Source organism: Drosophila mojavensis, unplaced genomic scaffold (assembly GCF_018153725.1).
Source record: "Drosophila mojavensis isolate 15081-1352.22 unplaced genomic scaffold, ASM1815372v1 contig_72, whole genome shotgun sequence".
Lineage (NCBI taxonomy): Eukaryota > Metazoa > Arthropoda > Insecta > Diptera > Drosophilidae > Drosophila > Drosophila mojavensis.
The window spans coordinates 1,049,217-1,187,568 of record NW_025318897.1 but is presented as its reverse complement, the minus strand read 5'-3'; the positions used below and the strand labels follow the sequence as shown (position 1 = coordinate 1,187,568).

The following is a 138,352-nucleotide window of genomic DNA, read 5'->3' as shown; positions in this document are numbered from 1 at the left end:
CAGAAGGAGGCGTGGCAGACCCCACAAAGTATATATATTCTTGATCAGGGCGACGAGCTAAGTCGATTTGGCCCTGTCCGTCTGTCTGTCCGTCCGTCCGTCCGTCCGTCCGTCCGTCCGTCCGTCCGTCCGTCCGTCCGTCCGTCCGTATGTATGAACGCGTCGATTTCAGAAGATATAAGAGCTAGAGACTTGAAATTTTTTTCCTAGGTCCGTGTATATCACGCGCATATCAAGTTTTTCTTTAAATATCGATAACTACTCCCGATATTTTATTATCGATCAAAAACCTTATCGAATGCTAGTTATTTAATTATATCTCCTACACCTTTAGAGCTAGAGCTTCCAAATTTTAAATGTAGACTTATATATATTTTATATAATTTCGATTTTTGTTGTAATTTTCCCCCCCACCCTTATATCTACCCCCTCACCCTCACCTTTGTAAAAGACGTATTTCAAGTACTAGAGACTTGTGCTTTGGAATGTACATACATTTAAACATTATGATTATGTTCTGAAAGTTTCATTAAGATTGTACGTCTAGAAATTAAATTATTCAACAAAGAAATTCTTATAATGTTGCCCACACTACAGCGCAGCCCAAGCGCAGTCGCTGCTTACTGCGCAGTTAGCAGAGCGCGTTCTAATACGTGCGTGTGTATGTATGTGTGCCGAAAAGAAGTGCAGAGTGAATATCAGATTAGAGGGTTTAGGGTATCTCCTAGTCGAGCAGTCTCGACTAGAGTCCTCTTACTTGTTATACCCTGAACCCATTTTCAATGGGAAATCAGGGTATAATGGTTTTGTTGAAATGTATGTAACAGGGAGAAGGAGGCGTGGCAGACCCCACAAAGTATATATATTCTTGATCAGGGTGACGAGCTGAGTTGATTTGGCCCTGTCCGTCTGTCTGTCCGTCTGTCCGTCTGTCCGTCTGTCCGTCTGTCCGTATGTATGAACGCGTCGATTTCAGAAGATATAAGAGCTAGAGACTTCAAATTTTTTTAAAATGTCCGTAATTACAGCGCGCATATCAAGTTTATCATTAAAAATCGATAACTCATCCCGATCTTTTTTTATCGATAAAAAACCTTATCGAAACCCAGTTATAAAATTATATCTTCTACACCTTTATTGCTAGAGTCTCCAAATTTTTAATGTATGCTTATATGCAATTTATACAATTTCGGTTTTTGTTAAAATTTACCCCCCACCTCTAAATTCACCCCCTCACCCTCACTTTTGTAAAAAGCGTATTTCAAATACTAGAGACTTGTGCTTTGGCAAGTACATGCATATTCATGTTATAATCATAATCTAAAAGTTTCATGAAGATCGTACGTCCATAAAAAAAGTTATTAAACAATTAAGTTCTCATAGTAAGCGCACACTGCAGCCCATGCGTGTTTATGCGTGGTTGCTTGTATGTAGTGTGTGTGTGTATGTATGTAGCGTTTGTGTCTGTATGCGTGTGTGTGTGTATGTGTGTCTATATGCGTGTGTGTGTATGTTTACCTGTGTGTGCGTACGTGCGTGTGTGTGTGTGTGTGTGCGTGTTTCTTGTGTAAGCTGAAAGTCGCGAAAAAGTATTGAAATATCTATTGCTCCAAGGGTTCAGGGGATCTCGTAGTCGAGCAGTCTCGACTAGAGCTTTCTTACTTGTTTTTATATTCGTTTATTGACAATCTTAATACTTGTGTGTGTATGTGTGTGTGTATGTGTTTGTGTGTATGTGTGTGTGTATACATATGTGTGCGTGTGTGTGTGTGTGTGTGCGTGTTTCTTGTGTAAGCAGAAAGAAGCGAAAAATTATTGAAATAGCTATTGCCCGAAGGGTTCAGGGGATGTCGTAGTCGAGCACACTTGGTAGAGCTTTCTTACTTGTTATTTGTGGGAAGGGTATGAAAGCGTTGGTGCGCATAATGATAATACAATTACTATGAGCATTTGTACGCCTGTGTGCGAAGCTCTTGCCGCCTGTAGCAATTTTAAATCCCAGCATTTGCATTGAGTCGATCTTGTGAAGTGCTCACATACATACATATGTATGTGTTAGAGCGTTAAATGAAACAACTCCACATTTGCCGAATTCAAGATTGAGACTGAACTGTTTATTGCTTAAAATCCTAGTTCTTATATACCTAACAGAGACTCTTAAAACTACTTCCAGTCACTGGAAGGATGCATTTTTTCATACAAACAAGTGCACAGATGTTTATTCAAGTATCCCTTTTTTAGATCGCTGGCCCAGGCTCACGTTACATTTACATATTGGTCGCTGCATTGGTCGCTGCAATATCGAGTATTGTCTCTATTTTTATTATAATGTATGTTCATGTTTGAACAGTATGTAATTGAATTGAAATGTATTGAAATCTAATATAAGAAATTGAAGGTGTTTTTTTTTATTTTATTTTTTTTTTTTTTATTTGGTTTATTAATTGTAGAATCTGTACAATCAGATATAGTACTTTAACAACACATATATGTATATACATAAAGTTAGAGCCAAACCTCACTCAATTTGTGAGGACTGAGAAAAAAAAAGAAAAATAATAATAATAATATTTATTGTATATCCATTGTTTTGGCAAAGCCCTGCCGTTTAAGTCGTCTTAGGGGTCTGGCAGGTGTCATCGTCTTAGGGGTAGGCTTTGATGTCGTACAAGTCTGTCTGAGTATCTGCTTGTGTGTTTATTTATTTGTTCTTCGACAGTAGACAGCTTCAGGTCTCTATGCAGTGTTGAGCCGCGTATGTACCAAAAACAGTTTGTTATCTGCCGTAACACTCTGTTCTGCAAAACCTGCACTCTTTTATAATTTGATTTTGCTGCGATCCCCCAGATTTGCACTCCATAGAGCCATATTGCTAGGATGCAGTGCACATAGACAGCTCTTTTGCATCTCAGCGGTAAGGTGCTCTTTTTATTGTTGAGCCATCTTAATTATTGCAGTCTGTGACGACATTTTTTCACCGTAGCTTTGAGGTGTGGAACAAAGTTGAGGCGCTTGTCCAGTGTGATGCCAGGATATTTCACCTGAGCAGGTTGCTGTAGGGCTACTCCCGACATCTGGATTGGGGAGGGGGGGGTATGCATTGCCAGCCTTCTAAGAGTGAAGCAAGGGTTCAATGTTTTTAGCGGGTTAACTTTGAGATTCCACCGCTTGCACCAATCAGCGAGAGTATCCAGATATCTCTGTAGTCCTGTACTTGTTTCAACCACGTTTTTATACCCTGAACCCATTTTCAATGGGAAATCAGGGTATAATGGTTTTGTTGAAATGTATGTAACAGGCAGAAGGAGGCGTGGCAGACCCCACAAAGTATATATATTCTTGATCAGGGCGACGAGCTGAGTTGATTTAGCCCTGTCCGTCTGTCTGTCCGTCTGTCCGTATGTATGAACGCGTCGATTTCAGAAGATATAAGAGCTAGAGACTTCAAATTTTTTTTTAAATGTTCGTAACTACAGCGCGCATATCAAGTTTATCATTAAAAATCGATAACTCATCCCGATCTTTTTTTATCGATAAAAACCCTTATCGAAAACCAGTTATAAAATTATATCTTCTACACCTTTATTGCTAGAGTCTCCAAATTTTTAATGTATGCCTATATGCAATTTATACAATTTCGGTTTTTCTTAAAATTTACCCCCCACCCTTAAATTCACCCCCTCACCCTCACTTTTGTAAAAAGCGTATTTCAAATACTAGAGACTTGTGCTTTGGCAATTACATGCATATCCATGTCATAATCATAATCTGAAAGTTTCATGAAGATCGTACGTCCACAAAAAAGTTATTAAGCAATTAAGTTCTCATAGTAAGCGCTCACTGCCGCCCATGCGTGTTTATGCTTGTGTGTGTATATGTATGTAATTGTTTGTGTATGTGTGTGTGTGTGTGTGTATGTGTGTATGTATGTGTGTGTATGTGTATTTTTTTTTTTTTTATATTCATTTATTGACAAAATAAAAATTGCAAGTTGTGTGGTGGCTAGGATAGCGCGCGGTGCTTGCGGGACGGCCGTAAAGCATTGCTTCGCAAGCACTATGCGCTACCTTAGCCTGGGACAGCTCGTCTTCTCAGTCGCTCGACTCTGCGGAGCTCCATCATCACTGTGGCCGCGAAGGTGCTTGTTAGTTCCCAAGCTTCCTCCGATTCCAGCATGGCGTTGACTAAGTTGTCCGCTCTGATGGAGCGGCCCACTGCCTCTTCCAGACGACGCCTCTCCTCCAGGAACCGTCCACATTCGAAAAGAATGTGGTTGGCGTCTTCCACATGCCCTCGCTCGCACCAGGGGCACTCGTCAGATTCCTCGTGGCCAAAGCGCTTCAAATAGCTCCGAAAGCATCCATGACCCGAGAGGATCTGCGTAAGGTAGAAGTTAACCTCGCCATGTTTGCGGTTAACCCATGGTTCAAGCTCCGGGATGAGCTTGTGCGTCCACCGCCCTTTAGCTGAGCTATTCCACCTTCTTTGCCATCGTGCGATGCTGTTCGCCCTGACAGCGTTGAGTCGCGTAGGCCCGTGCGAATTCCGCTCCACGGCTTCGGCGACCAAATACTCCAGTGGCACCATACCGGCTATGACGAGCGCCGCGTCATCGGAGATAGTCCTGAAAGCGCAGCTGACTCTGATTGCGCTCAGCCTGTAGATCGCGCAAATGCCTCGGCTGTAGCTCGGCGTTGCCATCGCTCTTGCCCATATTGGCGCAGCATAGAGGATGACAGACCTAATGACGCTCATTAGGAGGAGACGTCGTTGCTGTTTAGGTCCCCGCGTGTTAAGCATGATTCTCGAGAGAGCTCTACAAGAATCAGCTGCCTTTTTATGCACATATTCTAAGTGCTCGCGGAAAGTTAATCTTGTGTCTATCATGACACCAAGATATCTTATCGCCCTCTTTGACGCAATGGTGACGCTGCCGATCTTTACATTGGCAGTTTCCACTCTTTTGCGACTGCTGACTAGTACCACTTCGGTCTTGTGTGCCGCTAGCTCGAGCCCAGCTCCTGTCAACCAGCTTCGTATGCGATTGATACTTTCGCTGCACATATCCTCTGTATCTTTGAGCTCCTTTCCTATGGCTACGACAGCTACATCATCAGCAAAGCCAATGGTGTGCGCGCCTGCTGGTAGTTCCAAGCGCAGTACGCCGTCGTACATGATGTTCCATAGGAGAGGCCCCAGCACTGAGCCTTGGGGTACTCCAGCTGACACTGTATGAGTTTGGGGACCCTCACTCGTGTTGTATACCAGTGTTCTTCCTCTGAAGTAGCTCTTTATTATCTCTCTTAGATATTTAGGGATATTATATTGTGACAGCGCATTCAGTATCATATCCCAACTAGCTGTGTTGAAGGCATTCCTTACATCCAGGGTCGCGATGATACAGTATTCCTTCGTCCCGTGCCTCCATCTGGTGCCTTGAATAGCGGAAGTGGCCAGACCAACAACTTTGTTAAGCGCGTCCGTTGTTGACCGGGCCTTCCGGAATCCAAATTGGTTTGGTGACAGGCCTCCGGCGCTTGCAATCGCAGTCTCCAGCCTAGAGCAGATCAGTTTCTCAAACACCTTTCCCATGGTGTCTAAGAGACAGATCGGTCTGTACGAAGATGGCTCATCTGGTGGTTTGCCAGCCTTGGGTAGCAATACCAGATTCTGGGCTTTCCATTTTGCCGGGAACGTCTCTTGGATCAGGCATTCGTTAAATAATTCGGCGAACGTACTTGGGTGCAAGGCGAGGGCTAGCTTTAGCGCACGATTTGGGATCCCGTCCGGCCCCGGAGCTGTGTTGGTTCTAAGACCTCGGAGAACTACTGATATTTCTTCCTCTGTAACTAAAACAATTTCAGCAATTTCAGTGCTCGTTGAGCCCTGATCAGCAGACTCGGACTCAGGGGCGTGAATGGAGCTTAAACTTTCTGGAAAGAGTGTTTCCACAATCGATTTAAGCTCCAGACGATCCGTAGGCTGCACCTGTCTACCTGCGTATAGTCTTTTAACTACTATCTTATATGCCCTGCCCCAAGGGTCATATTCGGCTGAGTCGCACAACTGTAAAAAACATTCTCTTTTGCTTGCCCGAATGGCCTTCTTCAGCTGTCTTCTAGCTGCCTGGTAAGCTAACTGTTTCTCAAGAAACGTTGGCCTACCGCGAGCCCGTTGGTAGCTTCTTCTCGCCTGGATGCATTTGCGACGAATGTCACCTATTTGCGTATTCCACCAATACGTAGGCTCATGTTGTCGCGTGAACTGCTTGCGGCGTAACATGCTGCTATTGCAGGCACTCTGTATTTGGGCTACCATTTGGCATGCTCTGGCCTCAGCATTACCAATTGTACCCAGAGACTGAATGGCCTCTGAAAAGACCGCGGGATCAAAAGTATCTAGCCGATACGACTCCCTCCACAATGTTGACGCCCTGGCAGGTGGCTCACCTATTGTGAACAGAAGTGCCGTATGATCGCTGCCTGTATAGCTATCGCAATGTCTCCATGTTGCTCCCCGAAAGAGGGATGAAGTGACAAAAGTAATGTCGATAACAGACCCGTATCCCGCCCGACTGAAGGTGTACTCATGGCCAGTGTTGAGCAGTGCAACATCTAGTGTCGCGAAGATCTCCAGTAGGATACGACCTCTGGCATTTGTTGTTGGGCTACCCCATTCTAGCGCCCAGGAGTTAAAATCTCCAGCTATAATGGCCTTCCGACCCCTAGCATCCTCGGCAAGCTCGTCGAGCACCGTCGTGAATTCACTGAGCTGCATGCTGGGGGCCAGATAGCAACTGTAAAGCCACAAGCTACCATATCGGCCACGTACGAACCCATTGAATGACTTAACATTCGAAAGTACGTTCGTTGAGTTGCCGCATACCCACAACGCAGCTTTGCCATTAACGTCTGTTGACCATGTCCTAGGGCAGCTGGTTCTACAGTGGTGAGGCTCACTGAGAAAAGCTACATCTATACATTTTTCCCTAATGGTCTGCTCTAGAAGATCTTGGGCAGCAACACAATGATTTAAGTTAAGCTGCAAAAACCTTAACATTTCATTTTACGAGCAGCTTCACGGTAAGATGGGCACTTGAAGCTGCCTGCTGAATGGTCCGTCTGCTTTTCACCTTTCCGGATGCAGAGGCTACATTTTGGTGGCTTGGTGCATGCTTTGGCACTGTGACCCATTTCTCCACACCTGAAACAGGCGCCCTTTAAGTCACAGTCACTGCCGCAGTTTGCTGCCATATGACCGTAATCGAGGCACTTGAAACAGCGTTTAGGCTGCTCCACGGCTCGGATACGGCAAACTACCCATCCTATTCTAATTTTGGACAGCTCGAGCAGAGTTTTAGCTTTCCCAATTGGAAGAGCAACCGTAGCTCTTTGCTGTCCACCAAAAGCTGGCCGAAGCGATTTGATAGCCTCAATGGGGAGTGAGCTATCCTTCAACTCCACCCTAATTGCCTCCAAGATCTCCTCTTTGGTCGCTAACTCATCTAAATCGCGAATCTCAACTTGCGCCGATTCGGTAAGTGTTTTAACTACCGCTCGGTCTCCCAAGGCCTTGCCTACAGCTTCGTGCAGAGCCTCAGCGCTATGCTCCGGCTTCCTACTCAGTTGCAGTAAAAGGTCCCCCTTAGCTGTCTTCCTAATGCCTTGAACGTCGCTGCTCAGATGCTTCAAATTTGGGTCGTTTTTAACTACACGAAGCATGTCCGCGTAGCTGCAACCCCCTACGCCTGAAATCGCAATCGCGTCAGTCCTGGGACGTTTTTGCATAGGCTTTCGCCCTTTGACGACTGTCCAGCTGCTCTGGTTTGTCTGTCGGGCGGCCTGGTATGTGTATGTATGCCTGTGTGTGCGTGCGTGCGTGTGTGTGTGTGTGTGCGTGTTTCTTGTGTAAGCTGAAAGACGCGAAAAATTATTGAAATAGCTATTACTCCAAGGGTTCAGGGGATCTCGTAGTCGAGTAGTCTCAACTAGAGCTTTCTTACTTGTTTGAGTTATAGATGATGACAATATTATCAGCATATGTGACAATGACAGCTTTCGAGGGAGCATCCATATGTTGAGAGGACGGGCTAGGTATATCAGAGGTGTACAAGGAGAACAGCAGCGGACCAAGAACACTGCCCTGCGGCACTCCTGGGTATGTGGACGAGAGTGTATCTTTTACCTTGACTTGACACACGATCTTCTAGATAAGATCTTAAGAGGCCATAGTACGGAGCAGGTAGAAGGATTTATATTTTGTACAGTAATCCATCGTGCCACACCTTATCAAACGCTTGCTGCATGTCTATAAAGACAGCGTTGGAGTATTCAGAGTCATCAAAAGCCTGCGAGATGTGTTTCACCAGTCTGTGGACTTGTTCCACAGTGCTGTGTCCCTCCCGGAATCCAAATTGGTGATCCGGTAGGATATTGGATTGTATAAATATTGCGTTAATACGGCTGGCAATGGTCCTCTCCCATAGTTTAGACAGGGAGGGCAGTAGACTTATAGGCCGGTATGACTCTGGATCCTCTTCCGGCTTGCCAGGCTTGTGGATAATCAAGATAGCAGCTAATTTCCATTGCCTTGGGAACACTTGGAGCCTGATGATGGCATTGAAGATTAGTGCAATGTAAAGTAGCGCTCTTGTAGGTAAGGCCTTCAGCGTTGCGTTGCAAATCTTGTCTATTCCGGGAGCTTTATTTTTCGGCAATATTTGGATCGCTTCGGTTATTTCTTCGATTCTTATAGGCTCAATAGGCAGAGACATCTGCAATGGGATCTGCAAATTTAGCTGTATCTCCATGGTCTGCTCCGTCGTAGCATAACTAAATGGAGTAAAACGTTCTTCTAGATGGCATCCGAATGCGTTAGCCTGTTCCAACTCGCATTTAGCAACTTCGCCGCTAGGGCATCGGACAGGTACTTGTCTAAAAGGTTGTCGTTTAAGTGATTTTGTGCATTTCCATAACGAATAGTTTGCATCAATAGTGTAGTCCATGGAAGCCAGTTTTTGCTCGAAGAAATCGCTTCTGAGTTCCCTTAAAAGGTTACGTAGCTGTCTTGCTACCCGGTTCCAGAAAAGTCGGTCCCAAGGATTTTGGGATCGAATTGCTTTTCTACGATGGCGCCTTTTTGTTCTGATGAGTTCTTTGGCTTCTCTCGTTAGAACAATGCCATAATTATTGGGACGAAACGCAGGATTAAGCGGCGCTGTAGCAGCAGCAGCTCTATATATGCGCTCCGAGAGAGTATCAACCGCATTCTCGATGTCTTACCGGAGTTCAGACACAAATTCAATTGAATGGAGTCATCTAGCTGTTGTCTGAAAGCCTCGATGTCAGTATGGCTGGTTATTAGCCTTGGGCTTGGCCTGATATGATGACCATCGATGTGCAACTCGGCAATAAGGGCTAAATGGTCAGAGTCTAAGTCCCAGCTTTGGTAAATATTTGCTTGATCAATTCAAGAGGGAGTATGACTGGATATATATGGGTACCTAGTAGGAGATCCTGTTGCAAGAATATTAGCTCCTCTGGCTGTGATGGCTTCTGCTAGTTCTTTTCCCCTGGGTGAATTGTATGAATCTCCCCACAGCCAGTGTCGTGCATTCCAGTCACCACTAATAAGATACCTTTGGCCGCAAGAAGCGAGTATGTCGCTGAATTGTCTTTCTTCTATTCTGTTCCTGTGGGCAGTATATGGCGCAAAATTCGATGTCTCCCAATCCAGTGGCAACTTTGATTGCAGACATTTGTATATTTTGAGTTTCAATAACCCTTTGTGGGAAGTGGCGCAGTGAACTTCTAACGAATATAGCCGCTCCTCCCATATCATGGTTGTGACTTGATGGCTTGTAAGCTGGATAGAAGGTATAGCCATATATTTTGACTGTATCTCCTCGATTCAGTCTGATTTCATTTAATAGTAGAATGTCGACGTTGTTGTTGTGCGCGAATAGCTCCACATCTCTGGCTTTACCTGCAATGCCATTGACATTCCAGATGAGAATCTTGAGTGGATTCATTGTGAGGCTGAGGCGTTGTTAAGAAGCTGGTGAGTCGATGAATCCCCAGTCCATTGCTTGAGCATGCTGGCCATTTCGTGGACCATTTTTTCTAGACGTTCTAGTCGTTCAATGTTTCTCTTGGTTTGTTGTTGCTGTTCGCGTCGTTGCGCTTGAAGCCATGAAAGAAATTGCTGCTGTTGCTGCACTTGCAGCTCTTTTTACCATTTCAAAAATTGTTGTTGTTGTTGTTCCAATAAAGATTGGACGTCAACTTGATGCTGCTGCTGTGAGATATATCCTATAGGCTTAGCTAACTGGGCTTGCGCTTGAATATTATGTATGCGACTTTGAGCAGATGCGTTTCCATTTCTTGCTATCGCGGCATAGGATATTCCACCTGTTCTAACTCCAGAAGTATTTGAAAGCTGCTGTGGTTTTGGTTGTGGACGCATTGGTTGATGCTGGTGTTTACGTTGTGGCTGTTGCGGTCTTGCTTGATTCTTCTTGATCGTAGAGGAGCCCCTTGAACGTCGATAGAGCTCCTAGTACCACGGGCAACCTTTGTAGCTTGCCATGTGGCGGTGCATCTTGTGAACGTGCGTAAAGATTGGTGGGATGGTCCTCGCCACAGCGTGCACAGTATTTGGCTGTATGGCCATATTCTTGGCATCGGGTACATATGACAATTTCAGAAGTTTTACGCATCCTTTCAACTCTCACCATTTGGCGGAAAAGTGTTTTTATATTGTAAACTTCGTTAATGTTTTTACTAGGTTTTATATTTACAAAAAATATATTTAATTTTGCATCCCTGTTTGACCGTGACCTTGGGTTGTGAATTTGCAGACCATCAAAGCCATATTTTTTAAAATTGGCAAATATTTCATTGTTCAAAGTACTATGGTGTAGCCCTCTTACTACAATTCTGTAAGGTTTTTCTTCCTTCATCTGATATGTATGAAACTCAATACCTATTGCATCAAAATGGCTGACGATAGCTCTGTAAGTGTCGCTATCTTTAGGAAATATTCTAGCCGTCACTCCTTGGTTGATCTTGACTGATACGTTATCAATACTGATGACTTCACTAATGATTTCAAATAGATCATTAAGATCAGTGATACTCACAACGATTTGCGGTGGCTTAGATGACCCGAGAGTCTGTTGGTTGTTGCTGGGTTCTTTATTCTGATGGCTGTTGCTGTTACTGGATTTTGTCATATTAGTTGAAGCGTGTAAGGTTACGTTATTTTCCAGCCGGGGTCAGAGTCTCAGTCTGCCCAGGGCCATAACTCACAAGAAATTTGTAAGTTGATACGGGCCGTGTTGAGTTAGGGAAATGGGAGAGGGGGGGAAGTTGTACAGGTTAGGCGACCACGTGGCCTGAGCTAGCCGACCACGCCCACGCCCACGCGTTTGCACGCGGGAGGGCGGCCGCAATCTAGTGGCGCGGGCAAGCGCACTCCACATTGCGGGGGTCGGGGCTGCGAAGGCGTGTTGTGGAATGTTAGTGGGGTTACTACGATTGGTAGACCGCGGATCGAGGAACGGCCAGCGTTGCCGCCGGCGTTCGCTCAAGACCACGCGGTTTTACTGCCAGAGTTTTAACCTTCTGGCAAACGGGTCGTGACCTCGTTCAAACTACCAGTTAGTAGTGTTACGGTGGTTATGATTAGTAAACTGGGGAATTAGTTGACAAACCGGATCTGAATAAAACACGCAAATTCCTCCAATTATACATATTCTTACTTTATTTACGCCTTACGTCCTCTATATTCGCTAAATAGTCTCGCTGCTTTTGTTCTCGCTGTCGCGTCCGCTCGCTTCGGGAGCTCGAAATTAACTCAAAACTGATGCTTTCTTTATTCGCCTTAACCTATTTCTTTCTCTTTTGTTTTATTCTTTATTTTTCTTAATCTATTTTGTTTTATTTTGTTTTCTTTATTTTTTCTTAATCTATTTTGTTTTATTTCTTTTCATTATTTTTCTTGATCTATTTTGTTTTACTTCTTTTCATTATTTTTCTTAATCTATTTTGTTTTATTTCTTTCCTTCGTTCTTTCTTAATCTATTTTGTTTCATTTCATTTCTTTGTTCTTTCTTAACCTAGTTTAGATTATTTTGTTTCATTTCTTTTTTTTTTCTCTTTCAATTTTACTTCTTAATTGATCTTATTCCCCTTCCCTTTTTTTTCACTTTCCGTTCGCTCATCCGACTCAACTTTATCCCTTTATTCTAGGTTGTTCGCTTCAACTCGCTTTGCTTTCACTACCGTTTTACTTGACTTACTCCTCTTCTCTTTACTCTGGTTACTTTACTTGACTTTCCTGTCTCTACTTATCCCGCCTTATTTTATTTCCCTTTACTCTTATCTTTATTACTCCGCTTTTATTCTGCTTCACTCCGCTTCAGTTCTCCTTGCAGCATTTTCTCTTCACTTTGTCTCATATCGCCTCACTTCATCTTCACTTGACTTCGCTTTATCTTCTTTGCTATTACTTCGCTTTGCTTTATCCTACTTAACCTTGCTATGTTCCGCTTCGCTCCGCTCCAGTGCGTTTTTATTTATTTTATTTTATTTTATTTTATTTTATTTTATTTTATTTTATTTTATTTTATTTTATTATTTTATTTTATTTTATTTTATTTTATTTTATTTTCACTGGTCTCGGTCCACTGTCCACTCCCACGATCAAAATCGCCTCGTGTCATATGCGCATCAGAAAAATCGCCTAGTGTCACATGCGCATAATTACACACATACACGCACCCGCATGCGCAAGCATACAAAAAAAAATCGCCCAGTGTCATATGCGCATAATCACACACATACGCTTGACCGATCGCTCTCTCTCTCTCTCAATTTGTTTTCTCACATACATATACACATACATATGTACCCTTGCCTATGCGCGCATAGTACCCTTCACTGTTCACTCTCTCTTAACTGAGCGCTGCGCATGTATATATATATGTACGCACGCATGCACCCACGCACATACATATATACACTCCGCCGCTCACCCCCTCTTAACTAATTGTCTCACATGCACATATATATATATACATATGCGCACTCGTCTATGCGCACATACATATATACACTTCACTTACATTCACTCACGTATATATATGCACATATGCACAATTGACTATGCGCGTTTTCTTGCCTGTTTTTTTTTTCCCACAACTACACTTTCTTATGGCGGGTATATTCGCTTGCCGTCGGCACTAAATGCTTTCACTTCTCCTCTTACTTCATTTGTAACCACTTTTATACTCAACTATTAGCTCCTTGGTGCAATTGCAGCGGCATCAATAATCTTGTTGACATTTAATTTCATTCACTATGACCACCTTTTTTTTCCTCTGTTACTTACTTTTGGTGTGTGCATACATATATACACGCTCTGCGACGTTCGCTACGCTGCCCCCGCGCGTGCACATGCTTATGCACATGCGTTTTCGGTTTTAGGATTCTGCGTAATATTTTCGCACGCACTGTACTTTTCGGCGCCGCAACGGTTTTCTAGTCCCGTTTTTCGCTCGACGCTTCCCGAAATTTCTGACCCCCTGACCCCGCGGCCGTCGTAGGGTGTCTTCACTTTTTAATTTTTGCACTTTACCATGAATGTTCTTGCCTTTTGCTGCTTTTTTACGCACAGTGCCTATATTCAAATTAACCACCAAATAACTACACAATCGCCTCTATTGCCCGTCACCTCTGTTTGGGTATGCCGGCGGGTTTTTACGCCGCCCGTATACCACACTCTCTCTAGCCCCGCGTCCCTGCTCGGGCGCCACTTGTAAGGTTACGTTATTTTCCAGCCGGGGTCAGAGTCTCAGTCTGCCCAGGGCCATAACTCACAAGAAATTTGTAAGTTGATACGGGCCGTGTTGAGTTAGGGAAATGGGAGAGGGGGGGAAGTTGTATAGGTTAGGCGACCACGTGGCCTGAGCTAGCCGACCACGCCCACGTCCACGCGTTTGCACGCGGGAGGGCGGCCGCAATCGAGTGGCGTGGTCAAGCGCACTCCAGATTGCGGGGGTCGGGGCTGCGAAGGCGTGTTGTGGAATGTTAGTGGGGTTACTACGATTGGTAGACCGCGGATCGAGGAACGGCCAGCGTTGCCACCGGCGTTCGCTCAAGACCACGCGGTTTTACTGCCAGAGTTTTAACCTTCTGGCGAACGGGTCGTGACCTCGTTCAAACTACCAGTTAGTAGTGTTACGGTGGTTATGATTAGTAAACTGGGGAATTAGTTGACAAACCGGATCTGAATAAAACACGCAAATTCCTCCAATTATACATATTCTTACTTTATTTACGCCTTACGTCCTCTATATTCGCTAAATAGTCTCGCTGCTTTTGTTCTCGCTGTCGCGTCCGCTCGCTTCGGGAGCTCGAAATTAACTCAAAACTGATGCGCAGCTTTCGATCTTTTCTCTCGCCTCTGCAGCTTTCACCACGCGACCAGCAATGCAGCTCACCACGACGAGCTTTCGAGCCGCCGGGTTGCACTGCTGATCGCGCGCGCGCGCTCAACTATTTGAATTTTGCTTACTTTTAAGGCTAATCGCTACGGCACTTACATCTAATTATCGACTACCTAGTGCCACCTTACGAACTAACGCTTATTCTAATAATAACTAGCTACTATCAACTTATAAATGACTTCAAAAATGTAACCTTACTAACTACAAAACCAAAATCTATATCGAAATCCATCCTTACAAACTAACGCTTATTCTAATAATACACTTCAAAATATAACCTTACTAGCTGCAAAATCAAAATCTACAACAAAAATCCATTTCATTTCAACGTCTACTTATTGGCTATAAACATGTAAGGTGGGCAAGAAAATGCCACCTTACAAGCGGAGTGTGAGACCTCAACTCTGCTTGCTCTTTTATTATTGTTATAGGGAGATAGATAGCATTTTTTTGGCTGCTGCCAGTTTTGTAGCAGCTCCAGTGAGTTTTACATAGTCAGGTGGGAAGCCGGCTGCCTGACTATCCATGCTTCCGCTAGGGATCGCACTGTTGATTGCAGCAGTTGCGGTGGTATATACTGTGCTACAAGTAGCACTAGTAAATGTGATTGTTGTTGTCATGGTGCTGAGATTCTTAGAATCAGTGCATGATAGGCGTTGGCTATTGAATTCAGCCCTCAGCTCAAAAGGTGTTTTCCCAGCTATTTGGCACATTCTTGCATAATCAATCGGCTTATTTCTAAGCTGAGAGTTAGCGGAAAGGTTTTTATCCATTTTAATTTGTATTTGTTAACTTTTGTTATATTTTCGAAGCAGAATATCAGCTGAGCACGGCGTTTATTTCCCCTCTTGTGCAGTGGCGCACACGTAGAGGGGTAATAAGTTTGGCCCTGGTGAGCAACGAGTATATGTAGTTTGTCGCAGACCGCTTGTTCGTTGTTTCGGGCAGCCGACACTGTACGGGACAGCGTCCGATGTTTACCGTTAGGTCTTTTACAGTTAGGGCTATTTTTAGCTTAGGTAGAAAATTCGCGTATTTTGCGTATGCGTTACACAACCGACCGCGACGATAGCAGATTAGCGACTCATTGAAGTAGTGAATTATTAATTATGAGCCACTGTTAAATATTTGTTGTTGTGAGCGCGAGCACGGGAGTGCGCTCTAATGGTGTCGCTCTCTGTTTGCGCATAGATGCACTCTCACTGTGCAAGCTGCGCTTGCGTTATTTGAACTAATATACAGTACAAATTGAAACACTGGTGCCAGCACTTCGCTCGTGTTAATTTCAAAGAGACCGCAAGTTGCAGTCTACATATTTGATTATATATTATACACTGGCCCATTTGGGAGGACAGACGTAAAGCCGATTTTAGTAGAAGTTAAGCGGATATTTCACTATTTTAAAAGCAGCGCCATGGCTTATGCAAAATTTAGAGAATGTCAAAATGCTAGCAGGCAAGCTAGCACTGTGAGCTCGTCACTTATTATTCCGACCATATGTGGAATCTTAAGTTCTTTAGAAGAAATTAAAAATTCTTTAAAAACTTCAGTCGGAAATAAAATTTACCACTTCCTGCTCTTAAAGGCGCAAACCCGACTTTTGCCTTTGAGTAAAGTACCATGCCAAGGCTGGCTTGACCCAAGATTCAAACAAGTAAGAACGTTGCAGTCAGGCGTTACCGACTGCGGAATACTCATTCACATACCACTGTAGAAAATGCATGTTTTTCCCGATTTGCCACGCCCCTGTTGGACGTAGACACCTCATTTTTGGTCAGTTCTTAGAGCGAGATAATGCAAAGTTTGAATGCTTACCCTCAAAAAATGTGAAAATTACAGGGTATTTTTCGATATGCCATCCCGACACGCGTGTTTCATTTCCACTTGAAGTTTTTATAGTCCACTAGCCAATATATTGTAAAGCATTTAATAAACATATTAGTGTACCCCGATAAAATTTATTCGGTTGAAATTTGAATAAAATATTTAATTATAATTATATATATATATATATATATATTAGATAAATTAGTATATAAATGTGCGTAAATATGTACATATACATCTGCGTGAAGTGGATATCCGTAACACCAACCAACCAGTGGCACAATGATCTTTACTGCCAAAATTACTGATTAAGTCATAAAGGCTCATTTGACAGTCACTCTACAATTCACACCATACAGAATTGACAAGCTACTGAATCGCCAGACAATTATCATCCCATCTCATACATACATACACATATGTATGCAAATGTATGTGCTTACTCAAAGGACAATCAACGGTAAATTTTGGGCATTACAATTTGCTCAGGCAGCAAGAGGAACGCACACAGGCCACAAATGCTCACACATGTTTCCAGAGACTGCAAGTGTGTGTGTGCTTGCCCGTCGCGAAATCATATTCTTTATGCGTATCAACGCTTTCATACCCTTCCCACGAATATCCATCGAAACCCTTACATGTTGTTTGCATGAGCGTGACAAACGCTTTTATGATTTTGGTATACCCTTCACTCAAAAGGAAAGAGCTGGGATCGTTGCGAGCAATTTTCAATTTCTGTGCGCTGCTGCTATTTGAGAGACCATAGAGAGAGATAGAGTGAGAGAGTGAGAGAGAGAGTAGGACAAATAGCGCATAGCCGTGCTTCATATAAGAATGGCACCATTTCGTTTGAGCGCTTGCAGCACACTGATTTTGTCGTGCAATATTTTCACTGCTTGAGCCTCAAGAGACTGAGCCGAGCAAATACGAAGTTGTGTAGTCTCGTCAGCGCATTTTTTCGTCGGTGAAAAAATTTGTTCTAGATGTCTAGTCTATGTGTTCTCTGGTTAGTGGTAGTATCTAGTCGAGCACTCTCGACTAGAGTTTTCTTACTTGTTTTTTTTTATCTCATTAAGGAGATTCCAATAGACGTCAAAACATACAGTGTGCCACTAAAGTCACCGTACTCTTGTTATATTTGCGCGAATCACTCTGAAACTTGGCCAAATTTTTGTCCAATTAAATAAATTTTAATGCAGTATTGTAAGCTAATATATTTTCTTCTAAATTATAAAAGAAAAACATTTACTTTTAATTTTAGTTCCATAATATTACAGCAAATGTAAACATACCCAAATATTTGCGTCAACAAAAGTCTACGTACTCTTAATTTCTTGCACTGTCTGGCGTCAGCGTTCTTCTTAGAAATAACGGGGGCTTTCGAAAAATGTATTCAATAATGAGTAAATTCATAATAGTTGGCGTGTTTGGCTTGAGCTGGACAAAATATTTGAGTTTTGCAGTAAGAATGCCACGAAAAGACTTATCGCTTGAAGATCGTGGATAGATTTTGCATCTCCACACAAAGGAGCAAAAGTCGTATGCAGAGATAGCAGAAATCATGTCCAGATGCAAGCTTACTATACAGACTGTCATTGGTAGATTCAAATATGAAGGACGCATCAAAAACAACAAGAGATCTGGTCGGCCACCTGTACTATCCGATCGTGACAAGCGCAAAATAAAGCATCTGGTGGACAAGGATCCTTTTTGTAGCGCAGTGCAGATTGCGTCAGAGCTGGGTCGAAGAATTGACAAATTGCAAATTTAACAAACATGAGAAAGCGCTTAGAGTTTGCCAAAGCCTACGGGACAAGCCAATGGACTTCTGGCGGAAGGTCATCTTCTCAGACGAGTCTAAATATAACATTTTTGGCTCAGATGGGCGTCTCCGCGTCTGGAGGAGACCAGGATAAGCATTGAACCCCAAAAATACAATAAAAACCGTAAAACACTGCGGCGGAGGTATTATGAATTGGGGTTGCATAGCTGCAGCAGGAGTCGGAAATTTGGAATTCATCGACGGAGTGATGGACCAACATGTGTACATTGATATTTAAAAAAAAAAAATTTTAAGAGCAGCGCCGAGAAACTTGGAATTGGGTCTGATTTCTGGTTTCAACAGGACTATGACCCAAAACATAAAGCAAAGAATACTAGGTTGTATCTCGCGTACAACACTCCACACCTTTTAGAGACGCCGCTACAGAGCCCGGATATCAATCCAATCGAGCATGTTTGGAATATGCTCGAAAAAAAAATATGGAAGCACCAAATCAGCAATCCTGCGAGAGGCATTACACCAGGAGTGGTGCGCGTTAGATCCCAAATAAATCGAAAAATTTGGGCTTTCAATGCCAAATCGCCTCAGAAAGGTGGTTAAGATGAAGGGTTATCCCACAAGATATTAAATTTGAAGTTTAATTAAAAAGATGGTTCCTTATAGTTAGTAAGTTTATATTAGTTTGTAAGAGTACGTAGACTTTTGTTGACGCAGACATTGGAGTTCCTTGTGTTTTTAAATAATATTATTATGTTATGTTTATAATTTAACTGTTTTTCTTTTTTAGTTTAGAAGAAAATATATTAGTTTATAATCCTGCACTCAAATTTTTTAATTTAACAAAAATTTGGCCAAGTTTCAAGGTGATTCGCGCAAGTACAACAAGAGTACTTTAGTGGCACACTGTAAATCTACATTAAAGCTTCAGCTGTAGCTTTAAAGATGTAGGAGATATAAACATATTTATATTTAACAAAACCATTATACCCTGATTTCCCATTTTCAATGGGTTCAGGATATTAAAACAGTAAGAAAATAACAAAAACTAAAAACAAGTAGGAAAGCTCTAGTCGAGACTGCTCGACTACGAGATCCCCTGAACCCTTGAGCATTAGCTATTTCAATATTTGTGCGCGTCTTTCAGCTTACATACACATACACACACACGTACACAAACACATACACACACACGTACACAAACACATACACACACAAGCACCCACGCCTAAACGCGCATGGGCTGCAGTGTGCGCCTACTATGAGAATTTAATTTTAACTTTTGTGGACATACGATCTTCATGAAACTTTCAGATTATGATTATAACATGAATATGCATGTATTTGCTAAAGCACAAGTCTATAGTCAATCGTACCGATATTCATCGGTCAATAAATCACATGTATGGGATCAAGGGTGAGGGCGTGGCCCGAAATTTTGTATTAATATTCTAGCGTGTGCGCAAAATTTCAAGGCTCTATCTTTAAATTTACAGTTAATGCCGCACTATTGGTATTTTTGCCCATAGTGCACTGGTGCAGACATTTCTGTGATACCTACCTTAACAACAAGGCGACGCTTAAATATCTGCAAAGGCAATCCGCTTTTTGCGGCCGACGGATCTACAATCAATACGTACGGCAAGACTCGCCTTACACTCGACCATTTATTCCTCAACTATTTAGAACTACTATGGAGACGAAATGCTCATGGAGACGTTCGATAGACTCTTCACATTATTAAGCAACGTTTTGTTTGGCCCTCCAAATTCGTTAAATATTGTATACCATGCCAAAGATAACACGTCATGCTCACTCACCACTTCAACAATACACACTCATATCTCAACGATTCGAGCACATTAACTTGGATCTGATTGGACCTCTACACCAATCAGGACAATACAGATACTGCCTCACAATCATCGATCGCTACACCAAGTGGCCAGAAGCTGTGCCTATCGAAGATATACAAGCAGAAACAGTTGCAGCAGCACTAATTAACACGTGGATCTCCCGTTTTGGAATTCCAGCTCGCATAACTACAGATCAGGAAAGACAGTACGAATCTAGATTTTTCAACGGATTATCGCGACTCCAACAAGTTTCCAATCATATTGTTAGGACTACGACCATACACGCCCGATATTCAAACCACAGCCTCACAACTTCTCTATGGCACAACGCTACGCCTGCATTCTTCTGAATGTATCCACATAAATAGACATTTTCAACCACAAACAGAGTCCGCACAAGAGCTAACAAGGATTATGACAGATCTGCGACCATTTCCAGCAACCAACCATGATACTTCTAAGCCATTCGTTTTCAAGGATTTAGCACAATCGACACTCTTTTTTCTACGTAACGACACGGTACGCGAGTCATTGCAACCACCATAGGATGGCCCTTTTGAAGTAAAAAGCAAACAGCCGAAGTTCTTCAACATTATCATCAAGGGACGGGACACTAAGGTTTCCATTGACCGCCTCAAGCCTGCCTACATCGAATCTGAAGGACAATTCACACCTACCACCGCAGTTACGCCAGCATTATCACCTTCACGACAGCCAGTTCCCCGACAGATAACAAATCAACCAACTGGAAGATCTCGCCGCGAAATTAGACTTACCGTTCGCCTAACAACTTGAAGTCTAGGGAGGAGTACTGTGGCGATCTGGCACCACGTTTATTCTTAATCGATTTATTTGTCGAGGCCCCTGCGATATTGATTACTCACTTGTGAATTTAGGTTTTATAGCGTAAATGTATATCTCTTAATAAGTTTGAAATGTACACGACACTTAAATTTATGCTGGTTCGCTGGTTGGCTTTAGCGAAGCACACCTACTGAGCGCTGGTTCAACGCACTCCGGCTGGGAGAGTGTTGTGCTAAAACACGCTAGTTCACCGGGACGATTCGGGAAACGCCAGGATTTCGATCTGTAAACTCTGGCGGTTCGCTCAGATATATACAGGCCTCTCCTACTATCCCACTCGTTCACAGCACAATACTAGCTACGTTTCACTCTCAAACACTTCTCTTGCGCACGGCTACGTGAACTTACTCAGATGTGCAGGCATCGCTAAGGCCGCTGATATGCACCGATGTCCTGATCGGTGCCGATCCTTGCTGTTCCCACGATGTCTTTGCTGTTCCCACGATGTCCTGGGAGTCCTGATTTACCACTCGCGTTGATTTTCACTTGTCTTTGTCACTTTCTTCACGCACTTCGACTTTCACTTTATATCTTCTCTTCACTATAGTTTCGACAGCCTCATATGGAGCTGCTGGTGGTCTTTTATACCCCAGCTACAGGCCCTGCTTCGTGTGGTAACGGGGTCTGTTCGGCTCTGGAGCGGGGCCTTTCTGTTGCTCGTGCCCATAAAAATGGTAAAGTGGCGTGATCTGGGTGACGCCACTTTCCCGCCAAATTGCGTGGCAGCCTCCCATTGGCCGAAGTACAGTTGTTGCCATGCGAGTGAAAATGTCCACTGCTATCACCCGGCCCGAACGGCACCTCGGCTAACGGTCACCGATGAACGGTCAACGCGAACCCATTGCTGAATCTGTAGGAGCGAAAGAGACCGCCTCTAGTCTCTAGTACTTGAAATACGCCTTTTACAAAGGTGAGGGTGAGGGGGTGGACATAAGGGTGGGGGGTAAATTACAACAAAAATCTAAATCATATAAAATACATATAAGTCTACATATAAAATTTGGAAGTTCTACCTCTAAAGAAGTAGGAGATATCATTAAACAACTAGCTTTCGATATAGTTTTTGATCGATAATATAATATCGGGAGTAGTTATCGATATATAGAGAAAAACTTGATATACCCGTGATATACACGGACCTAAGAAAAAAAATTTTCAAGTCTATAGCTCTTATATCTTCTGAGATCGACGCGTTCATACATACGGACGGACGGACAGGGCGAAATCGACTCAGCTCGTCGCCCTGATCAAGAATATATATACTTTGTGGGGTCTGCCACGCCTCCTTCTTCCTGTTACATACTTTTAACAAAACCATTATACCCTGATTTCCCATTTTCAATGGGTTCAGGGTATAACAAGTAAGAAAGCTCTAGTCGAGACTGCTCGACTACGAGATCCCCTGAACCCTTGGAGCAATATCTATTTCAATCATTTTTCGCGTCTTTCAGCTTTCACAAGAAACACGCACACGCACACGGACACACACACAGGCATACACACACACATCATATACACATACACACGCACACACACAGAGATACGCACGCACGCATAAGCACGCATTGGCTGCAGCGAGCGCTTGTTATGATAACTTAATTGTTTAATAATTTTTCTTATGGATGGACTTCATGAAACTTACAGATTATGAATAAACATATGTATTTGTAGATATGCATGTATTTGCCAAAGCACAAGTATCTAGTATTTGAAATACGCCTTTTACAAATGTTAATGCCAGATCCCATTAACAAGAATTGCTCCTCCCGCACCTTACCATGTTATGCTATTAACAGCATTCTGTTAACTTAACTTAACCCCGACACCAGTTCTCCTAATGGTTCGTGGTACCCCTAACCAGAGAACACATAGACTAGACATGTAGGGATTGCAGCAGTGAAAATAAGGCACGACAAAATCAGTGCGCTACGACTGCTGCCACGATATGCACACTGTATTAACCCGTGTTTGCCCGGGTTTAAGTAAACACAGTTATCGGTTAGTTAATTTGCAAAGTAATATTTATTTATTCACGCGTCGTTTACAATGATCAGCCACGCTCGCTGGCAAGAAGAATAGAAGTAGCGAAAGGAACAAAAGTAACAACAATAATAAAGCTCACATACGAAAGCTCATTCCGTGGCTTGTGCCGCGGAGCTTTCTGTGTGTGGATCGTCTTCCACAGAAAGCTCTCTTGCTACGGGTCTCCACATCCCTCCAATATTTTTCAGCTTCATCTTCAACCCATTGTCCTGCGCGCCGGCTCCAGTTTCCGGTACTTGAGGCGTTTGCCTATGTGTGACTGTGTTCTGGACACTATTGGTTGTCGCTGCAGCTCCATGAGTACCTGTAACTGTAATTTTTTTTAAATGACTCACATCCCTTGTTAGTGTTTTTCCTCCTCCTTGCACTTGAACTATATTCCCCTTTCTGCTGATCACCACGTACTCGGCTGTATCGAACGTGGGTGTCACTTTATGTGGGCACAGGACATTCTTCAGCACGATTTTGTCGCCGGGCTGGATATCCGATGTTTTGGCGCCTCTTCCCTTGTCTGCTCTCTCTTTTCCCTTTTGTTTGTTTAAGCAATCTAAGTCTCTTTCCGAGGATTCACCAACATCACCTACCAAGTCCTGAATGTCTGGTATCTTGTCTCTAATGATTCTGTTAAACATCAATTCCGACGGGGCTGCTCCTGTGGTCCCATGCGGTGTTACGTTGTACATCATGACGAAGTTTTGAATCTCTTGTTTATAGTCTTTCCCTTTCGACCACGCGATTTTTAAGCGTTTTACTAAAGACCTGTTCATATTTTCTACTTCGCCATTCGCCTGTGGCCAATATGGTCGAGTCGTTATTTGGGTAATACCGTTGTTCCGGCAAAAATCTTGAAATTCGAGACTTACGAATTGCCGACCGTTGTCGGTTCTCAGCGTTCGTGGTATTCCCAAACGAGAAAATATCTCCTGCATTTGTTCGATTAATACTTTCGAAGAGGTAGTTTTAATAAATTTAAATTCCATGTATCTGGAAAAGTAGTCGGTTAACACCAGTACATGGTCGTTGCTTGGCAAAGGGCCCAGTAGGTCGGATGCGACACATTGCCAAGGGCCAGCTGGGAACGCATGTCGATCCATTGGTGCTGGTTTATTCGCCAACGATACGGAGATGCAATCTCTATAGGCTTTGACAAAACTTTCTGCTTCTCGGTCGATCCTTGGCCACCACACCTTTGATGGTAGTCTCCGCTTCATAGCAGATTCGCCCGGATGACCCTCGTGGGCTAGCTCGAGCATTTGAGATTGTAGCATTGTTAGTATGACTATTTTGGTTCCGCGTAAAAGTACATTGCCAACTGCCGATAGCTCCCATCGGAATGGATAATATGGACTGGATGCGTTTGCCTCCCATGAGTTGGTGCTAAGGCAGGCCATTGTATCAATTATTTCCTCGTCCTGCATACTTTTGTCCATGATTTCCGATATGGTTAGTGACTTTGGTACCCCTTTTTCTACAATTTGAAAGATATTCTGCTCATCTTGCCAATCAAAAGCTTCCGCTTTAGTTATTTGGCAAAGACGCGACACGGAATCTGCGATATTTTCTTTTCCAGCTTTATAAATGACCCGAAACCAAATTCCAGTCCCGCTAAGTAGTAGTAGAATTTCTCCACTGCCCACACTAGTGTCAAACTTTCTTTCTCCGTTTGTGAATATCTTTACTCCACGTCAGTTAGGCTTTTACTGGCGAACGATACGATATGATACACGTTGCTGTCATCAATCTGCACTAGAACAGCTCCCAATGCCACCGGGCTTGCATCGGCTATGAGACACGTACGAAAATGTTTATTAAAATATGACAGATTTGTTACCTCGACGACTTGCTTCTTCAAGATATCGAAAGCTCGTTGTTCCTTGTCGCTCCATTCGAATGTGGTGTTTGCCTTTATTAATCTTCACAATGGCTCAGTCGTGTTGGCTAGATCTGGTATAAATTTCCCAACGTATGTTACGAGGCCTAGAAAACTTCTTGTCTCCTCCTTAGTTTTCGGGGCCCGGAAGCCTGCGATCACCTTGACCTTCTCTGGATCCGCTTTGAGTTTATTAGTTTTATACACACATTTCTGCTCATTCAGCACCACGTTGTGGGCATCAAAGATTTTCAGAACTGCTTTTAGTGCCTTGTCGCGCTCCTCTTCGTTTTTGCCAAAAACGATGACATCGTCAATATAGTTAAGAGCATTTGAACAGCCTGCTAGCAATTCTTCCAGCCGCCTCTGGAATATTTCTGGGGCCGAGTTAACCCCAAAGAATAGTCTTTTGTAACGAAATAGTCCCCTGTGTGTAATAAATGTAGTGATCTGCCGACTCGATTCGTCGAGCTCCAATTGGTGGTAGGCACTTCTCAGATCCAGCCTAGAAAAGTATTTTGCCTCTCGAAGCTTGGTCATAAACATGTCGAATGTTGGCAGTGGGTGATTCTCTCTTGAGATGGCTAGATTCGCTCTTCGCATATCCAGACATAGCCTTATTTCTCCGTTCCCTTTAAATGCAACTACCACTGGCGAAATCCATGGGCTCGATCCACGAACTGGTTCTATGATATCTTGCTGCACAGCCTGGTTTATCCTTTCTGCGATTTGGTCCTCTAACGCAGTCGGGAATCTGCGCATTGGCTGCTGCACTGGTCTCACATTGTGGTCAATGGCCAGTCTCACAGGTGATGCTTTCCATTTGGGAAAACGTGTGTGAGCTTCCACTCTATATACGTTTAAGCCAAGTTTTAGGACGTTGAGTTGCACGGCTGTGTCTCGACCCAGTAACGATTGTCTCCCACTTTCGATTACATAACATGTAGCAATCATCTCTGGTCTTTCTTGAAGTCTAATTGGGGCTTCAAAGACGTTAACCACTCTCATCGTCTCGTCCGACGCATAAGCTTTGAACTGGGTAGCCGAAGTGGTGCTAATATTAAACACCGTCGCATGTTTACAATTCAATCGCAGCCAATCGCCGTGGCTTATCAGGTTGTACCGCGATCCTGAGTCAATGATCATCTGCAGCTGGGATCCCCCAACTAGGCATGGCACGGTTTCTTCCCCTCCTGGTTCGCTAATCACTTTAAAACAGTTTGACCAACCCTGGCCGCTCTGACTTATAGTCTCTTCCTCATCGATGGCGTGCACGTGGGACTGCGAGGTTCGCGGTCGCTTGCATTGATACTCATATAGTGTGCTACGCTGCCTCTTTAATGTGGTTTTGCACATACGAGCATAATGTCAGAACTGGGAACACTTATTACATTTCGATTTCCTTGCCGGGCATGCCATATTCCGTTCATCATGGTCTTCTGCTCCACACCGGCCACACACGACACCTCCTTTGTCTTGTCTCCTTGACTGAACCGCGATTTTCTTTACAATCTCGGTATCCGGCGGGATCAGCATTGCCTCTGACTCCTGGTTCACTTGTTCTTCAATGGCTTCAGCTCCGATTCCAGTAGCTTCTTTTTAAACGTGGCCTTAGCCCAGGCATCAATTATTTTATCAGCAATGCAGATCTCCTGGATTTCAATCTTGGTTGTTCCGAACGAGCACTTGCTGGCTTGTTGTCTTAGACGCAACAAGGACTCGGCAAACCACTCACCTTGACGAGGCGTCATGCTGCGAAACATGTGTCTCTCGAAAACTGCGTTACGTTGCGGTGAAAAGTATTCATTCAGTTTATCCACCAGTGGAGTAAATACGTCATTTTCGATGTTCGCATCGTATGGCACCAACGCGCCTGGAAGACTGTACACTACCTCTTGTAGCTGTGGTCCCCCTAGATGGAGTAATTTGTTTCGCTTTTTGACTACTGACGAAATTTCTTCTGTGTCTACGTAGATATGAAATGACCGTAGCCACTTCTCCCACTCATTGCGCCACAACGATTTTTCTATGCTCGCGCACAGAAATGTTTTAATTTCCGTCATTCTACCGATCTGTTTTAGCTTGCACTTTTCTTTTTATTTTATATATATATGTATAGATATAAATGTTATTTTTCTTTTTTCGTGTCCAGCCTCTGACTTTCCAGATTATTTATTTGGCTTGCACTTTTTGTGCCCAGCCTCTGATTTGGTTTGCAAATATTTTTGCGTTCTTTCTTTAATCAGCTTGCACGGCTGTTTGTTTTGCCTTGCTCAGCTGTTTTTTCTCTTTTTGGCTTGTCTTAGAGTCGCCTTTGCACTCTCTCAACTCAGCTTACGTATGCACGTATTATTATTACAATGCTTTTTTTTTTTTTTTATCTTTTTTTTTTTTTGTTTATGGTGGTGCTCTGTGGAGTGCTGGATGGGTAAATTCGTATTTAGCCTCACTTTTTTTCCAATTGGTAGGCCGCGTTTTCTTTATGGTCTCTTCTTTTTTTCTTGCGTTTTCACCTCGTCGCCAATGTATTAACCCGTGTTTGCCCGGGTTTAAGTAAACACAGTTATCGGTTAGTTAATTTGCAAAGTAATATTTATTTATTCACGCGTCGTTTACAATGATCAGCCACGCTCGCTGGCAAGAAGAATAGAAGTAGCAAAAGGAACAAAAGTAACAACAATAATAAAGCTCACATACGAAAGCTCATTCCGTGGCTTGTGCCGCGGATCTTTCTGTGTGTGGATCGTCTTCCACAGAAAGCTCTCTTGGTACGCGTCTCCACACACACATTAGCACGGTTATGCGCTCAAATTCCCTTCCTCACTCTCTCACTCTCTTTATACTCTCTCTCTCTCTCTCTCTCTCTCTCTATGGTCTCTCAAATAGCAGCAGCGCACAGAAATTGAAAATTGTTCGCGACGATCCCAGCTCTTTCCTTTTGAGTGAAGGGGAAATCATAAAAGCGTTTGTCACGCTCATGCAAAAAAATGTAAGCGTTTCGATGGTTATTCGTGGGAAGGGTATGAAAGCGTTGATACGCATAAAGAATATGATTTCACGACGGGCAAGCACACACACACTTGCAGTCTCTGGAAACATGTGTGAGCATTTGTGGCTTGTGTGCGTAACATTTGCTGCCTAAGCAAATTGTAATGTCCAAAATTTACCGTTGATCGACCTTTGAGGGAGCACATACATTTGGATACATATGTGTATGTATGTATGAGATGGAATGATAATTGTCTCGCAATTTACTAGTTTGTCAATTTTGTATGCTTTGAATTGTAGAGTGACTGTCAAATGAGCCTTTATGACTTTATCAGTAATTTTGTCAATAATTAATATAATATAATATAATAATTAATAATTTAATTTGGAAAAAAATCTCCACACTTTACTAATTGTTGGTGCCATAATTACGCTTCGCTTTCCAACTTTTACGCGCCAATGTTGCTTATAGCGATGCGATTTTTTGAGCAAATCATCGACTGTCTCGATATTCAAAACCCATTTTGCGATACAATTAAATCGTGAATTGAAAGAAAATAATCGATTATTGTGTATCAAATGATTAATCTTTCCATCACTAATCGCAGAACAATTATAAGAATTGTTTTTCTGCATAAATTGATTATCGGTAATATTAATTCGTCCTTTTTGTTTATGCGACTTAATTTTTCTGATCCGTCGCGAGTAACTAGACACTATCGTTCGCTTCATTTACCTGTGTACTATAGGGATTATTCTTTGCACAGTGCGTTTCATGTCCTATATGTTAATTATAATAAATATTGTCACGTATGTTTAGTGGTTAATGCATTCTCTCAGATATGATTCATTACTCTTCATTAAAAATCAACGCTATCTATACGAAGCAGCATTGAAATATACACTTATGCTGACTATGTATAATCGTGACAGTAGATAGGTCGGGTACGCAGTTTTACGATGATTGAGTATTTTATTTCTTTCCCATGTACTAAAAAATTTTTTTAATCCATTTACCAAATGAGTAAAATAAGGCTGTAAGCTTAACGTGAAGAAATACTAAGTTCATTCATTGAGTTCTGTGAATATTTAATTAAATCTAAATATGTATGTGAAGTATGCGTTGTGCTGCAACAGTGTAGCTATGAAACACAGTTGCTCAAAGCCTTTTTGATTCAGCACCATAAAAATTTAAGTGCAAGATGATAGTCCAATGTTTTAAGTTAAGTTTTTGTTCTTCACTAGTTTCATCCCCTATCGCGGTATTAAAACTTAATTGTAATAAACTTATCAATAATTAGTATTTGGTTGTGGGTTCAACGAAAAATCGGACAAGACTTATTTAGTTAAGTGTGTTAAGTGTGTTAAGTTTTCATATTTTTACTCATTCACGAAAGTGAAATGAACATTGGTTTCTTGCATGTCCGTTTTTCTGCCCGTCCGTCTGTCCGTATGAACGAATTATTTTTCGGCGCTATTGAAGCTAGAGACTTGAAATTTAGAACACACTCGTCAATTTATTAAGTGTTAAGATTTTTCCGATCCGACCACTAGGGCGTGGCAAATAGTATAATGCATATTAGTTGAAATATTAAACAAGTAAGAAAGCTCTTGTAGAGACTGCTCGACCACGAGATCCCCTGAACTAGAGGTGGGCACGGGCCGCCCACAGTCAAAACTTCAAAATTTTATCCGTACCCGAAAGCAAAAAAATTTTTCATAACCGCAAGAAACACTTACAAAAAATGTAACTCTCAAAAATTACAACAATCAAAAATAACAACAATTTAACTCTTAAAAATTACAATATAATTTGCAGAAATATTACATGTTTTTATATAAAACAAGTAAGAAATTTTAACAAAAACCGAAATTGTATAAATTGCATATAAGCATACATTAAGACTCTAACAATAAAAGTGTAGAAGATATAATTTTATAATTTTTTTTCCTAGGTCCGTGTATATCACGCGCATATCAAGTTTTTCTTTATATATCGATAACTACTCCCTATATTTTATTATCGATCTAAAACCGTATCGAAAGCTAGTTATTTAATTATATCTCCTACACCTTTCGAGCTATAGCTTGCAAATTTTAAATGTAGACTTATATGTATTTTATATAATTTCGATTTTTGTTGTAATTTACCCCCCACCTCTATATCCACCCACACCTTTGTAAAAGGCGTATTTCAAGTACTAGAGACTTGTGCTTTGGAATGTACATACATTTTCACCATATAATTACGCCCTGAAACTTTCATTAAGATTGTACGTATAGAAATTAAATTATTCAACAAATAAATTCTTATAATGTTACTACACTACAGCGCAGCCCAAGCGCAGTCTTTGTTTACTGCGCAGTTAGCAGAGCGCGTTCTAATACGTACATGTGTATGTATATGTGTCGAAAAGAAGTGCAGAGTGATGAGAATATCAGATTAAAGGGTTCAGGGTATCTCCTAGCGAGCAGTCTCGACTAGAGTCTTCTTACTTGTTTTTTTTTGTTGATTTTTATCCAAAAGGTCTTGAAATTCATGATTCAAATTTGTCGGAGAGTTTTCAAGTCTCGCGTCCTCAATTGAATGATTTTGCATATCATAAATTTTAACCATCATGCTTTTGACGGTCTCCAAAATATGATTTTTCGGGTAAAACGGGTTGAGCGGCGTAACCCGCACCCGCACCCAACCCGAAACTCGATTTTTCAGCCCATACCCACGGGTAACCGCGGGTGCCCACGGGTACCCGATAAAAACCCGGCCCGTACCCACCTCTACCCTGAACCCTTCGACCAATAGCTATTTCAATCATTTTTCACGTCTTTCTGCTTACACAAGACACACACACACGCATAAACACACACACAGACAAACACATACACCCACACATACCCAAACACATATGTACGTGCACTTGCCAAATATGTTGATGAGGGGGTGTATATATGGGTGGGGGGTACATTTTAACGAAACCCGAAATTGTATAAAATGCATATAAATATACATACTGTAGCTCCAAGGATGTAGGAGATATAATTTTATAACTGATTTTCGATAAGGTTTTTCATTGATAAAAAAAAAAGAACGGGATGTGTTATCGATTTTTAGTGATAAACTCGATATCCGCGCTGTAAATACGGACATTTAAAAAAAATTGAAGTCTCTAACTCTTATATCTTCTGAAAACGATGCGTTCATACATACGGACAGACGGACGACTCAACTCGTCGCCCTGATCAAGAATATATATACTTTGTGGGGTCTGCCACGCCTCCTTCTGCCATACATTTCATACATACATTTCAACAAAACCATTGTACCCTGATTTCCCATTTTCAATGGGTTAAGGGTATAAAAACATAAAAAATAGAAAAATATAGAAAAAATGGGTAAAACCTATATTTAATATTTGGTATCTAACGCTTTAGTTTTAATAACGGCTGATAAGAGGTTTGGCATCGAAAAAAAAATGTTTTTGAGTAATGTCTTTCCTAATTTTCTGCCATTCTTCAAGAAGAGTTTTTTTTCGGTCGGTTTTGTTCTGGGTTTGCCCGTTTTGAGATACTCCTATCCATCATTCCCACAAGTGTTCAATTTGGAGATTGTTGTGGGTACAGTAGCACATGGACTGAGTTATATGCTTCCCACATTTTGACGATATGCACAGAATGCTTAGAGTCGTCATGTTGAAATGCGAACGAGCTTGGTAGTTGTAGCTTTTCGGCATTTTTTTAAGGTAAGTCTTTCGAAATATTTAGATACAAATGTCAATTATACAGTCTACAAATACCAACTCGCCCACGCTTGATGCAGACATGCAACCCCAGACCATCACCCCACAACCACCATGCTTAACTCTTGGCGTAATATTGTTTTTGTCAAATTCAGTATTCTGCTTTCTCCAAAAAGTTTGGCGCTCATCCGATCAAAATATATTGAATTTGATCAGATGACTTGCTAACATATTTCTCAGCGTAATCCAAATGTGACTTTTTATAACCATCTATGATGCACGGTTTTCGTCTACCAGCAAGCGCTTTGTCTTTGGCCTCGTGCAGTACTCTTGTGTATCGTAATCGGGTGCACATCATTCCCTATATAATTTTTAACCCTAGCGGCAATCTGTGTTTATGATGTTTTGGGATTTGTGTATTTCTAACGATTCTCATGCAAACTCTTTACTTTTTAGGGCTCTGCTGACACTTTCGCGAGATATGACTATACGACATTATTGCTGCACCTCCCTAGCAAGCGTTCTGGTCGAAATTGTTGTGTTCCCATTAACTTTCCTGGCCAGAATAATCTCTGACCTATCTATTAACGCCTAAAGTCGTCCAGTTGAACGCTTTGGCTCCAGTGTTTCATTGTTCTCTGCGCGGTTTGAAATATTCTAAACATTTCTGCAATCTCCGAGACCGATTTTCCTATGGAGTGGTTTTAATAAACCAATTGAATCATGTCAAATGACAATAGATTTACTGGCATTTTAAAAGTATCCAGAGTTTGTAGAGATTTAATCGATTCTTACAAAATATGACGAAATTCTTCAGAGTATAGCATAAGCCACAGCTGTGCACATTGAAAACGCTAAAAACAACGGTAAAGTGAATTTAGTAATAATAAGATATAAAGAATAACATGTGTGCAAACACTTTCGTGTCACTTGAATTTGAATATGTTATTAGTGTCATTATTTTGTTGTATACCCTGAACCCATTGAAAATGGGAAATCAAGGTATAATAATGGTTTTGTTGAAATTATGTAACAGGCAGAAAGGAGGCGTGGCAGACCCCACAAAGGAAATACACTGCGCATCATCAGGTTAGCGCCCCCCTTTACATTCAACCTCAAAGCTAAATAAAAGCTAAACCATCTTCATCTTACATTTTTTATACTCATTCACGAAAGTGAATCAGTATATTGGTTTTGTGCAATGTCCGTCTTGCTGTCCGTCCGTCCGTCTGTCTGTCTGTCCGTATGAACGCAATCTATTTCGGCGCTATTGCAGCTAGAGACTTGAAATTTGGAACACATACTCGTGTATATCTCCGATTTATAAAGATCCGCCCGCTAGGGGCGTGGCAAATCGGAAAATGCGTTTTCCGATATACCAGAAATCATGTTAGTTAAAGAGCTAGAGAGCTGAAATTTGGTATGTGGGTCCGCGTCGACCACCCAAGATCACGAGCTATGGCGGACATATCTCCGCTCATTAGGGGCGTGGCAAATCGGACCTGAAGATATAGTGATTTTTTAAATTCTGCTATATTTTGAACACTGTTGATGCTAGAGACCTCAAATTTTGTATATATACTCGGCCTGATCACTCAAGACCAAAAAGTTTTGTCGGATATATGTCCGCCCACAGGGGGCGTGGCAAACCGCAAAAGTTTATATCTCCTAAAGTATAATAGCTAGAAGCTTCAAATTTAGATAGTTAAGTTACCAGTAACCTCCTCTATCGATGACCCAAAAATAATGTTTACGCCTCTTGAGGGGCGTGGCATATCGAAAAATACCCTGTAATTTTCACATTTTTTTAAGTAAGCATTCAAACTTCAGTCAGGGTACCATTATCACGTTCTAAGAACTGACCAAAAATGAGGTGTCTACGCCCAGTAGGGGCGTGGCGAATCGGAAAAACCTGTATATTCTACAGTATTAGAGCGAAACTTAACTGCTAAACTGTTGATGGGATGTGAATGAGTATTCCGCAGTCGGTAACGCCCGACTGCAACGTTCTTGTTTAATATTGTACTACATCTATTTCTTTTTAAAATAAAAAACAATGGCTACTGTAACAATAGGGAATATTTTTTAATATATATATATATTTTTTTTGTAAAATGTACAAAAAAAATGTAACAAAAATTTGGTCATCCAATTAGCGCCCTCTGCGATAAATTCAATTTATTTAAGTTAATGACCAAAAATAACACCTTTATATTAAGCTATTATTATTATACTCATTCACGAAAGTGAAATGAGTATATTGGTTTTGTGCAAAGTCCGTCTTGCTGTCCGTCCGTTTGTCCGTATGAATGCAATCTATTTCGGCGCTATTGAAGCTAGAGATATTGCTACCTATACCAATGCCACACCACCCGCCCGCCGCCACGGCTTGGCAACCGCTCCAAATAATGTTCTTCCATGAGTAGGTCATGAAAATATTAATTATATGTATCAGTTCCTTCCAAATTAAATTTTTCTCATCAGAAAAGACAACATGCTGCCATTGGGTAGATCACGCCATTTTCGCCCGGGCAAAATTTTTAATGGGAAATCAGGGTATGTTTTGATGAAATGTATATAACAGGCAGAAGGAGGCGTGGCAGACCCCACAAAGTACATATATATATTCTTGATCAGGGCGAGTTGAGTTGAGCTGTCCGTCTGTCTGTCTGTCCATCTGTCAGTATGTTTGAACGCGTCGATTTCAGAAGATATAAGAGCTAGAAACTTCAAATTTTTTTTAAAATGTCCGTAATTACAGCGCGCATATCAAGTTTATCATTAAAAATCGATAACTCATCCCGATATTTTTTTATCGATAAAAAACCTTATCGAAAACCAGCTATAAAATTATATCTCCTATACCTTTATTGCTAGAGTCTCCAAATTTTTTATGTATGCATATATGCAATTTATGCAATTTCGGTTTTTGTTAAAATTTACTTTTTTAAAAAGCGTATTTCAAATACTAGAGATTTGTGCTTTGGCAAATACATGCATATCCATGTTATAATCATCGTACATCCACAAAAAAAGTTATTAAACAATTAAGTTCTTGTGCTTTAGCAAATCGTATGTCCACAAAAAAAGTTATTAAACAATTAAGTTCTTATAGTAAGCGCACACTGCAGCCCGTCCATATGTATGAACGCGTCGATCTCAGAAGATATGAGAGCTAGAGACTTGACCACCCCAATATCCAGCCCCACACCCTTACCTTTGTAAAAGGCGTATTTCGAATACTAGCAACTTGTGCTTTGGAATGTACATACATTTGAATATTATGCTTATGTTCTGAAAGTTTCATTACGATTGTACGTCTAGAAATTAAATTATTCAACAAATAAATTTTTATAACGCTGCCCACACTGCAGCTCAGCCCAAGCGCAGTAGCTGCTTACTGCGCAGTTAGCAGAGCGCGTTCTAATATGTTCGTGTGTGTGTGTATGTGTGCCGAAAAGAAGTGCAGAGTGATTAGAATATCAGATTAGAGAGTTCAGGGTATCTCCTAGTCGAGCAGTCTCGACTAGAGTCTTACTTGTTTTATTTCTGTCTCTTTAAGTAATTAACTTTCTTAATTACTCTTTGGACCGTTGATAAGCTCGTCTTAACACCGGTTTTATCCCTAATCTTGGTAGTCGATTCACAGGAACTCGAAACTTCCTTAGCTAATGCTCTTCTATCTGCTTCTGAAATCACTTGATTATTGCAGCTTATATACTTGTTTCCATAGTTTTTCTTATTTTTAAGAAAATTGCCAATTGGTTTTCTGTTTTTTCCTGTCTTTGCAATTTTATGGTAGTATAGTCCAGATTCAAAGTATGCCTAAATATTTCATTTTTTTAATCAAAGATAAAACTGTTTCTTTACCTATACTATAAATATATTGAGTACTTTTACCTTCACAAGAAATTTGGTAAGTGTAATTGCCAAAATAAGCAAGATAACTGCATTTTCATTTGAGGCGCTAATCTGATGACGCAAAAAAGTGCACGCATTCTTTGTGAAAATAAGGAATAGAAAATAAAACATAAGACAAGATATGAGAGACGTCTTATATGATGATAATAAAATCAAAACAAAAACTAAGAAGTTGCGTGCAATAGGTAAAGAAAAAAAAGTAAAACAATATGAGTGTAAGGAGGGCGCTAGCCTGATGACGCGCAGTACATATTCTTGATCAGTGCGACGAGCTGAGTCGCAAATGCATGTATATCCATATTATAATCATAATCTAAGTTTCATGAAGATAGCCCACCCACAAGAAAAGTTATTACACAATTGATTTCCCAAAGTAAGCTACCACTGCAGCCAATGCGTGTTTATGCGTCGTATGTCTGTGTGTGTCTGCACGTGCGAATAATTATTGAAATCGCAGTTACTCGTAGGGCTTAGGGGATCTCGTAGTCGGGCAGTCTCGACTAGAGCTTTCTTTTTTTTTCCCCCATGAAAAAACATTTTTGTGTCAAACTGTGTGTATCCACTTTTGCTCGTTTTAATCTTTTTTTTTTTTAACTATTTACGATATTTAATATTTTGTTCAAGGACCTTTAGTTTTAATCACACTAGCAATGCGCTTAGGCATACTTTCCAATTTTTCAATAGGGCATGTAGAATTTCGTTCCACGCTACCTAGATCCTACAGCAAATCTCCTCAATCCAATTTGGTGGTATATCCAAATTTAAGAGCCCTTTTTTAACCAAAGTCTATAAATTGTTAATGCGGTTGATGTCTGGACTTTGTTTAGGATGCTCCATTATCAAAAATTTTGGAATGTCCAGCCAATTCTAGACGATTTTCGCTTTGTGCTTGGGGTTATTGTCCTTCTGAAACACGATTTCTTCCTCGGGAGACGCACTATTATCCACAAAATTGTGTAGGTGCGTCTTCAAAATATACAGATAGTCGTCCTTCTTCATAAGTTCATCGATCTTAACCAGCCCATGGTCCACCATGTGAAGCAGCCCCATACCATCAGGCACCCTCCACTATGCTTTATGGTCATCTTAACCTTTGACTATTCAAAGAGTTTCGTATCTTCTTCACTCAGAAGGGAAGAATAACGATCGTCGTGAACGCACATAGAGGGAGAGAGCATGGGATGATAGAAAGAGTAAATGAAAGAAAGAAAGAGAGCAAAAATAGTGATTGACATATAAAAAATATGGTCATGTATTTTTGAGCGCACGCAGCGCACTGAATTTAGTGTGCCTTATTTTTCACTGCTCGGGTCACAAGTGACCGAGCCGAGCAATAATGGAGAAGAAAATAAATGCAAAAACTCGAGTAACTCGATGCCTTACGCTTTGGCATCTTTTTCATACCAGTTTCAGGCTTCATTTATTCTCGCTCAATTTACTTAAGGTCGTATGCTATGACGACTAAAGCGAACTTCAACTCAAACTCACTCGAAATATTTTTTTTGCCTATAACTCACTCATTAACTAATACGAGCTCTCCCATTTCGATAATTATAGTTTTTTTACTTTTGTAAACCAAATAATAATTAAACGGTAATTGTGCTAATTAACTCTGCTGATTAGTTCAAAGTGACATGGGTTAGTAAGCTCACACATGCGTGTTTATGTGTACATGCCAATGTGTGTTGTGTAAGCAGAAGGACGTGAAGAATTATTTAAATATCAAATCTTCCAAGGGCTCAGGGAATTTTGAAGGGTTAAGGGTTAAATAGGAAACTAGGAATTCGAAAAAATCGTTCACACAATACTAAGTTGAAGTAGGTACACACAAGTGTTGTCAATTTTTGTTGAGCAAAAAAAGTTTTTTTGGTGGGAAGATACTTTAAAAAAAGCCGAAATTTTGTGAAAAAAATCGGGAAAAAGCTGATGTTTTTTGCTTTGATTTGATTGATATTTAAATATATTTTTAACAACTTATAATCATGGCATAATTTCTTCAACCACCGCAAGCCGTATCTGTGAAGTTGTTTGATGTATATTTTTTATCTGATCTTGATCTGACGAAAAATTTTACCCACTTGCGCAAAGAAAGCAATGCAAAATGGGCCAAGTTCCTAAATTTCTTATTTCCTATCGAATCCTTAAAAAAAAACACGTGTCTCAACCCAAAACTTTGTAGCGTCTTGAGTAGTTTCCTACTGAATTGGGTGAATGTTTTTATATTGGTGTTCAATACTTTGAATGTTCTCCAAAAATATATATGAATGAAAATGAACATTTTTCACTATTTACAAATTTGTCCTTTAACACATAAATTCTTGTGCTACACGCTATCAAAAGAGTTGCATACATTTTTTAATTGCTTTATAAGCTCTGTTAAAAAATCTTTTCATTTCATTTACATAGAATAAAAAGTTCGATATTGTTGTTCACAATAAGTTATTCTGAAATATATATAAATCATATTCTAGTTTAGTTAGTTCCATATTATTACCGCTTGGTTCGTTCATTGAAAATTGAATTACTGAACTATTTCGTTTTAATTCAACTACAATGAAGAAAACTTCATTCTTCATTGGAATTATCCCTACAAAATACGAAAATATACGCTTAATAAATAAAAAGCGGAAAGCAAATTATTCATTAAACAAGTAAGTAGGCTCCAGTCGAGACTGCTCGACTAGGAGATACCCTGAACCCTCCAAGCTGATATTCTACGCATATACCCATCCACACGCACGTATATTACGCGCTCTGCTGACTGCGCTGCGTAGTCAGAAATACGTTTTTTACACAATGGTGGCGAAGGGAACGTTCTATCCAAAATCTATAAATTACAAAATAGCTATTAACTATGTATACAACGCAATTGAAGTCTCCAGGTCTAAAAGTGTTCAAATTAGGCTGAAAAACCAAAGTCGATTTTTTGATTATTCTCGATAAAAAAGTTATCGAATGAGTTATCAAAAAATAAGATAAACTTGTACTGCCTATGGTATACACAAATGATATCCCATAAGTGTGAGCAGCTCACAAGATCTACCAAATGCAAATGCTGGGCTTTAAAATTCTACACGCAGCAAGAGCTTCGCACACAGGCGTACAAATGCTCATAGTAATTGTAGCAAGGGATAGTGGGTGTGAATGCTCGTCGCGAAAACATTTTCTTTATGCGCAGCAACGCTTTCATAACCTTGCCAAAAATAATGATAAAAACACATTTTTGCACGAGCATGGCAAACGGTTTGAAGCGCTCGGAATACTCTTCACTGAGAAGGGAAGACATGGGTTCTTGCTGTGAAGAAATTTCAATTTTTGTGATCTGCTGCTTGTGCTCACATGCATACATACATGTAAATATTTGATAGAGCAGAGAGCGTCGAGAGAGAGAGAGAGCAAGGGAAACATTGAGCCTAGCGGTGAATTTTGTTTAACAGTCGACCATCTCGGTCGAGCGCGTGAAGTGAAGTGAACCTAAAAGCGAGCAGCCGAGCAAATTCGAAGTTGTGTGCGACGCAACGCTCAAAAAAAAGTGTGCAAAACGCTTTACACTACGTGTCCGGTCTATGTGTTCTATGGTTAGTGGTACAGATTAAGTAATTATGTCAGTCACATATCGAGTTTGTTTCAAATAATCGGTAGCTATTTTCGTTTTAGTGTTATCGATTGAAACATCGAAATCCACCTTAATAAATTGTATCTCGCGCTGCGTAGAATTATTGGAATATCAATTCTGTTAAGGGGCTTAGAGAAACCTGTAGTCGAGCAGTCCCCACTTGTTATACCCTGAACCCACTGAAAATGGGAAATCAGGGTATAATGGTTTTGTTGAAATTTACGTAGAAGGAGGCGTGGCAGACCCCACAAAGTATATATATTCTTGATCAGGGCGACGAGCTGAGTTGATTTAGCCCTGTCCGTTTGTCCGTATGTTTGAACGCGTCGATTTCAGAAGATTTAAGAGCTAGAGACTTTTAATTTTTGTTAAATGATAAATATATGATAAATAAATGATAAATATATACAGCGCGGATGTCGAGTTTGCTTTTAAAATTCGAATTAGAAACATTCAAGTTCAAGTCAGATGCCACTATAGGTAATTCTGAATGATTTTTCATTTTGACACCCTGAACCCATTGAAAATGAGTTTTGTTAAAAGTATGTAACAGGCAGAAGGAGTCGTGACAGACCGTATGTCTGTCCGTCCGTCCGTCCGTCCCTCCGTATGTATGAACGCGTCGATCTCAGAAGATATAAGAGCTAGAGACTTGAAATTTTTTTTTTTCAAACTTCTTCTAGAACATTCTTAGAATCACATCAGCTGTTAGTTTGGTTTTGTTTTGCTAGATGACGCTGCAGCATTGAATCTTTTTCAGTTTTGCCAGCGCAGCTTCCAAAAGTGAGGTGGTGTAGTGAGTAGGTGCGTGACGCTCGAACGAGAGGTCTCGAGTTCGAATCCGAGCGCGCAACTGACGGTAATTTTTTTAATTGTTTCAAAATATTTTTATATTTTATTAAATGAGTTTTGTATTTCATTTATATTTTTAAATACATCGAAATTGAAATTTTAGCCATACTAAATGGGCATTTTTATTAGTTTGGTTCAGGGAGTATCTAGTCGAGCATTCTCGACTAGAGTTTTCTTACTTGTTTTATATATATAATATGTTTATTGACACTTGCAGTAACTTTATGCATATTTTTAACGAAATATTTAATGCTCAAATTATTGTATATATGTACTGTCGACTCTCGTTAATCTTCGAATTATCAAGGTTTTTTATTTAAGTGCTTATATTTTATATATTCGTAATGTACTTATGTTCAAATAAATTAATCTTTGAAAAGAACTCATTTCTACGGGTTTGCTTCGAAACATATTGCAGCTGCTCAGACTTTTCAATAATTTTTTTATGGAGAATAAGTAACTGGTATACTGTTTCATCAGTTTCGTTTTGTAGATAATAGTTTTGTAAGTTATGCGTTACACGCAACCACACACAACAGAGAAAAGTAGCTTCAGGGGAGTCCAAAATTAAAATTTAAAGATCTTACTAACACGTCAAGAACCTTCGAAAATTTAAATTGGCGAGTATTTGACGTCGTCTTAGCAATGATTTTCTAGTTCGAATTACCGAGTGCATAAAATGTAAGGGAATAATTCGAAATATAAAGAGATTTTGTAGAAGACTCGTGATTACTTTTAATTAATGAGAGGTTCGAAATATCGCAGTGTAGAAATAACGAGAGTCCACTGTATATCCTAATACTAGGAAGCAACTCCGTCATTAATACTCGGTCTACAAAACGATTTTACAATAAAGTTTAACTCTGCGTGAACCAGGAAACAAATTAAGTTGTTTCCAGCGTTTGCTACAGGGCACTCATAACAATGAAACTTATTTTAAAACAAGAAAGAAGGCTCTAGTCGAGACTGCCCGACTACGAGATCCCCTGAACCACTCGAGCAACTGATATTACAATAATTATTCGCGCATGCACACACACATGCACATACACAGACATACACAGACATACGCACGCACGCATAAACACGCATTGGCTGCAGTGATGGCTTACTATGGGAACTTAATTGCTTAATAGCTTTTGTAGTAGATGAACTCTCTTCATTAAATGAATATAATATAGATATGCATGTATTTGCCAAAGCACAAGTCTCTAGTACTTGAAATACGCCTTTTACAAATGTTAGAGTCAGGGGGGAATATAGGGGTGGGGGTAAATTTTGACAAAAATGGAAATTCTATAATGTATATGTATATGAATCTATATTTAAATATAGCTTTAAAGATGTAGTAGATAATAATATATTACTGCTTTTTCGTTAATGCTTTTCATCGATAACAAAATAATGGGGTACGTTATCGATTTTTAGAGCAAAATGATATGCGCGTGGTACACATGGACCTAGGAAAAAAATTTCAAGTCTCTAGCTCTTATATCTTCTGAGATCCACGAGCTCAAACATACGGACAGACGGACCGACGACAGAGCTAAATCGACTCAGCTCGTCGCCCTGGTCAAGAATATATATACTTTGTGGGGTCTGCCACGCCTCCTTCTCCCTGTTACATACATTTCAAGAAAACCATTATACCTTGATTTCCCATATTCCATGGGTTCAGGGTATAAATATAGTTAATTAAATTATGTATCTATTTACAAATGACGTTTAGCTTCATTTAACTCACGAAAGCGTTCAGGGCAAAGCTGAAATTCTGTACCTGATGTTACAATTATATGATGATCGATAAAAAATTATATGTCCAACTCTACTAGAAAAATTTTGGTATATTTTGAGCTCTATCACTGACCAGAGAACACATAGACTAGACATGTAGAACAAACTTTTTCAACACCGAAAAAATGCGCTGAGCAGACCGGACAACTTCGTATTTGGTCGGCTCGGTCTTCTGAGGCTCAAGCAGTGAAAATAAGGCAAGACAAAATCAGTGTGCTGCGACTGCTGCCACGAAATGCACGCATTACTAAATGAAGCACGGCTATGCGCTCTTTTTCCCTTACACACTCTCTCCCTCTCTTTATGCTCTCTCTCTCTCTCTATATGGGCTCTCAAATAGCAGCAGCGCACAGAAATTGAATATTGTTCGCGACGATCCCAGCTCTTTCCTCTTGAGTGAAGGGTATACCGAAATCATAAAAGCATTTGTCACGCTCATGCAAACAAAATGTAAGCGTTTCGATGGTTATTCGTGGGAAGGGTATGAAAGCGTTGATACGCATAAACAATATTATTTCGCGACGGGCAAGTACACACACACTTGTAGTCCCTTGCTACATGTATGAGCATTTGTGACCTGCGTGCGTTACTCTAGCTGCTTGTAGCAATTTTAAAGCCCAGCATTTGCATTTGGTCGGTCTTACGGACTGTCATAACCACTTTAAACAGATGTACTATGTATGAACATACATACATATGTACATAAGTACATTTATATATTATTATTGCTAATCATGTTTATAAATGTGTTTATATCCGTAAAATTATTTTATACACATTTTTAACCGAAAAAATTATCGTAAAACACTACTAACTTTATTAAATGCTTTGCAATATATGAAATACACATTTCATATTATACTCAAGCTTTACTCATTATTGTCAAAAATTTCTAATTAAGTCATAATGGCCCATTTGATAGTCACCCTACGATTCAAATCATACAAAATTTACAAACTACTAAATCCGGAGACAATTAGCTTGCCATCCCATACAAGCATACACATACACAAATGTATGTATGCATGTGCTCACTTCACAAGGCAGACCAACGGTAAATTTTGGGCTTTACAATTTGCACAGCCTGTTCTCCACAGAAAGAATACATTTTCGCGACGAGCATGCACACACACATTTACATCCTTGCTACGTGTATGTGCTTTTGTGTGCGTGCGTCGCGAAACTCAATTCTTTCTCAGTATTTTCGTCTATTATCAGCCGTTGGTCTGCCTTGTGAAGTGAGCACATGCATACATACATTTGTGTATGTGTATGCTTGTATGGGATGGCAAGCTAATTGTCTCCGGATTTAGTAGTTTGTAAATTTTGTATGATTTGAATCGTAGGGTGACTATCAAATGGGCCATTATGACTTAATTAGAAATTTTTGACAATAATGAGTAAAGCTTGAGTATAATATGAAATGTGTATTTCATATATTGCAAAGCATTTAATAAAGTTAGTAGTGTTTTACGATAATTTTTTCGGTTAAAAATGTGTATAAAATAATTTTACGGATATAAACACATTTATAAACATGATTAGCAATAATAATATATAAATGTACTTATGTACATATGTATGTATGTTCATACATAGTACATCTGTGTAAAGTGGTTATGACAGTCCGTAAGACCGGCCAAATGCAAATGCTGGGCTTTAAAATTGCTACAAGCAGCAAGAGTAACGCACGCAGGTCACAAATGCTCATACATGTAGCAAGGGACTACAAGTGTGTGTGTACTTGCCCGTCGCGAAATAATATTGTTTATGCGTATCAACGCTTTCATACCCTTCCCACGAATAACCATCGAAACGCTTACATTTTGTTTGCATGAGCGTGACAAATGCTTTTATGATTTCGGTATACCCTTCACTCAAGAGGAAAGAGCTGGGATCGTCGCGAACAATATTCAATTTCTGTGCGCTGCTGCTATTTGAGAGACCATATAGAGAGAGAGAGAGAGCATAAAGAGAGGGAGAGAGTGAGTAAGGGAAAAAGAGGGCTATGCGCTTCATTTAGTAATGCGTGCATTTCGTGGCAGCAGTCGCAGCACACTGATTTTGTTGTGCCTTATTTTCACTGCTTGAGCCTCAGAAGACCGAGCCGACCAAATACGAAGTTGTCCGGTCCGCTCAGCGCATTTTTTCGGTGTTGAAAAAGTTTGTTCTACATGTCTAGTCTATGTGTTCTCTGGTCAGTGGCTCTATTGATGCTAGAGACATTCAATTTTAAATATATATTCAGGTTGACAGTTTAAACCACTAACCAGACAGCATATAGACTAGATATGTAGAATACATTTTTGCAACACCAAAAAATCTGTCTAGTAGGTACCAATCAACTTCGTATTCGCTCGGCTCGGTATTTGCTGGCTCGGGTAGTGAAAGATAGCACGACGAAATCAGTGCGCTACAAGCACGCAAACAAAATGGTCCCGCTGTAAGCGCTCTGCGTGTTTTGTCCTACTCTCTTTCACACTCTATTTCTCTCTTCTCTCTCTCTCTCTCTTTCATTACCCATCGTGCTATCTTTCATTACCCATATTCCATATTCATTCACATATTCCATATTATTCATATTAGAGCTAGAAATTCAAAATTTAACGACTGAATTGATGGTAGCGTCCTCTATCGACCTGCTCAAGAATGTATATGTATATATACCGATTGTAAGTGTAGCAAATCGGAAAATAGCCGTGAATGAGCATCCTTTCCTACTTAACTTCTTACAATATATATACATATATAATATCTTTTGTTTTTTTTTTTTTTTTTTTAATAGGCGAATATATTTCTGGATTTGGCTTATCAATACTTAAATTCCATTTACATAGTTAAGCTTGGTTTTGTGGTTAATGTGAGCTAAACTGGATAATCATTTGTAAATAATTTTATATGCGATGGACAGTACTAATGCAACCGGACGGCGGCGAAACAATATATGCGTTAATGTCGAGGATAACGCGCTGGATCAGATAACAAAAGAGGTATGTAATGTAAAATGTAATTAAGTTTGTGAGCACTTCACAAGGCCGACCAACTGCAAATGTTGGGATTTACAAGGAAGGCACTGTGAGTGTCGTGAAATATGTACATACATGCAGTGTTGCCAGATTAGCTATTTAATAGCATTGCTATTAGCTATAAATATAGCTATTTTACAAACGAATATTTTGAATTGGATTTTAGTATTTAAAGCAAAAAAAAAAAAAAAAACATTTTTCGATTAAGTCCCAAATTGTACGTAATGATCTGAGCGATACTACCACCACGATTATTATACCATCACTAGTTGTGAATTTACACCATCGCTAATTCTTCTTGGCACGCTTCTTGGCATTAATTGTATGTGATGGATAAAAAATATAAGCAGAAATTTCGTGATTCCTGGAAAACAATCACTGAATTTAAGGATTGGATTAAGGAGGATGAGTCGGACAACACGCCGGCGTATTGTATATACTGCAAATGCAGTGTTTTTGCCAAATTTCACGACAAAAACCAAAACTGCGGTTGGCGCCTTTGGGCAAAAAAACAAAATTGTTTTCGAGCCATTGGCAACTACTAAAAGTGCGAAGGAGGAGGCGGCATTATGTTTGTACGTTGCAGAGCACACTGCAATTTCCTCGATTGACCACCTAACGCGAGTATTTAACAGTAGCAACGCTGCTCTGCAAATCAAGCTGGCCCGAACTAAATGCACCAGCATTTTAACAAACGTATATAATACATATATAAAATATAATTCTGATGATGATTTGGATGTGGACCAAATTGTATCATTATTAAATAACATTTAAAAATAAAATTTTAAGTAAATGCATAATGCATAAATGTTTCTGCTATTTTGTAAGCTATTTTAAAATTTGTTTAGCTATTTTCAGCTATTTTTTAGAGACGATTTTGCTATTTTTATGTCTCAAAACCTGGGAACACTGCATACATGTATGTACATCACATACATTTTAACAAATATCGACATTTTTAAAAACATGTATCTACATATATCACTAACCAAACAACACATAGACTAGACATGTGGAACAAACTTTTTCAACACCGAAAAATCTGTCTAGTAGCTACCAACAACTTCGTATTCGCTCGGCTCTTCACTTTTAGGTTCAGGCTACTAAACTATACGAAAGCACAAGCTTCATGCGCTCGACCGAGATGGTCAAATGTTGAATAAAAGATGCCTTTATGCCCATTTTTGTTCTTGCTCTCTCGCTCTCTCTTTGCTCTCTCAAATATGTATATGTATGTATGCATGTGAGCACCAGCAGCAGCTCACGAAAATTGAAAATTCTTCCCGTTAGACTGCCGTGTCTTCCCTTCTGTGTGAAGAGTATTCCGAACTCTTCAAACCGTTTACCAAGCTCGTACAAAATGTTTGAGTTTTCGTTATTAGGGAAGGGTATGAAAGCGTTGGTGCGCATAAAGAAAATGTTTTCGCGATGAGCAAGCACACACACACTCTCGCTTGCTACATGTACTATGAGCATTTGTATGCCTCTGTGCGAAGCTCTTGCCGCCTGTAGCAACTTTTTAAGTCCAGCATTTGCATTTGGTCGATCTTGTGAAGTGCTCACATATGTACATATGTATGTATGTATATACATTTGATTGTGTGTACGCATGGGATGTGCTGCTCACAATTATGGGATATCACTTGTAGAAGCATTTATAGCCTGTGTGCCTTTACATGTGCGTGTGTGTATATTTTTGTTTTCTATGCATGGGAGATGAACATTGGCGTGTGACTACTTAAACTTTTAATGGTGTGAACGATTTTGTGTTTTAATTGAAGAGGCGCGCTTATATTTAAATAGCTGATTAATTAAGTTTTTTTTACTTGCATGCACCTGCATATGTATGTACATATATGAACGGGTGCTAGGGATCGAAAATCGCATCCCATTTTGCCCACTGAGCTTAATCAGGTACTATATTTCAGAGCTTGCAAATGAGAGTTGAGCGTTTTTTCGTTTATTCTCTTTCTCGCATCATACCCAAAAAAAAATTGTGTAGACACGTCTCTCTCTGAGCGTCACTCTCTTTTTTCTTTAGCATCTGTTTCGCTCAGACGCAATGCGATCACTCATTCGTGTGACGCTCTCACATGAGTGTCGCGTAAAACTAACACGATTTTCCCTCACACAAAGCTTCTCAGCAAAAAACACTTTGACTAACAAACTCAGCAGAAAATGTTTTTGCCTTCGTGTGCATGTAAATACACGCATACATACATACAAAAAGAACGCAGCAATCGCGCGTGATTACCCATACAAACGCAACTTACCGTTACTTCTTTAACTCAAGCAAACGATCAGTGTTTGACTTGAGGAAACGAAAACAGAAACAACTATCTCCCTCAGAGCGCGAGAGAGCTAAGCCAGACGCGACAAAAACACTTTCTGTCTGAGTTTTTTTGACTGTGTCACTGAAAGACACTTTTTTGCAGACAACGAAAAAGTGTTAACAGTTTTTTGCAAGCTATGCTATATTTCTTTAAAAATGCATTCTGACAGGCAAACCCACAATCATTGAAATAAAATCAGGTGCTTAAAGATAAGCGCAACTTACCCGCCAGTCACTATACCACACACATATGTTTATGTGTATGAGTTACTCGCCGGCCACAGTGCCACAGAGTATTGGGAGGAGCACTTGTTACTTTAGTTAGTCAGCTATTTATATATAAGCGCGCCTCTTCAATTAAACCCAAAAATCGTTCACACCATTCTAAGTTGAGGGAGGCACACGCCAATGTTCATCTCCCATGCATACAAACAAACACATACACACACGCACATGTAAAGGCACACAGGCATACAAATGCTTCTACAAGTTATATCCCATAATTGTAAGCATCGTATCCCATACATACACACAATCAAATGTCTATACATACATACATATGTACATATGTATGTGAGCACTTCATAAGGTCGATCGACTGGCAATTTTGGGCTTTACAAGAAGGAGGCGTGGCAGACCCAACAAAGTATATATATTCTTGATCAGGGTGAGGAGCTGAGTCGATTTTGCCCTGTCCGTCCGTCTGTCCGTCCGTCCGCTTGTTCGTATGTATGAACGCGTCGATTTCAGAAGATATAAGAGCTAGAGACCTCATTTTTTTTCAGTGCGGATATCGAGTTTATCACAAAAAATCGATAATTCATCCCGTTATTTTTTATCGATTAAAAACCGTATCGAAAATTAGTTTTAAAATTATATCACCTACATCTTTGGAGCTACCGTTTGAATGTATATTTATATGCATTTTATACAATTTCGATTTTTGTTAAAATGTACCTCTATATCCACACCCTCATCCACATATTTGTAAAAGACGTATTTCAAAGTCTAGAGACTTTTGCTTTGGAAAATGCATGCATATTCATGTTATAATCATAATCTGAATGTTTCATGAAAAAAGTACATCCACAAGAAAAGTTATTAAACAATTAAGCTCCCATAGTAAGCCACCACTGCAGCTAATGCGTGTTTATGCGTGCGTGCGTATGGCTGTGTATGCATGTGCGAATAATTATTGAAATATCAGTTGCTCGAGTGGTTCAGGGGATCTCGTAGTCAGGCAGTCTCGACTAGAGCTTTCTTACTTGTTATATTTATTTAATTTATGAAATAATATTAAACAGATGCCTTTTTAAAACAATTGTTTTTATAAATTGATGACTTCGATAGGCAAGCACACGATTATTATGGCAAAATAAATTACTTAAATATAAACGCGATTCTGCAATTTGAGCCCAAAATCGTTCACAACATTCTAAGTTGAGGTAAACCCACGCTCTTGTCCCATGCATACACACATGCACACAGGCATACAAATGCGCATAGTACAGTGTGTGTGTCCATGCTCGACACGAAAACAATTTCATTACGCGCACCACGCTATCATACCCATTTTGTACGAACTTGGCAAACGGTTTGAAGAGTTCAGTATACTCTTCGTTCCGAAGGGAAGAAACGGCAGTCTAACGCGAAAAAATTTCAATTTTTGTGAGCTGCTGCTTGTGCTCACATGCATACATACATATACATATTTGAGAGAGTAGAGAGCATCGAGAGTGAGAGAGAGCAAGACAAAAATTGAGCATAGAGCCATCTTATGTTCAACATCTGCCCATCTCGGTCGAGCGCATGAATCTAAATGATTGTGCTTTCGTATATTTTCGTAGCCCGAACCCTTGAAAAAGTTTATTCTACATGTCTAGTCTATGTGTTGTCTGGTTAGTGATAAAAGCCAGAGACTTTAATTTTTTGTTTTTAAATGATCGTATATGTAGCGCGGATATCGAGTTTATTTTCAGACTTCGAGAAATCATCCCGTAATGTTTATATCGATTAAAAACATCAAAAATCAAGTCAGATACCAGTATAACTAATTGTGAATGATCTGGCTTTTATACCCTGAACCCATTGAAAATGGGTATAATGGTTTTGTTAAAAGTATATAACAGGCAGAAGGAGGCGTGACAGGCCACACAAAGTATATATATTCTTGATCAGGGCTACGAGCTGAGTCGATTTGGCCCTGTCCATCTGTCTGTCCGTCCATTGGTTCTGTTCTGTTCTGTTTGATACTAATTCCAATTGATTCGAACCTATTGTTGATTTTTAAGAAAATGGTGTCAAGTCTGCCTTTGTTGTGGTGTTGTAGGTCTTGATCTTATTTTTGTTTCAGTCGAGATATGTTTTCTAGTCTCGTTGTTACGTATTGTTCTGGGGTCGTAGTCACAGTTCTACCAAAAAATACTTCTAAAGGTCGTCTATTCGTAACAAAGTGGAAAGTAAAGCTATACTCGTACACGGTTTTGTCTAGGAGGTTTTCGAAGTTTCTATGAACATTAGATCTCTTTAGAAGTATTATTTCTGATAAAGTAAAGTAAAATCTTTCTATTCGGCCGTTTACTGTGCTTTTGTATGGAGGGGTTTTATAAATTTCGATGACAAGCTTATCTTTGAGTATAAAAGTGATAGATGCGGAAACAGTGATTTTGCGTTATCAATTACTATAAACTTTGGTACGCCAAAATAAAATATTATGTTTTTTAAAGGTCTTCTATTGATTTTGATTTTATGTTTATAGCTTGTGCCAATTTGGAAAACTTGTCTATTGCTGTGAATACTAACATTCCTTCTGTTGAGTAGATGTCAACGTGAATATTGTGCCAGGGTATTCTGGAATTGGGGTTGCTTTAATTTGGGAATCGATTGGATGCCTATCTCTGTGCAGATTTCACATTGTTTTAAAATGGTGGCTATTTTACTTTTCATTTTTGGGAAATAGAATTTAGAAGATATCTGAATTTTGTTTTCGCCTGCATTACGGTTGGTTCTATTATGAATTTTTAGGATGTCTTCATCCTGATCTGATTCCCTGATAAAATCGGTAACTCTAATTCGGGTAAATCTTTTTTTGTAGTTCTTAAAATGTTTTGGATTATTGATATAGATGACTTTTAGGAATATTTTTTAATGTAAAATACTTATAGTCATTTTGAATGCATTATTATTATTATTTTTTTTTTTTTTGTAAAGTAAGTATAAATAAGAGAAAACCAATATCATAAGGGCGGCTAGGGAAGGCGTAGTCAGATTGGTCTGAAACTTAGATATATTTTCAATAATCTAGCTTTAAAGCTTTAATTTTCGTCAAAAAATCGGCTCGCTGGCCCAATGTGCATTGGTTGGGTTGCTTTCTATTCCCTTATATGATGCTACGAACATTAAGAATTCTACTTTAGTTTTAAAAAATTCGCATTTGTCTAATTGGCATTTAATATTGGCATCGTATAGAGTTTTGAAAATGGAGTTGAGATAGATAAATCATCATCATCGATGTAAATGTAAAAAATTTTACCAATGTGTTGCCTAAATATGTCATCTAGAGTACGCTGGAAGATAGATGGCTCGATTTTAAGATCAACAGGGAGTCGTGTAAACTCATATTTTCCATTGTTTATGGAGAAGGCAGTTTTTTCAATGTCTGATTCTTATAAAAGGATTTGGTGAATCCACATTTCAGATCTAGTACTGAGAAAAATTAGTTTTTACCCAATTTGGAAAGTACATCATTGATTTCCGGTATGGGATATTTATCAGCTATTGTGACTGAACCTGTGGTCTATGACTACTTGGTATTTCTTTTTTCCAGAACCGTCTAGCTTCTTTGAAACAACCCAAGCGAGTTATTTATAAAGGGATCTGGATGATCTGATAATACCATCTTATAGCATTTTTTGAATTTGTGTGTCTACTTGCTATTTCAAAGACATTGCTTCAGATTCCGGCTCTAATATTTGTGACGTATGTAAGTTCTTCATTAGGGCCGGAAAATAGTCTAGAATAGAGATTTATCAGCTTATCAAGCTCTTTTATGTGTCAATCTGTCATGTGGCTTGCTCGAATATTAAGGTTATTGAAAGAGTGAAGCAGTTTTTCTTAAATTGAATTCTTATGGAGTTTCTAATAAGTATTAAATTTGTATTGGTATGAATGAGTTGTTTTAACGTGTCATTACCTAGGACTCCATCGAACGACTTTAAGTTTGGTAAAAGCAAGAATTTTATGTAAACGTCTGTTATCCCAAACAAATTGTTCATTTTATGATGAGTTACTGAATTTAATGGGTTTTCGTTCTGAATTGGGTTGGATACTAAGGATGATTGGATGTAATTATTGTTGGATACTGTATCTATTAGAATATATAAAATTTTGTCATTGTTAACTCGGTTTCCAAATAGGAAAGTGCATAATTTCTTATTTAAACAAGTAAGAAAGCTCTAGTCGAGACTGCTCGACTACGAGATCCCCTGAACCCTTGGAGCAATAGATATTTCAATAATTTTTCGCGTCTTTCAGCTTACACAAGAAACACGCACACACACACACACACACGCACGTACGCACACACAGGCATACATACACACACACGCATACAGACACAAACGCATCACACACTCACATACACACACACATACACAAACACATACATACACATACACACACATACACAAACACATACACACACAAGCACCCACGCATAAACACGCATGGGCTGCAGTGTGCGCTTACTATGAGAACTTAATTGTTTAATAACTTTTTTTATGGACGTACGATCTTCATGAAACTTTTAGATTATGATTATAACATGAATATGAATATGTAATTGCCAAAGCACAAGTATCTAGTATTTGAAATACGCTTTTTACAAAAGTGAGGGTGAGGGGGTGAATTTAGAGGTGGGGGTACATTTTAACAAAAACCGAAATTGTATAAATTGTATATAAGCATACATTAAAAATTTGGAGACTCTAGCAATAAAGGTGTAGAAGATATAATTTCATAACTGGTTTTCGATAAGGTTTTTTATCGATAAAAAAAAGATCGGGATGAGTTATCGATTTTTAATGATAAACTTTATATGCGCGCTGTAATTACGGAGATTCGTGAGTCGTTTGATTTTTCCGATTGAATATTGTAATTTTTCTGTCTTTTATTTGTTTGGTTAGGCTGCGACCGAATTGTGTAATTGACCTGCCGAGTTTGTACGGTTGAGTCAATTTCCATTGGTACTGGATTTTGAAGGTGTTTTGGACCAGTAGGTGGCCGAATTGACATACAGGTCTGAAGAGACATAGGCATGGTTTGGTACTGCTGTCGGTTCATCTGTTGGTTTTCCTGAGGTCTAAAGTAGGTTGTCTGATTGGGTCTTTGGTGGACATTGGATATGAAGTGTGGTTGACACATGGTAGGGCGCGACTGTTGTTGGGCATTACCGTATTGGTAGTGTTGCTGTGCGTAATTGTATTGGTTCTGAGTCGGTCTCTGTGGGGGTCTTTCTGGCATGCGGCTATGCCGGCAATTTTGTTATAGTCATTCACGAAAGTGAAATGAGTATATTTGTTTTGTATAATGTCCGTATGAACGCAGTTTATTTCGGCGCAGCTAGAGACTTGAAAACACATATTCGTGTATATCTCCGATTTATGGTGTTAGAATTCTCCCGATCCGCCCACTATGGGCGTGGCAAATCGGAAAATGCATTTTCCTGCTGATGGGACGTGAATGAGTATTCTGCAGTAACGCCCAGCTTCAACGTTCTTACATTTTTAATTGTATATATTTAGGTGAGACTATCAGAATAAGAGGATATACAACGGTCTACACTCTTTCCAAGAACTAAATTCTGCCTGGTTTCCCGAAAATTCTTTTAGTCCTTTCACTACATCAGGTACTTTATCTATGTAGTCAATTCAGTGTATTTGGTCCGGATTGATGGTAACGTCAGTGTAGTTGAATGGATTACTGATGGATTGGGTCGTGATATTATTTACGTTCTCGACTCCAATGTTATTTAAAATTTCTTTTAATTGTTCGATTGTTATATTGGGAGCGCTAGCAGCTGCTGGGGGATTGCCTAGGACCACTGACCAGAGAACACATAGACTAGACATGTAGAACAAACTTTTCTACAGCAGGAAATGTTAAGTTGGTCGACCACTATACTTCGTATTTGCTCGGCTCGGTCGCTGGAGGCTCGAGCAGTGAAAATATTGCACCACAAAGTCAGTGCACTGCTCAAAGGATATGGTCCCATTATGAAGCACAGCTATGCCATGTTTGTTCTACTCTCTCTCTCTCTCTCTCTCTCTCTCTATCTATCTCTCTCTATGGTCTCTCAAATCACCTAACTCAGCAGCGCACAAAAATTGAAATTTTTTCGCGACGATCCCATTTCTTTCCTTTTGAGTGAGGGGTATATCTAAATCATCAAAGCGTTTGTCAGGCTCATGCAAACAAAATGTAGCGTTTCGATGGATATTCGGGGGAAGGGTATGAAAGCGTCGATGCGTATAAACAATATAATTTCGCGGCGGGCAAGCACACACACACTCTTTGGAAACATACACGCAAGATTTCCAGCGAGATTTATACGTGCTCTCATGTGTGTGTGTGTGTGTGTCCGTCCAACCGGTTATGTCAACGAAAATTCGATGTCTCGGTTGGTCCCCATACAAACTTATATGAAAGAGCCTCCGCTTTTAATGAGAATCCGATATTGCCGATGATTTTTTTTTTCATATTTTTGAGTTAATCACCGGTTATTACGACGTGATAAAAAAAAATCGCGAAATAATGACAATAAATTTCAGCATATAACAGAGTCTCTGTTAGAAATGTATATATTGATCAGTGATCAGTACCCTTGCTTGTGTGCGTAGCAACGCCACAAATGCTGCTAAGACAGAGAGAGGGAGAGAGACAAAGTACAATGCCGACGTTACAAAAATGTTTCTAAACCATGTTATTGAAAGAAGTTTATAAAAAATGGTTGCTTTGATTAAAAATTTAAATTGCTTTATAGTAAAAGCTATTACGAATATGGCAGCCGTAAATAAAAATGGAAAAATATATATATTACTCTTTCTGGTTAAAGCGTCCTCCGGGTATAGCGACGTAAATTCGACGGTCCCTTGAGTGTCGCTATAACCGAATTCTACTGTATATATTTATTTTCTTTATTAATTTGCATTTCCGATATTTCGTTATTCAATTGATTCTTGTACTATCACTGATCTACATAAATTGATGTTTTACCGTTATGGGGTTCTATCCCTTTCCCAACAGATCTCTCTGTTCTGCGTAGTCTCGGCCTGACAATTCAACAGAGTGAGATAACTATAACATATAGTAAAACGTATTAGTATTGAGCATGGTATGTATCCACTTGAGTATAGTAAAAGAAGAAGATGGACGCGAATTAATGTTGAAAACTCGAAGTAGGAAGGTAGCATTATGTCAGAGCCGAGGAAACGCAAGGCAGTGCTGTGGGCTGAAGCGCCGGCGATCTTTTTTTTTTTTTTTTTTTTTTTTTTTTTTGTAGGTTGAGGTAGGAAAAAATGCTTTATGCACCGTCAGTCAGGTCGTTACTCTGACCGGTGTGTCGGACTGCATGACTGCTTACCGACTAAAAAATCCTCCTCTTCTGGGGCTCGAAACCACCTTGGAACCAGGAGTTTTCCCGCATTAACCTTCAAGGTGGAGCCCCATATTGTGCTCTAACTGAGCGTTGCCCTCTGTGTGCCTGCGTCCAGGTCCTACTTCTTCCGCATAGACTTTTTTCCAAGCGTCTATGCTACTGCACATTTGCTGTACTAATGTCTCTACTTTGACTTCACCGACTGTTTCTGCCAGGTCGATTCTTTCTTCCGACCACCTGTTGCAGTTGAAGCAAGTGTGTTCTGCATCGTCCATCGCATTTTCGCAGTAAATACAGCTGGCTACTTTCGAAAGTATCCATGTTCGGAGAGTAGTTGTGTCAAATAGAACGCCGTTTCACCGTGTTTTCTATTTATCCACTTCTCTAGATCGGGGATTATTTCAGCGGTCCATCTTCCATACCTTTCGCATGACCATCTCGCCTTCCACGAGACTATGGTTTGCTGTCGTATACTCTTTGCCGCCTGTTCTCAGAATTCTCCTCTTTGCCGAAGATTCCATATTTTTTTGCGCTCTTGGGCAAGCAAGTCAACCGGTATGACTGCTGCTATCACAGTCACGGCAGCCCCGGAGACTGTGCGGTACGCCGATGTTATCCTTAAGGCTGCTCTTCGTTGCACTGATAACATCGGTTTTCGCCTTACATTCGCCTTTAAGGTGTCCGCCCATACTTCACTTCCATATAGCAATATTGCATTTGTCGCTTCCATGAGAAGTCTTTGTTTTCCTGCCGTCGGGCCGTCAATGTTTGCCATCGATTTGCTCAAAGACCCCGTTGCTGCCAGAAGGTAAGTTTACTGTCTAGTCTAACGCCTAGATAATTCACTGTCCTCTGAGTCCGTATAAGGTTTCCGCTTACTCGCATCTCTATTTCGGTTGGGATCTGCTTCCCCGTGAACAGAAGTAACTCTGTTTTATGGGTGGCAAGTTCCAATCCTCGAGAGCTGAGCCATGTCTGCGTGCGGATCATGACTTGGGTAAGTCTCTTTTGGGACTCTACGGTGTTTCTGGCAGTAATAACGGCTGTGATATCATCGGCATAACCAATTAGGAAAGCGTCTTCAGGCATTCCCAGTCTTAGGATATCGTCGTAGCTGATATTCCACAGGTCTGGTCCCAGGATTGACCCCTGTGCAGCTCCTCCAGTCACTCTATATCGTTTCGTACCAGTCTGTGTGGAGTACAGGAGTATTCGATCCTGCAAATAGCTCCTGATCATATTCATCAGGTACTCCGGTATATGGAAACGATGCTCCAAGGAAGTAAGCATACCAGTCCACCTTACACTATTAAAGGCGTTTTTAACGTCCAGCGTTGCTAGCAGGACCACTGGGCGCGAGTATGCATTTCCTCTTTGCGTAGCTCTGGCTGCCTGAACCACTTCATCGATAGCTCCCATTGTGGATTTTCCAGCTCTGAACCCGTGTTGCCTGGGGCTAAGTCCTCCAGCGGCCTCTACTGCGGCGAGTAGTCTGGGTCTTATGAGCTTTTCTAACAGCTTCGCCGCTGTGTTTAGCATACACAATGGGCGATAAGCCGAAGGTGAGTTGGGATCGCCTTTGCCTTTGCTAATGAGCACCAGTCTCTGTTCTTTCCACGCTTCTGGGAATATTCTTTCTTTTAGACATGCGTTATACATCCTAAGGAGGTTACGTCCGGTATTGTGCCTTCACATCCCGGCCTATGAAAGGTAGCTCTGCTTCTGCGGTTTGCTACCACTAACCCGGACCTAGCGGCCATATATATAATTTTCCGTCCTCTAGAGTTAGTAGAGGACATTCCCCAGTCTACTGATCGTTCATTCAGATCGCCTGCCACAATGATGGGCTGCCGTCGATCCACGAGCAGATCCTCGACTGCATCCAGTTTATTCTGGAAGCTGTTTATGTCATCGCTAGGAGTTAGGCGATCTTTATTTTAGTCATTTTGACATGAACATGCTATTCGGCTTGGTTGCGAGTTCAAATCCCGCGGATAACAGTTTCTTGTAAATTGTAAATTTTTGTTATTTTCACTTCTTTTATATTTTTTAAATTTCATAATGTTTCTTTCCGTTATATGAATGTCTATTAGGCTTATTTATATGTACAAATACATAAATAGTTGGCTGACGCATAAAAATGCCACGATTCGGGCAATAAAAATGCCGATTGCCACGCCCCTAGTGGCCGTAGACTCCCCATTTTTGGTCAGATCTTAGAACGAGCAAGCGGTAACCTAAATGCAAATTTGAGTTCTAACGCTCAAAAAATGTGAAAATTATATGCCACGCCCCTAAAGAGGCTTTAAAATTATTTTTGGGTCATCGATAGAGGAGACTACCAGTAACTCAACTAATTAAATTTGAAGCTTCTAGTGCTTAAAGTGTAAGAGATATAAACTTTGCCACGATTTGCCATGCCCCTATGGGCGAACATATATCCACCATAGCTCGTTGGACTTGGGTGGTCAACCCGCGAATATATACAAAATTTCAAGTCTCTAGCATCAATAGTGCCTAAAATACAGCAAAATTTGAAAAATCACTATATCTTCAGGTCCGATTTGTCACACCCCTAGTAAGAGAAGATATAAAGTTGTGTCACCCACCTTTATTGAATCGAAACATCAGCTCACGTGCAAAATTTCAGCATTCTAGACTTATTACTTTAGGAGATACGGTTTTATCCAATTTGCTACGCCCCCATGGGCGGAGATACATCCGCCATAGCTTGTGATCTTAGGTGGTCAACGCGGGCCTACATACCAAATTTCAGCTTTCTAGCTCTTCAACAAACATGATTTCTGGTATATCGGAAAATGCATTTTCCGATTCTCCACTCCCCTAGTGGGCGGGTCGAGAAAATTTGAACACTTTATAAATCGGAGATATACACGAATATGTGTTCTAAATTTCAAGTCTCTAGCTTCAATAGCGCCGAAATAGACTGCGTTCATACGGACAGACGGACGGACAGCAAGACGGACATTGCACAAAACCTCATTTTACTCATTTTACTTTCGTGAGAGAGAATGTACCCATACATATTCTAACCATATGATCTCGCTCTGAAAGTTTCATAAAGATTGTCTGTCTACAAAAGAAATTATTCAACAGAAAAAAACTCTCATAATCATAGCTCGCAAATGAGTGTACACAATTTTCGTTGTCAGCAAATAAGTGTCTTACACACACACAAGAAAAAAGACTCAGGCAGAAACTGTTATTGTTGCGTCTGACCACTAACCAGAGAACACATAGACTAGACATGTAGAACAAACTTTTTCAACACCGAAAAAATGCGCTGAAGCGACCGGACAACTTCGTATTTGGTCAGCTCGGTCGTTTGAGGCTCAAGCAGTGAAAATAAGGCACGACAAAATCAGTGCGCTGCGACTGCTGCCATGAAATAACATTACCAAATAAGCGCGCCTCTTCAATTATATCCAAAATCATTCACACAATTCTAACTTGTCGTAGGCACACGTAAATGCTCATGTCGCATGCATACACACATAAACATACACACACGCACATACATATAAAGGCACTCAAATGCTTCTACAATGATTACCCCATCATTTGTGAGCATCGCGGCCCTTCGTACACACAATCAAACATATGTATGTAAGTGTTCACAGTTCACAAGATCAACCAAATTCAAATGCTGGGCTTTAAAATTGCTACAGGCAGCAGGAGCCTCGCACACAGGCATACAAATACTCATAGTACATGTAGCAAGGGAGAGTGTGTGTGTGCATGCCCGTCGCGAAATCATATTTTTATGAGCACCAACGATTTCATACCCTTCTTAGAAATAATCATGAAAACGCCAACATTTTGTATGAACGTGGCGAACGCTTTAAAAATTTCGGTATACCCTTCACTCAAAAGGAACGAGCTGAGATCGTCGCGAACAATTTTCACTTTTTGTGCGCTGCTGCTATTCGAGAGACCATAGAGAGAGAGAGAGCATAAAGAGAGGTAGAGAGTGAGTAAGGGAAAAAGAGCGCATAGTCGTGCTTCATTTGGTAATGCGTGCATTTCGTGGCAGCAGTCGCAGCGTACTGATTTTGTCGTGCCTTATTTTCACTGCTTGAGCCTCAAACGACCGAGCCGACCAAATACGAAGTTGTCCGGTCGCTTCAGCGCATTTTTTCGGTGTTGAAAAAGTTTGTTCTACATGTCTAGTCTATGTGTTCTCTGGTTAGTGGTCTGGCTGAGCTCGCTCGCGTTCTGAGCGAGACAGTTATTTCTGTTTTCGTTTCGCTCAAGTCAAACACTGATCGTTTGCTTGAGTTAAATAAAGCAAATTGTCTTTTGCGTACTTATGGGTAATGTATGGGTATGTATGTAAAGTGGCTTGAGAAGCATGGTCGAACGGTGTAGCAACAGGGTGCCAATTTCGTTTTAAAGGTAAAGGCAGTTATTGACAAGGCGTTGATGGAAAAAGACGTTTAGTGACAAGTTAGAGACAGTGAGAGAAGAAAGACGTACACGCTGGTGATTGGAAGTCAGGGTTCTAAAGTTGTTTAAGCTCTAAATACTCTGTTAATTTCAATTACAAATACTCAATCTAATTAATAAATGCATATATACAACATAATTGTTACATGTATGCATGTATATATTTACATGCACACGAAGGCAAAGATAATTTCTGTTGAGTTTTTTAGTCAAACTGTCTTTGTTCAAAACAAAAGAAAACAAATGGAGCCGCTCAGACCGAGATCGTGTCTGCATAATCTTTTCGGATATTTTACGAAGCAGAGCATATAAGAAAAAACGATCAACACTCATTTGCGAGCTATGCTCATAATATTGCCCACACTGTAGCGCAGCCCAAGCGCAGTCGCTGCTAACTGCACAGTCAGCAGAGCTCGTGATTAAACGTGCGTGTGGATGCAAGTGTATTTATGTGTACATAAAAGAAGTGCAGAATTATTAGAATATCAGCTTGAAGGGTTCAGGTATCTCCTAGTGAGCAGTCATGATTGGAGCCTTCTTACTTGTTTATTTCTGTCTCTTTAAGTAATTAGCTTTCTTAACGTTTTTTCCCTAATCATGGTGGTCGATTGGTGGGAATTTGAAATTACTTAATAATGACCGCTTTATAGTTTTTTCCGTAGAATTTATTATTTTTAAGAAAATTGGCAATTGGTTTCCTTGTGTCTTTCTGATTTTTATAACCCATTGAAAATGGGAAATCAGGGTATAATGGTTTTGTTAAATGTATGTAACAGGCAGAAGGAGGCGTGGCAAATCCCATAAAGTATATATATTCTTGATCATCAGGGCGACGAGCTGAGTTGATTTAGCCCTGTCCGTCTGTCCGCGTCGATCTCAGAAGATATAAGAGCTGGATCCTTGAAATTTATTTTATGTATGTCACGCGCATATCGAGCTTTCCTCCAAATAGTTCAATTTAACCCCCACCCCTATATCCACCCTCTCACCAACATATTTGTAAAAGGCGTATTTCTAATACTAGAGACTTGTGCTTTGGCAAATGCAATGTTATGGTCACGATATACAAGTTTCATGGAGACAGTCCATCGGCAAGAAAAATTATTAAACAATCAAATTCCCATAGTACGCCCACACTGCAGTCTATGCGTGTGTGTCTCTGTGTTTGTTTTTTATGTGAGCAGAATGACGCGAATAATTATTGAAATATCAATTCTTAAAAGGGTTCAGGGGATTTTGTAGTCGACCATTCTCGGCTAGAGCTTTCTTACTTGTTTATTATTTCCTACGCATTCTCGACTAGAGCTTTCTTACTTGTTTATTATTTCCAACGGTAATATTAATTTTTATCTTACTTCGAGTCACATACTTAACTTATTATGCACTGAAACTTTATTTGGATTATTTTTGTAAGCATAAATGGCCAATATGGGTTCTTTTAAAATTGTTTAAGCCTCGCGAATAAAATTCAAAATTGTTTATAATGTTTTTAAATTAGTTTTGAAACTTTTCTTTTTTTAAAAGAAATTAGAAAATATATTTAATTACAGCTTAGCGCTACCTAATTGGTAACCTAATCTAAACAGATATTTACAAAAATTTATTTACTTAAAAGCTATATTAATATTATATGCATATATTCTTGTCAAATCTAAAGGTGTGAAACTTTTCGAAATAAGTAAAAACAAGTAAGAAAGCTATAGTCATTTTGATAACTTAAACTGATGGATACTGACAGAATAAATATACAGAGGTGGTCAAAAGTATTTACACAACGAACATTTTTCTACATGCTCTGCTTAAAGAGCTTTTTTTGTTGTTGTTGTAAACCGTTTTTGAAAAAAAGCTTTTGTGACATAAAGCTCATTCTATGTAGAAGCGATCGGCTGAAGAAATTGCTAAAATAACGGTACATGCTAATAAATAGAGCGAAAAAAACAATTACTTAGAGGTTGTCAAAAGTATTTACACACATTTTTTTTGCGTCTTTAGTATTTACACAAAATAGTCTGTTCCCTATGTAAAATCATGGTGATTTAATATTGGCAGATATCCTGATTGATTTAGAGTGCCTTCTATTGTCACCAAAGTAAAGCGTTTTGCTAGAGTACTGTAAGGTAGTAAATTTAAGCCGGGGACAGACTCAGTCTGCCCAGGGTGTACTCACAAGAAATTTATTTGATTCGTGAGACACCAGGGGGAGGGGTGTTAGTGATATGACCGGGAATAGGGAAAGAGGGGGGGAAACTAGCTATGAAAACCGTCACTCACGTGCACCGCTCGCTTCGTAATCGCCTCGCCGCCGTCTGATCCTCTGCTTACCCGCCGCCGCCTCTCTTAATGGAAACTCTGTGATCCTCTGCTTAACCGCCGCCGCCTCTCTTAATGGAAACTCTTCTTCGTTTTATCTCTTTTCACTGAGCCGCTTTATTTTCACTCTTTACTTAGTTTAACCGCACTTAAAAATAACTTTCACAATTTAGTCTTGACCTTTTCAACCGACCGGCGGCTTCCGCTGCTCGATCCCGACTCCTGTCATCCGACGACCTTTGCCGCTTAACCCTGACTAACTAACTCTTTTCTTCTCTCGTTCGCCCAAAGCCCTCGGCGTCGGCGACGCAACTCTCCGCTCAAAACTCTCCGCGCAAGGTTGCGCCGCCGATCGCCGATAAATCATCAGCGCTTTGGGCGGTCTTTTCAAATGCAGATTTAAATGCAATAATACTACTAATACTACTATCAATACTAATACTAATACTAATACTACTTAATTCACTAGCTTAATCTCTAATTACTACGTAAGCAACTTATTCCATAACCAAAATTCCAATTTAATATTTCATTGTGAGGCGGTGATCGGCGAGCCGCCTCACAGTACATTGAAAAGCCTTTAGATCTTTTGCACAACGTTTTGAGGACAGATGGGGCTGAATTTCAGTTTCACGGCTCATTTGGAAACATCTTCCTGCATTAGTGCCAAAAAAAAAAAGAAAAATGCAGTGAAGCCTCTTATCTGATTTGGAGGTGGAAAGTAATGTCTTGCCATACAATGGTGTTGGAGATTTGGTGCCAATAGAAGGCACTCTAAATCAATCAGGATATCTGCCAATATTAAATCACCATGATTTTACATAGGGAACAGACTATTTCTAGTTATTGACTGGCTACTGCAGCAAAATAATGCTCCTTGCCATAAAGGATCAATACCCACAAAGCTTTTGAGAGACTTAAGCTAAGCCATTCTGCCCTGGTTTTCGCAAAGTCCGGGCCTTATCAAATGAAAATGTTTGGGTAATGATGAAATCTAACAGATTATTCAACAAGGACCGAAACTGGACGATATCATCAAGGAAATTACCGAAATTCGGTCGAAATTAACAATTGACTTTGCACGATCCTTGGTGGCATCAATTCCAGCAAGGCATCGGGCTGTAATTGAAGTAAAAGCAGGAATAACTAAACACAAACTTAGATAAATAAGCCCTTAGTTATATAAAACAAAAATCCAAAAGAAATAACATTAAACAATAGCAATAAACATTGTTTAAGTTTTGTGTAAATACTAAAGACGCAAAAAAAATGTGTGTAAATACTTTTGACAAACTCTAAGTAATTGTTCTTTTCGCTCTATTTATTAGCATGTACCGTTATTTTAGCAATTTCTTCAGCCGATCGCTTCTACATAGAATGAGCTTTATGTCACAAAAGCTTTTTTCAAAAACGGTGTACAACAACAACAACAAAAAGCTCTTTAAGCAGAGCATGTAGAAAAATGTTCGTTGTGTAAATACTTTTGACCACCTCTGTATAAGTCAATCGATTGATAAGCCATTGGTTTTTGTTTATAAATACCAAAGTGTTGACTATAGCTGACTTTAAACTAGACCTTCGGTCCGAAGCAATCGATCCTGTTTTTCCAAATGTTCTTTCCGATTCGGCAGAACTTGCTGGTATACATAAATATTATTTTAACATTCATAAGGGCTTACAATTATATCCCTGTAAAATACTTACGCGAATACTGCAAGAACTTTTTCATTGATATTGTGTATTATGTACCTAACTCACAACAACTTCGATAGATCGAAATCGAAAAATTTCCATCGATCTATCGCATTTCACGAGTCCCATCGATAATATCGATGGAGCCCTCGATTTCCCAGCTCTATCGCAGACCCCATAAATTATATATATTCTTGATCAGCACGACGAGCTGTCCGTCTGTCCTTCCGTCCGTCCGTATGAGCAAAAGGATCTCAGAAGATTTAAGAGCTAAAGAGCTGAAATTTGGCATGCATACTCGTGTATACCATAGGCAGTACAAGTTTATATTATTCTTTCGATAACTCATGTGATAACTTTTTTATCGAGAATAATTGATAAGTCGGCTGAAAAACAAATCAGCCAAATTTGAACACTTTTAGACCTGAAGACTTTAAATTTGCGTTGTATATAAAGTTAATGGATACCAAGATTTTGTAATATACTGATTTTTGATACCATGCCCCTTCACCTACAATTTGTAAAAGTACAATTTCAAGTACTAGAGACTTGATGTTAAGATTTCGGTATACCCTTCGCTCAAAAGGAAAGAAGTGGGATCGTCGCAAACAATTTTCCATTTTTGTGCGCTGTTGCTATTTGAGAGACGATAGAGAGAGAGCATAAAGAGAGGGAGACAGTGAGTGAGGGAAAAAGAGCGCATAACTGCACTTCATTTAGAAAAGTGTGCATTTCGTGGCAACGGTCGCAACGCACTGATTTTGTCGTGCCTTAATTTCACTGCATGAGCCTTAAAAGACCGAGCCGAGCAAATACGAAGTTTTCTGGTCTCTTCAGCGCATTTTTTCGGTGTTGAAAAAGTTTGTTCTAGATGTCTAGTCCATGTGTTCTCTGGTTAGTGCCGTAACTTAACTATCCAAATTTGAAGCTTTTAGCTCTTAAACTGTAGAAGATATAAACCTTTGCGGTTTGCGCCCCCTATGGGCGGACATATATCTATCATAGCTCGTTGGACTTGGGCGGTCAACCCGCGTATATATACGAAATTTCAGGTTCATAGCGTTAAAAGTGCCTAAACTATATCGCAGAGTTCGAAAAATCACTATATCTTCAAGTCCGATTTGCCACGTCCCTAATAGGCGTATATAGACATTTTTCCAGCCATCTTTATAGAATCGAAACATCAGCTCACGGTTTCAGCATTCTAGATTTACAACTCCTACAGTTTTATTCGATTTGCCACACCCCCAATGGGCGGAGATATATTCTATATTCATAGCTCATGATCTTGGGTGGTCGACGCGGACCTACATACCATCATACATCAACTAATGAGAAAATGCATGTTCCGATTTGCCACGCCACTAGTGGACGGATCGGGAAAATTTTAACACTTCATAAATCGGAGATATACACGAGTATGTGCTCCAAATTTTAAGTCTCTACTTTCAATAGCGCCGAAATAGACTGCGTTCATACGGAGAGACGGACGGATAGCAAGACGGACATTGCAAAAAAACAATATTCTCATTTCACTTTCGTGAATGAGCATACAACGCCTAAAAGAAAAGAAGCACAGAAAAGAACTAGATTCATTTAGGTATTGCGAGCTATTTTTTGGTTCGGGCTGGTCTCCAAGGCTGGTGAAATCACAATGAATCACTAGAGTCAAAAATTATGGTTTACAGGATTATGACCACATCTGGAGCTGGTACCCTGAACTTTATAGATAGCAAGTTGGAAAAGCATCACTATCTATCTTATGTTGCCACAATCTGCAGATCTCAATCCAATTAACCAGATTTGATTAGCCCTTTTGGCAGATGTATGTTCCAAGTGGGTCAAAATCGCTGAGACTTAAACCAATCCATTGGTACTTCGCCGACTGATTGTAGTAATTGCTTCAAAAGTTGGTCCTACTAAATTTGAGTTCATAATTATAGTTAATTTTCATTAGTGAACTAAACTTTTGTCATGCTTTTCTTGTTTTTTTTTTTTTCTTTACATGCATTTTAGCCTACTCACTTGATTTTTATGGAAAACAATTATGAATGATTTTTATGTTGCTAAATATCCAATAAAACTAAACTTTTTATACCCTGAACCCATTTCCAGACCCCATAAAGTATATATATTCTTGATCATGGCGACGAGCTGAGAAGATTCAGACCTATTTGTCTGACCGTGTATTTGAACGCATCGGTCTCAGAAGATATAAGAGCTAGAAACTTGAATTTTTTCCTAGGTCCGTGTATATCACGAGCATATAGGTTTTCTCAAAAAATCGATAACCTGTACCATTATTTTATTATCAATTAAAAACCTTATCAAAAACAAGTAAGAAAGCTCTAGTCGAGACTGCCCGACTACGAGACCCCCTTAACCCTTCGAGCAATAGTTATTTCAATTATTTTCCGCGTCTTTCCGCACACACGCACACACACGCACGCATACACATTCACACACACATACACACTCACACACACATACACACACACTCACAGGCACGGATAGCCTGCAGTGTGCGCTTACTATGAGAACTTAATTGCTTAATAACTTTTTTGTGGACATACGATCTTGATGCAATTTTCAGACTTTCAGACATAACTATAACAATAATATGCGTGCACTTGCCTAAGCACAAGTCTCTAGTATTTGAAATACTCGATGGTGAGCGGGTGGATATAGGGGTGGGGGGTAAATTTTAACAAAAACCGAAATTGTATAAAATACATTTAAGTCCCCAATTGAAATTTGGAAACTCTATCTACAAAGGTGTAGGAGATATAATTAAATAACTGGCTTTCGATAAGGTTTTTAATCGATAATAAAATATCTTTCGATAAGGGTTTTAATCGATAATAAAATATCTTTCGATAAGGTTTTTAATCGATAATAAAATATCTGGGGTAGGTTTCGATATTTAGAGAAAAGCTCGACATGCGCGTGATATACACGGCCCTAGGAAAAAAAATTTCAAGTCTAGGTCTTATATCTTCTGAAATCGACGCGTTCAAACATACGGACAGACGGATTTCCCATTTTCAATGGGTTCAGGGTATAATTAGGTTTCTCCTATACCTTTATAGTTAGAGTCGCCAAATGTTAAATTAAGATTCATATGTATTTTACAGAATTTTGATTAATGTTCTAACGCACCCACACCTCTATATCCACTCCCTCGCCCCTTAATTTGTAAAATGCATATTTTAATTACTAGAGACTTGTGTTATGGCAACTGCACTCATTTCAATGTTATAAGCACGATCTGAGTTTCATGATAATAGTCCACTTACAATCAAAGTTATTAAACAAGTAGTACACTACAGTCAGTGCGTGTTTGTGTCTGCATGCGAATGCCTGTATGTGTGCATGTGCGAACAATTATTGAAATATCAGTTGCTCGGAGAGTTCAGGGAATCTCGTAGTCGAGCAGTCTCGACTTCAGCTTTCTTACTTGCTTTCAGGATGTAAAAAAAATGCAGCACCCATTAAAATTTATTCGAAGCTCACAAGGTAAATTTTTAATTATATCTTCTTTACCGCAGGCTGAAGCTCGACTAGCAGCTCGACGTCTGGCTCGCGCTGAAGCTCGGGATATACGTATGCGTGAATTAGAGCGGCAACAAAAAGAGTTAGAGCAAAATGCTGATCGTGCATTTGATATGCAATGTACGAGTGGGAACGTCATTACGGACCCACTCTCAGCACATTCTGTACGCCACGCATATAGCGGTTTTATTAACTTAGCGCGTGCAACTACGTCACGACGTAGTAGTGAAGATTCATTAGAGGATGAGAGTCGCAGCTTGCGTGATATTAAACACGAACTTAAAGTAAGTATATTCATATCATATCATCATACAATTACCTGATAATCGTAAAGCGAATTCGCCAATGAAAAGGTCATTATTGTCAATCCTCTGACAGATTACTTGATCTAGATTATTGTGTGGTATTCGCACCTACATTTGACTGGCAGCTTGTTGCTGTTTAGCGACATCGTCTAAGGCTTCTGTTCAACTGTAACGAAATTGGATACGGCTGCATTTATGACTTTTTGTTATACCCTGAACCCATTGAAAAGAGGATAATGGTTTTGTTAAATGTATGTAATAGGCAGAAGGAGGGTCTGCCACGCCTCCTTAAAATATATACAGTTTGGCATGAAAATGTTTACACACAGGGAAAAAATTTTAATTTTTTATTTTGAAGCGAAATAAAAGCAGTAAGAATATGCATATTCAATTTTTATACGCTGAACCCATTGAAAATGGGAAATCAGGGTATAATGGTTTTGTTAAAAGTATGTAACAGGCAGAATGAGGGGTGGCAGACCCCACAAAGTATATATATTCTTGATCAGGGCGACAAGCGGAGTCGATTTGGCCCTGTCCGTCTGTCTGTCCGTCCGTCCGTCCGTATGTATGAACGCGTCGATCTCAGAAGATATAAAAGCTAGAGACTTGAAAATTTTTTCCTAGGTCCGTGTATATCACGCGCATATCAAGTTTTTCTTTATATATCGATAACTACTCCCGATATTTTATTATCGATTAAAAACCATATCGAAAGCTAGTTATTTAATTATATCTCCTACACCTTTAGACCTAAAACTTCCAAATTTTAAATGTAGACTTATATGTATTTTATATAATTTCGATTTTTATCAAAATTTACCTTCCACCCCTATATCCACCCCCTCACCCTCACCTTTGTAAAAGGCGTATTTCAAGTACTAGAGACGTGTGCTTTGGAATGTACATACATTCTCATCATATGATTACGCTCTTAAAGTTTCATTAAGATTGTATGTCTAGAAATTAAATTATTCAACAAATAAATTCTTATACTGTTACCCACACTACAGCGCAGCCAAAGCGCAGTTAGCAGAGCGCGTTCTAATACGTGCGTGTGTATGTATGTGTGTCGAAAAGAAGTGCAGACTGATTAGAATACCAGATTAGAGGGTTCAGGGTATCTCCTAGTCGAGCAGTCTCGACTAGAGTCTTCTTACTTGTTTTTTTATACTCATTCACAAAAGTGAATCAGTATATTGGTTTTGTGCAATGTCCGTCTTGCTGTCCGTTCGTCTGTCCGTCTGTCCGTCCGTCCGTCTGTCCGTCTGTCCGTATGAACGCAATCTATTTCGGCGCTATTGAAGCTAGAGACTTGAAATTTGGAACACATACTCGTGTATATCTCCGATTTATAAAGTGTTAAAATTTTCCCGATCCGCCCACTAGGGGCGTGGCAAATCGGAAAATGCATTTTCCGATATACCAGAAATCATGTTAGTTAAAGAGCTAGAAAGCTGAAATTTGGTATGTAGGTACGCGTTGACCACCGAAGATCACGAGCTATGGCGGATATATCTACGCCCATTGGGGGCGTGGCAAATCGGATAAAACTGTATCTCCTAAAGTTGTAAACCTAGAATGCTGAAATTTTGCACGTCATATAATGGTATAATTCTATAAAGTCTGAATATAAATTATAAGTCTACGCCCATTGGGTTTTAGTTATAGTTTTAGGCGTCCTAAGGAGGCGTAAAAACTATTTTGGGGCATATCGAAAAATACGCTGTAATTTTCACATTTTTAAGGGTAAGCATTCAAACTTTGCAGTTAGGGTACCGTTATCTCTTTCTAAAAACTGACCTAAAATGAGGTGTCTACGCCCAGTTGGGGCGTGGCAACTCGGAAAACCCTGTATATTCTACAGTATTAGAGCGAAACTTAACTACTAAATTGTTGATGGGATGTGAATGAGTATTCCGCAGTCGGTAACGCCCGACTGCAACGTTCTTACTTGTTTTAAATTATTTATTACCTTTTTGTGTTTTTTTTTTCTCCAGGAAGTCGAGGAACGTTTTCGAAAAGCTATGATAACGAATGCCCAACTTGACAACGATCGTTCATCGCAGACTTATGAGGTTAAACTACTTAAAGATAAAATTGAAGCATTGCAAGAATCTCTTGCTCAATTGCAACGTGAATTTAAAAACAAACTTCGCGATTGCAGTGCCCTTAAGCGCAGCTTAGATCGCACAACCCTAGAATTAAACCTGGTCCAAGGTCAGCTAAGTGAGCGTGATACACTAATAGAAGAACACGGTCTTGTTATTGTTGCTATTGAAAATAGTGATGGCAGCGATGCGAAGCGTGCTCTAGTCACCGTTGAAAACGCCAATGTATTGGCATCTGTGCAAGGCTCTCTTGGTAAGTATAGCTGATTAAAAGTTACAATATACGACAAAATATATATTTTCAGACGTTCGAATTAAAAAGTTTACTGATGAAAAGCTGCGACTTATTAACGAAATGCAAAAGCTCCGTGAACAGCTGGACGCCCTTAAAAGTGAAGGAAGACCAGTTCGAGGCAGTCTAATAAGTGACTCTTTAGGGTTAGATGATGACTATGATGCTCAGAGTAAGTTGAGAAAAAGAAAAAAAGAAAAAATTATAAAGACTTTTTTCATACAGGAGAATCAAATAAAATCATATCCGACTATAAATATAAGCTACAGAAAGCTGAACAGGAAATTGCCAGTCTGCAGGCAAACCTAGCGCGCTCAGAGACTCAAGTTATACGTTACAAAAGTACGGCTGAAGCTGCCGAAAAATCTGAGGCTGAACTTAAAATAGAAAGACGTAAACTGCAACGTGAGGTACGAAAAAATACGTTAACTATCAAGTATTACAGAGAAAAGCGTACAATTAAGTATCGTTGGTCTAAGTTTTTATACTTCTAATCCATCCTAATCCATATATACATATATATAAATATGGTGGGGTCCCTTGGAGCAACAACAAAATTTGATTCGTCTAAAATAAGTTTTTTTATTACAATAAAAAGATAATTACACATAGTTACTAACCTAAAATAAGAGAATCAACAATTAAATGTTCATGCTCCCATTCTTCATTCTTAATCGAATTAACAATGCTCATATTGAGATGTGTGGCACCGAGACCAAAATTAAATTGTATGAATTTGTGAGTGCGATCGTATATGACTTAGACGCACAATATTGTATTGAGCGATAAAGAATACATAAGTCTTGAGCCCGAGTGCTTCGATGAGTATATGATTTGCGTCGCAGTTTGCAGAGAAAACAAGTAAGAAGACTCTAGTCGAGACTGCTCGACTAGGAGATACCCTGAACCCTCTAATTTGATATACTAATCACTCTGCACTTCTTTTCGGCATACATACATACACACGCACGTATTAGAACGCGCTCTGCAAACTCCGCAGTAAGCAGCGACTGCGCTTGGGCTGCGCTGCAGTGTGGGGAGCATTATAAGAATTTATTTGTTGAATAATTTAATTTCTAGATGTACAATCTTAACGAAACTTTCAGAGCGTAATCATATGGTGAAAATGTATGTACATTTCAAAGCACACGTCTCTAGTACTTGAAATACGCCTTGTACAAAGGTGAGGGTGAGGGGGTTGATATAGTGGTGGGGGGTAAATTACAACAAAAATCGAAATTATATAAAATATATATAAGTCTACATTTGAAATTTGCAAGCTCTAGCTCTAAAAGTGTAGGAGATATAATTAAATAACTTGCTTTCGATAAGGTTTTTAATCGATAATAAATTATCGGGAGTAGTTATCGATATAAAAAGAAAAACTTGATATGCGCGTGATACACACGGACCTAGGAAAAAAATTTCAAGTCTCTAACTCTTATATCTTCTGAGATCGACGCGTTCATACATACGGACGGACGGACGGACGGACGGACGGACGGACGGACAGACAGACGGACAGGGCCAAATCGACTCAGCTCGTCGCCCTGATCAAGAATATATATACTTTGTGGGGTCTGCCACGCCTCCTTCTGCCTGTTACATACTTTTAACAAAACCATTATACCCTGATTTCCCATTTTCAATGGGTTCAGGGTATAAAAAAAAAAAAGAAGAAAAACACGAAGGGCAATGAAATTGTGTGTGTGCAGACCAGATAGCCGACCGACCGCAAATTTACCGTTACAATTTGGTAGCAAAAAAAATATTCTTTATGCGTAGCAACGTTTTCATACCCTCCCCACAAATAACGAGCAAACGAAAGGCAATGTAATTTTTTTTATACAATATATGTATATTTAGAATCATTATATTATTTAAGATGTCAGGATTAGTAGATGCAGAATGTCATGAAAACGCTAACATTTTACATGAGCACGGCAAACCCCTTTCAAGAACTTCATATACTCTCTAAATGAAAAGGGTATAGAGACAGAGTAAGAAAAAAAAAGAAAAGCGCACGATCAGGCTTCATATTAAAATGCGTGCTTTACGCTTAAACGCTCGCAGCGCACTAATCTAGGCGTGAGATTTTTTCACTGCTCGAGCCTCAAGCGACGGAGCCGAGCAAATACGAAGTTTTGACACGAAGTTATATGCATGGAAAAACTCGAGTGCCTTAACCCCGAAATGCTTTGGTTAACTGTTGTATTGCTCTATGCGTCTTATTTATTCCCATTCTTTTTACTAAAGGAAGGAAGTATTGCGATATTGAGTGCATGTGATCTCCCACTCTATCAACACATTGTATGCCTATCACTCACTTACTCAGTCTCAATTCGAGTGCACTCTATTTTGCTAGGTTATGAGTGCGGCCATGCAGCTCTCTAGTACACACATAAACATACACACACGCACATACATATAAAGGCACTCAAAAGCTTCTACAATGATTACCCCATCATTTGTGAGCATCGCGGCCCCTGCGTACACACAATCAAACATATGTATGTAAGTGTTCACAGTTCACAAGATCAACCAAATGCAAATACTAGGTTTTAAAATTACTGCAGCCAGCAAGAGCCTCGCACACAGGCATACAAATGCTCATAGTACATTTTCATTATGTGCACCAACGTAAATATTTTGTAGGAGCTTGGTAAACGGTTTGAAAAGTACGGAATACTCTTCACTCAGAAGGGAAGGCATGGGCTCTTGCTGCGCATGAAGCGAAATGATTCTGCGTTCGTATATTTTCGTAGCTCGAACCTAAAAGTAAAGGAGCCGAGCGAATCCAAAGCTGTCTGGGGTGCTAAAGCCTCAGAAAAAGCGTGCAAAAAGCTTTCCACTAGTTGTCTAGTCTATGTGTTCTCTGGTTAGCGATAATATTGATTTAATTTCTTATTGAACTTCACTTTGTTAACTCTCTTTTGTTTTGTTTCGACAGCTGATCTTATTCGAATGGTTATTTGCATTAATCGATATTTGGCTCAAATATGTATGTATGTAAAGCTCACAAACATATGGTCAGTGAAATAAATGCACACAAAGCTTTCATGGCCAGAATTGGTTTCAATCACAAGTATTGCTTTACTTTATCAAAGGCTATTTCACAATCAGTTGACCAAACAAACCTTATATCTTTTCTGAGCAAGTAGTGTAGAGGATCGAGCAAAATTGAGACGTTAGGAATATATTTCCCATAAAAATGCACTTTACCTAAGAACTGTCTTATGTTTGTCTTATTTTGTGGTAAAGGAAGTCTATTATAGATTTTTAATTTGCTTTTAGAGGAGTTACTAAATTCTCTGAGATAAAATGACCCAAATATATGATTGAATTTGCCGCAAAATTGCATTTTGTTAACTTTAACCGGAATCCTTCCTTTACTATAGCATCCTTCCTTTACTATAGCATCAATTGAATTAAATGTTCATCGAAAGTCTTTAAGAATATCATAACATCATCTAAGTAGTTTACAACAAAATTTTATAAGTAGTACTTTCTAATTATATTCACCAATATTCTTTGAAATGTTGCAGGAGATTTTTTTAATCCATAAGGGAAACATGTCCATTGATAATGACCTTCTGGTGTTAAAGATCCAGTCTTTTGCCTATCTTGAATTCTCAACGGCGTTGTGAAAAATTTACAATCAACTGTCTTAACCATTAAATCTTCAATTAAAGGGAATGGTTGTGATTGAGGTACTATTAGTTTATTTAAATCTCTAAAATCAATACATAGTCTGCTCTTCTTCCCTTCATTTCTTTTATAGGCCAATCTGACTGGTGCTGCAAATGAACTATAGGATTCCTCAATTAGGTTGTTTCAATAACTGCCACCTCCTTTTCAATTTTAACTTTGTCTTCACAGGAACATCTATAAGGTCTTTCGTAACAGTATTTTTATATGGGTTCACCATTGAAAATGGCAAATCAGGGTATAATGTTTTGTTGAAATGTATGTAACAGGCAGGAGGGGGCGTGTCAGACCCCATAAGGTATATATATTCTTGATCAGGGCGACAAGCTGAGTCGATTTGGTCCTGTCCGTCTGTCCGTATGTATGAACGCGTCGATTTCAAAAGATATAAGAGCTAGAGACTCAAAAATTTTTTTAAATGTCCGTATTTACAGGGTGGATATTGAGTTTATCACTAAAAATCGATAACTTATCCCGTTCTTTTTTATCCCGTTTATTTTATATCTCCTACATCTTTGGAGCTACAGTCTCCAAGTCTTGAATGTATATTTATATGCATTTAATTCAATTTCGGTTTTTGTTAAAATTTACCCCCCACCCCTAATTCACTCCCTCACCCACAAATTTGTAAAATTTTAAATTTTGTTAAAATGCTAGAGACTTGTGCTTTGGCAAATACATGCATATCTATGTTGTATTTATAATCTGTAAGTTTCATTAAGTCCACCCATAAGAAAAATTATTAAGCAATTAAGTTCTCATAGTAAGCCACCGCTGCAGCCAATGTATGTTTATGCGTGCGCGTGTGTGTGCATGTGCGAATAATTATTGAAATATCAGTTGCTCTCGACTAGAGCTTTCTTACTTGTTCTACTTGTAAATCTATAAACGCTTCGTAGTTCTTTACTTTGCCAACATCATGCCTATCATTAGCAAAAATATGTTTATAATTATTTAACAAGGAACTTATTTTATTTCTTTGATCACTATTTAAATGATTAATATTAATGTTGAAGTCATTTACATCAATGCCGTCATTGAAATTTACTTGAAGTTTGACAAAAGCATTCTTAATTTTAATTTCTTTATATACTCATTCACGAAAGTGATTTAGTATATTGGTTTTGTGCAATGTCCGTCTTGCTGTCCGTCCGTCTGTCCGTATGAACGCAGTCTATTTCGGCGCTATTGAAGCTAGAGACTTGAAATTTGGAACACATACTCGTGTATATCTCTGATTCATAAAGTGTTCAAATTCCCGATCCGCCCACTAGGGGCGTGGCAAATCGGAAACTGCATTTTCCGATATACCAGTAATCATATTAGTTGAAGAGCTAGAAAATTTTGAATGTAGATCCGTGTCGACCACCCAAGATCATGAGCTATTGCGAATATATATACGCCCATTGGGAGCGTGGCAAATCGGATAAAACGGTATCTCAAAAAGTTTTACAGCTAGAACGCTGAAATTTTGAACGTTTTTCTATTGCTCTGATTATATAGTCTCGTGAAATTATATGAAAATTGTATGTCTAAGCCAATTATGGGCGTGGCCAATTGGACCTGAAGATATAGTAATTTTTAAATTTGCTCCTCTATCGATGACCCAAAAATCATTTTTACGTCTCTTTAGAGGCGTGGCATATCGAAAAATACCCTGGAATTTTCACATGTTTGAGCGTAAGCATTAAAATTTTGTAGTTATGGTGCCGTTAGCTCGTTCTAAGGACTGACTAAAAATAAGGTATCTACGCCCAGTAGGGGCTTGTCAAATCGGGAAAAACTGAATTCTCTACAAGATTAAAGCTAAACTTAGGTAATAAATTGCTGATGGGCTATGAATGAGTATTCCGCAGTCGGTAACGCCCGACTGCAACGTTCTTACTTGTTTATTTTGACTCTTGTTATTATTATTATTAATAATTTTGGTGTCTTTCAACTTATTTTCATTATCCAAATTAGATTTTAGTTCTTTTTGTAAAAGGATGTTTAAATTTGAGTCATGGGTCAATCCAAATCTTTTTATTGTATTTAATCCGAGGATCATGTCATACTTGAAATCATTATTGCTGTATACAAACGCATTGATACTATATTCCATACCAAGTATTCTTGCATTCAATGCTATCAAACCATCAGTCTAACCACTGCCACTAATCACTTTTCCCATTTAGTACTACTTTAAATTCAAGAAGAGAAGAGAGAGAATATTTAGTTTTATGGAACTTCAGTAGTGTCAATGTTTTATACCCTGAACCCATTGAAAATGGGAAATCAGGGTATAATGGTTTTGTAAATATATGTAACAGGCAGAAGGAGGCGTGGCAGACCCCATAAGGTATATATATTCTTGATCAGGACGACGAACTGAGTCGATTTAGCCCAGTCCGTCTGTCCGTCCGTCTGTCTGTCCGTATGTTTGAGCGCGTCGATCTTAGAAGATATAAGAGCTAGAGACTTTAAATTGTTTTCCTAGGTCCGTGTATAGCACGCGCATATCGAGTTTGCTTTAAATATCGATAACTTGCCCCGTATTTTGTTATCGATTAAAAACATTGGGTGCAATTTTTTTTTTTAGTTAATTTTTAAACATTTTTTTTTTTTATTTTCCAATAGTAAACATCTTAACTAAAGTAGAAAGTATTTTAAAATTTTTTTATGAATTTTCCCTTCTATATATCGTAGGGTCGCAAGTCGCCTGACCCAGAGTTGCTCTGTAAGCAAAAAAACGCGGAAAAAATTGTGCAACTTTCAAGTTTAATGCTGCGGTAAATAAAAAGAAAACTTTATATTTTAAAACTGGAAAAGAGCTTAAACAAAAATTTTTATCGTTGAGAAAATGAATAACAATATGAACGAAAGTGTGGAAAACATTATTTCTGCTCAAGCTGATTTTATTAAAAATATTTGCCTAAAACTAGCCGGAATCTATAAAAATTCAAAATAGGTCATTCATGGGCAGAATATTCAGAAACTTAAACGAGCCGAGGACCTCGCGAAATAAAATTGTCCATAAGGAAGCTAATTATGGAGAAGCTGGCACTCAGGTGAAAATAAAATTTGCTTCTGATCTTGCAAGCCAAGAGGAACACAATATTTGCTATCTTTTCTGAGCCTTATATAAATAGTGAAAAATTTAGAGCGTTCTGCGCTCAAATATTGAAATAAACATGAATAACTATGCTTCGTATCCCAACTGTGAATATAGTTTTGATCCATGGATACCAGTTAATGGATAGCTTTTAGTATTCTTGAAGAAAACGCATCAGAAGCTCGGGACAAAACTTATACAAATTTGAAAATTTGCTCTGATTGAGCGTCCGTCAATCGCGTCTCAGTAAAGATAGGACGATATAAGCGAAACCGGAAATTCAAAAAGAAAACGAAGATAAACATGATTTAGACAATTTGAATATCGAATTAGGTGAAAAATATTAATATTATTGATGTTCATTTTCTAAATACAGTAGAATCCGGTTATAACGACTCCGTTTAAAGCGTCCAACCGGTTATGTCGACGAAAATTCGATGTCTTGGTTGGTCCCGATACAAACTTATATGAAAGAGCCTCCGCTTAGTACGTCTCCGCTTTTAACGACAATCCGCTTATGCCGACGACTTTTTCATAGTTTTGAGTCAATCACCGGTTATTACGATGTGATAAAAAAAAATCGCGAAATAATGACAACAAATTTCAGCATAAAAACACTGTTAGAAATGTATATATTGATCAGTGATCAGTACCCTTGCTTATGTGCGTAGCAACGCCACAAATGCTGCTAAGACAGAGAGAGGGAGAGAGACAAAGTACAATGCCGACGTCACAAAAATGTTTCTAAACCATGTTATTGAAAGAAGTTTATAAAAAATGGTTGTTTTGATTAAAAATTTAAATTGTTTTATAGTAAAAGTTATTACGAACATGGCAATCGTAAAAAAAATGAAAAAAAAATATTTTTTACTCTTTCTGGTTAAAGCGTCCTCCGGGTATAGCGACGTAAAATCGACGGTCCCTTGAGTGTCGCTGTAACCGGATTCTACTGTATATTATAAGCGAAAAAGAAAAAATTTTTTTTTTTTAAATATACACTTTTACATTTTTGTATTATATTATGACTTATTCTAATAATTTTGTAATTGAATATTATGTTGAATATTGAATATTAGATGCATGTAAAATTTCAACCTCCTAGCTCCTAGCTCCTAGAATTTATGCCAAAATTTCGGGCTTTTTTCCTATAGTGCACTGCAGCCAATGCGTGTTTATGCGTACGTGTATGTCTGTGTGTGCACGTGTGTGTGCGAATAATTATTGAAATATTAGTTGCTCGAAGGGTTCAGGGGATCTCGTAGTCGGGCAGTCTCGACTAGAGCAATTAAAATTAAATGGTTTTTGTTAAAATTTACCCCCCCACCCCTATATTCATCCCCTAACCATCACCTTTGTAAAAGGCGTATTTCAAATACTAGAGAGTTATGTTCTGACAAATGCATGCATATCCATGTTATATTCATAATTTAAAAGTTTCATGAAGATAGTCCATCCACATAAAAAGTTATTAAACAATTAAGTTCCCATAGTAAGCCCACACTGCAGCCAATGCGTGTTTATGCGTGCGTGTGTATGGCAGTGTTAATGATGTGTGCGAATAAATATTGAAATATCAGCTCGAAGGGTTCAGGGGATCTCGTAGTCGAGCAGTCTCGACTACAGCTTTCTTATTTGTTTTTGTTTTGCTTTATTATTTTATTTCTATAATATATTTAAAATATATATTATATCCATAAACGTAATAGTTGTTGATTTATAATATGGTGGTGCTCCTTTGGAGCTATAACAAAATTTGATTCGTCTAAAATAAGAGTTTTTAGACCCTGGACCCACTGAAAATGGGAAATCAAGGTATAACGGTTTTGTTAAATGTATGTAACAAGCAGAAGGAGGTGTGGCAGACCCCATAAAGTAAATATATTCTTGATCAGGGCGGAGAGCTGAGTCAATTTACCTCTGTCCTTCTGTCCGTCCGTCTGTCTGTCCGTATGTTTGAACCCGTCGGTCTGAGAAGATATAAGAGCTAGAGACTTTAAATTGTTTTCCTAGGTCCGTGTATACCACCCGCATATCGAGTTTTGCGTTAAATATCGATAACTTGTCCCGTTATTTTGATTAAAAACATTATCGAAAACCAGTAATAAATTTATATCTCCTACATCTTTAAACCTAGAGTCACCATATTTTTAATGTATATTTATATGTACTTTATGGAATTTCGACTTTTCTCAAAATGTACCCACCCTTAACTCACCCCCTCACCCACAAATTTGTAAAAGACGTATTTCAAATATTAGAGACTTGTGCTTTGACAAATGCATGTATAACTGTGTTGTATTCATAATCTGAAAGTTTCATGAAAAAAGTGCAACCTCAAAAAAAGTTATTGAAAAATTAATTGGAGTCAATGCATGTTTTTGCGTGCGTGCGTATGCCTGTGTGAGTGCGAATAATTATTGAAATATCAGTTGCTCGAAGGGTTCAGAGGATCTCGTAGTCGACTCGACTAGAGCGTTCTTACTTGTTATATTCTGAACCCACAATGCTAATTATAATTTGAGGTTAACCAAGTCAACCATTGTTTAATTGCGTTACTTGTGAAAGCTGACTCCCTGTCTGCCTTGAGTGTTATCGGCTTGCCCATTTGGGTAAACACTTTTAAAAGTGCACGTTTGTCTTCGAGCCAGTCAAGGCCTTTTACTTGTACTAACATCACAAATTTTGAATATATGTCAATCAATGCATGTTAGGTAAGTTTTATTCTCTGAAGTAGAGAAGTCGACCATAAATAATTCGCGGGGGTTGGATATTTCTGGTTTTAATTCAAATGGGGCGTTAGTATTTCTATATTCTGTTTTCGACAATTGGCAAACATCGCATTGATTAATAATGATTTGTATTAATTTACCAGAGTGTTTCTTTGGAGTCTTAAAAATTTTTCTGTGTCAGGGTGTATAAGCTTAATATGTTGACTTAATATTAATTCTTTAAATTAATCGTAACTCTCTATATCTTTTAAATATAATAATGCTCTTACAATGGAATCGTTTGGTCAGAGACTATCTCCATGTAAGCTTTTTGAATGATGAGAAAGTCCGGATCACTTTCAATATAGAGTGCACTGTATTTTGCAAAAAAGTGGTCCATTAATAACTGCTTTGCAGATTCGAAAGTTCCCTTTTTATAAATTATTATAATTTTTTGTTTTTTGAAATAATTTTCTACTTTAACTGAAATATTGTCCATTCTGACCATGATTACTTGTCGATAGTAGTGATTTAGATGTTTTAGGGATTAAAAATGAACTATCCTCTTCCGCACTATGTACAGTTGCACAAGTACTTCCTAACATTACATCTTCTTTTTATACCCTGAACCCATTTTCAATGGGAAATCAGGGTATAATGGTTTTGTTGAAATGTATGTAACAGGGAGAAGGAGGCGTGGCAGACCCCACAAAGTATATATATTCTTGATCAGGGTGACGAGCTGAGTTGATTTGGCCCTGTCCGTCTGTCTGTCCGTCTGTCCGTCTGTCCGTATGTATGAACGCGTCGATTTCAGAAGATATAAGAGCTAGAAACTTCAAATTTTTTTTAAAATGTCCGTAATTACAGCGCGCATATCAAGTTTATCATTAAAAATCGATAACTCATCTCGATCTTTTTTTATCGATAAAAAACCTTATCGAAACCCAGTTATAAAATTATATCTTCTACACCTTTATTGCTAGAGTCTCCAAATTTTTAATGTATGCTTATATGCAATTTATATAATTTCGGTTTTTGTTAAAATTTACCCCCCACCTCTAAATTCACCCCCTCACCCTCACTTTTGTAAAAAGCGTATTTCAAATACTAGAGACTTGTGCTTTGGCAATTACATGCATATTCATGTTATAATCATAATCTAAAAGTTTCATGAAGATCGTACGTCCATAAAAAAAGTTATTAAACAATTAAGTTTTCATAGTAAGCGCACACTGCAGCCCATGCGTGTTTATGCGTGGTTGCTTGTGTGTGTATGTGTTTGTGTATGTGTGTATGTATGCGTGTGTGTGTGTAGTGTGTCTGTATGCGTGTGTGTGTATGTATGCCTGTGTGTGCGTACGTGCGTGTGTGTGTGCGTGTTTCTTGTGTAAGCTGAAAGTCGCGAAAAAGTATTGAAATATCTATTGCTCCAAGGGTTCAGGGGATCTCGTAGTCGAGCAGTCTCGACTAGAGCTTTCTTACTTGTTGTGATTGAATGCGTGAAATTGAATCGGCTACATAATTAGTTTTTCCTTGAATGTATTTTACTGTGAAATCGAATTCTGACAGGCGAATTTGCCACCTTTCCAAAGCTTTGGAGTTTCAGTTGCGACTTGAAACAATTTTTTGGATTCAGGACAAACAAGTATTGGGTCGCTTGAAATTAGAATTTTTAATTTTTCAAAGGCCTGGATAAAAGCTTCGTTTCTTAAATGAATGTTTTTTTATACCCTGAACCCATTTTCAATGGGAAATCAGGGTATAATGGTTTTGTTGAAATGTATGTAACAGGCAGAAGGAGGCGTGGCAGACCCCACAAAGTATATATATTCTTGATCAGGGCGACGAGCTGAGTTGATTTGGCCCTGTCCGTCTGTCTGTCCGTCTGTCCGTCCGTCCGTCTGTCCGTATGTATGAACGCGTCGATTTCAGAAGATATAAAAGCTAGAGACTTCAAATTTTTTTTAAAATGTCCGTAATTACAGCGCGCATATCAAGTTTATCATTAAAAATCGATAACTCATCCCGATCTTTTTTATCGATAAAAAACCTTATCGAAAACCAGTTATAAAATTATATCTTCTACACCTTTATTGCTAGAGTCTCCAAATTTTTAATGTATGCTTATATGCAATTTATACAATTTCGGTTTTTGTTAAAATGTACCCCCACCTCTAAATTCACCCCCTCACCCTCACTTTTGTAAAAAGCGTATTTCAAATACTAGAGACTTGTGCTTTGGCAATTAGATGCATATTCATGTTATAATCATAATCTTAAAGTTTCATGAAGATCGTACGTCCATAAAAAAAGTTATTAAACAATTAAGTTCTCATAGTAAGCGCACACTGCAGCCCATGCGTGTGTATGTGTGTGTATGTGTTTGTGTATGTGAGTGTGTGTATGCGTTTGTGTCTGTATGCGTGTGTGTGTATGTATGCCTGTGTGTGCGTACGTGCGTGTGTGTGTGTGTGCGTGTTTCTTGTGTAAGCTGAAAGACGCGAAAAATTATTGAAATATCTATTGCTCCAAGGGTTCAGGGGATCTCGTAGTCGAGCAGTCTCGACTAGAGCTTTCTTACTTGTTTTTTAAGACAATTGGTAATAGGTTTGGCAATTTTTTCGAAATTTGGGATAAATTTCTCATAGTAGCCACATAACTCAATTTTATTTGAACTCTTGGGGAGAGGAAAATATCTAATTGATTTTATTTTATCTTCATTGGGCTTGATGCCATATGGGCTTATAATATGACCTAAAAATGTTGTTTCCCCTTTTAAGAAATTCGCACTTATCAAGCTGCAACTTTAAGTTGGCTTCTTTTAATTTACTAAACACCTTTCTCAACGATTCCAAGTGTTCAATAAATGATGTCGGGAATACAATTACATCATCGAGATATGCTAAACAACATTTAATTTTTAACTCTTTTAAAATATTATTCATGCAACGCTGAAAAGTTGCTGGTGCGTTTTTTAACCCAAATGGCATTCGTGTGTATTCATATATTCATTTGTTGAAAATGCAGTTTTTGTGATGGAATCTGGATCCATTTCTATTTGGTGGAAACCTTTTGCAAGATCGATAAAATACTGACACCTGCCTAACTTACAAAGAATTTCGTCAATATTTGGGACGGGCAATTTATTGTTTATAGTTATTTCGTTTAATCCGCGATGATCAAAGACAACACGATATTTTTGATTTCCTGAAGTATCTAGTTTTTTGTACCCCATAAGGGGCTGCAATATGACGAATTACTTTCCCTGATAATACCTTGCTCAAAATTTTCCTCAACTTGAGTGTCTATTTCTTGGTCAGACGCGAACGGATAACTTTGGAGTTTTCTTGTAAACGGGATTATTGTGAATGACTTCAATTCGATGCTTGGTTTGATTATTAAACCTTAATATTTGGCCTTCGCGATACTGAATGTCAATAAACTGTTTTAAAAGCTTACGAAGATTTAGCTGTTCTTCTTTATTGAGGTGGCCGAGTCGGTATCTGCTGCCTATTGGATTTTCAACTGCGTACGTAAGCTCTAGAGTAACTGAAGTTTTTATTATTGTCAGGAAAATCAAGTTGGTGAGAAAATTTTTTTTGTTTATTATAATTTGATCTTTGGAATAATCGATAATTTAATTAGTTGCCTTTAGAAAATTGCGTCCTAATATATGTCATAATAGTGCGAAGATGGAAATATGTAAAAACGTTGCTCTACTGGGAAAAGCTCATTAGGTTAAACAGTAGTTATTTCATTCAGATTCACTAATCCATGCAATGCACGAGCTGCTGTAGATGTTAATGTTATGGGTAGCTATTATTCTTGAATTTTAAGGCAATATATTGATTCTGTTGGTGGGTTTCGGAATAGAACTCGTCACTATTATTTTGGTATTCGTAACTTTGATTATAGTATTGATCAATCGGCATTTCTATATGATGGTAATCATTAATTTCCATCTTTAAATAATTGTGGATTTGGTGGTGGGATTTGTGGTGGTAAAGAAGGTCGTCCCTGATTAAATGTGGTCTGTGGACATGGTGTGGTATAAGATATTGATTGATGGCTTTATTTGAAGTTCTTCTACAAATTTATGTAAGCTACCCTGGAAATTAGTGTTATAGAGACGGCGAAGCAGTTCCTCATAAGATATGTGCTCGTTGATTAAAGTTGCTCTTTGGGAATTCCAGTTGCTGACACCTTGAAGTCTTACTGCTTACTACTGCAACACTTCCGTCGCTTCAAAGATTATGCTTTGCTGCCTGAGATCATGTGTTGGATAGAGAGCAAGCAGATAGTCCAGTCGATGAATAAATGGCCCCAGAGTATCTTCATGACCCTCGAATTTTGGAATTTGTTTTAATTGCATAGCTGTTCTACTTCCACTTGGATGTAGTTGGTTATGGCTTTCAGTCAGCGACATGATTTGTTTTTGAGTTTTTTTTTTTACTTTATTACTTTATAGAGTTTATGTTTACCGCGCGTATCCTACTGACTGCGCCAATTGCATGTTAGAACAATGCTGTTAGTTAAATGGAAAGATATCTTTATTTTAAGTGGCGTGATTCTGTAGTAACTTCGCTTGCGAGCTTTGAGAGTCGTAAGATTTCGCTGCAGAGTTGGCTAATCAATCTCTCTTATGTATGCATATGAAAAAAAATTTTCTCAAAATATAGTGGCTTTTTGCAATTTTGGAAATACTTGTATGTTAATTCAACTCACTCTTATCCGAATGAATTTGTTCTAAAATTTCTTTTAAGAGTCGGCCAATCACTTTGCGCCCAAACATTGTGGTTTCCAATAAAGGATTCAATGGCGCTATGTATTGCGTCTACAGGCATCATTGTATGACCAAGAAGAAACTTGGTCATTTTATGTTGTTTTCAAAAAAGTTGAAAAGTCTAAAAAATGTGCAAACCAGCAAGCACAGCCTTGTTATACCCTGAACCCATTTTCAATGGGAAATCAGGGTATAATGGTTTTGTGAAAAGTACGTAACAGGCAGAAGGAAGCATCGCAGACCCCATAAAGTATATATATTCTTGATCAGGACGACGAGTTGAGTCGATATAGCCCTGTCCGTCTGTCCGTCCGTCCGTCCATATGAGCAAAAGGATCTCAGAAGATATAAGAGCTAGAGAGCTGAAATTTGGCATGCATACTCGTGTATACCATAGGCAGTACGAGTTTGCTTTATTTTTTCGATAACTAATCCGATAACTTTTTTATCGAGAATAATCGAAAAATCGACTTGGTTTTTTCAGCCTAGTTTGAATACTTTAAAACCTGGAGACTTCAAACTTGCGTTGTATATAGAGTTAATGGACACAAAGATTTTGTAATTTACAGATTTTGGATACCACGCCCCCTTCGCCCCCAATTTATAAAAAACGCATTTCAAGTACTAGAGACTTGTGCTTTGGAATGTAACTATATGATTACGCTTCATAAAGATTGTATGTCTACAAAAGAAATTATTCAACAAATAAATTGTCATAATATTGCACATTGCAGCGCAGCCCAAGCGCAGTCGCTGCTTACTGCGCAGTTAGCAGAGCGCGTGCCTATAGGTGCATGTGTATGTATGTAAAAGAAGTGCAGAATGATTAGAATATCAGCTTGGAGGGTTCAGGGTATCTCCTAGTCGAGCAGTCTCGACTGGAGCCTTCTTACTTGTTTTTATTTTGGCCAGCAAATTTATCTGAGCCTATTTCATTACAGCTTCTTTTGCCATCATCTTTTTCACAGCTAAAGCAATTACATAATAATTTCGCAATTGTGATTGCGACTTGATGCACTAAAACTCAACGTAACACTAAATCGAGCATACATCGCTTCTTATCTGTTTAATCAAATAATATTAAAACACTAAGGAATAACGGCACAAAAGGTATCGAAATTCCCGTTTAAAAAGGTTAGGCACACTTAAAAAAAAAATTAAAAAAATTGTATGGACAAGCGATAATTTCGCGCGCACAGAAAAATGTTAGTATACATACGCTTAAATTGTAGTTGATTTTTTTCCGAAACTATATCGAATTCAGTTGTTATTTTTCAAAAGTATGTGAGACATTTCGCATTCGCGGGAATGCAACGGTATACACTGCGCGTCGTCAGGCTAGCGCCCCCTTAACACTCATTATACCCTGAACCCATTTTCAATGGGAAATCAGGGTATAATGGTTTTGTTGAAATGTATGTAACAGGCAGAAGGAGGCGTGGCAGACCCCATAACGTAAATATATTCTTGATCAGGGCAACGAGCTGAGTCGATTTGGCCCTGTCCGTCTGTCTGTCTGTCCGTCTGTCCGTATGTATGAACGCGTCGATTTCAAAAGATATAAGAGCTAGAGACTTCAAATTTTTTTTAAATGTCCGTATTTACAGCGCGGATATCGAGTTTGTCACTAAAAATTGATAACTCATCCCGAGTTATGAATGTATATTTATGTACATTTTATACAAATTCGTTTTTTTTTTAATTTACCCTCCACCTCTGTATACACCCCCTCACCCTTACCTTTGTAAAAGGCATATTTCAAATACTAGAGACTTGTGCTTTGGCAAGTGAACGCATATTGTTCTAATTACGAGATAAAAGTTTCATGAAGATCGTATGTCCACAAATAAGTTATTAAACAATTAAGTTCTCATAGTAAGCGCACACTGCAGCCCGTGCGTGCTTATTGCTGTTTCTTGTGTAAGCAGAAAGACGCGAAAAATGATTGAAACAGCTATTGCTCGAAGGGTTCAGGAGATCTCGTAGTCGAGCAGTCTCGACTAGAGCTTTCTTACTAGTTTGTTTGAAATTACTTCAAAAATTCGATTAGAATTATATATTATAAAGTTGTTCAATATAATTCAAGGATATGGTTGACCAAGCGTGTTTAATACCTTCGATAAACTCTGTCTTTGTACTATAATACTTTCCGGACTCATATATCCTTCGAGCCATAGCTGTCTCAATCATTTTTCGCGTCTTTCTGCTTACACAAGACACACACACATACACACGCATACACACACACAAGCATACACACACACATACAGTGACGAACTAAATTATTGGCACAGCAAGGCTTTATAACTTTATAGCAATTTTTCAAATATTTTGAAACGTTTTTTTAATGAAATAAAAAATTAACCAAATAGAATAGGGGATCTTTTATAAGTTATACAAAAAAAAAATATTCCGAAAAACTTCATCGTACATTTAAAAAAAATTAAATAACCAAAAAAAACCTACATTTTGCTGAACAAAATTATTGGTACACTTAGTATTTTTTGGGTTTTTTTAACAATTTGACCGATTGTGCAAAATCATTTTGCATTTCACTATATGTTATGTTTCTTTATTTAAAGCTTCGCAAATTTGAATTTAAATATATTTTGTAAGAATTGAGCATATTTTATTACTTTTCTTAATAATGGCACCTAAGCTAAAAGAGACATTGATAGCTCAGAGGAAAATGATCCTGCATTTGGATGATCAAGGCAAATTTTATGCATAAACTAGAGAGATAATAGAAAGAACCCGATTTCCTATTCGAAGCTAGATGCAGCGCTCCAAGGAAGCCCGCAATCTGAAAAGTTCATAAACATACAGGTCGCCTTAAGTTGTTGAACAGCCATGAATGCTGGAAAATCGTTCGAAAGGTGCATGTGAATCCCAAAATACCATCTACACAGATTGCTGCTGAAGTTACAAAAGAAATAGGGAAGGATATGCACACATTTCGATACGAAGAGTACTGCACAAGGCCAAATACAAAGTACGTGTGGCTAGACGAAAACCGTGCATCAAAGGTGCTTATAAAAAGAAGCGTTTGGACTACGCTAAGAAAAATTTTAGCAAGCCATCTGATTATTGAAGTCAAGTCATCTTCAGTGATGAGTGGAAATTCAATATATTTCAATCGGATGGGCGTTAAACTGCTTAGAGAATGCCGAATACTTCGTTTCACAAAATCAAAATTACGCCAAGCGTTGAGCATGGTGGTTGTGGGGTGATGGTCTGGGGTTGCATATCTGCTGCAGGTGTGCCCGAATTGGTATTTGTAGACGGTATAATGGACAAACATTTGTATCTAAATATTTTGAGTGATAACCTTTAAAAAAATTCTAAAAAGCTACAACTACCAAGCTCGTTCACATTTCAAAATAACAATGACCCCAAGCATTCTACCAATATCGTCAAATTATTATATAGAATTGAACGCTTGGGGAAATAATTGGATAGGCGCATCTCAAATCGGGTAATAACAAAACAAGCCGACCTAAAACAAGGTCTTATTGAGGAATGGCAAAAAATTAGTGAAGACGTCACTCAAAAATATTTTTTTTCGATGCCAAACCTATTATTAGCCATTATTAAAGTTTAAAGGATACATACCCAATGTTAATTATAGTAATTATCAAATTTTTTCATAACATTTTTATGTTTTTTAATTTTTGGTTTTTAGTGTGCCACTAATTTTGTTCAGCAAAATCGAGGTTTATTTTTGGTTATTGAATTTTAAAAAAAAGTGCGTTGAAGTTTTTCGCAATATTTTTACTGTATAATTTAATAAATACCCAATTCTATTTAGTAATTTTTTTGTTTCACTAAAAAAACGTTAAAAAAAACAATTACAAAATAGCTTTAAAGTTGAAAAAGCTTGCTGTGCCAATAATTTAGTTCGTCATTGTATACACACACATCATACACACACACACGCACACACGCACATACACACACACACATACACACATAAAAGCATCCACGCATATACACGCATGTACTGCAGTGGTGGCTTACTATGGGAACTTAATTGTTCAATAACTTTTTTTATGGACGTACGATCATGAAACTTTCAGATTATGATTATAACATGTATATGCATGTATTTGCCAAAGCACAAGTCCCTAGTATTTGAAATACGCCTTTTAAAAATGTGATGAGGGGGTGAATTAGTGGTGGGGGGTAAATTTTGACAAAAACCGACATTGTATAAAATGCATATATGTAAGTATACATTTAAATTTGGAGACTCTGTGGCACTGTGGCCGGTGAGTAACTCATACACATATACATATGTGTGTGGTATAGTGACTGGCGGATAAGTTGCGCTTATTTTTAAGCACCTGATTTCATTTCAATGATTGTGGGTTTGCCTATCAGAATGCCAGGGTGACCGCGCCGGGCCAAACGAAAAATACCAATTTGGTCTCAAAAATATACTATAAAATACTATTTCATATTTTACAAAATACCACTATAAATACCATAACAAATAAATCGTCTGGAAATTCAAATTATAATAAAATAATAACTGACTTATTATATATAGAAAAAATAAGGGTTTTCCCATTGCAAAAAATGTTTGTTGTTTATTTCATTTTAAAAAACTAATAATATTTCAGTCCAACATAAAACTAGAACAATATGCATTCGTATTCAATTCCATATTCCAATATATATTTAAAGTCTTAAAATTAATTAAATGCTTAAAATTCATTTTGTAACATTTTCTTAAAATAAAATAATAAAGGAACTTCTTTGTTCAGTCTTGCTAGTTTCTCTTAAGATCATTTAATTATATTTACTAGCCTTCTTCGTCAGAGCAGCTTAAATTCAATTTGTTGAAATCTTTACATAACACTTGTTCACTGGGCTTAAAATTATTGCACCCATTTTCGCGCAATGATTATTGTACATGTAATATATGTGATATATTTACATTTTTAAAGCGGTTTCGATTTTTCGTTTTGATTAAATTAATTTGAGAGAATATGCGTTCACACGACGGATTAGAAACAAAATTATTAAATCTTTGTTTTTGTGTAGCCGCATGCTGCTTAAGTGACGCCAGCCTACTCAAAATGTTAGTCTGGCACGCTATGCAGTGCGCATCCATATTATTAGCGCTCCTTCCCAGCCATTTTTCATTTTCCGGCATAGTCTCCCACTCAGCTCTATATTTTTGCTTATTGCTCATGTTTTCTATTTATTTGTTTTAAAATTAAGCAAGTCTTAAGCATTAACACTGACCAGAGAACACATAGACTAGACATGTAGAACAAACTTTATCAACACCGAAAAAATGCGCTGAGCGGACCAGACAACTTCGTATTTGGTCGGCTCGGTCTTCTGAGGCTCAAGCAGTGAAAATAAGGCAAGACAAAATCAGTGTGCTGCGACTGCTGCCACGAAATGCACGCATTACTAAATGAAGCACGGCTATGCGCTCTTTTTCCCTTACTCACTCTCTCCCTCTCTTTATGCTCTCTCTCTCTCTCTATATGGGCTCTCAAATAGCAGCAGCGCACAGAAATTGAATATTGTTCGCGACGATCCCAGCTCTTTCCTCTTGAGTGAAGGGTATACCGAAATCATAAAAGCATTTGTCACGCTCATGCAAACAAAATGTAAGCGTTTCGATGGTTATTCGTGGGAAGAGTATGAAAGCGTTGATACGCATAAACAATATTTCGCGACGGGCAAGTACACACACACTTGTAGTCCCTTGCTACATGTATGAGCATTTGTGACCTGCGTGCGTTACTCTTGCTGCTTGTAGCAATTTTAAAGTCCAGCATTTGCATTTGGTCGGTCTTACGGACTGTCATAACCACTTTAAATAGATGTACTATGTATGAACATACATACATATGTACATAAGTACATTTATATATTATTATTGCTAATCATGTTTATAAATGTGTTTATATCCGTAAATAATTATATATAATTAAAATTATTTTATACACATTTTCAACCGAAAAAATTATCGTAAAACACTACTAACTTATATTGTAAGTATGTGTATGCTTGTATGGGATGGCAAGCTAATTGTCTCTGGATTCAGTAGTTTGTAAATTTTGTATTATTTGAATCGTAGGGTGACTATCAAATGGGCCATTATGACTTAATTAGAAATTTTTGACAATAATGAGTAAAGCTTGAGTATAATATGAAATGTGTATTTCATATATTGCAAAGCATTTAATAAAGTTAGTAGTGTTTTACGATAATTTTTTCGGTTGAAAATGTGTATAAAATAATTTTAACTATATATAATTATTTACGGATATAAACACATTTATAAACATGATTAGCAATAATAATATATAAATGTACTTATGTACATATGTATGTATGTTCATACATAGTACATCTATTTAAAGTGGTTATGACAGTCCGTAAGACCGACCAAATGCAAATGCTGGACTTTAAAATTGCTACAAGCAGCAAGAGTAACGCACGCAGGTCACAAATGCTCATACATGTAGCAAGGGACTACAAGTGTGTGTGTACTTGTCCGTCGCGAAATCATATTGTTTATGCGTATCAACGCTTTCATACCCTTCCCACGAATAACCATCGAAACGCTTACATTTTGTTTGCATGAGCGTGACAAATGCTTTTATGATTTCGGTATACCCTTCACTCAAGAGGAAAGAGCTGAGATCGTCGCGAACAATTTTCACTTTTTGTGCGCTGCTGCTATTCGAGAGACCATAGAGAGAGAGAGAGAGAGCATAAAGAGAGGTAGAGAGTGAGTAAGGGAAAAAGAGCGCATAGTCGTGCTTCATTTGGTAATGCGTGCATTTCGTGGCAGCAGTCGCAGCGTACTGATTTTGTCGTGCCTTATTTTCACTGCTTGAGCCTCAAACGACCGAGCCGACCAAATACGAAGTTGTCTGGTCCGCTCAGCGCATTTTTTCGGTGTTGAAAAAGTTTGTTCTACATGTCTAGTCTATGTGTTCTCTGGTCAGTGGCATTAAGCATTCGATTCATTAAGACTTAAAGAGTGACCAAACCGAAAATACCATATAATACCATAAAATCGAAGAAAAATGCTACTAAATACCTATATACCATTAAAATACTTTTGAGCAAAATCGGAGCTGATAAAATACCAAAAAGTATTTAAAATACCATATTCGGTCACCCGTTACGGGAGTCAAGCGAAGAAATTTCAATTTTCGTGAGCTGCTGCTTGTGCTCACATGCATACATACATATACATATTGAGAGAGCAGAGAGCAGAGAGAGCGAGAGAGCATCTTTTATTCAACATTTGACCATTTCGGTCGAGCGCATGAAGCGGAATGATTGTACTTTCGCATATTTTCGTAGCCCGAACCTAAAAAGTAAAGAGCCGAGCAAATACGAAGTGGTCTGGGAGATTACGCTCGAAAAAAAAGTGTGCAAAACGCTTTACACTACGTGTCCGGTCTATGTGTTCTCTTGTTAGTGGTATCAGCGAAAATATCGGTAAAAATTGGTAATAAAACATCGATGCTCGATGCATCGATGATTTTTTACATAACTAGTCCGTATCACTAACCAGAGAACACATAGACCAGACATCTAGAACAAATTTTTTCAACGACGAAAAAATGTGCTGAATGAAGAGACCAGACAACTTTGTATTTTCTCGGCTCGGTCTTTTGAGGCTCAAGCAGTGAAAATAAGGCACGACAAAATCAGTGCGCTGCGACCGCTGCCACGAAATGCACCCGTTCTCAAATGAAGTACGGCTATGCGCCCTTTTTCCCTTACTCACTCTCTCCCTCTCTCTATGGTCTCTAAAATAGCAGCTAGTGATGCTATTAGCAGCACCGCACAAAAATTAAAAATTGTTCGCAATGCTTCCAGCTCTTTCCTTTTGAGTAAGGGTATACCGAAATCTTAAAAGCGTTTGCTACGTTCATGCAAAATTTTAGCATTTTCATTATTATTTCTAGGAAGGGTATGAAAGCGTTGAGACGCATAAAAAATATAATTTGGCGACAAGCATGCACACATACATTGTAAGTCCCTCGCTAGCATTTGTGTGCCTGTGTACAAAACTCTATTCTTCCTACCTGTGGCGTATTGCATTCTCATGCAAAATGTTAGCGATTTCATGATTATATGTGGGAAAGGTATGAAAGCGTTGCGAAAAAAATATAATTTGGCGACGGGAATGCACACATAAAAATGCTTAGGCGACGACCATGCACACACACATTGTAAGTCCCTCGCTAGCATTTGTGTGCCTGTGTACGCAACTCTTTTCTTGCAACCTGCGGAAGGGAATGAAAGTATTGATGCGCATAGAGAATATGTTTTCACTTACATATATGTACATATGTAGTTATATTTGTGTGCCTGTGTGCGTAACTTGACTGTTGCTGCCTGTGAAATGAAAATATTAGCGTGTGCCTGCCACGGGCTTTGGAAAATGTGTGAACGGCTTTGGTCGAATCAGATTTGCAGGGGGAATATTATTATTACTTCACTGTTCTTCTGTTGTCAACAAATTTGCCAAAATGTATATAAAGTTAAACTACCTATTGATTCATTATTATACACTGAACCCATTTTCAATGGGAAACCAGGGTATAATGGATTTGTTAAATGTATGTAACAGGCAGAAGGAGGAGTGGCAGAATATATATATTCTTGATCAGGGCGACGAGCTGAGTCGATTTAGCTCTGTCCGTCTATCCGTCCGTCCGTATGTCCGTATGTTTGAACGCGTCGATCTCAGAAGATATAAGCGCTAGAGACTTGACTAGGTCCATGTATAGCACGCACATATCGAGTTTTGCTTTAAATATCGATAAATTGTCCCGTTATTTTCTTATCGATTAAAAACATTATCGAAAACAAGTAATAAATTTATATATCCTACATCTTTAAAGCTAAAGTCTCCAAATTTTAAATGTATACTTATATGAATTTTATACAATGTCGGGTTTTGTCAAAATTTACCCCCCACCCCTAATTCACCCCCTCACCCTCACATTTGTAAAAGGCGTACTTCAAATACTAGGGACTTGTGCTTTAGCAAATACATGTTATAATCATAATCTGATAGTTTCATAAAGGAAGTACATCCACAAGAAAAGTTATTGAACAATTAAGTTCCCATAGTAAGCCACCACTGCAGTCCATGCGTGTTTAGGCGTGGGTGCTTGTATGCTGGTATATGTGTTTGTGTGTATGTACGTGTGTGTGTGTGTGTGTGTGTGTGCGTGTGTATGATGTGTGTATATGTGTGTGTATGTTTGTGTGTGTGTATGCATGTGTGTGTGTGTGTGTGTGTGTCTTGTGTAAGCAGAAAGACGCGAGAAATGATTGAAACAACTATTGCTCGAAGGGTTCAGGGGATCTCGTAGTCGGGCAGTCTCGACTAGAGCTTTCTTACTTGTTATACCCTGAACCCATTTTCAATGGGAAATCATTGAAATCATTCTTGAAATGTATGTAACAGGCAGAAGGAGGCGTGGCAGACCCCACAAAGTATATTCTTGATTAGGGCGACGAGATAAGTTGATTTGGCCCTGTCCGTCTGTCTGTCCGTCCGTCTGTCCGTCTTTCAGTTTGTTTGAACGCGTCGATTTTCGAAGATATAAGAGCTAGAGACTAGAATTTTTTTTTAAATGACCGTATATACGGCGCGGACGTCGAGTTTGCTTTTAAAATTCGATAAATCATCCCGTTATGTTTTTATCGAATAAAAAAATTCAAGTTCAAGTCAGATGCCACTATAGATAATTGTGAATGACTTCATTTTTTTAAATTTCGAAAATATTCAATATAATATGTAGATCATATGCTGAAAGTTTCATTAAATTCCGTTAAGTCAAAAATTAATTAAAAATAAATAATTTAAAAAAATCAAATATTTGGCCTATTAACAAACGCACGTGCAGTAGCTACAACAGCATTGTATACGTGTGCACACATACATTCAAACTTCTTCTAGAACATTCACATCAGCTGTTAGTTTGGTTTAGTTTTGGTAGATGACGCTCCAGCAGTGAATCTATTTGAGTTTTGCCAGCGCAACCTCGAAAATGATGTTAATTTTTTTAAGTGTATCAAAATATTTTTATATTTTTATAAATCACTTTTCTATTTAATTTATATTTTTAAATGCACCGAAATTATAATTTTAACCATACTAAATGTGCGTTTTTAATAGTTTGGCTATTATAGCAGATGCTTAGAATCACATCAGCAGTTAGTTTGATTTAGTTTTTCTAGATGGCGCTGCAGCAGTGAATCTATTTCAGTTTTGCCACCACAGCTTCCGAAAGTGAGGTGGCGTAGTGAGTAGCTGCGTGGCGCTCGATCGAGAAGTCGTGGGTTCGAATCCCAGGTGGTGCAACTGATGTTAATTTTTTCAATTGTTTCAAAGTATTTTTATATTTTATTAAGTGAGTTTTGTATTTCATTTATATTTTTAAATATATCGAAATTAAAATTTTAGCTATACTAAATGGGCATTTTTATTATTAGTTGGGTTCAGGGTAGTATCTAGTCGATCACTCTCGACTAGAGTTTTCTTACTTGTTTTTAATTTCCATTTATTTAAAACTAGTTGTCCCGGCGAACTTCGTACCGCCTAACAGTCTCTATATATATAAAACAAAGTAGTTTGTTACAAAACTTATAATTCGAGATCTGCTGCACCAATTTTCATGGTTTTTGATTTGTTGGATTTGTCTCTGCCCCGAATTGGAAACTGGCATTGTATTTTTGAGTGCTCGCTAGAAAAGTAGGGAACGCAATGGCTCTGGTGGCGGGACCACTAATGGCAATGTCACTTTACCACTAAGGCAGCACAAACCGGGCGTTTCACCAGCAAACTTCAATGCGCCACAATGCTGGCAAACAACGTCCATTGGACCAATGCAAACTAAACGATTCAAGCTATAGTCAATGGTGCAATCATATCGAAACGCTTCTCGATTCAAATCAATCCTTGAACCATTTCTTATTGCCATTTCACGGGCTGCCTCTCTTTGAGAAGCACGAATTAAGGCCCTTCTTTGCTGAGTACTAACGCGGAGCCTTTTTTGGGCGATTTCTTGCTCTTCGTCAGATAATTGACTCGCGATATTCCGTTGCCTAATTGCATTATGGGTCCGCCGGGAAAGATTAGATCTTCTAGGACGCAGCATTTTTATTAATAGTAATACTGCCCTCGCACAAAACCATATAAAACAATCGAGAAATATAAATATAAATAATTTACACAAATTTATGTTTGAGACAAACAAATACCTGAACATTCGAGATATTTAGCTTTTGTACGCACGCGCACAATTATTATTTATAAAGTTTAAAAGTCCAAAAATATAAAAAGCCAAAAATAAACTTTTTAATAATTAACTTCTTTTTTTTTTAATTTCGAATTTTGAATTTTTTTATTTATTTTTGATTAGTCAGGTTTTAATCTTTTGATTTTTTTTTTTTTTTTTGCAGATTTTTGATTTGAAATATTTATAAAGTTTAAAAGTCCAAAAATATAAAAAGCCAAAAATACACTTTTTAATAATTAACTTATTTTTTTTTTAATTTCGAATTTTGAATTTTTTATTTATTTTTTGAACAGTCAGGTTTTAATCTTTTGATTTTTTTGAATTTTTGCAGACTTTTGATTTGAAATATTTTTCTTTTTGATTTGGAAAAAAAATTTTTTTTTTTTGTTTATTTTTTTTTTTGTTGAATAGTCTTTTTTTTTTTTTTTTTTTGAATAGTCTTTTTTTTTTTTTTTTTTTGAATAGTCAGGTCTGCTCGAGGCTGTGCCGTAGACTGACTGACTACATTTGTTTATTTACTTCTATACAGGACCGAAACTGTCACTGTTGTCAAGGCTACTGAGTATAAATGGAAATTTGAATCTTTAGGGAAAAACCGCGTTTTTCAAGTATTCGTCAAATTTTTTCAGTATTTTAAAGATCTACTGATCCGCCTCGTGGCGGAGACAAATCCAACAAATCAAAAACCATGAAAATTGGTCCAGCAGATCTCGAGTTTTAAGTGCTAATACACTTTTACACAACTCCCTTTTATATATATAGATGTTGGTTTTCCAACAATCTTCTCAGTTTGCCATTTACAATTTTTTCTAATTAGAATTAAAGTAAACTGATTAATAATAAATTTTCGATGCTGTCAGCAAGGATGGGTGGGGGAAAACCATTCCTTATCTAAAGATGATTTTGCTGTAGCGTGCATGCAGTACAGAATAATTTTCTCTTTAATGCGAGCGATGTATGGTTTGTTTTCGAAAATTGTCCTAAATGTTTCGAAATGCAGCTTTATCAAATTATAAAAATGGTCAGAAGGGGCCTTCAATTTAAGATATCTATTTATATAATGAACATTTTTATTGAATATCAAATACTCAGAACACTGCATTTCATCCGATGATTTTAAAAGATTTGAACAAATTTCGCAATCCGTTTTTTGTAGTAATTTGTAGACAAGATATCCAGCAAAATAACGTAATGCATTTTCGTTAAAAACATTTTCAGTATATGCAATGGTTGCATCTAATGACAATTCAACCAATTCAATATTTGGATCTAGAGGGTCTTGCTCTACAGATGAATTCGTAACACACTGCTCATGAAATACTGATAGGTTAGATCCGCTATCCTTTATTATATTAGCTAACATGAGATCTTCATCTGGAATACAATTTCCAGATATAGAAGCAGATGTCAAAATTTTCATTGAAAGCATTTTAGATATAATAGAATAAAATTCAAAAACTGTTGGATTAGTATTAGTTGCTCCTCGACTTCTAATTAAATAAAATAAATTTTCTAAAGGGTCTTGGTTTAGTTTGGATGTGGCAACACAGAAAGTATTACTGCTGTCATTCCAAATATTTTCCGCTAAAGCAATTATAAATGAGATTGTAATAATCATCCTATCAATACAATATACTTTTTGTGGATACTTCAGGTCATGAAAATAATCTCTCATTTCCTGAAGATACTCATGGACATTATTGTTTTTCTAAGTGCGCATCTATAAGGATTACTATCAAATAGTACTGTTTAAACAATCGAAAAGGTTATTAATTTTCTCAATAAAGATAGCTGTTGCAAGAGCACTATCTTTACAATCAGTAAACCCGCCTGAATCTACAACTGTGTGTATCGTAGTAGCTACATTGTGGCTAAAAACTTAGGTGACAAATTTTTCTTTCATTTTCTCAAAACAATTTGGAGTGACATGTTTTGGAGTCAATTTTGGACATAAGCGCGTCAAATTTTTAGTTTCAATTTCATATAATTTTCTTATTATACTCCATGAAACTGTGTCCTGAGGTGTGGAAATATTATGTTTTAAGAGAATATATCTTAGCGATTTAACAAGATTTGGTACATCGAATATCGCAAATATTTCTTTATCATTAACAGAAAAACTAGGATTGTTGATGCTTATGCCCATACTATCAAAAACGGCCGTATTATTGGATCCCTGATCGCAAACAATGGCTTTAAAATTAAGCCACAATGCTTGCGATAGTCCAATATTCTCCTCCACTTTATTTTTAAAGTCAGTATGTTTTATGCCACGAGCAGTGTTGCCGGCGCCTCTACACAAAAAAAGGACGGTTGAGCCCAGAAAAAAAGACAAAAAACCGACAAAATTTTTTAAAAAGAACAAAAAAAAACAGGACAAACAATTTAAAAAAAAAAAACAAAAGAAGTTCAATAAATTTTTATATATTTTCATTTAAATTATATAAAACTGAGTCAAAAGTTTCGTTATCAACATCCGTCTCATAAATATTTGTTCCGATCATACGCAAATATTTATCGGGAAGTTGATAATTTTGGCAACATGTGCCACGTCGACGTAATCCGAACCTGAATACAAAAAGAAATTGTAATTTTATTATAATATATATGTACAAAAATATTTTTTAACAAATAAAAACTTACCTGTCAAAATCGAATTTAATCAATGTGAAGCCTGTTTCTTAGCGTTGTTTTGACCAAATTAACTTGGCTAAACACCCGCTCGACTTCGGCGTTCGACCATGGCAACGAGAGTAAATTTATTGCAAATAAAGACAAACTTTCAAATTGTTTGTTGCCCGCAGAATCCATATGCTTATTGACCTCAGTCGAAAACGATACGGTATCCTCTTGATTTTTCCATTGGACAAGGTGAACTGTATTATATTGATATACAATTTTCTCAATTTCTTCGGCATCGACTGCAAATAACTCCAATATTTGAATTATTGGGTCTTTATTTGCTCGCAATATATTTTGAACAGAAAATGCATCTATTCGTTGATGGCTATAATAAATTATGGCGACACCTGAATAACAAATATAATAATTAAAATTGTTTAAGTACTAAAGATGGTTTCTTACCTAGCATCTTATTAATGCAAACATCAGTTGACTCGTCTATTAATAAACTATATTTGCTTTCCCCTATATCATTTTTTAGCTCCTCCTCGAAGTGCGGGGCCAAAACATTTTTAATTATCCCTGTGCACTTGGTTCTGTGCAATTTTATATCTTTTGCTTCAAATTGCAACCCACACAACTCGCTCAAATGGCCAACAGTGTTGATTGCGCAATGTTGTGCACAAAAAAGTGCAAGTGCCGCTTCCTGTCTGCAAGTTACGTTGCTTGCCAGAGGTTTGAACTGAATATTTGCAATATGCCTTGTAGGGGTCCTTGGGATCCCGACACATCCAATTCTTTAATTCCGATTCGTTCATCCACGTATCGCGGAACTTTTGTTTATAAATTTCTTTTGGCATGATCAAGCTTCAAAAATTATAACGCAAATAAGCAATATCCGATAGGTCTGATATCGATTACACGTTTTTAAACAGGGTTGCATCGCATTGAAAAGTGATGGGTGAAGCCAAAAAATCAATTTTCAAGCGATGCCATGTAGTTCAAAATAACAAATTGTATATGCGACTCAGAAATATTTAAAAAGGATAAAAAAAAGGCTAAAATTAAAAAAAAAGGCATTTCTTCAGGACAGGGGACGTTTCAAAAATTTTCCGGCAATCACTGTTTCAAAAAGGATAGATCTGTCCGCAAAAAGGACAAAACGGCAACCCTGGCCACGAGCTGAAACCGTATAGCTTAAAACATAATTCCAGTTCTCAAAGAGACCCCTAACAAGAAAACCACAGACTTGCTGTCCTAAAAACTTAGTCCCTGCATCCCTGTATATCGTCAAGAAATTAATTATACTGACAGGCTAATACGGCATATTTTCCATTGGCGCTCATTTTTTCAACAATACCCTGCAGATTTTCTAATAATTCTGGATTAAATCCAGGAACTAAATTTTTTTAAATCGCCCATCGATTATTCTTACATGGGAGTCTTAAATTAAGAACATCCCTAAGATAATCATATGTCCTAGCTGAATAAAAATTAATATTTTTGGAAATTGCCCTATCAGCACTATTATTGTTGGAGTGTGTGGCGTCGCCAATAAGTACAAAGACCGGCTTGTAATTTCCTCGTCTTTATTTCTTAGATTAAAGCTGTGTTGCTCGTATAGCATTAGTTTTGCAACGTCCCTTGTTGCGGCAGGATTGCCCGGAGTGCTGAGCCTCTGAAAGGCCCAGAAAACGCTGGCAGTTTCGGAGACCGTGAGCTCCTGGGCACACGCGGCACTGGAAGGAATTGGTACCGCGTGGCTTGCTGCTTTCTAATGACGGCATCTTTATCTGGAACAAAGAATGAGTTGGAGGTTGAATTGCTTGCTCATTAGAACATAATATGGAGGTTAGTTCGACAGCACAAGGAGGACGAGGATCGGGTTGGAATAATGGGCATGAATGAAGAATATCATTCAGGCTCTCATTGAAACCGAGCCTCACTTTTGTAGTGGTGTTGTCGGAACTCGGGATGGAAGAGTTACAGGAGATGACAAGGTTGTCGGAATCTCAAGTTTCGTCTCACCCGGAACGGAGACTTGAGTTGTTAAGGAGGAGACCATTTCCGGTGAAGTTCGTGAAAGTGGGCCAGTCAGTACCCAACCGTAAACACTCTCTAGACCTAGAAGAGATCCACAGATATTTGGATGGTAACCTCCCTGAATAATAGTCGGAAGGATATCCGCACCTATAAGAACATCAATTTCTGAACTCTTGTAGAGCTCGGGATCAGCTAGCTGAATATTCGGAAGCTGGTTCAATAAGAGTTGCGGAATTGGAGATGAAGGGAGTTTACCGGCAAGTTTTGAAAGGACGAGAGCAGAAGCTTCGACTCGTAGTCTCGGCTTCGATGGAGAACCAATTTCAAAGCTGCATAGCTTTTGTGCATGAGCTGTAACTGCTTGATTCAAGCTGGAAACTTGAGTCTGCACGGATTTGAAGGGCAACTCGATTTTGCGGAATAGTCGCTCAGAAATGAAAGTTGCTTCGGATCCTGAGTCGACTAAAGCACGGACGGGATAGATTGCTCCGTAATGGTATATGTTGATCACCGCCGTGCCGAGGAGAACACCTCGCGTGTTGGCAGCCAGATACGTTTGGACATTGGGCATAACTTGCGTACGAATTGGGGCTATAGCTGTTGCGGATGCAGCAGCAGTCCGAGGAGTATTGTCCCTATGGAGTAGGGTGTTATGTCGACCATTACACTTTAAATAGTTGTGCGTGCTGGTACACTCTCGTAACTGGTGACCCTTAGCGAAGCAGTTCAGGCAAAGATTCTTTGCTTTGATGTATGCCTCTCGTTCATGGATAGAGAGCTGGAAAAACCGAGGGCAAAATCGGATTGGATGGTTCTGTTTTGAACACTGATCGCACAGATTCACTTGCGTTTTGAAGGAGTTGCCTAGCTTGGGAGGGGCAGAGTTCGCGCATCTCGGAACTAAGATTGGAACTGTTGGTGCAGAGCGATCACCTTCCATAGCCTCGAGAGCAAGAGCACGCACGCTATAAAAGTGACTAACGTCCTGCCAGGCTGGAATTTCTGTTTTTTGTGTCAGTGAATGCTCACACGAACACAAGGATACAGTCCCAATTCTCCGTAGAGATTTGAGCATGCTCGATTGCTCGATTGATTCCTTGGTGACTTTGGAGAGGTTGAGCAGGATTTTAAGCTGGCTGTTGACTAAAAGCCGCTTATTCTCAAACCGAACACACAAGGAGCCCCAAGCCGATGCAAAGCCGTCGTTTGTGAGAGGATACTTTGCGATTAAGGCATTTGCATCGCCTGCTGTCTTTGAATTGAGGTGGAATAATTTTTCACCGGAGTCAAGCGCGGATTCTGAATATAAATCGCAGTAAAAAGGTGGCGGAATGTTGGCCAGCGCAAGTAGTCGCCGCGGAACACTTCCGTATCAACGGGTGGAAGGCGACAGCCTCCAAACCCAAACGAGGTGAAAGTAGCGGACATAGGAGCGGGCGCTGTACTCGATGCGGAAAGTGCGTCGATTTGCGCCCCCAGGTGCGTCGTACACCGCTCATACACAGTGTAGCAGTTGTCGAATTTGGCCTCCATGGCTTCAACTTCGCCACTGCTCGCCCCTTGGTTCAACGCTCTGGCACAGACCTTATATTGCTGCTCAGCATCATCCCACGAGGCCCTGACCCGATCTCGGCGGATCTCGAAGGCCCGGAGCAGAGCCGCCTGGGTGGCGTTAGAATCTCCGGGACCGTCAATACGGGCTTCAAATTTAATAAGCCTATCCGCGATGAAATCGGACAGTGACATTTTTGATAGCGGACTTGCGGACTTGGGATTGGATCGAGTGACGACTGGACTACGCTTGACAGTGCTGGTTGTCTGCGGTTTCCCGGACGGAACGGGTGATGCAGAGGCGCTGCGTTTAATCAAACGCGAAGTTGGTACGCTAAGTTGCGCTCGACCCGAACGACAGACATGAAAGCTGACTAGAAGTTAGCAGGCGGAACTAGAAGTTACAGAGGCAGAAAGTCACACAAAGAACAGAGTAATGCAGTTGACAAGAACAAGGAAATTGAAAAAGAAATTGAAAAAGGAATTGTCTTGTTAAGCAAATAAACAAAAAATGGAGAAAATTTAATAAATTTAATTAGGGTAAATTAAACAATTAAATTAAATTATTAAGCTCGGAAGATTTCCTTTTAACAATAAACCAAAAAAACAAGACTAAAAACCTGTTTTCTATTTATTTAAACTACGATTAATTCTGATCGTACAAAACTATCGTCACGAAATTGTGGCGGCCGCTGATAATTATCGAAAAAGTTATTGATACTAGTTACGATCTCAGCTGCTTGGACACAAAGCAAAACAACTAATTTTGCAAAATATGTTTATTATTTAGTAAATGTGCCGTGCATATGTATGTGGAACTTTTTATACTCTGAACCCATTTTCAATGGGAAATCAGGGTATAATGGTTTTGTTGAAATGTATGTAACAGGCAGAAGGAGGCGTGGCAGACCCCACAAAGTATATATATTCTTGATCAGGGTGACGAGCTGAGTTGATTTGGCCCTGTCCGTCTGTCCGTATGTATGAACGCGTCGATTTCAGAAGATATAAGAGCTAGAGACTTCAAATTTTTTTTTTAAATGTTCGTAATTACAGCGCGGATATCGAGTTTATCATTAAAAATCGATAACTCATCCCGATCTTTTTTATTATCGATTTTATCGAATTTTATCGACCTTATCGAAAACCAGCTATAAAATTATATCTTCTACATCTTTATTGCTAGAGTTTTCAAATTTTTAATGTATGCTTATATGCAATTTATACAATTTCGGTTTTTGTTGAAATTTACCCTCCACCCCTATATTCACCCCCTCACCCTCACATTTGTAAAAGGCGTATTTCAAATACTAGAGACTTGTGCTTTGGCAATACATGCATATCTATGTTATAATCATAACATAGATATAAAAAAAGTTATTAAACAATTGAGTTGTCATAGTAAGCGCACACTGCCGTGTTTATGCGTGGGTGCTTGTGTGTGTATGTGTTTGTGTCAATTATTGAAATAGCTATTGCTCCAAGGGTTCAGGGGATCTCGTAGTCGAGCAGTCTCGACTATAGCTTTCTTACTTGTTATTGTTTAATTTATGTGCTAATTGTTTTGCTGCGCTCTTTAGAAGTACGCGAGTGAAAATCAAATAAATCAAAAGCTGCTCATATGTGCATGCGTTTGTTCGTACAAACAGAAGATAGCGGACACACAATTAGCAAATAAATCAATAAAACAAGTAGAAGTAAATATGCTTGGTTATCTTAAATTGCAAAATAAAACTATTAAAAACAGAAAAGGATACTGTTTTTTTATTTAGTATTTCGAGTGAGGAGCAGGTATGTATGTACGTATGTACGTACATATGTATGTATGTCACTCTGCAGCCGGCGACTAGTATATGAGTGTGTGCGGATGTGCTAAACAGCAGAATATTGCAAATAAATGTATTAAACAAATTCGTTTTAATAAATATTGATGGGAATATACATATAGTTATGGAGAGATATACATATGTATATGAATGATATGGCGATATGTAGGACGGAGCGTCGGACTAAATAGGATTAGTACATATGCTTATGTATGGATTGTAACACAGCTTCAGACATATCTATATATGCATATAGGCATGTAGTCAATATAATGTAAATTAGTACATATATAAATATATATACAAGCGGCGGACAAGAAGTGCCAGTGTATGTATGTATATATATGTGTATGTATGTACTACTTTACGCACTTATGTATCTCGACGGCCGATGGAATGCTGATGTGTATGTGGAGGTGGATGATATCCGGCTCAAAGGACCAAATGTTGGAGTGGTGGCGTCGCCGATAAGTACAAAGACCGGCTTGTAATTTCGTCGTCTTTATTTCTTAGATTAAAGCTGTGTTGCTCGTATAGCATTAGTAAAGATATCATATATAAAACACAAGTGTCAATACCAGGAGAGGCAAGTGATCAGTGGAAGGGAGACGAAGTACACAGCGGGGCGCTAAGTACAGCGAACCAGTAGGAGAACAGAGTGCTGTTAATGACATAACGTGTGTTGCGGGAGGAGCAATTCTTGTTAAAGGGATCTGGAATTAACAATTATAAACATGATTATTTTTTAAAAGCATTGTACAAAGCACTTTTGACTGTTAAGAAACATACGGTAAATTGTTTATTGTCGTGAAGACATTAACATGCTTTTTATACTCATTCACGAAAGTGAATTCGTATATTGGTTTTGTGCAATGTCCGTCTTGCTGTCCGTCCGTCTGTCCGTATGAACGCAATCTATTTCGGCGCTATTGAAGCTAGAAGTTTGAAATTTGGAGCACATACTCGTAAAATTTGCCCGATCCGCCCACTAGGGGCGTGGCAAATCGGAAAATCATATATGTTATGATTCTATAAAGTCTTCTGCTATATTTTGGACACTATTGATGCCAGAGACCTCAAATATTGTATATATATTTAGGCTGATCACCCAAGACCAAAAAGTTTTGTCGGATATATGTCCGCCCACAGGGGGCGCGGCAAACCGCAAAAGTTTATATCTCCTAAAGTATAATAGCTAGAAGCTTTAAATTTAGATAGTTCAGTTACCAGTAACCTCCTCTATCGATAACCCAAAAATGATTTTTACGCCCCTTTAGGGGCGTGGCATATTGAAAAATCCCCTGCAATTTTCACATTTTTGTGCGTAAGCATTCAAACTTTGCAATTAGGGTACCGCTATCTCGTTCTAAGAACTGACCAAAAATGAGGTGTCTACGCCCAGTAGGGGCGTGGCAAATCGAAAAAAAAAACTATTTTCTACAGTATTAGAGGGAAACTTAACTACTAAATTGTTGATGGGATGTGAATGAGTGTTCCGCTGTCGGAAACGCACGACTGCAACGTTCTTACTTGTTTATCTTTATAATTCTATAAGAAAATTTTCTATATCTAGAACAATTTTTTAAAGCTAAATATCTTTTCTTTAAGTTAAGCAATTCTTTCTGTGCTTTTTATGGTCTACTCCCATCTCATAATATTTTTCCTATAAAATACCTCATTTTGCTCTCTTTTTAAACAATTTGAACAAAAAGAAGTCCTACCAGCGCGTTAAGCGTTGCAACGCTTAAATCTTGACACAATTGATATACACAATTTTTATATTGTTATCAAAGTTCAAAAGATTTTCACAAATCTACTTCCTCGTCACTTTCAATCTGAGCGATTTTATTTTGCTGTCCAGTGGCAAATGAGTTAACGAAATCATCTAAATTATTATTATTATTCTTTTCCATATCTAAATTATTCTTTTTGTATCTATAAGGAGTAATATCCTCTTCCTGAAAGTCTAATGAATAAATATCATCATTGAAGTCACTAACTGAACGAATACACTTGACTATGATGGTGTTTAGTCTCGTATTGATCTTTATTCTTCTGAGCCACTAACTGAACGAATACACTTGACTATGATGGTGTTTAGTCTCGTATTGATCTTTATTCTTCTGAGCCTGGGTTTATATACCCAGACTCATGCATAATTTCAACCCTTAAATCTAGTGCGTCTATTGCTGAGTGTGTAAGGCTCAGTATTGGTCTATGACATATTCTTATCTTATCGCTGAGTTTGTAAGGCTCCACGTGGGTCTATTAGCTATTCTTATCCTATCGCTGAGGTTGTAAGGCTCAGTGTTTGTCTCTTACATATCTGACTCTGGGGTTGCAAGGGTTGGTGTCCATTTGTCTATTTATACAGTCCGTACATGTGACCCTTATCTTTTCCCAGCGCACTACCTGCTAGTCGTAGAGTGCGTCGGAGGCATGTATACGATCTTCGTATATTCATATGTTCATGCGTGAACACTAACACTGTTTGAAAGGAAATTTGGGTCGCACAAATGTATAGTTGGCACTGCATTAAGTCTTAAATGACGTTTACCACCGTTCGAAATGCTTGCGACATATTTTTTCGGTCGAAATTATTCGGTAAATTGCATGCTTCGATCCACTTATTTGCATAAACTTCATTTGACGGAAACGAGAATAATCTAACCGGGAAGTTAATTGAACTTTTTCTATAACTCGCACCACACGTTTCAATTATACATTTCGCGCCATTTCCTCGTGAATATATTTTACTTATATTTTTCACACCAACAGTTGATTTCTTAACACTTGTTTGAGCCATAGTAAAAAAAACAAGTAAGACTGCTCGACTACGAGATCCCCTGAACCCTTGGGGCAATAGCTATTTCAATAATTTTTCGCGTCTTTCAGCTTACACAAGAAATACGCACACACACACACGCACACACAGGCATACATACGCACACACGCATACACACACACATACACACACACACACGCATACACACACAAACGCATACACACACACACACACACATACACACAAGCACCCACGCATAAACACGCATGGGCTGCAGTGTGCGCTTACTATGAGAACTTAATTGTTAAATAACTTTATTTGTGGACGTACGATCTTCATGAAACTTTCAGATTATGATAACAAAATGGATATGCATGTATTTGCCAAAGCACAAGTCTCTAGTATTTGAAATACGCTTTTTACAAAAGTGATGGTGAGGGGGTGAATTTAAGGGTGGGGGGTAAATTTTAACAAAAACCGAAATTGTATAAATTGCATATAAGCATACATTAAAAATTTGGAGACTAGCAATAAAGGTGTAGAAGATATAATTTTATAACTGGTTTTCGATAAGGTTTTTTTTATCGATAAAAAAGATCGGGATGAGTTATCGACTTTTAATGATAAACTCGATATCCGCGCTGTAATTACGGACATTTTAAAAAAAAATTTGAAGTCTCTAGCTCTTATATCTTCGGAAATCGACGCGTTCAAACATACGGACAGACGGACAGACGGACGGACGGACAGACGGACAGGGCCAAATCAACTCAGCTCGTCGCCCTGACCAAGAATATATATACTTTGTGGGGTCTGCCACGCCTCCTTCTGCCTGTTACATACATTTCAACAAAACCATTATACCCTGATTTCCCATTGAAAATGGGTTCAGGGTATAAAAACGCATGTATATAAATTAACAATGGAGTAGTGATGTGATAATAAAAGGTCGTTAACACTCTCTCTGCAGATTTAAGCCAAAATCGATCGCACAATTAAGAGCCCGTGGCAGGCACAAGCCAATATTCACGTATTATGCACATACATGCACACTTACAAGAATCCACAGGCAGCAAGAGCTTTGCATACAGGCACATACATACATATATGCTCATACATGTGCATGGGACTTTAACGGACGATTAACGAAATGATAGAATCGATAGAATAGAGGCATGCTCGTTGACAAATTATATTCATTATGCGTCTCAACGCTTTCATACTTTTCCCACAAATAATCATGAAATCGCTAACATTTTGCATGAGCATGGCAAATCCTTTCTAATGTTCGATTTGCCGCAGGTAGCAAGAATAGAGCTAGCGAGGGACTTACAATGTATGCGTATATGGTGGTCGCCTAAGCATTTTTAATGTGAGCATGCCTGTCACCAAATTATATTTTTTATGCGTCTCAACGCTTTCATACCCTTCCTAGAAATAATAATGAAAATGCTAATATTTTGCATGCACTTAGCAAACGCTTTTAAGATTTCGGTATACCCTCACTTAAAAGGAAAGAGCTTGAATTATTGCGAACGATTTTTAATTTTTGTGCGCTGCTGCTATTTTAGAGACTATAGAGGGAGAGCATAAAGAGAGGGAGAGAGTGAGTAAAGGAAAAAGAGCGCATAACCGTACTTCATTTGGGAACGTGTGCATTTCTTGGCAGCGGTCGCAGCGCACTGATTTTGTCGTGCCTTATTTTCACTGCTTGAGCCTCAAAAGGCCAAGCCGAGCAAATACGAAGTTTTCTGGTCTCTTCAGCGCATTTTTTCGCCATTGAAAAAATTTGTTCTACATGTCTGGTCTATGTGTTCTATGGTTAGTGTCCGTATGTATGAGCTCGAGACTTGAGATTTATTTTATGTATGTCACGCGAATATCGAGTTTTTCACCCAAAATCGATAACGACTCCCGATATGTTGTTATCGATTAAAAAGTTTATCGAAAACTAGGTATTTAATTATACCTCTTGCACCTTTAGTCTCCAATCTTATATGTATTTTATGTAACTTCGATTTTTGCTGTAATTTAACCCCCATCCCTGTATCCACCCCACATATTTGTAAGAGGTGTATTTCAAATACTAGAGACTTGTACTTTGGCATATGCACGTATTTCAATGTTATGATTAAGTAGCTCCGAAAGCATCCATATACTGACGCGATGGTGACGCTGCCGAGTCCAGCTCCTGTCAACCAGAGAGCTACTAAGATTTCTTCGTCCGTAACTAAAACAATTCTGACATTTTTATAAAATTTGAGGTCTTCCGTTAATAGATTTACACTGGAAAGGTTTTTCGACATGATTCACACTAATTTTAGAATTAGCCCGTTCCCTATATCCTCTTTGATTTTCGTAGGAAAGGACCTATTCCTAAAGAATTAAACGAGTCTTTGGTTACATCATCTTCGTATGTTTGACAATAATATTCAGCTAAGGACCGATAATCATTAACAGAGTAGTTGGCATTGATGGATATTGTTATCGAGGTTGGAGCTGTTGCCTAAGGGCCTATTGAAGCCCTCCGTGGGGGCCCGCTTGAGATTTTGGTTGGCTGTTTGCAATGTTGTTATTACTGTTTTGAGATCTTTTGGTCTCAGAATAATTTCCCTGATTGGTATTACCGTCATTATTCTGGTAACGTGGGTGACGTTGAGCAAATGAATTTTGATTTCCTTCATCGTTCGTTTTCGCGAAACTTGCAGCGAATTGTGAATATTCATTGCAGAGCTCAGCTTTTTGAGCTAGCGCTAAAGCTGTGCGTAGATCTTCCGGTTGAGCATGAACTACTAGAGATTAAAGAGACTTTTTTAAACCAGCAACGAAGGAGTGGAGAGCATCTTTTCTAAATTGTTAATTTAAAGTAACTGCTGCCGCAGCGTCGTACCAAATTTTCGCAAAATAGCGCGTACAGGTGTCTTATCTGCCTACGTAAAGTTGAACCAAGCTATAAAAACTTTGAAATTTAAAAAAGTATTAAAATAAGTGTTGCGCCAGAGGCACCTCTGATCTTGTTCTAATAATAACAAGTAAGAAGGCTCCAGACGAGACTGCTCGACTGGGAGATACTACTAACCACAGAACACATAGACCGGACAAGTAGTGTTAAGCGTTTTGCACACTTTTTGTCGAGCATTAGTTCCCAGACCACTTCGTATTTGTTCGGCTCCTCACTTTTAGGTTCAGGCAACGAAAATATGAGAACACAAAATCATTTTGCTTCATGCGCTCGGCCTAGATGGTCGACTGTTGAACAAAAGATCTCTCTACGCTGTATGTTTCCCTCGCAGCAAGAACCCATGTTATCCTTTCTGAGTGAAGAGTATTCCGAACTCTCCAAGCCGTTTGCCATGCTCGTGCAGAATGTTTGCGTTTTCGTTATTATTTGTGGGAAGGGTATGAAAGCGTTGGTGCGCATAATGAAAATGTTTTCGCGACGAGCCTACACACACACTTACAGTATGCTACATGTACTATGAGCATTTGCATGCTTGTGTGCCAAGTTCTTGCTGCCTATAGCAATTTTAAATCCCAGCATTTGCATTTAGTTGATCTTGTCAAGTGCTCACATACATACATATGTATGTATGTATATACATTTGATTGTGTGTACGCATGGGATGCGGTGCTCACAATTATGGGATATCACTTGTAGAAGCATTTGTATACCTATCTGCCTTTACATGTGCGTGTGTGTATGTGTTTGTATGTATGCATGGTACACGCGCTTATATTTAAGTAGCTGACTAACTAAAGTAATAAGTGCACTGCCCATTACTTTTATAGGTATTTCTTAACTGCATGATTTTTATGACATCTAACAGATGCACCCTTTAAAATGGGTCCATTTAGCCAGTACATGTATGTATGTACTTAAATATGCTTCTTATTAAAAAGGTAAATTTCACCTGTATATGTGCAGGTGCAAGGGATCGAAAATCGCATTCCAATTTGCCCATTGGAATTAATCAGGTACTACTTTTTAACAAATCTGATAGGCAAATCCACAACCATTGAAATAAAATCAGCTACTTAAATATAAGCGCGCCTCGTCAATTACGGCCGTGAAGCATTGCTTCGCAAGCACTTTACACTCCCTTAGCCTGGGACAGCTCGTCTTCGCTCGATTCTGCGAAGCTCCATCATAATTGTGGTCGCGAAGGTGCTTATAAGTTTCCAAGCTGACTCCGATTCCAGCATAACGTCGACCATGTTGTCCGCTCTAAGGCAGCGGCCCACTGCTTCGTCCAGACAACGCCTCTCCTCTAGGAAGCGTCTACATTCGAATAGACGTGGTTGGCGTCCTCCACCAGACCTCGTCCGCACAGAGCATTCATCAGTATCTTCGTGGCCAAAGCGCTTTAAGTAGCTCCGAAAACACCCATGTCCCGAAAGAATCTGTGAAAGATAAAAATTAGCCTCGCCGTGTTTGCGGTTTACCTATGGCTCAAGCTTCGGGATGAGAGTATGTGTCCACCGCTCTTTAGTTGAGCTGCTCTACCTTCCTTGCCATCGTGCAATGCTGTTCGCTCTGATATCGTTGCGTCGTAGAGGCTCGTGTGCATTCCGTTCCACGGCTTCGGCGACTAAGTCCTCCAAAGGCACCATGCTGGCTATGACGAGCGCCGCGGCGTCAGAGACTGTTCTGAACGCGCAGCATACTCTGATTGCGCATAGTCTGTAGGTGGCGCAAATGCCCTGGCTGTAGCTCGGCGTTGCCATCGCAGCATAGAGGATGACAGATCTAATGACGCTCATTAGAAGGAGACGTCCTTGCTGTTTTGGTCCCCGCGTGTTAAGCATAATTCTTAAGAGAGCTCTACAAGAATCAGCTGCCTTTTTATGCACATATTCTAAGTGCTCGTGGAAAGTTAATCTTGTGTCTATCATGACGCCAAGATACTTTATCGCCCTTTCTGACGCAATGGTGACGCTGCCGATCTTTATATTAGCAGTTTCCACTCTTTTGCGACTGCTGACTAAGACGACTTCGGTTTTGTGAGCCGCTAGCTCGAGCCCAGCTCTTGTCAGCCAGCTTCGTATACGATGTACATATCCTCAGTATCTTTATGCTCCTTGCCTATGGCGACGACAGCTACATCATCAGCAAAGCCAATGGTGTGCGCACCTGCGTACATAATATTCCATAGGAGAGGCCCCAGCACTGAGCCTTGGGTACTCCAGCTGACACTGTATGAGTTTGGGGACCCTCACTCGTGCTGTATACCAGTGTTCTTCCTCTGAAGTAGCTCTTTATTATCTCTTTTAGATATTTAGGGATATTATATTGTGATAGCGCATCCAGTATTATATCCCAACTAGCTGTGTTAAAGGCATTCTGTACAACCGGGGTCGCGATGATGCATGGCGGAAGTTGCCAGGCCAACAACTTTTTTTAGCGCATCAGTTGTTGACCGGGCCTTTCAGAAACCAAATTGATTAGGTAAAATGCCGCCGGCGCTAGGAATGGAAGTCTCCAGTCTAGAGCAAATAAGTGTCTCAAACAACTTTCCCATGGTGTCGTATAAACCAATCTGTCTCTATTGGTTTATACGACGATGGCTCTTTCGGTGGCTTGCCAGCCTTGGGTAGCAATACCAGGTTCTGGGCCTTCCATTTTGCAGGGAACGTCTCCTGAAAATTCGTTGTATAATTCGGCAAACGTACTAGGGTGCAAGGTGAGGGCTAGCTTTAACGCACGATTTGGGATCCCGTCCGGCCTGGAGCTGTGTTAGATTTAGGACCTCTAAGAGCTACTAAGCTTTCTTCGTCTGTAACTAAAACAATTTGAGTGCTCGTTGAGTCCTGATCAGCATAATCAAACTCAGGGGCAGGAATGGAGCTTAATCTTTCTGGGAAGAGCGTTTCTACAATCGATTTAAGCTCCAAGCGATTCGTAGGCTTATCCTGTTTACCTGCGTATAGTTTTTGAACTACTATCTTGTATGCTCTGCCCCAAAGGTCAACTCTAAGAGGCATTCTCTTTTACTTATCCGAATGGCCTTCTTCAACTGTCTTCTATCTGCCTGGTAAGCCAATTGTTTCTCAAAAAACGTAGACCTACCGCGAGCCCGTTGATAGCTTCTTATTGCCTGGATGCATTTGCGTCGAATGTCACCTATTTGTGCATTCCACCAATACGTAGGCTCATGTTGTCGCGTCAACTGCTTGCGACGTAGCATTCCTCCTATTGCAGGCACTCTTAATTTGGGCTACCATTTGGCATGCTCTGACCTCAGCATTACCAATTGTGCACAGAGACTGAATTGCCGCTGAAAAGTCTGCGGGATCAAAAGTATTCAGCTGATACGATTCTCTCCGCAAGCTTGACGCCCTGGCAGGTGTCTCACCTATTGTGAACAGAAGTGCCGTATGATCACTGCCCGTATAGCTATCGCTATGGTTCTATGTTGCTTCCCGAAAGAGGATGAAGTGACAAAAGATCCGTATCCAGCCCGACTGTAGGTGAATTCGTGACCAGTGTTGAGCAGTGCAACATCCACTGTCGCGAAGATCTTTAGTCGGATACGTCCTCTGGCATTTGTTGTGTGGCTGCCCCATTCTAACGCCCATGAGTTAAAATCTCCTGCTATAATGGCCTTCCGACCCCTAGCATCCTCGGCAAGCTCGTCAATCACCGCTGTGAGTTCACTGAGCAGCCAGGTAGTAGCTGTAGAGCCATATGTTACCGATCGGCCACGTACGAACCCATTAAATGGCTTAAAATTCGAAAGTTGAGTTGCTACATACCCACAACACAGCTTTGCCATTAGCGTCTGTTGACCATGTCCTATGGCAGCTGGTCCTACAGTGATGAGGCTTACTGAGAAAAGCTACGTCTATACATTTTTCCCTTATGGTCTGCTCTAGAAGATATTGGGCAGCAACACAATGATTTAAGTTAAGCTGGAGAAACCTTAACATTTAATTTTACGTGCAGCTTCACGGTAGGATGGGCACTTGAAGCTGCCTGCTGAGTGGTCCGTCTGATTTTCGCCTTTACGGACGCAAAGGCTATATTTTGGTGCCTTGTTGCAAGCTTTTGCACTGTGACCCATCTCTCCACACTTGAAACAGGCACCCTTTAAGTTATATTCGCTGCCGCAGTTGGCTGCAATATGTCCATAATCGAGGCACTTGAAACATAGTTTAGGCTGGTCCACGCCTCGGATACGGCTACTACCCATCCTATTCTGATTTTGGACAGCTCGAGCCGATTCCCAATTGGAAGAGCAACCGTAGATCTTTGCTGTCCACCAAAAGCTGGTCGAAACGATTTGATAGCCTCAATGGGGAGTGAGCTATCCTTCAACTCCACCCTAATTGCCTCCGAGGTCCTCTTTGCTCGTTAACTCATCTAGATCACGAATCTCAATTTGAGCCGATTCGGTAAATGTTTTAGCTACCGCTCGGTCACCAAAGGCCTTTCCTACAGCTTCGTGCAGAGCCTCAGCACTATGCTCCGGCTTCCTACTCAGTTGCAACAAAAGGTCCCCCTTAGCTGTCTTCCTAATGCCTTGAACGTCACCGCTCAGATGCTTTAAATTTGGGTCGCTCTTGACTACACGTAACATGTCCGCATAGCTGCAATCACCCACGCCTTAAATCGCGATTGCATCACTTCTGGGTCGTTTTTGCATAGGCTTGCGTCCATTAACAAGTGTCCAGCTGTTCGGGTTTGTATGTCGATCTGCCTGGATTGGATTTCAGCTGTAGCCCGCAGAGCCATTGGCTCATTTGGGTTCGCTGCACTTTTATTGGGCCTCGGTTTTTTTGAGGGAGTTTTCCTCTGTTCGGAGACAATTTCCCTCGACCGCTTGGGCGTATTGCTACCTCTCTCAACTACTTTCTTGAGCGGCGTGGTCTGTACCTCGCAGTTTTTAACCGGTCGGTTGCAGAGCTTTCCGGCCGTCTTGTGGAGATTGACCAGCCTTGCCAGTTCCTCTCTCATTAGGGCATTAATATGCCGCTGACCCCTAAATAAGGCAAACAAACCCTCTAGAGTAACTCCTATTTGAGCTAAAGCATCGTTTAGTGACTTGGGTGCCTGGCACTCAGCCACTAGAGACTGATTAAAAGTCGACGGCTGCGGCAACGCCCTCTGTTGTTGCTGCGGTGATCGGTGCAACGATCAACGACGCGCGAAAGCGTGCAGCTCTTCCTCCTTCATGGCATCCACTTTTGCTCCGACTGAAGCCTGTAGTGAGCAATGGCAGTAGCTAAAACTCAGCTTAACTACAGCGAGAGGCCGAAAGTATGCACTACTTTTAATAACTGCGACTTCACTCCAGAACTTAGCAACTCACCAAAATTAATGAGCAGCTGATTGTCCGCTGCAATTTCCAGTACTACTAACAGCTGTTAGAGTGAATGCACCTGTGTGACAAATCTTTTCGCGCCTAAAAAAGAAAAGGAAAGAGGAAAGCCCTGACGCCAAAACAGTGACGCTATTGCCCCCCTCTCTTGCACCACTGAATTCTACCACTGGGGTACTCCGTGAACCGCCGCGCAGTGAATCTCTGTTAATTTCCGAGGTCGCTGGGTACGTTGCGCCCACAGCATACACGGCGGATATATTTACGCATGGAAAATCTGGAATAAATGTATAATCCAGAGTTTTAATGTTATAAGTGTATATAGCATCCTGTCCTAATTTGCACAAATATAATATACTAGCAGTCCCAGCAAGCGTTGCATTGCCCTACCCTTATTTCTAGGTAAAAAATGATTAAAAGGTATGTTGTTCAGGTTGGGATACACTCTAATTAATTTATTAATCAGATTTTCATTCAAGCACCTTGTGGTAAACGACATTCTTCGTTTTTTGGTCAGGTGCAAGAACATCTATTTGATCTGGCCGAATTCTGTCTACTAACCAAATTAAAATGTGAGCATGCGGTAGGCCTCGTTTTTGCCATTCGACTGAATACATCCAGCATCGAGTAATCCCAAAGACGTGTTGCTTAACAATGTAATTTATTAGTGACCGAATTTTTTGCCTGAAAACCCGTGCGGTGATGTCGTGTCGATCACTTGATGTTTGTCCGGGAAGCAGCAATTGAATAATTTCGATCCATTTCGGGTTACATGTAAATGTAATGAATAGATCTGGCCGACCATAATGACGAACATATGTCATTGCATCTTGCGCATATTCATGCATATGACGCGGGCTACCTGTGTATGTCGCTGGTAAAATAGTCAATCGACCAACATTTTCAGAATCTCCGTCTGTAATTATTGCATCGCGTAAATGAATATACTCTTCCGAACGCAATTTAGCTTGATTCAAACGGATGAAAGTCAGGCGCTCCGTTTCGATTTTCACGTACATGTCAACGCAGTATTGTTGAAACAGTCGACGAAATCGCAACAAATAATTGTCAGAATTTTCACGAATCATCAAACGATATGCGTAATAATTCATAGAACTAACCTTCTTGCCAGTTTCCTCACCTGAAACAAATGCAGTAAAAATTGTATTTTAGAGCCCCTAATAGGTTTACGACTCTTACAGCTACTCTCTACTAAATTAAGAGTGATAACTTTTTTTGTGTACCAAAAGCAAACAGAATAAAATGTATATATAAAGTTAAAATGAAAACAATGATTGATCTTACCATTCAATGGATTTATCATTTTGATATTAAAGTGATATCCATCGTCTCCCTTGCCAAAACATCAGCGGGTATTGTAAAGCGTCATATGAACGGTGCGTTTCAGATATTCTTTGTAGTTGCGCAGCACTGCGTCGTGTAAGCACAATATCGCGTGCTTCCAAGCTTTCACCAACAATCAGGATTGCCACTTCATCGATTGTTGGAGCATTAAATGTGCGTTCATGTGTTCCAGCTGGTCTTTTATCTGCTCTGATTACTATTTTATAGTCATCTCTTGGCATGCGCTCTAAAGCGGTCTTGAACAACTTGACCAATGCATGATGTTCATGAAGCATTTGCTGCAAATCTTGGAGAATTGCTCTTTTCATCGCAGTGTTGATTTCTTGGCGCCGATCAAGTTGCTCTTCCATATTGCCCATGAAGTATATTTGCAAGAATTTGTGCTGTTCATCTTCAATAGGTTGCAATGATCCAATGCGATGGCAAATCTGGCCTTGAATCTTTACATTCAAAGCCATAGTTATAGTTAGATTTACAAACACTTTTTACAGAAATCTAACCAACTACATTATCCCAAATAAGAAAATAAAATTTTTAACGTAAATTACCTTAAATGTCGGATTATATCCGTGTTCTTCAATAATTTCCGCCCCAAATGAAGTCATTTGGAAACAGGCATTGTATTTTTGAGTGCTCGCTAGAAAATGTCGTGATTCTAGTGTTTCGCCATAAAGCAGGGAACGCAATGGCTCTGGTGGCGAGACCACTAATGGCAATGTCACTTTACCACTAAGGCAGCACAAACCGGGCGTTTCACCAGCAAACTTCAATGCGCCACAATGCTGGCAAACGACGTCCATTGGACCAATGCAAACTAAACGATTCAAGCTGTAGTCAATGGTACAATCATATCGAAACGCTGCTCGATTCAAATCAATCCTTGAACCATTTCTTATTGCCGTTTCACGGGCTGCCTCTCTTTGAGAAGCACGAATTAAGGCCCTTCTTTGCTGGGTACTAACGCGGCGCCTTTCTCGTTCTTCGTCAGATAATTGACTCGCGGTATTCCGTAGCCTAATTGCATTATGGGTCCGCTGGGAAAGATTAGATCTTCTAGGACGCGGCATTTTCATTAATAGTAATACTGAATATGCACAATCGCACAAAACCACATAAAATATCGAGAAATCGAGAAATATAAATAAAAATTATTTACAAAAATAATGTCGAGAAATACAAATATAAATTATTTACAAAAATAATGTCTGAGAAAAACAAATTCAACAATACCTACCTGAACTTTCGAGATATTTTGCTTTTGTCCGTATGCGTATTGTTTTTCAAAATTTTTTTTTTTAACAAATGTGCTTTTTTATGAATAGTCAGGTTCGCCTGAGGCTGTGCCGTAGACTGACTGACTACATTTGCTTATTTACTTCTACACTATTGTCAAAACTGTCACTGTTACCAAGCCTACTGGGTATAAAAAAAAATTTGAACATTTGGGGAAAAAACCGCGTTTTTCAAGTATTCGGCAAATTTTTTCAGTATTTTTAAGACCCTATACTAAACTCGTTGCGGAGACAAATCCAACAAATCAAAAACCATGAAAATTGGTTCAGCCCAAATCAAGTTATAAGCAGTCTTCACTTTTACACAACTTTCTTTTATATATATAGATTCATATATATATATATATATATATTCAATTTGGGGCTGTGGCAAATTAGAAGCGAATGGGGTGTGAATGAGTATTCTGCAGTTGGTAACGCCCGGCTGCAATATTGTTTTTCAAACTGTCGAGAAAGTGTTTGCGGAAATGATTCCAATCAACGATTATTTGGTGTAGGTGTATTTAAGGTGTAGGATGTTTAAATACGAAACTTTGTAAAATTCAGTTAAGTTTAACACGAAATGTATACTAATTTATGATCTGTTATTTCTTTTTGCAGCACCGAGAGATTTTGGAACGATTGGAGGAAGCAGAAACTGCTAATAATCATTTACTTAAACGTCTTGACAAACTAAAAAATGCAAAAAGCACAATATTGAAGGACTTATGATTGATGATGACAAAACAGAATAATAATACTTCAGGAAGGAAATGGCTAAAAAATTATAATTTCATAATAGTCCATGAAATGTTAATTTTGTGTTGTAAATATTTACAACTAAAAGTATTTAATAGTCATCACATTATGCATATTTTCCTCATTTGGCAGAAAGTATATGATTTTAATTATTTACTTAATAAAAATAATTATATATTTTTTGTTCATTATTTGTATCGTACTAGAATCTTATAGCATCGTATATCAAGCTTTTACTCACTTGTTTGCAAGTTAGATTTTCTCGTTAATTTCGATTTATTGGTTTTAGTGATATAAGACAGAAGGATAGGAGAGCTAATTAATGTTAAGGCACGAGCATAAGACCATAAGGATTGCAAGCATAATCATTTCGACAAGAATACAAACAGTTGTCAAGTTTGTATGTGTCACTAACAAAATAACACATAGACTAGACATCAATTTGCACAGGCAGCACAAATAATCATCGAAAGGCTTACAGTTTGTTTGCACGAGCGTGGCAAACGCTGTTAAGATTTCGGTATACTCCACTCAATTTTCAATTTCAATTTTTGTGCGCTGCTGAGCTTGATAATTTGAGAGACCATAGAGAGAGAGATAGAGTGTGAGAGAGAGTAGAACAAATAAGGCAAGGCACATACAACGAGACCATTTCGTTTACGTGCTTGCAGCGCACTGATTTCGTCGTGCTATCTTTCATTACATTGTTCTAGATGTCCAGTCTATTTGTTATTTGGTTAGTGTTATTATTAAGAAAGATATCCACAGACAGCAATTACTGGATGTTGTCACAGAATATCATCTGTGACAATGCGATACGATACATCGATAAATGCGTGTACCATATTTAGGTGATAGGTACCTCATCTAATTTTTAGTCACGAATAAACCATTGCAACTAAAACACACAAGCGCGGCATTTTATATTTCATATGGGCACTAACCAGAGAACACATAGACCGGACACGTAGTGTAAAGCGTTTTGCACACTTTTTTTCGAGCGTTAACACCCCAGACAACTTCGTATTCGCTCGGCTCCTCACTTTTAGGTTTGGGTTACTAAAATATACTAAAGCACAATCATGTCGCTTCATGCGCTCGACCGAGATGGTCAAATGTTGAACAAAAGATCCCTCTATGCTCAATGTTTCCCTTGCTCTCTCTCTCTCTCTCGATGCTCTCTGCTCTCTCAAATGTGTATTTGTATGTATGTATGTGAGCATAATCAGCAGCTCACAAAAATTGAAATTTCTTTGAAGCAAGAACCCATGCCTTCCCTTCTGTGTGAAGAGTATCCCGAACTCTTCAAGCCGTTTGCCATGCGTTTTCGTTATTATTTGTCGGAAGAGTATGAAAGCGTTGGTGCGCATAATGAAAATGTTTTCGCGACGAGCATGCACACACACACTTACAGTATGCTACATGTACTATTTGCATTTGGTCGATCTTGTGAAGTGCTCACACTTACATACATATGTTTGATTGTGTGTACGCAGGGGCCGCGATGCTCACAAATGATGGGGTAATCATTGCAGAAGCATTTGAGTGCCTTTATATGTATGTGCGTGTGTGTATGTTTATATGTGTATGCATGCGACATGAGCATTGACGTGTGCCTACGACAACTTAGAATTGTGTGAACGATTTTGGGTTTTAATTGAAGAGGCGCGCTTACATTTACATACGTAGATGATTTTATTTCAATGGTTGTGGATTTGCCTATCAGAATGATTTTTGCTAAAAATGTAGTACCTGATCAATACCAGTGGCCAAATTGGAATGCGATTTTCGATCCTTTGGGCCCGCACATATACAGGTGAAATTTACCTTTTGAATAAGAAGCATATGTATGTACATACATACATATACTCGCTAAATGGACCCATTTTAAAGGGTGCATCTGTTAGATGTCATAAAAATCATGTATTAAAAAATACCTGTAGAATTAATAGGAAGTGCACTTGTTACTTTAGTTAGTCAGCTACTTAAATATAAGCGCGCCTCTTCCGGTCAAACCCAAAACCGTTCACACAATTCTTAGTTATCGTAGGCACACGTCAATGCTCATGTCGCATATATACACACCAGAGGGCTGCATGAGTGCCAAAAAAAACCGTAATCGAATTAACGATCCCCATATTGAGATGTGTGGCACCGATACCAAAATGAAAATTGTATGAATTTGTGTGTGCGATCGTATATGACTTAGACGCACAATATTGTATTGAGCGATAAAGAATACATAAGTCTTGAGCCCGAGTATATGAAGTGCTTCGATGAGTATATGATTTGCGTAGCTGTTTGCAGAGAAAAAAAAAGAAAAACACGAAGGGCAATGGAATTGTGTGTGCAGACCAGATAGCCGACCGACGGCAAATTTACCGTTACATTTGGTAGCAAAAAAATATTCTTTATGCGTAGCAACGTTTTCATACCCTCCCCACAAATAACGAGCAAACGAAAGGCAATGTAATTTTTTATACAATATATGTATATTTAGAATCATTATATTATTTAAGATGTCAGGATTAGTAGATGCAGAATGTCATGAAAACGCTAACATTTTACATGAGCATGGCAAACCCCTTTCAAGAACTTCATATACTCTCTAAATGAAAAGGGTATAGAAAGAGACAGAGTAAGAAAAAATAAGCGCACGATCAGGCTTCATATTAAAATGCGTGCTTTACGCTTAAACGCTCGCAGCGCACTAATCTAGGCGTGAGATTTTTTCACTGCTCGAGCCTCAAGCGACGGAGCCGAGCAAATACGAAGTGTTGACACGAAGTTATATGCATGGAAAAACTCGAGTGCCCTGACTCATTCTCATTCTTTTTACTAAAGGGAGATATGAGAATTGAGTGCATGTAATCTCCTACTCTATCAACACATTGTATGCCTATCACTCACTCACTCAGTCTCAATTCGAGTGCACTCCATTTTGCTAGGTTATGAGTGCGGTCATGCAGCTCTCTAATACACACATAAATATACACACACGCACATACATATAAAGGCACGCAAATGCTTCTACAATGATTACCCCATCCTTTGTGAGCATCGCGGCCCTGGGTACACACAATCAAACATATGTATGTAAGTGTGAGCACTTCACAAGATCGACCAAATGCAAATGCTAGGATTTCAAATTGCTACAGCCAGCAAGGGCTTTGCACACAGGCATACAAATGCTCATAGTACATGTAGCATACTGTAAGTATGTGCGTACATGCTCGTCGCGAAAACATTTTCATTATGCGCACCAACGCTTTCATACTCTTCCGACAAATAATAACGAAAACGCATGGCAAACGGCTAGAAGAGTTCGGGATACTCTTCACACAGAAGGGAAGACATGACTTCTTGCTGCGAAGAAATTTCAATTTTTGTGAGCTGCTGCTTGTGCTCATATGCATACATACAAATACACATTTGAGAGAGCAGAGAGCATCGAGAGAGAGAGAGAGAGAGAGAGAGAGAGAGAGAGCAAGGGAAACATTGAGCATAGAGGGATCTTTTGTTAAACATTTGACCATCTCGGTCGAGCGCATGAAGCGAAATGATTGTGTTTTAGTATATTTTAGTAACCCAATTCTAAAAGTAAGGAGCCGAGCTAATACGAAGTAGTCTGGGGTGTTAACGCTCGAAAAAGAGTGTGCAAAACGCTTTACACTACGTGTCCGGTCTATGTGTTCTCTGGTTAGAGATATGGGGCTGTCGAAAATTGTTATAATATCGTATCAATGATATTTTAAGTTTTGAAAAAATATCATAATACAACTTTTAACAAGTAAGAAAGCTCTAGTCGAGACTACTCGACTACGAGATCCCCTGAACCCTTGGAGTAATAGCTATTTCAATAATTTTTCGCGTCTTTCAGCTTACACAAGAAACACACACACACACTCACGCACGCACACACAGGCATACATACACACACATACAAATGTATGTAACAAGCAGATGGAGGCGTGGCAGACCCCACAAAGTATATGTATTTTTGAACAGCGTGACGAGCTGAGTCGACCCTGTCCGCCCGTCTGTCCGTATGTATGAACGCGTCGATCTCAGAAGATATGAGAGATAAATAAAATTTATTTTATGTATGTCACGCGTATATCGAGTTTATCTCCAAATATCGATAACTGATCCCTATACTTTGTTATCTTAGTTATTTAATTATACCTCTTACATTTAGAGCTTTTAGAGCTACAGTCTTCAAACTTTAAATGTAGACTTATATGTATTTTATGTAATTTCGATTTTTGCTGTATTTTAACCCCATCTCTATATCCACCCCCTCACCCACATATTTGTAAATGGCGTATTTCAAATACTAGAGACTTGCGCTTAAGCACATGCACGTATTTCAATGTTATGATCACGATCTACAAGTTCATGGAGATAGTCCTTCGGCAAGAAAAGTTATTAAGCAACTAAGTTCCCATAGTTTAGTGCGTGCATACCTATAAGCAGAAAAACGCGAATAATTATTGAAATATCAATCCTTAGAAGAGTTCAGGGGACTTTGTAGTGGAGCAGTCTTGACTAGAGCTTTCTAACTTGTTTTTATTTTATTTTAACTCGCGGCTTGGGCAGGAGTTTCTTATTAGTTTTTAAATTAACTCGAGGTGAAGGCGAGTATGTGTTAGCTTTTAACGAAACTTTACTGGCGGTTGAGAGGGGAGTTTGTTACGGAGTTTTATTTAGCACCAATCATAAAAAATTGTAGAATTCCAACAACTTTTGATTTTTTATTTATTTAACAATCCGTGTGGATTATTTTTCGGTTCTTACAAAACTAACTTAAAACTAATTCCCTACACATAGCTTAGGCTGCTAGCGCCGGCAGTGATGCCAACAGAAAGCTGGCCTCGTGGCTCGTGATATTCGTTGGCGGTCTGTCGCAAAGGATCAGGTTACATTTTTATAAACAACTTTTGTTGAGTAGCGCAAATTTATTTCATGCACATACGGTTGCCTCTAATTCAAACGCAGCCCAAAAACATGTGGCAAATACGGTCTACCCCTAGAGAATTCCGCACGCAATTCTGCGCAGTTGGCAGCGTTTTCCAATGTTATCCTGTGCCTCCCCTTGAAATAGTCATGGCGTTCGTTAATGCTACCACTGAGTTGGCCTGCGGGGTCTCCTTCGAATTATCCTTCTGGCGCTGTTATGTCTAACCCTTTCCCCATAGTAGCACGTTGGTTGAAATTCAAGAGTGAGTAATATAGGCGATTGCAATACGTATAGGATGACTTGGATGTATATGTGCTCACTCCATTGTAGCTTTGCTGCGTTGCTAGCATCCAATATTAGTTACAGATTCAGCTCCACACTAAATCATGACACCACAGCCAGCACGATCTCCCACAAGGGGGCTAACCTCACTTGGACTTGTCTTGGATAACAAGCCCATTCCGTACACCCAAATACATAGCTAAACTGCATTGGTACAATCCACACTATGTATGGAGAGGTGGTTGGTGACTCCCATCCTTCGCATCAAAACACTGCAGGCTGCTGGACATAGCCAATTGAGATGCTTAGTCGACTTTTACGATACAAGCAGCCCCTAAATATAGCACTATTCTTAACCAGATATACAGATACAGGGATATTCTCCATGCACCACGTTTCTTTTCTTCGAGATCTGTGAATAAATCAACTTCACTCATTGGTTAGTATCTTTACTTCCGCTAACCTCGGCTCGATTTTCACCATCTTTCGACTGCTTCTTTTCTTCTCCTCGAGGTCAGCCTACTAAATCAACTTTCACTCAATATTAATATTTGACCAACCGCTAACCCGGGCTTTCACTTGGCATAACTTTACTTTTTCGAGATCGGCTAAATATCAACTTTCACTCATTTCGGTTAACAACTTTGAATATACCATGAGCTCTTTATAGGTCCTGATTTCTGCCATTATGCCATGATATATTTCTCTTTAAATATTGATGGCTGACCTAGTTGCTTGCTGTTTATATCCTGAACCCATTGAAAATGGGAAATCAGGGTACAATGGTTTTCTTGTATGTAACAGGCAGAAGGCGGCGTGGTAGACCCCACAAAGTATCTATATTCTTGATCAGGGCGACGAGCTGAGTTTAGCCCTGTCCGTCTGTCCGTATGTATGAACACGTCGATTTCAGAAGATATAAGAGCTAGAGACTTCCATTTTTTAATGTCCATATATACAGCGCGGATATCGAGATTATCACAAAAAATCGATAACTCATCCCGTTTTTTTTATCGATAAAAACCTTATCGAAAATCAGTTGTAAAATTATATCTCCTACATCTTTAAAGCTAGAGTCTCCAAATTTTAAATGTGTATTTATATGCATTTGTGTATTTATATGCATTTTATACAACTTCGGTTTTTGTTAAAATTGACCCCTCACCACTATATCCACCCCTCACCCACATACTTGTAATAGACGTATTTTTAGCACTAGAGTCTTGTGCTTTGGCAAGTGCATGCATATCCTTGTGTGTGTGTGTGTGTGTAGCAATAAAAGTCTCCAGACTAAAGCAAATCAGTTTCTCAAACACCTCTCCCATGGTGTCTAAGAGACAGACTGGTTTATTCGAAGATGGCTCTTTCGGTGGCTTGCCAGCCTTGGGTAGCAATACCAGGTTCTGGGTCTTCCATTTTGCAGGGAACGTCTCCTGAAAATTCGTTGTATAATTCGGCAAACGTAATAGGGTGCAAGGTGAGGGCTAGCTTTAGCGCACGATTTGGGATCCCGTCCGGCCTGGAGCTGTGTTAGATTTAGGACCTCTAAGAGCTACTAAGCTTTCTTCGTCTGTAACTAAAACAATTTGAGTGCTCGTTGAGCCCTGATCAGCATACTCAAACTCAGGGGCAAGAATGGAGCTTAATCTTTCTGGGAAGAGCGTTTCTACAATCGATTTAAGCTCCAAGCGATCCGTAGGCTGCACCTGTTTACCTGCGTATAGTTTTTGAACTACTATCTTGTATGCTCTGCCCCAAAGGTCAACTCTAAGAGGCATTCTCTTTTACTTATCCGAATGGCCTTCTTCAACTGTCTTCTATCTGCCTGGTAAGCTAATTGTTTCTCAAAAAACGTAGACCTACCGCGAGCCCGTTGATAGCTTCTTATTGCCTGGATGCATTTGCGTCGAATGTCACCTATTTGTGCATTCCACCAATACGTAGGCTCTTGTTGTCGCGTAAACTGCTTGCAACGTAACATGCTCCTATTGCAGGCACTCTTAATTCGGGCTACCATTTGGCATGCTCTGGCCTCAGCATTACCAATTATGCCCAGAGACTGAATGGCCTCTATATTTCATATGGGCACTAACCAGAGAACACATAGACCGGACATCGAGCGTTAACACCGCAGACAACTTCGTATTCGCTCGGCTCCTCACTTTTAGGTTTGGGTTACTAAAATATACTAAAGCACAATCATTTCGCTTCATGCGCTCGACCGGGATGGTCAAATGTTGAACAAAAGATCCCTCTATGCTCAATGTTTCCCTTGCTCTCTCTCTCTCTCTCTCTCTCTCGATGCTCTCTGCTCTCTCAAATGTGTATTTGTATGTATGCATATGAGCACAAGCAGCAGCTCACAAAAATTGAAATTTCTTCGCAGCAAGAAGTCATGTCTTCCCTTCTGTGTGAAGAGTATCCCGAACTCTTCTAGCCGTTTGCCATGCGTTTTCGTTATTATTTGTCGGAAGAGTATGAAAGCGTTGGTGCGCATAATGAAAATGTTTTCGCGACGAGCATGTACGCACATACTTACAGTATGCTACATGTACTATGAGCATTTGTATGCCTGTGTGCAAAGCCCTTGCTGGCTGTAGCAATTTGAAATCCTAGCATTTGCATTTGGTCGATCTTGTGAAGTGCTCACACTTACATACATATGTTTGATTGTGTGTACCCAGGGCCGCGATGCTCACAAAGGATGGGGTAATCATTGTAGAAGCATTTTAGTGGCTTTATATGTATGTGCGTGTGTGTATGTTTATATGTGTATGCATGCGACATGAGCATTGACGTGTGCCTACGACAACTTAGAATTGTGTGAACGATTTTGGGTTTTAATTGAAGAGGCGCGCTTACATTTACGTAGATGATTTTTTATACCCTGAACCCATTTTCAATGGGAAATCAGAGTATAATGGTTTTGTTGAAATGTATGTAACAGGGAGAAGGAGGCGTGGCAGACCCCACAAAGTATATATATTCTTGATCAGGGTGACGAGCTGAGTTGATTTGGCCCTGTCCGTCTGTCTGTCCGTCTGTCCGTATGTATGAACGCGTCGATTTCAGAAGATATAAGAGCTAGAGACTTCAATTTTTTTTTAAATGTCCGTAATTACAGCGCGCATATCAAGTTTATCATTAAAAATCGATAACTCATCTCGATCTTTTTTTATCGATAAAAAACCTTATCGAAACCCAGTTATAAAATTATATCTTCTACACCTTTATTGCTAGAGTCTCCAAATTTTTAATGTATGCTTATATGCAATTTATACAATTTCGGTTTTTGTTAAAATTTACCCCCCACCTCTAAATTCACCCCCTCACCCTCACTTTTGTAAAAAGCGTATTTCAAATACTAGAGACTTGTGCTTTGGCAATTACTTGCATATTCATGTTATAATCATAATCTAAAAGTTTCATGAAGATCGTACGTCCATAAAAAAAAAAGTTATTAAACAATTAAGTTCTCATAGTAAGCGCACACTGCAGCCCATGCGTGTTTATGCGTGGTTGCTTGTGTGTGTATGTGTTTGTGTATGTGTGTGTGTATGTGTGTGTGTGTATGCGTTTGTGTATGTATGCGTGTGTGTGTGTATGTGTGTCTGTATGCGTGTGTGTGTATGTATGCCTGTGTGTGCGTACGTGCGTGTGTGTGTGTGTGCGTGTTTCTTGTGTAAGCTGAAAGTCGCGAAAAAGTATTGAAATATCTATTGCTCCAAGGGTTCAGGGGATCTCGTAGTCGAGCTGTCTCGACTAGAGCTTTCTTACTTGTTTTATGTGTGGGTTTGCCTATCAGAATTATTTTTGCTAAAAATGTAGTACCTGATCAATCCCAGTGGCCAAATTGGAATGCGATTTTCGATCCTTTGGGCCCGCACATATACAGGTGAAATTTACCTTTTGAATAAGAAGCATTTGTATGTACATACATACATATACTGGCTAAATGGACCCATTTTAAAGGGTGCATCTGTTAGATGTCATAACAAGTAAGAAAGCTATAGTCGAGACTGCTCGACTACGAGATCCCCTGAACCCTTGGAGCAATAGCTATTTCAATAATTTTTCGCGTCTTTCAGCTTACACAAGAAATATGCCCACACACACACACACACACATATACACACTCACATACACACACACACGCATACACACACACACACATACACAAACGCATACACACACACATACATTAACACATACACACACATACACAAACACATACACACACAAGCACCCACGCATTAATAACTTTTTTTGTGGACATACGATCTTCATGAAACTTTCAGATTATGATAACAACATGGATATGCATGTATTTGCCAAAGCACAAGTCTCTAGTCATTGAAATACGCTTTTTACAAAAGGGTGGGGGATGTATATGGTGGTGGGGGGTAAATTTAAACAAAAACCGAAATTGCATAAATTGCATATTAGTATACATAAAAAATTTGGAGAGTCTAGCAATAAAGGTGTTCGAGATATAATTTTATAACTGGTTTTCGATAAGGTTTTTTATCGATAAAAAAGATCGGGATGAATTATCGATTTTTAATGATAAACTGGACGGACGGATGGACGGACAGACAGACGGACAGGGCCAAATTGTTACTTTAGTTAGTAAGCTACTTAAATATAAGCGCGCCTCTTCCGGTCAAACCCAAAATCGTTCACACAATTCTTAGTTATCGTAGGCACACGTCAATGCTCATGTCGCATACATACACACCAGAGGGCTGCATGAGTGCCAAAAAAAACCGTAATCGAATTAACGATCCCCATATTGAGATGTGTGGCACCGAGACCAAAATGAAAATTGTATGAATTTGTGTGTGCGATCGTATATGACTTAGACGCACAATATTGTATTGAGCGATAAAGAATACATAAGTCTTGAGCCCGAGTATATGAAGTGCTTCGATGAGTATATGATTTGCGTAGCTGTTTGCAGAGAAAAAAAAAAGAAAAACACGAAGGGCAATGGAATTGTGTGTGCAGGCCAGATAGCCGACCGACGGCAAATTTACCGTTACATTTGGTAGCAAAAAAATATTCTTTATGCGTAGCAACGTTTTCATACCCTCCCCACAAATAACGAGCAAACGAAAGGCAATGTAATTTTTTATACAATATATGTATATTTAGAATCATTATATTATTTAAGATGTCAGGATTAGTAGATGCAGAATGTCATGAAAACGCTAACATTTTACATGAGCATGGCAAACCCCTTTCAAGAACTTCATATACTCTCTAAATGAAAAGGGTATAGAAAGAGACAGAGTAAGAAAAAAATAAGCGCACGATCAGGCTTCATATTAAAATGCGTGCTTTACGCTTAAACGCTCGCAGCGCACTAATCTAGGCGTGAGATTTTTTCACTGCTCGAGCCTCAAGCGACGGAGCCGAGCAAATACGAAGTGTTGACACGAAGTTATATGCATGGAAAAACTCGAGTGCCTTGACTCATTCTCATTCTTTTTACTAAAGGGAGATATGAGAATTGAGTGCATGTAATCTCCTACTCTATCAACACATTGTATGCCTATCACTCACTCACTCAGTCTCAATTCGAGTGCACTCCATTTTGCTAGGTTATGAGTGCGGTCATGCAGCTCTCTAATACACACATAAATATACACACACGCACATACATATAAAGGCACGCAAATGCTTCTACAATGATTACCCCATCCTTTGTGAGCATCGCGGCCCTGGGTACACACAATCAAACATATGTATGTAAGTGTGAGCACTTCACAAGATCGACCAAATGCAAATGCTAGGATTTCAAATTGCTACAGCCAGCAAGGGCTTTGCACACAGGCATACAAATGCTCATAGTACATGTAGCATACTGTAAGTGTGTGCGTGCATGCTCGTCGCGAAAACATTTTCATTATGCGCACCAACGCTTTCATACTCTTCCGACAAATAATAACGAAAACGGATGGCAAACGGCTTGAAGAGTTCGGGATACTCTTCACACAGAAGGGAAGACATGACTTCTTGCTGCGAAGAAATTTCAATTTTTGTGAGCTGCTGCTTGTGCTCACATGCATACATACAAATACACATTTGAGAGAGCAGAGAGCATCGAGAGAGAGAGAGAGAGAGAGCAAGGGAAACATTGAGCATAGAGGGATCTTTTGTTAAACATTTGACCATCTCGGTCGAGCGCATGAAGCGAAATGATTGTGTTTTAGTATATTTTAGTAACCCAAATCTAAAAGTAAGGAGCCGAGCTAATACGAAGTAGTCTGGGGTGTTAACGCTCGAAAAAGAGTGTGCAAAACGCTTTACACTACGTGTCCGGTCTATGTGTTCTCTGGTTAGTGATATGGGGCTGTCGAAAATTGTTATAATATCGTATCAATGATATTTTAAGTTTTGAAAAAATATCATAATACAACTTTTAACAAGTAAGAAAGCTCTAGTCGAGACTACTCGACTACGAGATCCCCTGAACCCTTGGAGTAATAGCTATTTCAATAATTTTTCGCGTCTTTCAGCTTACACAAGAAACACACACACACACTCACGCACGCACACACAGGCATACATACACACACATACAAATGTATGTAACAAGCAGATGGAGGCGTGGCAGACCCCACAAAGTATATGTATTTTTGAACAGCGTGACGAGCTGAGTCGACCCTGTCCGCCCGTCTGTCCGTATGTATGAACGCGTCGATCTCAGAAGATATGAGAGATAAATAAAATTTATTTTATGTATGTCACGCGTATATCGAGTTTATCTCCAAATATCGATAACTGATCCCTATACTTTGTTATCTTAGTTATTTAATTATACCTCTTACATTTAGAGCTTTAGAGCTACAGTCTTCAAACTTTAAATGTAGACTTATATGTATTTTATGTAATTTCGATTTTTGCTGTATTTTAACCCCATCTCTATATCCACCCCCTCACCCACATATTTGTAAATGGCGTATTTCAAATACTAGAGACTTGCGCTTAAGCACATGCACGTATTTCAATGTTATGATCACGATCTACAAGTTCATGGAGATAGTCCTTCGGCAAGAAAAGTTATTAAGCAACTAAGTTCCCATAGTTTAGTGCGTGCATACCTATAAGCAGAAAAACGCGAATAATTATTGAAATATCAATTCTTAGAAGAGTTCAGGGGACTTTGTAGTGGAGCAGTCTTGACTAGAGCTTTCTAACTTGTTTTTATTTTATTTTAACTCGCGGCTTGGGCAGGAGTTTCTTATTAGTTTTTAAATTAACTCGAGGTGAAGGCGAGTATGTGTTAGCTTTTAACGAAACTTTACTGGCGGTTGAGAGGGGAGTTTATTACGGAGTTTTATTTAGCACCAATCATAAAAAATTGTAGAATTCCAACAACTTTTGATTTTTTATTTATTTAACAATCCGTGTGGATTATTTTTCGGTTCTTACAAAACTAACTTAAAACTAATTCCCTACACATAGCTTAGGCTGCTAGCGCCGGCAGTGATGCCAACAGAAAGCTGGCCTCGTGGCTCGTGATATTCGTTGGCGGTCTGTCGCAAAGGATCAGGTTACATTTTTATAAACAACTTTTGTTGAGTAGCGCAAATTTATTTCATGCACATACGGTTGCCTCTAATTCAAACGCAGCCCAAAAACATGTGGCAAATACGGTCTACCCCTAGAGAATTCCGCACGCAATTCTGCGCAGTTGGCAGCGTTTTCCAATGTTATCCTGTGCCTCCCCTTGAAATAGTCATGGCGTTCGTTAATGCTACCACTGAGTTGGCCTGCGGGGTCTCCTTCGAATTATCCTTCTGGCGCTGTTATGTCTAACCCTTTCCCCATAGTAGCACGTTGGTTGAAATTCAAGAGTGAGTAATATAGGCGATTGCAATACGTATAGGATGACTTGGATGTATATGTGCTCACTCCATTATAGCTTTGCTGCGTTGCTAGCATCCAATATTAGTTACAGATTCAGCTCCACACTAAATCATGACACCACAGCCAGCACGATCTCCCACAAGGGGGCTAACCTCACTTGGACTTATCTTGGATAACAAGCCCATTCCGTACACCCAAATACATAGCTAAACTGCATAGGTACAATCCACACTATGTATGGAGAGGTGGTTGGTGACTCCCATCCTTCGCATCAAAACACTGCAGGCTGCTGGACATAGCCAATTGAGATGCTTAGTCGACTTTTACGATACAAGCAGCCCCTAAATATAGCACTATTCTTAACCAGATATACAGATACAGGGATATTCTCCATGCACCACGTTTCTTTTCTTCGAGATCTGTGAATAAATCAACTTCACTCATTGGTTAGTATCTTTACTTCCGCTAACCTCGGCTCGATTTTCACCATCTTTCGACTGCTTCTTTTCTTCTCCTCGAGGTCAGCCTACTAAATCAACTTTCACTCAATATTAATATTTGACCAACCGCTAACCCGGGCTTTCACTTGGCATAACTTTACTTTTTCGAGATCGGCTAAATATCAACTTTCACTCATTTCGGTTAACAACTTTGAATATACCATGAGCTCTTTATAGGTCCTGATTTCTGCCATTATGCCATGATATATTTCTCTTTAAATATTGATGGCTGACCTAGTTGCTTGCTGTTTATATCCTGAACCCATTGAAAATGGGAAATCAGGGTACAATGGTTTTCTTGTATGTAACAGGCAGAAGGCGGCGTGGTAGACCCCACAAAGTATCTATATTCTTGATCAGGGCGACGAGCTGAGTTTAGCCCTGTCCGTCTGTCCGTATGTATGAACACGTCGATTTCAGAAGATATAAGAGCTAGAGACTTCCATTTTTTAATGTCCATATATACAGCGCGGATATCGAGATTATCACAAAAAATCGATAACTCATCCCGTTTTTTTTTATCGATAAAAACCTTATCGAAAATCAGTTGTAAAATTATATCTCCTACATCTTTAAAGCTAGAGTCTCCAAATTTTAAATGTGTATTTATATGCATTTGTGTATTTATATGCATTTTATACAACTTCGGTTTTTGTTAAAATTGACCCCTCACCACTATATCCACCCCTCACCCACATACTTGTAATAGACGTATTTTTAGCACTAGAGTCTTGTGCTTTGGCAAGTGCATGCATATCCTTGTGTGTGTGTGTGTGTGTGTAGCAATAGAAGTCTCCAGACTAAAGCAAATCAGTTTCTCAAACACCTCTCCCATGGTGTCTAAGAGACAGACTGGTTTATTCGAAGATGGCTCTTCCGGTGGCTTGCCAGCCTTGGGTAGCAATACCAGGTTCTGGGTCTTCCATTTTGCAGGGAACGTCTCCTGAAAATTCGTTGTATAATTCGGCAAACGTACTAGGGTGCAAGGTGAGGGCTAGCTTTAGCGCACGATTTGGGATCCCGTCCGGCCTGGAGCTGTGTTAGATTTAGGACCTCTAAGAGCTACTAAGCGTTCTTCGTCTGTAACTAAAACAATTTGAGTGCTCGTTGAGCCCTGATCAGCATACTCAAACTCAGGGGCAAGAATGGAGCTTAATCTTTCTGGGAAGAGCGTTTCTACAATCGATTTAAGCTCCAAGCGATCCGTAGGCTGCACCTGTTTACCTGCGTATAGTTTTTGAACTACTATCTTGTATGCTCTGCCCCAAAGGTCAACTCTAAGAGGCATTCTCTTTTACTTATCCGAATGGCCTTCTTCAACTGTCTTCTATCTGCCTGGTAAGCTAATTGTTTCTCAAAAAACGTAGACCTACCGCGAGCCCGTTGATAGCTTCTTATTGCCTGGATGCATTTGCGTCGAATGTCACCTATTTGTGCATTCCACCAATACGTAGGCTCTTGTTGTCGCGTAAACTGCTTGCAACGTAACATGCTCCTATTGCAGGCACTCTTAATTCGGGCTACCATTTGGCATGCTCTGGCCTCAGCATTACCAATTATGCCCAGAGACTGAATGGCCTCTATATTTCATATGGGCACTAACCAGAGAACACATAGACCGGACATCGAGCGTTAACACCGCAGACAACTTCGTATTCGCTCGGCTCCTCACTTTTAGGTTTGGGTTACTAAAATATACTAAAGCACAATCATTTCGCTTCATGCGCTCGACCGGGATGGTCAAATGTTGAACAAAAGATCCCTCTATGCTCAATGTTTCCCTTGCTCTCTCTCTCTCTCTCTCTCTCGATGCTCTCTGCTCTCTCAAATGTGTATTTGTATGTATGCATATGAGCACAAGCAGCAGCTCACAAAAATTGAAATTTCTTCGCAGCAAGAAGTCATGTCTTCCCTTCTGTGTGAAGAGTATCCCGAACTCTTCTAGCCGTTTGCCATGCGTTTTCGAAAGCGTTGGTGCGCATAATGAAAATGTTTTCGCGACGAGCATGTACGCACATACTTACAGTATGCTACATGTACTATGAGCATTTGTATGCCTGTGTGCAAAGCCCTTGCTGGCTGTAGCAATTTGAAATCCTAGCATTTGCATTTGGTCGATCTTGTGAAGTGCTCACACTTACATACATATGTTTGATTGTGTGTACCCAGGGCCGCGATGCTCACAAAGGATGGGGTAATCATTGTAGAAGCATTTTAGTGGCTTTATATGTATGTGCGTGTGTGTATGTTTATATGTGTATGCATGCGACATGAGCATTGACGTGTGCCTACGACAACTTAGAATTGTGTGAACGATTTTGGGTTTTAATTGAAGAGGCGCGCTTACATTTACGTAGATGATTTTTTATACCCTGAACCCATTTTCAATGGGAAATCAGGGTATAATGGTTTTGTTGAAATGTATGTAACAGGGAGAAGGAGGCGTGGCAGACCCCACAAAGTATATATATTCTTGATCAGGGTGACGAGCTGAGTTGATTTGGCCCTGTCCGTCTGTCTGTCCGTCTGTCCGTATGTATGAACGCGTCGATTTCAGAAGATATAAGAGCTAGAGACTTCAAATTTTTTTTTTAAATGTCCGTAATTACAGCGCGCATATCAAGATTATCATTAAAAATCGATAACTCATCTCGATCTTTTTTTATCGATAAAAAACCTTATCGAAACCCAGTTATAAAATTATATCTTCTACACCTTTATTGCTAGAGTCTCCAAATTTTTAATGTATGCTTATATGCAATTTATACAATTTCGGTTTTTGTTAAAATTTACCCCCCACCTCTAAATTCACCCCCTCACCTTCACTTTTGTAAAAAGCGTGTTTCAAATACTAGAGACTTATGCTTTGGCAATTACTTGCATATTCATGTTATAATCATAATCTAAAAGTTTCATGAAGATCGTACGTCCATAAAAAAAAAAGTTATTAAACAATTAAGTTCTCATAGTAAGCGCACACTGCAGCCCATGCGTGTTTATGCGTGGTTGCTTGTGTGTGTATGTGTTTGTGTATGTGTATGTATGTGTGTGTGTGTGTGCGTTTGTGTATGTATGCGTGTGTGTGTGTATGTGTGTCTGTATGCGTGTGTGTGTATGTATGCCTGTGTGTGCGTACGTGCGTGTGTGTGTGTGTGTGTTTCTTGTGTAAGCTGAAAGTCGCGAAAAAGTATTGAAATATCTATTGCTCCAAGGGTTCAGGGGATCTCGTAGTCGAGCTGTCTCGACTAGAGCTTTCTTACTTGTTTTATGTGTGGGTTTGCCTATCAGAATTATTTTTGCTAAAAATGTAGTACCTGATCAATCCCAGTGGCCAAATTGGAATGCGATTTTCGATCCTTTGGGCCCGCACATATACAGGTGAAATTTACCTTTTGAATAAGAAGCATTTGTATGTACATACATACATATACTGGCTAAATGGACCCATTTTAAAGGGTGCATCTGTTAGATGTCATAACAAGTAAGAAAGCTATAGTCGAGACTGCTCGACTACGAGATCCCCTGAACCCTTGGAGCAATAGCTATTTCAATAATTTTTCGCGTCTTTCAGCTTACACAAGAAATATGCCCACACACACACACACACATATACACACTCACATACACACACACACGCATACACACACACACGCATACACACAAACGCATACACACACACATACATTAACACATACACACACATACACAAACACATACACACACAAGCACCCACGCATTAATAACTTTTTTTGTGGACATACGATCTTCATGAAACTTTCAGATTATGATAACAACATGGATATGCATGTATTTGCCAAAGCACAAGTCTCTAGTCATTGAAATACGCTTTTTACAAAAGGGTGGGGGATGTATATGGTGGTGGGGGTAAATTTAAACAAAAACCGAAATTGCATAAATTGCATATTAGTATACATAAAAAATTTGGAGAGTCTAGCAATAAAGGTGTTCGAGATATAATTTTATAACTGGTTTTCGATAAGGTTTTTTATCGATAAAAAAGATCGGGATGAATTATCGATTTTTAATGATAAACTGGACGGACGCATGGACGGACAGACAGACGGACAGGGCCAAATCAACTCAGCTCGTCGCCCTGATCAAGAATATATATATTTTATGGGGTCTGCCACGCCTCCTTCTGCCTGTTACATACATTTCAACAAAACCATTATACCCTGATTTCCCCGTGAAAATGGGATCAGGGTATAAAAATCATGCATTAAAAAATACCTATAGAAGTAATAGGAAGTGCACTTGTTACTTTAGTTAGTAAGCTACTTAAATATAAGCGCGCCTCTTCCGGTCAAACCCAAAATCGTTCACACAATTCTTAGTTATCGTAGGCACACGTCAATGCTCATGTCGCATACATACACACCAGAGGGCTGCATGAGTGCCAAAAAAAACCGTAATCGAATTAACGATCCCCATATTGAGATGTGTGGCACCGATACCAAAATGAAAATTGTATGAATTTGTGTGTGCGATCGTATATGACTTAGACGCACAATATTGTATTGAGCGATAAAGAATACATAAGTCTTGAGCCCGAGTATATGAAGTGCTTCGATGAGTATATGATTTGCGTAGCTGTTTGCAGAGAAAAAAAAAGAAAAACACGAAGGGCAATGGAATTGTGTGTGCAGACCAGATAGCCGACCGACGGCAAATTTACCGTTACATTTGGTAGCAAAAAAATATTCTTTATGCGTAGCAACGTTTTCATACCCTCCCCACAAATAACGAGCAAACGAAAGGCAATGTAATTTTTTATACAATATATGTATATTTAGAATCATTATATTATTTAAGATGTCAGGATTAGTAGATGCAGAATGTCATGAAAACGCTAACATTTTACATGAGCATGGCAAACCCCTTTCAAGAACTTCATATACTCTCTAAATGAAAAGGGTATAGAAAGAGACAGAGTAAGAAAAAATAAGCGCACGATCAGGCTTCATATTAAAATGCGTGCTTTACGCTTAAACGCTCGCAGCGCACTAATCTAGGCGTGAGATTTTTCACTGCTCGAGCCTCAAGCGACGGAGCCGAGCAAATACGAAGTGTTGACACGAAGTTATATGCATGGAAAAACTCGAGTGCCTTGACTCATTCTCATTCTTTTTACTAAAGGGAGATATGAGAATTGAGTGCATGTAATCTCCTACTCTATCAACACATTGTATGCCTATCACTCACTCACTCAGTCTCAATTCGAGTGCACTCCATTTTGCTAGGTTATGAGTGCGGTCATGCAGCTCTCTAATACACACATAAACATACACACACGCACATACATATAAAGGCACGCAAATGCTTCTACAATGATTACCCCATCCTTTGTGAGCATCGCGGCCCCTGGGTACACACAATCAAACATATGTATGTAAGTGTGAGCACTTCACAAGATCGACCAAATGCAAATGCTAGGATTTCAAATTGCTACAGCCAGCAAGGGCTTTGCACACAGGCATACAAATGCTCATAGTACATGTAGTATACTGTAAGTGTGTGCGTGCATGCTCGTCGCGAAAACATTTTCATTATGCGCACCAACGCTTTCATACTCTTCCGACAAATAATAACGATAACGGATGGCAAACGGCTTGAAGAGTTCGGGATACTCTTCACACAGAAGGGAAGACATGACTTCTTGCTGCGAAGAAAATTCAATTTTTGTGAGCTGCTGCTTGTGCTCACATGCATACATACAAATACACATTTGAGAGAGCAGAGAGCATCGAGAGAGAGAGAGAGAGCAAGGGAAACATTGAGCATAGAGGGATCTTTTGTTCAACATTTGACCATCTCGGTCGAGCGCATGAAGCGAAATGATTGTGCTTTAGTATATTTTAGTAACCCAAACCTAAAAGTGAGGAGCCGAGCGAATACGAAGTTGTCTGGGGTGTTAACGCTCGAAAAAGAGTGTGCAAAACGCTTTACACTACGTGTCCGGTCTATGTGTTCTCTGGTTAGTGCTTATATGTATTTTATGTAATTTCGATTTTTACTATAATATAATCGCATCTCTATATCCACCCCCTCACCCACATATTTGTAAATGGCGTATTTCAAATACTAGAGACTTGCGCTTAAGCACATGAACGTATTTCAATGTTATGATCACTATCAACAAGTTCATGGAGATAGTCCTTCGGCAAGAAAAGTTATTAAGCAACTAAGTTCCCATAGTTTAGTGCGTGCATACCTATGTGTGTCTGTGTGTGTGTTTCTTGTGTAAGCAGAAAAACGCGAATAATTATTGAAATATCAATTCTTAGAAGAGTTCAGGGGACTTTGTAGTGGAGCAGTCTTGACTAGAGCTTTCTAACTTGTTTTTATTTTATTTTAACTCGCGGCTTGAGCAGGAGTTTCTTATTAGTTTTTTAATTAACTCGAGGTGAAGGCGAGTACGTGTTAGCTTTTAACGAAACTTTACTGGCGGTTGAGAGGGGAGTTTGTTACGGAGTTTTATTTAGCCGTTTGGCACCAATCATTAAAAATTGTAGAATTCCAACAACTTTTGATTTTTTATTTATTTAACAATCCGTGTGGATTATTTTTCGGTTCTTACAAAACTAACTTAAACCTAATTCCCTACACATAGCTTAGGCTGCTAGCGCCGGCAGTGATGCCAACAGAAAGCTGGCCTCGTGGCTCGTGATATTCGTTGGCGGTCTGTCGCAAAGGATCAGGTTACATTTTTATAAACAACTTTTGTTGAGTGGCGCAAATTTATTTCATGCACATACGGTTGCCTCTAATTCAAACGCAGCCCAAAAACATGTGGCAAATACGGTCTACCCCTAGAGAATTCCGCACGCAATTCTGCGCAGTTGGCAGCGTTTTCCAATGTTATCCTGGGCCTTCCCTTGAAATTGTCATGGCGTTCGTTAATGCTACCACTGAGGTGGCCTGCGGGGTCTCCTTCGAATTATCCTTCTGGCGTTGTTATGTCTAACCTTTCCCCATAGTAGCACGTTGGTTGAAATTCAAGAGTGAGTAATATAGGCGATTGCAATACGTATAGGATGACTTGGATGTATATGTGCTCACTCCATTGTAGCTTTGCTGCGTTGCTAGCATCCAATATTAGTTACAGATTCAGCTCCACACTAAATCATGACACCACAGCCAGCACGATCTCCCACAAGGGGGCTAACCTCACTTGGAC

General features: G+C 39.2%; 1 protein-coding gene and 2 long non-coding RNA genes across 9 annotated transcripts; 1 reads left to right on the top strand and 2 right to left on the bottom strand.

Moving 5' to 3' along the window:
• Positions 1 to 28,680: 28,680 nt before the first annotated feature.
• LOC6586690 (leucine-rich repeat flightless-interacting protein 2) lies at positions 28,681 to 117,728 on the top strand. 7 transcript variants are annotated; one of them, XM_044009323.1, is made up of 8 exons: positions 28,681 to 28,844; positions 44,443 to 44,647; positions 66,690 to 66,977; positions 68,999 to 69,362; positions 69,415 to 69,573; positions 69,627 to 69,811; positions 75,795 to 75,877; positions 97,113 to 97,599. In XM_044009323.1, the coding sequence occupies exons 2-8, from the start codon at positions 44,561 to 44,563 to the stop codon at positions 97,219 to 97,221; spliced, it is 1,275 nt and encodes a 424-aa protein (XP_043865258.1). In that variant the 5' UTR covers positions 28,681 to 28,844; positions 44,443 to 44,560; the 3' UTR covers positions 97,222 to 97,599. The 7 variants fall into 7 exon arrangements, with proteins under 7 accessions (XP_043865258.1, XP_032589258.1, XP_043865261.1 ...); XM_032733367.2 differs by lacking the exon at positions 97,113 to 97,599 and adding an exon at positions 117,400 to 117,728 and having other exon boundaries at positions 28,683 to 28,844; XM_044009325.1 differs by having other exon boundaries at positions 28,693 to 28,774.
• LOC122757381 lies at positions 108,225 to 108,897 on the bottom strand. The gene is made up of 2 exons (XR_006357406.1): positions 108,715 to 108,897; positions 108,225 to 108,616 (listed from the first exon to the last, which is right to left on the bottom strand). It is a non-coding gene; the product is annotated as an uncharacterized LOC122757381 (long non-coding RNA).
• LOC122757380 lies at positions 114,751 to 115,488 on the bottom strand. The gene is made up of 2 exons (XR_006357405.1): positions 115,448 to 115,488; positions 114,751 to 115,283 (listed from the first exon to the last, which is right to left on the bottom strand). It is a non-coding gene; the product is annotated as an uncharacterized LOC122757380 (long non-coding RNA).
• Positions 117,729 to 138,352: the final 20,624 nt, after the last annotated feature.

Bases quoted from the DNA above. Each gene is read 5' to 3' on its own strand.
- LOC6586690 (XM_044009323.1), top strand. From the start codon at position 44,561: ATGGACAGTACTAATGCAACCGGACGGCGGCGAAACAATATATGCGTT. The intron at 44,648-66,689 runs GTATGTAATGTA...TCTTTACCGCAG, and splicing joins TGGATCAGATAACAAAAGAG to GCTGAAGCTCGACTAGCAGC. The intron at 69,363-69,414 runs GTAAGTATAGCT...ATATATTTTCAG, and splicing joins ATCTGTGCAAGGCTCTCTTG to ACGTTCGAATTAAAAAGTTT.